This window comes from Dermacentor albipictus, chromosome 5 (assembly GCF_038994185.2).
Source record: "Dermacentor albipictus isolate Rhodes 1998 colony chromosome 5, USDA_Dalb.pri_finalv2, whole genome shotgun sequence".
Classification (NCBI taxonomy): domain Eukaryota; kingdom Metazoa; phylum Arthropoda; class Arachnida; order Ixodida; family Ixodidae; genus Dermacentor; species Dermacentor albipictus.
Genome location: NC_091825.1, coordinates 138,229,925 through 138,351,820, shown reverse-complemented (window position 1 = coordinate 138,351,820; position 121,896 = coordinate 138,229,925). Strand labels below are relative to the sequence as shown.

At 45.3% G+C, this 121,896-nt stretch overlaps 2 long non-coding RNA genes and 2 pseudogenes across 4 annotated transcripts; 1 reads left to right on the top strand and 3 right to left on the bottom strand.

Annotated features, from left to right (window-relative positions):
* Positions 1–9,194: 9,194 nt before the first annotated feature.
* Positions 9,195–96,894, bottom strand: LOC135909323 (uncharacterized). 3 transcript variants are annotated; one of them, XR_011514952.1, is made up of 4 exons: positions 96,689–96,894; positions 41,402–41,543; positions 40,771–40,833; positions 9,195–9,391 (listed from the first exon to the last, which is right to left on the bottom strand). It is a non-coding gene; the product is annotated as an uncharacterized lncRNA (long non-coding RNA). The 3 variants fall into 3 exon arrangements; XR_010566681.1 differs by lacking the exon at positions 40,771–40,833; XR_010566682.1 differs by lacking the exon at positions 40,771–40,833 and having other exon boundaries at positions 41,402–41,538.
* Positions 82,067–82,244, top strand: LOC135909327 (U2 spliceosomal RNA; annotated as a pseudogene).
* A 15,927-nt stretch (positions 96,895–112,821) lies between the features above and the next one.
* On the bottom strand, positions 112,822–114,088 carry LOC135909322 (uncharacterized). Its single transcript, XR_010566680.1, has 3 exons — positions 113,985–114,088; positions 113,390–113,456; positions 112,822–112,893 (listed from the first exon to the last, which is right to left on the bottom strand). It is a non-coding gene; the product is annotated as an uncharacterized lncRNA (long non-coding RNA).
* A 6,867-nt stretch (positions 114,089–120,955) lies between these two features.
* Positions 120,956–121,132, bottom strand: LOC135909328 (U2 spliceosomal RNA; annotated as a pseudogene).
* Positions 121,133–121,896: the final 764 nt, after the last annotated feature.

Below are 121,896 nucleotides of genomic sequence, written 5' to 3'. Positions count from 1 at the left end.
CCGAAAATCGACCAAGAACGCCTGAGCCTTTGCCGTGCGCAGTCAACCGAAAAAAAAAGGGGGGGGGGGGGGAATGGCTTCTCGCGCAAGCGTACGCCAGGGCAAAGTGGTCCTCTCGGACCCTGGCTTCGAAACAAGGCCTCCGGAACTACTACTCGATCGACGCGGGCGTATAAAAAAAGAAGAAAAAAAAAACCAGACTGGCGGTGGTGCTTTGCATCTTTCCCTATACAGCCCTCACGAGAGGTTACCCCGTGCACCCCTACAGCAGCCGCCTTCTCCGTTTCCCGATCTCGGCATTGAACGTCTTCCTTAATGAAATGCTCGATCCCTCCTTTTAATTGCAACATTAATTGGCCACGGGTAACGAGCGCGCAGAGGACGATCTATTGCGGAGGGGGGATTTCCGGGCTCCCGCCGGTAGAGCGCTGCTTGCGCGGTAGCTGTAGAGACTGAAAAGATGCCCATAGACGCTGAGTTCGATTAGCTGGATCAACGTAGAAAATCACCTGTCACATGCCGCCAACAGAAGATATCGCAGGTGAAGGCGACAAAGGGACTACTTCGGTTTTTGAAAGAGACGGGATTGGACAAGCGGCTGTGAGAGTGATGTCGCGTACCATGCCAGATTGATGGACTCCAACGGACGATGTGTACTGTGCTATGTGCTCTCGCTCCCTCTCCCCCTTCCCCATCTTCAATCTCCCCCATCCCTCTCCCCTCCCATGTGTAGGGTAGCAAACCGGTTAAGCTAAACTGGTTAACCTCCCTACCTTTCCTTCTCCACTTTTTCCTTCCTTCCTTCCTGACGCATTCTTTTCCCGGATTTTGGCTTCGAGGTATTAAGCCGACCTAAGGGAGAGAAATAGGGACGGGTCGTTCCAGTGTTTTCATTCACTACCCCGTTTTCCGAGATGCGTTAATCAATACCGGAAATAAGATGGCCTCCCCTAGAGGAAGAGAGTTCGAGCAAATGTGGGCCACTGTGTTAAGGGTCGTGGCTATCGCATTCCGATAGCGCGCGGAAAAAGCAAAGGACGCTGGTACGCCAGGATTAACGAACGCCTTTAAGGTTTCCAAGAAATCAAAATTAGCGTTGAGTCCTCTGTTATATACGACGTCTTTTACACCTTCGCGTTGCTCTTGAATGTTCAATCAAACCAGTCTCAAGACCTCAAAACATGACAGCCAACTCATCAAAAGAGCACCATGTTGACATGTGCCTCAAGAAAGCACAAGTCAACATGGTGTTCTTTCAATTAATTGGCTATCGCACCAACATTAATTGTTTTGTATATGTTCTTGAATGACCATACTATCTATAGCGTCAGAGTGCCATGGTTGGGCAGCGGAAAAGAAGGGATGACGATGACGACGACGATAATAATAATAATAATAATAATAATAATAATAATAATAATAATAATAATAATAATAATAATAATAATAATAATAATAATAATAATAATAATAATAATAATAATAATAATAATAATAATAAAAGTAATAATAATAATAATAATAATCATACCCTATCAATCAATTGTTTATTATAGTCCCCAGAAACAGCTACGGAGCGTTTTGGCTCACTTAAAAGGTAATCAATCCGCAAGACACAATCTACAGAAATGACCAACGTGGTAGACAAAAGAATATAAGGTCAACAAACAAATAGGTAAAAGGAAAACGAGGAAGACGGTTTAGTATAATAGTTCTAATAGTGATATATCCCTTACAGATTTTGGTCTGGGCTTCTTTCTTTGCTTAATGGGTTCCCTCGGTTCAACTTTTCAGGATTAATCGTCCACGCACGGCGACAGGAATTATTCACTTACTATGATTTGATCTCTTTCGCTTCTTTCTTTTTATTTTCTGATCAGCGTGGTAACATCTATGTTGCGAATACACAAAAAAAAACTGGGCAGTCATTCTGTTTCCACAATTTAGAAGCGGGGGCCGTCCTTCACATATTTCACTTCACTTTATTAACTTAAAGATCCCGTTACAGGATAATACATAAGGGGCGGTTATTATACATTATATACATGTAGTTACAAGCACCCACATTCCGGTGATCACAAAATATCGGTAATAGTTTCAGAAAATGTGTTTGGGCATGTGATGGCACCCATGTCATGGGGAAGGTCGTTTTAGGCTTTTGCTGCACGTGGAAAAAGCTATGCTTGGAATGTACTGCTCAGCATGCGAATCCACTGATGCCATCATCCGTGGATCTTTTTAAAATCTGTTGCAGGTTGACAATTGTGTGCAAACAACGCGTCTTCAATCTAACATCTTGCAATCTTTGCATTGTTCGTGACTGGACTGTTTGCTTGTTTTTGTCATATTTAGTTTTGTGTACGATTCTCTAGCCTATATACGTGTCGACCAGCACGTTTTCTATACTTGCCAACACCTTTCCCGGTCATTACAGTTACGCAGCTGGAAACTGGGCAAGCCGCCGCCAGTGGTTAAAGCCTCGCTTATGCGTGTCTCGCCCATTATGAGAATTCTCGTGCCTCGGGGGACCCATAAAGTCGCGGGGCGCCGAACAGCGATCCTCGACCAACGAGCACACGACCGTTAATCCACATTTCCATTCGCGGCCACGAAAAGACAGATCGCGCTCCGGACCTCGCAGCTATGTTTGGAAAGCGGCGTGTTTCCCACAAAAGCGGTTGCAGCGTTGCCGGCGGCGTTGATTGTTACAGTGGCCCGTGTCTCTGATCGCCGACAGCATTGTGCTGCTTTAGCGCTTGAGCTCGTCGGTGTGAACAAAGTTTACCAGTCAACCAAAGTTTAGCGTAAGCATAAAAGTGTCTGTACCAATCGTGCGAGTTTCACGTTTCAGCGCAGCCGGCCTGTAAGTTTGGGAAAGTGCATCTGCTGTGTGTCGTCGTCGTCGTCGTCGTCGTCGTCGTCATCATCATCATCATCATCATCATCATCATCATCATCATCATCATCATCATCATCTCCACCACCACTACTACACTATCGCATGTCCGCTGCTCGACAATGGCCCATCCCAGCCATCTGCATGACTCCTGTACTGCGCCAGTTCTTAGCCATACGTGAATTTACTTTATTGTATAAAATCTCCTCATCCTAAGCCGTCCTCAACTGTATCTGCCAACACTTGGCTCCCAGAGTGTCCACATTCTTTAAGATGTCCCCGCCATATTTGTCATATCTATTGTAACTCCATCTTCCCGTTCCGCGTTTTGACCTTGGACACATCTTGCAAATACCTTCTAAATACTTCTCATGTTACCCAAGGGACTTCCATTTAACTACATCTTAATCATACTAATACTGCACAGCACCCCGAACATTCACGTAGCCATGGTAACGTGGGTCTTATGAGAACTCTACAAATAAGTGTAGACACCATGGTCGGCACACAATCTCCTGGTTTCATTGACTCCATTCAATTCACCTGCCGCCACATAGCCTAATGAATATATGGACTTATTTGCGCTCGCGAGGTCAAGGTCATGGGATCGATACCAGTCGCGGCGACCGCATTTCGACTGCTGCAGAATCAAAAACGCTCGTGCATTATATTTAGGTGAACGTTAAATAACTCCAGGTGGTCGAAATTAATCTGGATTCCCCCAGTACAGCCTGCCTCATAATCATAGGGCGATTCTGGCACGTAAACTTTTCTTTCTGATCACGCACAGCTCCCGATTAGTCGTTGGTGATGAAAACGTATCGGCTGAATGCTATAGCTCGTACAATTCCTGAAGCGGGGAAAGGAAAAGAATTGGAATAGAATCACCGAATTATCCCGGCCCGTCTGCTGTCCTTACTTTACAACTGAAATTACTGATTACAACGCCCTCTGATATTCGAATTCAGGCATCCTTTACGCCCAACACAGCCACCTTCTTGAAAATTTTACGCTTCCCCCGCTCTTTACTGCTTCCTTAATTTCTACAATGTTAAAATTTGACGATTGGTTGACGCTCGTCAGGCTAGGTTTAGTACACATACCTAAATAATAATATAGTGGACGGGGAGACAACCGCCACCGTTCATCGACTGGTAGAGCATCGCAACGTGTCACGGGGAGGTTTCTGTTTAGGTTGCCAGTGGCGAGATGCGGTATTATCTATCACTTTTATATCCACCCGCCGTGTTTGCTCTCTGGCTATGGTGTTGGGCTGCTGAGCACGAGGTCGCGGGATCGAATACCGGCCGCGGCGGCCGCATTTCGATGGGGGCGAAATGCGAAATCGCCAGTGGTACTTAGATTTAGGTGCACGTTAAAGAACCCCAGGAGGTCGAAATTTCCGGAGTCCTCCACTGCGACGTGCCTCATACTCAGAAAGTGACTTTCGCACGTTAAACCCCATAATTTAATTTCAGTACCTTTTATATCCGTGTCTCTTATAATTAAACGTTGTAATATAGAAACACTGCTAATTTCCTAAATGCTTTGCTAGGCTGCATTGTTGCTGGCTTAATCTAAATGTATGGGTGTAACGATATCTATCTATCTATCTATCTATCTATCTATCTATCTATCTATCTATCTATCTATCTATCTATCTATCTATCTATCTATCTATCTATCTATCTATCTATCTATCTATCTATCTATCTATCTATCTATCTATCTATCTATCTATCTATCTATCTATCTATCTATCTATCTATCTATCTATCTATCTATCTATCTATCTATCTATCTATCTATCTATCTATCTATCTATCTATCTATCTATCTATCTATCTATCTATCTATCTATCTATCTATCTATCTATCTATCTATCTATCTATCTATCTATCTATCTATCTATCTATCTATCTATCTATCTATCTATCTATCTATCTATCTATCTATCTATCTATCTATCTATGGAGAGGCACTATGGAAAGCTGGCGTCACCCTCTCTGCCTTTCTACAAATAAAATTCCTCCATGATCCCTGCCCTTGCTGCATGCATAAGTGACTACATTAGACGGAGGTCCTTGAGAATGCCTGCAACGAACTCGGAAGGAATATAACTCACTATAACTATACGTAGCAAGCAGTGCATGTCATTAGTCGCGTTATCCTCCCCCTCTTCTCAGATTGCTCTTTGTCTTTCTCAGTTTTTTTTAGAGCACCAGCTAGCTGTTCCCCCGAAGTACAAAAGTGCGCTTTATGTGCCGATCAGCTGAGTCACAAGGAAGTCAATGGATTTATTGTTTATAAGAGACTTCTCGGCTTTTTCTCACTAGTCTGCCATTGCCTTACGGAAAATTTGTGGGCCGCGGCGTACATATCGCCGAGGCAAGCGGAATTCCTAGTCTCCACTAAGCAGGCGCCGCCGCACACACATTCTAGTAAAGTGCGGCGACGCCGCAAATATTGCTGGCGCCGGACAAACCCCGGGGGCATCGTTAAGCCTTTGAAACTCCTGCCGCCGGGGAGACGCACGGTCGAGAACACGCTGACACTGCACCGGAACACTGAGTGAGACCATCGCGCTTTTTTTTATCTCTCTCCCTCTCTTGTTTGTTTTTCAGGAACATGTCGGATGAACGGTGAAAGAAATGTGTTCGCCAAGAATGTCGCGCAACGAATATCCAAGAATCATTGGTACGAGAACGTTTCTTTATATCTTAAAAACCACTCGAACCATGATTCATATACTATAAAGCGGTGGATATCATCCGCGGTAGCTCGAGCAGGGACTATATACGAGGTTGGACTTCTGAGGACACGGATTCGAATCCGGCCACGGCGGTCACATTACGATGTGGGTGGAGTGCAAGAGCGCTCGTATTGAGGCGAACGTTGAAGAGCCCCGGCCGGTCAGAATTAAACCGGGGCCTTCCACGGTGGCGAATTTCACATAACGCACTCTACACTTTGAGAACGTTGAACCCCACAATTTAATTTTTAAACATGGGGGTTGGACTGCATTTCGATTCTTACGCATGGCGGCTGGCTAAATAAGATCAAAGAGAAGTTAAGGAAACAATTTGAGGCTCTACACACTGTCTTGAGTGTTACTTTAGCGCAATTTTGTCGTGGGCATTGTTGAAGGCAAAGCGATGAGACAAGCTTCGCTTTAGACCAGTGAAACCTACTAATTTAAGGTGTCGCGCTGACTATTCTGCCTATGATAGTACTACGGGAAGACAGCATGAAGGAAATGAAGTGCCTAGTAATGATTCATCAACGGGGCATGACCACTGGCACAGCAGATGACATATGCACGGAGCTCTGTTTTGTGTCTTGGCTTGAACTTGGCTAAGGCGCACATGTAGCCAGCAAGAAAAAGAATACATGCGAACAAATCTTCAATCGTTTAACCCTGCGGTTGTTTGCAACACAAACCACCTTCGTTAAGTGACATATATTCTGAAACTCCAGGAATAGTTCCTTGTATGGCAGAAAGGTCATTTGGAACTCATAGATAAGTGCAGGAAGAATTTTTGGTTAATAGCCAGTGCAACGTCTCCCTATACAAATATTTCGGGACGCGCAACTTGATGGTAGAATATGAAATCAAGTCTTATGTCGACACACGAAGAGACTTTAAAAAATTGTGTAGAATTGAATCCGCCCCAAGTCGGTGGTTACCTTTCGGACAAGTTTGGTCAGGACTAGCCAAGGACCATGGTCGTGCCCCAAGAGACAGAGATTAGCTATCAAAGTTCTACGGGATTTTTTCGTAAATAGGGACTGAATAAACTCCTTACAAACATTAGCTTAAATGAATTTTACCTTTCTTCTTTGTTACCTTTACCTGTTAATGCTTGCGTTGCCTTATAGACTCCTAACCTGGCTTTTTTTTTCCTACTTGATCTGCCAACTTGCGCTTGTAGTATTTTGTTATTTTGTTATATATTTGTGACAGTATTTTGGATTTTCAATTTTATTTTCTGATTTTTCATTGCTTTCCTAGATATGATTCGGGGATAGCGAGCCTTTTATGCGACCAAACTTTCCATATTTCACATGTAATAAGGGAAAAAAGAAATACCATCTGCAAGGGCATCCTTGTGAGTGTTATCCTTCCGGCGCTTTTGATTCCAGGTTATTGCAAAAGAGCGCTGGACATGGCGCGCGATGTCCTAGGTTCCTAGAGACACCGCTCCGTTGAAGCCGTTAACGTACAGCCGCAGTTTACGGAAATTGCTTTTCTGGGTCGTAAAACGGAGGAGCCGGCCGCTGCAGTGGCCGTCAATGGTTTTACGTCTCCCCGTTCAAGTGCCCGATGGCCTTTTGCCTCTCTTACCGTAAGTTATCCAGCTTGCTCTTGAATTATGCGTGTTCATATGCTTTTATTTCTGCTTAAGATGTTCTATCACTGTACATATGAAATGGCACAGTTCGTTGTTTTAGGTGACATCCGCTGCCTCAACTGTCGTGTTCTCTTCTTTGTTAAGGTAAGGGTAGCCTCACTTTTATCACCTCGGTTTAATTTTTATCGAAGAAGAATTGTGCGTAGGCATATGAAGAAAGAAAGAAGGCGGTCGGAGTGTATACGTGTATAGGACTGCAACCAAATACGAATGCACCATCCGATACTCAATCCTAATACAGAACACAAGTGCACATTCAAAAAAATATATTTCGAAAAAGAAAATGAGGAGAAATCCTCATCAATCTTAGGCACATGGTAAGTGAGCACATTACCAAAAAACTACTTGTTCATCTTCGTGTTTGAGACACATATTTCTTTAGCAAGAGCGCTGGGCGTATCATGCTGCGTGACTTGACTTAGTGTGTCTTCATGCAACTTCATTAGTTCTTGATTCTGCGTTTATCAATCTGACTTCGGGTCTTTATGCAACTTTCCTTAATGAGAAATTTCTCCCCTTCGCTGAACCCTGCTTGTACGTCCATGAGCCATCCACTTTTTTGTTAAAGTTAACTCCCTCTCTCGTACACATTGCGTTTCATCAACGCTGTGTCCGCATGTGCACTCTAATAAGGGAGTGCAATTAATTGTATTGTATTTGTACATCTCTGTTTGCCCCGCGCATTCATCTCGTGTGATGTGTAGCTGCAGAACTAACTATATACGCAAGAGAAAATGTTACATTCAGCAACGCATGCAAAGCAGGAGCCAGCTGTTACATGGCCTGCCACCGATAAAAATAAATTTAAGTTCACCGAGCCCGTATCACGTCATTCAACTTCACGCACTCGTAAAAAAATGAACCAGAAAGGAACAAACGAACAACACAGTGCCAAAAGAAAGGATGGGGGGACATGAACAAACGTAGCTGGGTAAAGTATGGGGCTAAAAGGCAGAAAAGGAAGCCAGGACAAGCAACCCTGCTTTCTTGGGCCAGGACGACACCTTAAGGAAAAAAAAGAATACAAAGCGGTCGTAAGGAAGCTAAAATACGCTGTGTAGGTGAAGCCCAGCGGAGTGTCGCATTCCTGACAACCGCCGTTTCATTTCGGCACGGTCCATTCGATTCTGGCTCCCCTTTAATATGCGCCGCTTTCCCACTTCACTCGGGGAGAAACTGTCAAGGAAAGCAATCCGCTTCCCATTGTTTCTTTTTCAAATTTTATTTTATCATGTTCAAGTCGGGCGTACTTTTTCGGAGAAAGGAGTTGAGTTCTGCTTTAAGAATAACTCTTAGCTTTTCGTGCCACTGTCTGGTTTTTCGGCCCTTCAGATCATGCACAAAGGGATCATGCCTCCAGACGGGGGTACCTTACTTTTCCTTCTTCCCGTCCAATGTGGCGTACGCAATTAAAGAAAAAAGAACTAAAGAAAGAATGCTGATGAGGAAATTTCGATTTCTGCTTGGTGTTTTCTTCTTCATTTTTCTTTTTGTTTTAATGAGGGTGGGCGTAGGGGGCAGGACGAGGAGGCGCCGAATTATTTCGAGAGGGCAGCGCTTGAAGTGAAGGCAAGCAATGGTTTTTCTGCCTGTGCGAAAGGTCACGCTAAAAATTAATTCGGCAGTGACACTTAAGACTGCTTACATGTGGGAAGGCGAAAGCCTTATAGTCCCTTTGGTGAAATGTTTCTTTTCGCGCGTTCCTTGAACGCACAGGTTCTCGCCTGCCTACCCTAACTGCACCTCGGCAAGGCCAACTCAAAACTCTCGAAGCGCCTCAGCACGCTCGCTTGCCCGCGAGTAGTTCATAACACGAAGGATAGCTCAGTGGCGTTCAACTAGACAACAATGCTTTTTTTATTTTATATAGTCATTTTATACACTCATGACGTGGCGCCACCTCGCTCCCATTGGTTGCGCCGTCACGTGCCAAATGACGCCCACACTACGCCACGCCTTTCGATGTGACGTGTGCAATGACGCACGCACTGGGCACACCTTTGTCAAATAGAATCGTGAAGTCGCCATGGTGTCGGGGAAGTGTGCTCGTTTCGCACTCCGTGGGCCAGGTACAATTCCCACCTGGAACCAAAATTTACCAACTTTTATTTTTAAAGCCAACGATATTATTTGTTTATAGGAACGTGCCTGAGATATGTGGCATCAATTTTAGCATTTTTGATGAGCTTTTACTGTTTACGCCGTCAGCCATTTTGGTACTATCACTCGGTGGCGACGCCGACCAAGCCGTATTTTTGCGTAACGGGGCATCAATTGCTTTCCCATTGAGATGTCTAGAAAGGTTGCAGTAGCCTTAAAGGTAAAAAGGGTCCGTGTACCTTTACTGCGGGTTACTTTAGGGACCCTTTGTATGTTATAGTTCACATTGCCTTCACAAGATTAACTGGGAAACAATATATTCATTTCTTATAGGATGTCAGATGCTTGCGCAGCTGTATCAAAGTGATTCAACCACATTCTTCCCACCAGCCTTCAATTCTAATCAATTAATTGTAATCAAATCAATTGCAATCTTTTTTAAATTTTTTTTTACCGCAGTGGTGGGGAAATGGTAGAGCATCCGCCTCGTATGCGGGAGGTGCTATGTTCGAATCCTGGTGCCGCCGGAAACCTACCGTTTGTTTTTGTTTTTTCAAAGGGGTAGAGATGTGACACGAGCTGGCGTTCGTTTGTTTACATGGGTTGTCATCTCGAAAGGGAGCCCCATAGAGATTTGCGAAGGTCTCTGGACACCTCTTCGCCCACACAGCTTTGCAAGATAACAGAGCATTCTCCGCCGCATGTTGAAGGCGTGCGAGTGCTTTCACCGGGTGCCTAACGGTAAAATAAATACAAGCGCACTGCCAGCCAGATACTCGGCAACTACGGGATTTCCAGACGCTTGGAAGGAGACCCACCTGTTGGGAAGTTGGTCCTTTTAATTTTTTTGCCGTCCTTTGTCTCGTTTCGAGCTGTTTTTCAAGAATTTGTGATTTGATACTGTGACGTCGTGGTGACGTTGCCACAGACGACGAAACATTAGGCGGGAAATGCGTTTGGAGCACCGTGAGACGACATGAAAATCCAGGAAGGAGCGTCAAAATGTCAACGCACCACGCTATGTTGCATCTTCATCTGCGTTCATGTGGAGAGAAGCCATTCTTACCAAATAAAGAAACGCTGCTTCTGACATCTGACAGTGGCAATCTAAAAACTAAAAAAATATATATATTTTTCACGTTTGTAACGTACCATTTGGCAACGATAAACGACTTGAAAAGCGACTGTCTCCCCGAATTGTGTTCAGGTCTCGCGATTCAGATGGGTATAACTTCTAATTAATAGGCACGCAAAGCATGAAAATGTGCCCCTTTAGTAACCATTGCCGTACTAAAGGTGTATACGTTATGTTACGGTAGGTAAAACAAAAGAAGGCTTTTGTCTAGGGCGATCTCAATACTTTTTCTCGAATGTTTTCCCCCGTAAAGTCAAGTAATACAGCCCTCTTGATAATGTTAATTCTTACGCTGTACACGTCGTTAGATGGATTGCTTTAGCGACGCAGCTCCACTGTTCCCATCGTAATTAGCTGATTTCAGTTAACTCCACGTCGGAAGCCTCTCCCATAAAGCTTCCATTGCATCTGTTCCTGCGTCAATATCAGAAAAAAAGAGTTGCTGTTAATATTGCGTGAAAACCGTTTTTTGAACTGTGTGTGGAAGCGGGGACTTTCGTCAGGCATGCACACTTTTAATCCTCGCTTCCCCTTGAAGGTGCCCGCCGCGGTGACTTAGTTGCTATGGTGTTGCCCCGCTAAGCACGAGGTCGCGGAATCAAATCCCGGCCACGGTGGCCACATTTTAGTGAAAGCTAAATGCAACAAAAAATGTAAAATAAATAAAAACGTGTCCCCCGCATCGGGGCACGCTAAAGATCCCCTAGTGGGCAAAATTAATCTGGAGTCCCCAACTACGCGTGCCTCATAATCAAATCATGGTTTCGGCAAGTAAAACCTCAGGATTCATTCATTCATTTATCCCCTTGAGCTTTCATGAAGAAGAAATTTGCTCAGTCAAAAGCACGAAACCACGCTGCTTAGAAAGCCCACCAAGGAAACTGGAAGACTGCCGTGCTAGCCGGTTCATGGTGAACTATAGCAGCACACTAGAATGGAGCAAAGGGAGACACCATGTAACCTACAAAATGAGCAGTCAAAATGAATAATTTATAACACGACCGTCATACATACCATCCTCTTTTAATCACAGATTTAAAGTTCGTGTACCGTCTTCTCGAACAAAATTGTGCCAAGATTCCTTTGGCCCAAGAACAAGTCTGGATTGGTATTATTGCTGCACATGTATGGCTTTGTTGTTTTCTGATGCCACTCCTTTCTGTAACGCTTTCCGTACTGGATAGTACTTTAATAAATAAATGAATACAGTGGTGCATGTATGTGTGCGTCTCTCTCTGTCTCGTTGTGTGCTGCATGTTGTTGCTCACGAAGAAAACATGTGCCCGTGCGTACATGTTACTGTAAGCTGGCGTCACTTATATTACTGTTATTAAATTCAGACGTCATATCGGCGACTTTGTACAATATTTACAGCGTAACAGAAAGTCCAAGAGATTTTAGTTGCAATGCTGTTAACTAGTGCTTTGTAGTTAGCAGATTTTCTTATTGCGCTAACAGGTGGTGCTATATATTCCAGCACTCTTAAGAAGCTTGCGGCAAGTGTAAATCAGCCAAAGAGAAATGTCGCAGTAAGGTAAGAGCTGCACTAACGTTTACAAGGACTAAATGATGTGCTCGCTCTATCACAGTATGCATTAAAACAGGCTGGAGGGTTTGCGATCAGCGTCCATTTTTGTATTTCATAAAGCGGACAACCGTTGGACGCCGGACTTGCCTGCAAAGTATAGGGAATGCCTACGTCGTAAACACGCCGGCAACCGGTGCGCACGAAAACCGTGGCTAAGAAAATAAAATTGAAGGAAACACATGGTACGTATAAAACATTCAGCACTGTCTTCCGCTGAGAAGGGTTGCAATTACACGGCTATGTGAGCACTGTTATTGCGTTTCGAGGGAGACCGTCGGCACGACGACCCGCGAGTGAAATTCAAAGCCTCGAGCTGCACTTTCAGGCGGGAGATCGTCTTCGCCGCTGTCTTGGCTGTCACCTCCGGCAACGTGCGGGTCACGTTGTTCAGGCAGCTTTTGTTCTTCTTGCAACGCGGTCCGCACTTCGAGCTGCTCTTTCACGCCACTGCGAATTTTCTCTTTTTGGTGCTTTACCACAGCTCACTGGACCGCTGCGACTGTCCTTTTACGTATATTCAGCAGTATTTGCTTTGCATTCTTCTGCTGCACTCCGCGCACATTCCGGATGGAGGTTTCGACGGAAACGAGACCTCCCGGTCATTGCGAGGAAGTTCGTCAGCGACCTCCCTGTTTGATTCGCCAAGCATTGCCACACGTGGAATGCATGTTAAACTTGCTCGAATCTCGTCGACCGTGCATCACGCTATAATATGGACATGCATTTCAGCTCGTATTTAACACGTACGTATCAGCAGCCGCGCGTGTTGTTTGCTGCCATGAGTCGCCATGCGTGGCCATGCCAAATGCACGTAGCTGTAACCAGCCTTCATCGCCAGACCATGGCTGTCTAGGTAGTGCAGGTTTACTAAGTTCACTGCAGGCAGCATTCCTAATAAATATCCAATGAAAGCAACATTGATTGCTGCTGTGGTCTATCTGGACTGTAACCTTCCTTGGCACCACGTGCGTTTATTTCATATTTTTTTTGTTCTTTTGTGAGCACCTCGATGATTTGGATTAACTATGGGCGGTTGCCGCTAATTCTCGCTTTGTTGCTGGAGTTGCTGAAGGACTCATGCTGGCACCGTTCTGAATTGTAAGAAATAATAAGAATATAAAAATCGTTTTCAGAGTGATTAGAAGAAATCAGCAATGACGATCTTTGATAGAAGCGTACTACTTCGGCCTCCGTATTCCTGAAATTCCGCCGAAAAAATGATGACGTCTAACCCTGAGTCGTTGTGTGGCGAACGAAGTCTCAACCACTCTTATCTCTCTGGGCAAGAGGACCGCACCTTAATATGCAGCGAACGCAGGTGCAGTTTACCGTTTCCACGGCTGCTATATCGTACTCGGAATTTCGAATGTGTTTCGGGCTCTTTTCCTCGGTGCACCGCACGCATTCCACAGTGAATGGGTCGTTGACATGGCGTTTTCTTGTCGCCTGTACGTCAGGTGCGAGCCTGTATCAGTCTTTCGTTTCGTTCTCAAGGACCGTTCCTTTCTTATTGTTGCTGTTCTTTTTGTTGCTGCGGTTGCAGCAAGGGCGCGTGTGATTCTTCCGTCATCTAGACTGACTATGCTTAGGTACTAGCGAGAGGGATCCGTTAGTGCCTGGCGTAAACATTTCCGTTGTGAAACCTTGCTGTAGTGAAATTTCTTCGCTCTTTAACAGTCCTTTTTCAGGCTTCTCGAGTTTTTATGCCACCCGTATCTTCAGGGGAACGAATCCAATTTCTATGTCCAGCTTGGAGTGTTTCGACGTTCTTCTCTTTCAAGCAGTGTTGTTCTTCCTGGTTTTTTTTTCCTGATAATGTTACTGCGAAAGGTTATTTGATCTTCCTGCGCATTCAGGCGGATGTTTGCGTTCCTGTCTGCATTGATTGGTAATACTGTCAAGTTGTTTGCTTATTGCTTCGCTAGATTTTCTCGAAATGTCTTTGGAAAGTCGAAGACATTCTTTATTAAGGCGAGGGATGGGCAGTGCTTTGTAGTGGTCGTACTTGCTCCGCCTATACATACGCATACCAGCATAGCACACGAGTTTCGGGGTATGTTCTTCACCAAACGTCATTATCTTCTTAAATCACTATGAATGAATCAAGTAACTTACACACCTTTCAAAGGCACGTGCTGTCGCCACACCACCTTAACTAGCACTAAAAATGTGCTGGTTAAGAGCTCTGTTTTCTACGGGATTACGCAAAGAAACAACAAACTCTACAATATCCTCACTGCACAAATATACATCTTCAAGCGCATTGTTTCTTTAATAAATCGAAGAGCTTTCTAGAAGAATTCGGCTATTCGCTTACGTTCATCGCCGATTATATTTTGACAAGTTCGAAATGCGAAGCATTTCTTGGCGAACATTTGGCACTTTGACAGTATCTATCTGTCTATCCACCTATGTCTTGGTGCTCTCATGGTCGTTTTGTTAACTTGGTATGTACCGAAATCGGCATAGTGTGCAAGAGCATATGATGAACATAAGTGACCGGTCATGGCATGAATACCATGATATACGTCTCACGTAGGTCGTGAAACAGCCGCCTACGTCTCGGTGCTCTCATGGTCGTTTCGTTAACTTGGTATGTACCGAAATTGGCTTAGTATGACAAAAGTATATGGGGAACATAAATAATAGCTCATGACGAGAATGGCATGACATGCGTGTCATGTAGGTCATGAAAGAGCCGCCTACTTTTTGGCGTCCTCAGGGTAGTTTCGCTAACTTGGTAGGCTCCCCGCACACTGCTTCGCATAATATCGATTCTCACGGGGCGTGGGATCTGCAGGCTTTTCTTTTTATTTTCTAAGTAGTTATTCTTACGACATTCCGCCCTTTTCAATGCGGTGCGTCGAGCCCATGTCGACATGTTTAGAATAGCTTAAGTTAACCTCAATCAGGGCGTACGGAGCTTGTAGCGCAGCTCTCGTATTTACCGAGGCTGCAAGAAGCGGAGATTGTGGCACACATGGGTACTGAAAGCGTTAAGTGATGCAAAAGTTGTGCTTCCTATTCTGTATCCATTCATAATGATGCGAACTTTGTAAAACGTTCTAATCGATCGATGGACGTACACAGATACGAGTACAACAACCCATCAAGTGCAAAGGAATCATTTGTGAGAGGCATCTTTTAGTGTTGGTTGGAAATAATAAATGCGACTCACTCGAAACTTATAAGGCCTCGTAGGTGTTGCTCGTGGGTGTAGCTCTTGTGTAAGAAATAGCTGAGGAATTTCACAGCTCTAATTTCGCACTAATGTTTATATACGCACTAATATCACTCATAAGAAAGCAACACGTCGAATCTGTGTTTCTAGTTCCACATTATACTAGGATCAGTATTCAAAAATGTATTTCGCTCTAATATATCATAGCAAGCCCATCGATAAAAACGCTATTTCGATAACGCTATACTGTAGACATACAGATGCATCGAAGGTTTCACAAATAGTTATTTGACACTAGGTGCAAAAATCCAGTTTAACTACAGAAGTTTCGGAGGCTGATTTGCCCGCTTTCTATATGTAGAAAGGCGCTGCGAATAGAGACAGAGAGAGGGAGAGAGAGGCAGAGAAGAACAGAATAAATAAAGAGAAAAGGTAGGGAGGTTAACCGTAGACTCTAAAAAGAAATATCCCATTTGCAACGCTTCACTGGATGGCAGGGCAGGAAGAGGGGTTGGAAGATCACAACAAAGTAAATAGAGAGAGCTCATGCATACAATCACTGCTGTTCACAGCCCATGAGAACACTTAGCAGTTATCGAGGCTAAAGTCAGTTGTGCAGGCTTCTTGTCCTTAAGAATGATAGTTTATTGGTAGCCCACAGCAACGACGGCTTGTGAAGTCACTGTTCTAAAACAATTTCTTCTTGCAATTGTCTACCATCAACACGAGCTAGTGCCATTGCTAGCAATCGTGTCTGTGCAACATATCGAAGACAAACACAAAACTTGCTCAAAAGTCTTCTCGCTACAGCAGGCATCACAAGCAGCATTTTCACCTATTTCCAATACAGAAGAGAAAAGGCACTGCAAGGAGAAAAAAAAGTATTTGGAGAGAAAGTCGCTAGCTCTAACTATTAAAGTGTGGGATAGCATTCTTATAACTTCGAGAGATACACAATTTAATATAAATGTAATGACGTCAGATCCAACGTACATGCTAGAATATTGGTGAGGCGAAGCTTTTGTGACATCGGTAGGTTATTTATCTTCGATAGAACAGTTAATCTTCTGCACCTCATTTGACAGCATAGTGATTACTGCGCCCAGCCTAGCACGACAGCAGCGACGTATACTGTTGTCCAGGATCGGCCGACGTTCGCCATTAAACGGATACGGAAAGTTGGCTTATAATGCTATCGCATTAATATACGGCGTTGTTCAACATATAAAGCTAGTGCAACGGGAGCAAAGACACCTGCGTATAGTAGTGCGCAATGTAGCAGATGCCTTTCTCAGTATTTCTCAGTATGAGATGAAGGACCGTCGCCCTTGGCAAAATTCTTTTCGCCTTCCTTTAAGCGAAGGCGGGGACGAATTCCGCACTCGCCGTGAATCGAAAGTTAATGGGATTGGAACTCGAGGCAGCTGACGAAGCAGAAAACCCTATCAGTGACATTGACAGGAAGACAAACGGGTCTGCAAAAAAAAAAAAAGTGTATTCCCTGTATAGCGTTTTTTTTTTTTTTTCAGAAGACATACTCAAGAAAGAAAGTAGGAAACCACAACACAAACAATCCACGCCGAATAAAGATGACAAAATGCAGACTAGACAAATGATGCGTGTAAATACAGTAAGCAGACAGTGTATCTAGCAGCGACGTCATATTGTACCTCCAAATCCCGTATCACTCTTTGTGAAGGCAGAAAGAAATGAAAAAGAAAAGTAACAGCATGGCAGCTTCTATCGAGACTCTAACGGGAGTAAAGAAAACGTGGTATAGAAGAATATAAAGAATGAGTAGTTTATTTTGGTATGGCACCTCGTAAGACACCAAATCGGTGTAAGGACGGGAATAAAAAAAAACAAGAAAATACAAGGTTAGCCGATAATGGAGCGCCAGCTCTGGATGAACCTTTTTTGTTCTTCATGTTGTAAGAGCTTTCTTTGTTCTGCTTCTCTAGTGTGTGTCTCAGTACAGTGCCTGGCTTTCCCTTACCCCATATTCTCAGGTTAATCTCGTTCTACGCGTGATATGTTTCCTGACGATCGAGCAATCTCTGCTCGGCGTTTGTACCTTCTGGTGTCTGTTAAGTAAAAGCGATCCCAGTCAGGCAGAGGCGGCGTTTAGATTGTCCTTCACTTCCTTTCTCTGGTACAACAAAGAATAAAGATCCGAGGGTAACAGGCTCGGCTCGTTTGTCTGGTTTCGTCCAAGCTTCGTTGTCTCGTTAGGTTAGAGCTTCCCGATGCGTTCACGTGACACGTGCCCTGACTTCCTTTCTCTTAAGGCAAAGGAAACGGAAGTAAACGAGTTCTTCGTAACTAGAGGGCGGGATCAGAAGAGAAAAAAATGGTTACCAGTCCGAGAAACCAAAATAATCGCAGAATAATTGAAGTACTGGAAGCAAAGAAGCACAATGTCGCGGCCGAAGTTGCCATTTATTGAACCAATTTTTTTGCTTAACGGAGACAAGCATTCCACCCTCTTTCGAGAAGGAACATATATGAGGGAAGGAAGGAATGCTAGAACAAAGGACGAGTTCATGGTTTCGTTAAAATTCTAGCAACAAGTACATGTCAGGATGCTTTATTATCGGCGTTACTGCGTGTTGCAAGTCCAATAATGCTCAGGGACGGTGTTGCGAGAAGTTCTTGCCAGTTCTGTTTATTCTTCATGGGCTTTCAAGTAGGTTCAGAGCAGATTAGACATATTTCGTTTTCGCAGATATCTATGATGCTTCGGGGCGGTGGGTACTTCATGATTGGAGCTGTTACGATTATAGTCATAGCACAGCGTCCGCTTCAAGCGTTTGTTATAATGACATGAATAATTCATATATGACCAGTTGATCTATTCTCTACTGCTACCTCTCCCCCATTTTTTTAAAGCTTCTTTCATTATTATTTCCCTCTTGGTTTTCCTAACTCGTAATAGTTGGTACAGGCTGCTTGCAAGTTGCAACGCGACCGAGATGCCGTCCCTGCTTGCGTAGGGCCACACAACGTTTACCACACTTTTCCTCTTGGCCTCTTGTGGGAAAGAAGCAGCGTACGTGTCTTTTGCGGGAGAAACCCGCTTTTACAAACTGTTTAACGCACATTAAACAGCATATAATGAAAGAACCCACATTACACTTTATATGTGGAACTAAGAACTTTACCGTGGCGGTGGTCCTAAGTGATAATATTAGTGCCTCCTACCCCGCACGACGAGGCGGCGGGGACTGGACTGCGATCAGTCATAGACTACTACTTACTTCCACTAGCTCTGTCGACAGGTAACGGGCCTCACACTTCACGCCTGAGCGTTCGCGAATGTCTGGAAGAAGGTAGAGAGACCTGGCTTTTGTGAGCTGCCAAGGTGATCGAACAGGTTTCATCCTGCACAAAGGCAACGCAGCGTTGCATTATATCCGTGCAATAAGGGCAAATTTCGGTGGACGACAAAGGATTTGGGGATACGTTTTTGTACGTTCATTATTTATGGTGAGTCTTTCGGCGTGCCTTTCCAGTTCGGGTCACGTGCATTAGCGAAGTATCAAAGAGCAGTATCCTTTTATCTTTCAGTCTTCGTTTAAACATGTATCCTTCTTTTGTCTCGCGTATGAGTGTAAAGAGCCTTTGGATGTCGATCTGTCCCCACATCTCAAGTATGAACGAGATCATAAAGGAGAATGTGCGCATTATTGCAAGGCGTACCTCTATCCATGAAACTGATACTTCCAACCTTTACTTTTCGTAACAGAAATGTGCATTTCGCTTACCTTTATCTCTGCTGCCCACGTGGGCGTGGAAGAACTGTGGAGTATTCTTTTACAGGTTTTATATTTAAAAGAAAAACATTAAATTCTTTGGTGTTACGTGCCAAAACCACAATCCGATTGTCAGTCGCACGCCATAGTAGGGGGACTCCGGATTAATTTTCACCACCAGGGGAGGGGTTGTTTAAATTGCACCGAATGCATTGTACGCAGGCCTTTCTGCATTTGGCACCCATCGAAATGCGGGCACCCAGGCGGGAGTTTGATCCCGCGACGTGGTAATTAGCAGTGCCACACCATACCCACTAGGAAACGGTGGGAGAACAGGTATATTTTCGTCAAGCCTTTAAAGCGCTCAGTGCGCATTTTCCCTGTCTAACACTCAGGCTTGGTGGCTTGGTTACTTTCACAAGCCACCTCCACAAGCCTGGGAACTATTATAATCACGGTTTCATTTCCCCCCCCCCCTCCTTTCTTATTTTTCTTTTTGCAGATTTTTTCAGCCCCAACATTCACACTCCCCCAACCTTCGAGGCAAAAGGTTCAGAAATATTGCCTATTTCTGGACAGGTGCCTCACCCACTGATGCCAGAACCGGTTGGAGGGAAAAATGGGCAGGGATCATCTGTCTTTTCTTCGCTGTCTGACTCGACAATCATGAGATGAGACGCGCAAGCGAAACCAAGTTCTGCTTCTAAAATAGCGTGCACTTAGATTAACGCGAAGTATCAGATAAGTTCATGTATTCGAAAATGAAGCCATCCTGAAATAAACTAACCGAAGAAATACGTTTTTTAGCTCAGAGATAAACTGATTTTAGCCCGCCTCATTCGAAAGGATACCTGCGGAGCGCAACACAAATAAGAAGGTGATGCTCAGCTGTAATTAACTTCATCAAGTTAGTGGAGTGAGCCATCGTCTAGAAGGAGTGTATGCTTTCTTTCTTCGTTTTTCTTTCGTTTTCGTTTGCTCCTCAGTGTGGAAAAGCTTGAGCTTTATTTTGCAGTGCTCTGCACATAATTACAGCAGCACAATGTGGTGTTAGAGATGTGAATTGAAAGGTCGGGAATAATGAACGAGGCAAAGATAGAGGGGAAATATTATAGCGAAGGCTGGATTCCCAGAAAAATACGCTTCCCTTGTTTTGTTTTGTTTTTACGCTTCTCCTGCATGATATCAAAGCATCTTTCTCTCGCTCCTTGATGATTTAACGCATACGTCTATGACCGCTGTTGCTCGGCGAGATCTGATATCATCGAATCAGACGACTGCTCCCACAAGCTAGCAGGAACAAATGGCGATGGCAATGGAAACTTTTTTTTTTCGCTCGCTGTACTACATGTGAGAGCAAACTAATTTTTTTCTTTCTTGTGCTCGATGACAAACGATTCCAAAGGCATCGGATTGATCGCGAACTTTCAGTAAAATAAACATTAGTGAGCGATAAGACTACTGGAGCTAACTCTTCGGACACAACGGAAAATCGCAGCAGCAATAAATACATTACTCACTGTCGCACAGTTTGAATCGTTTCGAAGCATCGTTGAGCTCAAAATTTGCATACTGCTCTCTCCTGACGCGGGGAACGCAATGAGGCCGCCGCTGTTAAGAGGGAGAACCTGTCTGTAGTCCAACGATGACTCGAAATTGTAAATATTCCCGGCCAAGCCCTGTGCGCATGCAGTCATTCATTGATAATGCGGCTTTAAAGAACTGGTGAATTACTCTTATAACGTGTTTGAGGCCGAGCAATCGCAACAATTTAATTTTTTGTGTGTGTGTTTTTGATACGAAATTAGCTTTCGGAACCCCGGCTAGCTAAGAGCACACTACGAGATGAGCCCGCTCACAGAGACAGGAAGCGTTGGCCCGTAGTACAGCCGGATTTCAGCACTGATATTGCCGATTTCAAGTGATTATTTTTATGCACCAGTGCTTGATTTTGTACATAACTTCTTCCCCATCTTTGAAGTTGTTAGTTCAATATAGTTAAATCTTGTTCACTGCGCATCCGACCTGTTTTCTTTTTGTTAATATCTTTGTACGATACTCTCAGGTTAAAGCCACCATCGAAGTCAGTAGAAATAAACCACTAAGCAAATAGACATTGTACGACATATATATGGAACTAAGGATCATTATCAAATGGAGCACTGACAGTTCCCCATTTGATGGGGCACTGTCATTGAAAAATGGCATTTTATATTCAGGCTGTTTTTGTTCATATTCTTGAACACTGGCTCTTACCAGCTAGGTTGCAATGGCCAACAGGCCATTACACGCAAACATACAATGTCGAGAGTACAAACTACGCGGTCTTCTTCCTCATTTCTTCATTCCAGCTCCAATAGACACTCGAGTGAAGTTTGTCGTGATGTCATTTGTTCAGCGGCTTTTTCGTCTTTCCGCGCATCTGCAGCGAATAATATCTGCGGACATATTGCAAGACCCGCCACAGAAAAATTACAAAACCACGTGAACTGGTCGCATCGATAATTCTACGGTGCACCTGGCCTCTTAATGAGCCACAAGGCCTAACTAGGTTAAACAAGATGTATATTCGAAGGAGTGTGTATTCCTCTGAACGTTCAATAAACTCCGATTGGATGACAGCGCTAATTCTTTTTCAATCTCTCCTTTCGGCTGCAGCTGAAATAACAGTTGCAAACTAAGAGAACTTGTTAACAATAGGAGTCATGCCTTCTTATATTTCTACAGAAAGAGGACAAAGAATCTTTAGTGTAAGAAAAGAAGAAGTTAGATTTGCCCGCGCGAAACTGGTTAATGCTTTCATCGCAGAGAGAGAAGGCGAAAATGGCTGCAGAACTCAAGGAAGAACGCTGCGAGAGCTCTGACAAGCCACGCTCCACACCTGCGGGCGTTGACTGTGGTACGGCTGTCGTGTTTGGCGCTGGGATGGCAGTCATTGTGATGTTTTTTGTATACGTGAAGCCTCCTGCGAAACGCCTGGACACGACCGACTTCTGCTGCCCTGACGTGCTTCAACGCCTCTTCAGCGCCGCCAACTTTAGCGTCGACCCATGCTACAATATCTTCAGTTACACCTGCTACGCATTTATCGCAACCCGAGACGACGCATCCGAACCGCTCAGTCGTAATACTGGCCCACTTGACGGCTTTCCAGTTACCCAGGCTGGTAAGGCTGTGGCCGCCTATTACCGCGCTTGCGTCCTGTCGCCCGAGTATGGCAGTGTCTCTTTGGGAAGATCGTCGGCAGATGCTGTGATTGGCGTTATTGACCCACCCCGAGCCTCTGCTCTGACTCCTCAAGTCCTGATCGCGTTGATCATCGACCTGTCGCTTCGATTTGGGCTACCCTCTACAGTTCAGTTCGACATCGGTGCATTGGCAGATCATACGTTGTGCCTGAACATCTCACTACCTACCCTCGCCAGCCCGGCGGAAAGCTACTTTCCGAGCCTGAAGGATGACTTGATGGCCGGCGCGCTTGAAAGAGTGAACAAAGCTCTTTCGCTGGCAGTTCAGATGCAAGAAGTTCAGATTTTCCTGAAAGAATTGGAGAAGCTGAAGGCTGGTCCCACCGAAAGGTACAGCATGAACGTCCTCACAAACGTGACTTCCGTCGTTACTGCAAGCTACTGGAAAAAAAATTTGGCCAGTTTCGACGTCACTGACAACACCATTATATTCAGCTTTCCCAAGCAATCGCTGGAAGAGGTTTTTGCATATGTCCTCAGACCGGAGAAGCTTCTACAGGCTCTGGTGTCGACACTTGTGGCTGCATCAGTGAAGCTTGCTTCAAACTTACTTGTCAGGGCGAACACGAGCGTCGCCAAAGCGCGGACATGCCGGCTTCTGGCCGAGAATCTCCATCCACTTTTGCTACTGGACAGGATTGAGCACTTTGCCACGCCTTCTCAAGACGCTGCCATACGAAGTGCGTACAACATTACTGCTGGCGCTGTACTACGTAAAGCCTTCAGCGGAATGGAAGCCGAAGACTTCAACAAGCTCAGGAAAATGCTCGAACACATGCGAATAGTCCTGCCGTCCGACCTAATTCCGGGCGACCTCACCGTTCCAACAATGACGCCGGACTATGCCCACGCAGAATTGGTGGCTCGCGCATATATGACGCGAGTCCAACGGCACTGGACATCCTCCTTGGCCCTCTCCGGGGAATATGCGAGAGCATTCTCAGAGAATCACGTAATGATAACGGGCAACGTCATTTTGGTGCCGACTCTGGTCTACACCCTCATCTCGTTCAGCAAATTCACGGAGCCGCTTGTGTGGATGCCCACAGTGGGTGTCTATCTCGCCGATTCCTTGTGGCAGTTTGTGTTTCAAGGCAACTGGAGCGCCTCGAGTAATGCGACATTGCAGTCGTACAGGGAATGCATCCGAAAGAACAGCCGATCTCTGATCGAGTGGCCATCGGAGCTCCTGTGGCTGAGTGTTCAGACAAGCTATGAAGCGAGCACGGGAGCCCAATGGAACGCCTGGGTTGACACAGGCGCCAGTCTGAATCTGACCCGCGGTGAGATCTTCTACATGACCCTCGTGCACTATTTGTTCTGCCAGGCACCGCACAGCAAATCCTTGACCTTTGGCTCGGATGTGGACCTCTTCATGTCCGCCTTCGAGGACTTCTACAAATCGTTTCGCTGCAAAGCTACAGTCTCCAAAATAACGGGGGCAGTGTGCTCGTTGCATTCGTAATCGTTGCGGCTTTGATGTTTCATATTTTTGCGCTTTGGGTGTCTTATGTTCTTTCTTTTTTATCATGGTGCAATGCACATGTTTAGCCGTCAGACGCATTTTCCTTTCGGCAACCTGATTGAAATATTCTCATAAGGGCAGCTAAAGAAATACTGCAATACAGATTAGGCAATGAAACCAAGAAAACACAGCTGAAATAAACCGAAGAAACTCGCAATAATGTGGTATATTCACCCGTAATACAGTTTTACTAGTAGTTGTAAGGTTAGACACTAGTGTAGTTACGGAAAATGAGACGTATTTGTTTCTTTATGAAAGACATCTTTACACGGTGAAATAAACATTCAGCGCCCTTTAAATACGTCCTCCGAATTTCAGGTGTCTAAGTATAAAAGATGTCCTATTGTTTAATCAAAGCGGCTATTTTCCTCGCCGTCATGTAAGCAAGAGAAGCAGGCTCCAAGGATGCCGCCGCATAGCGTGATATATTTATACAAACCAGTTAAAAATCAACCAACAAAGTAAATTTAGCAACTCCGAGACGCTGGGGCAATTGCCGTTAATATTCCCTTTACTTGTGTAGAGAAAGCGCAGCTTGATATTTATGGGTATTTTGAGTAAGCCTCTAAACGTTCATTTTTCTCAAATAATCTTTATTGTACAAAACCTTTCGTTTCACTTGCTGCTATTTCGTTTACACATCATTAACACCGGATGCGCAATCTGGACGAGAAACAATTCGCCTTTGAAATATTATGCTCATGTGTGGCTGGCACATTACAAGTAAGCGCAACGTCGTTTTTTTTTTTTTGCCGAGTGGTAGTCAAGCTTTTCGTTCCCTTCGAACGCTTATTTGAAATATTATACCATATGGAGACGACGTATTACCAGTTCTGCGTGAATGTTCTGCAGTTGCTTCAGCCTCTCTGCCTTTCGCTTAAATGTGAGCTCAAAAAAAAAAAAAATGTCTGCCTACGGAATTGTAAACGAACATATTCTGTGTGTTTACCTTTGCGTACAAGTCTTTTTCTGAGACAATTAAATAAAATTTCTGTTTTTATGAGCATCAGTTCTTCTATTCGTACCACTGCATATGCAGCGAATTTCCCAATAGCCTTGTTCAAACGACGTCGGCAACGTCATCACCAATTGTTTTGCCGTATGCTTCCTGCAATTCTTAAGCTGTCAATATTTTTTTAATGTATGAGCATTTCTATATGCATATACAAAAGAAACGAATTTAATCTGTCCCTATATATATACAGGGACAGAAAGAACAGGAAGATGATGAGTTGCGCGTTTCAGAAGCGCCTCTGTATGTCGCTCCCTCGGTTGCTGTCTATTGCGCCGTTTGTTCTACTGGACTGGTCTGGTTCGATGCAGCCTTTGCGTGGCTCAAAGTATACCGTAATCCCGAAGTGTTCGGCCCAACGCCATAAACTGCGCGTCGCGTCTCATCGCTCCCTCGTGCGCATAGAGCCGACGTTCCGTTTTCCGGTCGCGTGCGTACGGAGACGGGCGGCACTCCTGAGGCATTTGCGGGGAATGCCTGTCGGTAATTATGCCCGAATAAGAGGGAGGCCTCTAGACGGTCACGGCGCGGAACGGAAAGCGCGCCGAGGCTTAGCCCCGAGCCGTGAGTATCTCTCCATCTCTCGCCTTGCGACTCGGACGCGGGACTTGCAATCGCGCTGCGTTTACGCGCCCATTGCTACACGCCGTCTGAAGGGCTTTGCAGAACTGGCTCAGCATGCCGTGCCATGCTGTGTAGCCAACCGGGCCAGCCAGGAACCTGCGGAGAGGCAGTAAAGGGCAGCATCGAAACGGCAGAGTCACCGAAGCGGAGGGAACGTTCAAGCCCGGTTCTCTGGTAATTAGGTATACACCTCGCCGATAGGCCCCACCGATGATGACATGAGAAATCGTTGCCTCGACTTTCCCCGACTTCGAGATTTTCGCGCGCGTAAAAGCCGCATAAAGCTACGACTCCCCAATCTGTCACGTGTTCGACGTCAACGCTGTTGCACTCCAAGCGCGCCCCGGAGGGTGCTCTAAAGAGCGCATGTTCTCAACGAAGCCGAAGCTTCGCTGATGTAGGAATTCAGGTCCATACTAGCAGTTCTGTACGTAGAAGTTGCCGTGATTTGGAAGCAGGGTTTTGGAAAGCAGGAAGGCAAGAGTTGCGAAAAGACAAATTATGCTTTTATCCGTGAGAACCTTCGTTTATTAACTACTGACGTACAACGCAACTGCGCTGACCCAACGTGGTGACCAACTGCAGAACCGATGCTTCATTTCTTTCACAAGGCGCTACTACATGCTGCACGGCTTTTAAGTGCTCTTAGAGTTCTTCAATATAAGATTAATCTGTGCTTCAATTCCGTAATTTCCAAATGTTAAAGGCTTTTACTGAACCAGTTGAATTTTTCAAAATAAATTGCGTCAGAAGATTCGTCAAGTATGACTAAATTTTTGTAAATGTTTCTACACTACAATTCTTCGAGAAAGCCTCTTTCTTACAGAGGTAATAAAAAAATTATTTCGCCATCCATTCCGCTCTGTGAATGTAGATTACCAGCAAAGCTGTATAGATGGTATAAAGTACAACACAAAGGTACATAAATATTTGGTGTTTATTATGTCACGCAAGTTACTATAGCTTTGTGGTCACTATGGTAGACGGCCAAGAGTTCAATGACGATGACGGACAGGGTCTTGGCGAAGGTCAAGTCCAAACACGAGTGCCTCGTAGACGTATCGGCGTAGCACTTCAGCCCGAACCGTTCGAGCATAAACGAGGGCAGCCTATTGCCACCTGGCTGCGCGACACGCCCACGTTGAAGTCGTCAACGGCGAGGACTCGAGTTTGATCGCCATCGGCCGGATTGAGCAGCCATCCAAAGGTTCATAATTCCTCTACGTCGACGCTTGGAAGAGGCAGGTGGAACGTACACGGTGACAACGACCGTCTCGTCGGCGGTCTTCACGGCACACACGTCGGCACAAAGCACCGCGCTGTCTAGTTCTTGGGTGGTGGACGAAACGCCGCACGGCCCGACCGCGCCGTCTACGTCGTTCCTCAACGCCGCCAGCTCGCCAGTCAACTCGACGAGCGTACGCGACACCGGTGTAGCCGTCAACTTCATAGTCGATGATAGTTCTTGATGATGAGGAGGACTATGACTTCCTCTTGTCAATGAATGGCTCATACCCACTTAAGCAATGAGCGACAACGGAGCCGGCTAAGGAAGGAGACGACGACGACGAACGCGTAAGCATTGGCACGAGCGCGTTCGCGCGGTTCCGCCCAGTGAACTAGTTAGCGGGTTGTTCGCCAACGAAGGAAATCTGCTAGCCATATACAACTTCGCTGTAGATGTTTGAGGCGATGCAGCGTATAACGCAGTCATCTATGTTCAACAAATGACCTTTGAATGCTTTGATGTATTTTTTTTTGCGCCTCAGTGTAACGGCGAATTCGGTAAGACAAGGAAGTGTGCTCTGCTATGGAATATATTTCATCTTTCTCTTCCCTATCCTCGCAGTCATTAATAAATGCGCGGACTGAAAGCGCTGCTCTGCGAATTCCGCAATACAACCACCATGCGTACAGTGCCAGAACGCCTGCCAGCCGATAAATAGCGGTTCGCTTTGCGCTCGCTCCAGTGAACAGGAATTGAATTCCACATTACGCGAAACGGCAACAGCCTGCCGCTATGCGTCTTCTTCCAGTAAAGCCTAATGCGTTGTGCTCGCTCGAAGGCGCTCATAAATTACGCTGCAGTCATAATGCGCCCGACGTCTGGAACAAACGCCAGCCTCTCGAGAGGGGTTTAACTACACGAGGTTCGGTGGTCGTTGAAGAGTTTCGAAATGGAAGTATCGGTGAGCATGGGTCGAGAGCCGAGTGGTGCGGAGAACAAGCTTCAAGTAATCAATCACGTGACGGCATGTCGCAACCGCTCACACGCGCGGACGTTCATTCGCCCTCTGAAATGAGCGGCGGAATCGGTCGTTCTATGGATGAGTGAATGCGGTGGTTCGAAGGCGCGTTTTCTTTCTTTTTGTTAAGGAAAGAGGAAGTGGCAAGGATTAAATCGGCAGAAAGCCAGAGAAGCTTGCCTCAGTTAACTGGAAAAGGGGACGGCGATAGGAAAGGAGCGATGAAGTGATGAGGCATGATGGGGAAGAGAAATGCGTGCAGCTTTCTTGTTTTTACTTGCTTAAAAGCCTCAGTGCAAAGCTTTCGGTGCCGCAATGAGGAGGGATTGTGAAATGAGGCGTAATCATAATGACGCCAAACGCTGAACAACAAGGAATAAAGCAGGTAACAGCGTCTTTGCGAGGCGGAAACTAGACAAAGTAGCTATGTCATTGAAGCCTAAGGAAACAGAGATAAACACTAACATCACTCAAACCTGCCTGTCCGCATAAAGGAAGTTCAATAATATCGCATAGGAAAAAAAACAGGAATGAAATATGGCGAATCGGTCAACATGATTCTCATTGTGTCCAACGTAACTCTTGCCAGAATTTCAGCATACCCAAGTGCCACGTAGCTGAACAGAACTACGGTAATGTTGCTTGCCGTCGTGTGGAGCAAGCAAATATATTTTTTATTTTACCTAATTAAATAATTAGTTATTATTTATTAATAAACTTCCTAAATAATACATTCTGAGCAAAAGTGCCAATGAAAAAATTGTAAGCCATTCTTAAAAGTTCCCCGACCCAGCTTTCTGTTGCTCAACAAATCCTACAAAAAATTTTTTTCTAAGCCTGTAAAAAAGCACGTGCAATACAGAAAAATGCGCCGCGAATATGTGGCAAAGAATATTTGCGAATTTAATTAATTAGTAATATCTGATTATGTATTTAGGCGAATAGAAAAAATATTTTGACCTGCTCCAAGCTACGGCAAGCAACATTACCTTCGTTTTGTTCAGATACGGGGCACCTGAATAGGTTTAAATTTTGGCACAAGTTATGTGGGACACCCATTACATATAGACAAGCAAGCAATGCTGCATCATTAGTAATTCAGTGAGCCCGGTCTATCCTCATGTACAAGGCCTCCAAGGTATCTGTAGCGGATGAACTGCATGTCTCTTAAGCAGCTTTTGAAATTTACAAAACACGGCGATGGCAGTACTCAACATGAGTGCAGAAGAGAAGGATAATGCGGCTCGGTATATTGTAACGGTATAGAGCCTATGTCAGACATCACGAACGTATGTATTACAAAAAATCCTAGATGAAAGGGTGCGATAGTGGACCTAAATAATTCCGTTTCATGCTTGGGAAGTCTGTTAGAGATCTTATCTTCGGCAGAAGACAAAGAGAGGTGAATTACAGATAACCCCAGAAGCAGGTGTTTGTATTTATTTATTTTTATATATTAATTTTTTTTCAGGTGAACCGTCTCGTTTACGAACAATGACCGCAGCTGGAACTAATTTCACGAGACTAATAGCAGTACAACCATGTGGACTTAATAATTCATTCACTGACTCACTGATTCGTTACCTTACGTCACACGTACAAAAAAGAATTCCTTTCTGATTTAGGACCATTAGCGAAGAGTCGGCGATGTTTGCTACTTCTTAACGTGGCAAACGAATATCGTGACAATATGAGAGAAAAACAATTTGGGCGACTATCTTTATTTCTGAACAAAACTGGCCTATACCACAGAATTTGCGCCTACTGATTGTCAACGGAACAATGAAAGTTGTCACAAAAAGGTCTGCAAGCATATGAGAATAAAACGTGTGTTACTCAAGGGAGAATGGTACATTTCGAGAGCATGGATCAGAAGGCAGGCAACTATTTTCGCAGCAGAGAAACGTGACGCAGCGCCATCACCGACCACATCTCCTAAATCAAGGAGGATGTAAAAAAAGAAGTTTATCTAAACCGGACGGAGCGTCACCACGTTCCCGTCCCGACTTTGGCGTCGCCTACGGTTTCTGCCGGAGGAGTTCCCCGCGTGGGATCTCCAACGGCTTGAAACTTCTCAGGACTTCAATAAAGTTCTTGACTGACTGACTGACCCACTGACTCCAAACACTCTTGGGTGACAGCCCGTGCATCTAAAAGGGTTTTTTTATCGTTCGACGACAAACGTCCCCCTCCAAGCACGAAAGTGGCAGAGAACCAAGACAAGGCTATCCGAAAGAAAGAGCGAAAGAAATCAATTCAGTCAATAAAAAGGAATGGTGCGCTTGAAGCCATATACTTGTTTAGTGAGAATATTTTGGCAGGGTTTGACCTTTTGTTGCGTAATTACGCAGCTACCAAGAGGCACATATGCAGGGGTAGCACAAATGGCTATACGTACACACCTGTTCGCTACATGTACGTTGTCCTGTGTTGAGCGATGTCGGACAATGACTTGGTTTCCTTGAAACACAAGTCTGCGGGAGACCTCGAGAAAAAAACTGCTTCTGCAATAAAAATAAATAGCCTCCAAGAATAACGCATCGATTGCGTCAATTCATTTGTGCTGTCTTTCCGAACGCTGCCGGTCAATTATGGAAGCACGACCTCCTTCGTCTTCATCAGTAAGCCTCTCCTCTGACAGCAGGCCGTCCCCCGGGGAACTTCGCAAAAAATATCTCCTCGCTGGCCGTTCGGTATTTGTTCCGGAGCGCCCACGGCGAGCCAGACGTGTCACCGGTGAGCTCGGTCTATAGCTACAGATGGTCCCTCGGCTCGCCGTGGATAATCAACAAGCTCGAGCCTCCCAAAGTAATGGCCCGCCCCGTATTTCTCTGGGTATAAAGCTTCACATTCGACGATTTCGCACGACTTCGATGGATAGACTTTATCTTCAGCAGTGCACAAAGCACGCGTTCGGGGATGATGCGCACACAATGGACAGTGAAGTGGCTGCAGCCGCTTTCTGGAGGGGATGAGCGCTACGAGACAGAGAAGTTTCATATTTGAAACTGCGTAAACAGGACGAAAGACTGAGCAAGCGTAAGCGTTGACCAGCTCACCCAACTGTCAAATTTGCTGCTAGACAGCGACACAAGGGTTACAGTGCTGCCGAAATCCTAAGCCTCGGATTGGCATAATTGAGAAGGGTAGGAAGGCCATGGGTAGGCCATGGGTAGGAATACGACGCGTCAGATTTATAAAAAAGGACATGACTATACACCACTGTCGAGAACAATTTACTCTTTGATCTACGATAACAGAAACTTCCTGTTGACACGACGTTATTTTGAAACGAAACGACTTTCCTAATCAGCACAATTTCTATACGCTTAAAGGTTGACACGTCAAAAGAATAGTGTGCGAATAAGTATGAGGTGCTTTTCATGTTTGATAAGTGGGACCAAAAATTTTAACTAACGGGGTAATGTATACGACTCAGATGGACGTTCTGGTTGCGCCTCGAAGACGCAATCGAAAGGGCGAGCTCCAAGGAGTGGGCATATGAAAAGCATGAATACAAGGACAGGCGATTTGATTAAAATTATTGTGACTAAATTACTATATAGACGCCATTTAATCTCAATACAAGCTGCAAAATTTTGTTATTTTGGGCGTGTACATATTCATTTCATTGTGCAAGGTGCTTTTTTAGGAATACAGTCATCAGTTATATGACCTTAGTGCATGAGTATTCTTAATATATGATACGATTTCGTCAACGGATATTAGGTTTAGAATTTCAGAATGTCAGCATTTTTTTAATAATGCCATAGCGTGGCGCTCAAGCTTGTGTGTGCGACAAGTGTAGGTTTTGCAAACATTGTCGGGACATTGCGCCGGCAAGACAGGGTAACAACGCCACTTTAAGGGGCGTTGTTTAAAGCACCTTTACGGCAAACCATTTGAAGAATTAAATCAGGCGTGGTCTTGTTATATGTCATATGCTCGCACACGAGTTCCTTCTTAGCCATTCCCAACAGGCAGCAAAGTGTTTTTCAGCGCCATACATTCTTGGAATACCAATGTACGCTGCGTCTCTCAGGTAGGTAGCGAGCTCGCGCATGCCACTCCTCAAGCTCACGGTTATGTTTGCCTCTTCGGCTCGTAATTAATGCGCTGGCGATAGATAATAGCCAACAATTTCTCACAGCAAAGTTTGAATTAACGACACCAACTGGCGTTGCTTTCTAACGCGCAGTTAAGACAAATGTCATCTCAACGCGTTCGGAACACGAAAGTAATGTATCTTTTCCGAAGCAAACGTGAGTAACTCATTTCTTATAAATGGCGGCAGTTTGTTCGTTTCGCAAACACGACAGAACGTGCCCTCTTTGTACACCGGTGTCACACGGCCACTTCGGCCGCGCTCGAGCTCAATCCAGATCTAAATTCTCGACCGCGATTGGCTTTCTCCCGCACCTTGCAGAAAGGACCCAATCGCGACCGAGAACTTCGATCCGGAAGAGGTTCTATCGCTTTCGAATGTGCGCCTTGTGACACCTGTATAACCTTCCGAAGCCCCCCTATCATTAATTGATGATGCTGTCAAGAAAAGTGCCAGTCCGACATGAACTGAACACGTTACCACGTGTATTATGAACTTAGATATCTATTTTTTCAGTCTGAATAAATGTTGCAAGCACTCCGGAACTTCGTTGTGCGAATGTTTGTCGCACTTGAATGAAGAAACAAAGTCGGGAAACGAGCTGATCAGTGCGTTTGCTTCCTTGACGAAATTCGCCGACTCTTTCGAGGGTAGACCACTGCAGTAGTTGTGCTGCACGTACATAGCGTAAAAAAGCTGACTGAACGTCAGGTTTCTCGAGCCGTCGACGCGGACGTGCCAGTCGTCCTCGCGAGTCGCCTCTACAACAGTCTCCAGACTGAGCCATTGCGAGATTGAGAGAGCCGCGTGGGTCGAAGATATCACCTTGACCTTATCCTTGATGCAGTCACTATAGACGCGCAGCAGCGTCTTGGTTCCACGACTCCAGTTTCCAGTTAGAACAGCTTCCCAAATCGCGTTTGCTATTCGCACTCCGATGGTGGGCATCAAGAGCAACTCTTCCGTCGTGTTCATGGCCGCCAGTGACGCGTAGACGCTGCTTGGTATGACCAGTGTCTCCGCCGTAGAACGAATGGTTGCGCTGTTCAGTTCACCCGTAAAGTCGCGGTTCACACCTACGATGCGCGCCTGGTGGCGGCGTACATCGAACATGTACGCACGAGCGCTCAGGTAAGCGCGTGCGAAGTCTTCCGTCAGTGCGGGAACGGGCAGCTCGGCGGGCGCAACGTGTGAAGGAAACAGCAGGTGCATCCGGACCAGTTTCCTCGTCAAATTGTCTCGGTCGCTCTTTGCCATTGTGAAGCTCACTATGCGCAGCACTCTCCTTAAGACGTGCCAGTAGACGCCTTCTATAGCGCTGTTCAGTTCTCGCGGGTGGGAACGGCCGGCAACTCTCAGCACCCAGAGTGGCCGCAGGTCTTTCGCGACGGACTCGCAAAACGCCTTCGTCTTCTGTTCGTCCTTGTGGCCAGTCGCGGTGATCCTCGACGCGAGGTGGATCGAGGCTCCCAGCAGAGCGAGTGTAACGCTGTTTGGCTCAGCTCCAGGCTCGACCCACTCGCTGATGTGTTTCCTCAGCATGTGGAGTGGTACACCGACTACAGTGTAGATCTTGTCTGAGGGAAAAAAGCTATCGGTAATGTTCTTCCATCGAGCCGGAGTAATAATGCTCTGCACTGCATGCTGGAGGTCTTGTAAAGTGCTTGTTTCCACCTGATACGCGTTTGCTCGCTCCAGAGCATTAAAGAACACGTCAGCAGCCTCAAGTGGTACGTTCGTTGAAAGTGCCTTGTTAATGGTGGAAAGTGCGTCGACCTTCACAGCTTGAAATGTGTCCGGAGTCCGTATCAGTGAAACAGTGGCGAGTGACAGAAATGTGATGCTCAAGTAGGCAGAAATGTCTGAACCTGCCGTCTCGACACGTATGTTCAGCAACGAGGGCAAGTCGTACTTAAGCGACAGTTCGAACACTAATCGAACCAAACAATCGGCTGGCATGAAGGCTTTGGCTTTGGCGACGTCCAAGATGGCCCTGGCAGCCATGTAGCCGCAGGGTTCCTTGGCATAGGAGTGTTCGAAACACCTCTTGTAGTAAGCTGCGATGGACTTGCCTGCTGTTGTGACGGGGTTCCCGGTAATGGGATCTTTGAGCGACGCTACCGTAGAAGACTGGACTATGCCGCCTCTGTGAAGGACCCCCAACCCTCGACCAGCGCAGGCGTAGTCGAGAACATTCTTGCAAGGGTCGCGGTGGAAGTCGACCTCCTCGTAGACCTTCTCCAGAACGTGCGGGCAGCAGAATGTGGGCGAACTCTTCTCGGGGCGCCTGTTGACGGGCAGCATTTTGCCGAATAAGAAGACGAGGAACACGATGATTAGCATCGTACCTGTGAGGCTGATTGCACCATAGAGAAGCACCCAGGGTGCTCGACGGTGCGTGTTGAAGGAACTCGTTCGAAACACTTGCACGGTGCTGCTCATGGCGTGTTTGCTTTTCAATGCCTAAAGCTGCACGATGACTCAGGGGCCTCGAAAGATGTTGATGCTGATTCGCTTCCAACATGGCACAGAGGTCACGAGGCTTGTTCGCGCTCTTGCTCTTTAAACAATGGCGCTTTCCCACTACAGAGGATCGACCAAGACTCCGGCGTTTCAAAAAAGAGGAGCGGTATTACAAATTCAAACAGAAAGTAAGAGATTGTAATGTGTAAATAGCACAAATAAGGTTGATGCATGGATTGATTTTAGCGGGACTGATATTTTTTATAAAAGAGGTATGAGTGTTCTTCTTCCCGAATAATTGAGCTGGATCCCGATGGGGGATGAATCTGAGATCAAGCAGTTTAAAATTACTTTTGAATACATAACATGCTAACGAACTTAAAACGGTGTATCAAATGTGGGTGCACTCCTGGTACAGGTACCGCGTGCATTATAGGGCAACGACAATGTTCGCACCAACGATGCTGTCGCATTGCGAATGACATCAGATGACAATACCTAGGAAAACCTAACCTTAGAATCTGTACAAGATTAACATTCATGCCATAGGATGTCGCTTTGTAAAGATAGACCAGCTTTTGCAACGGCGTCTGTTGTCTTCAGCTTAATTTCTTTCCTTTACTCATACCCCTAGAGTTTCAGTACATCTTAACGCGATAGCGTTAAGGGCCCTGTGTCGCAGGAAATCCGGTGTCAGCGTCGGCATCCAGCGTCGGAGGTCGCTTTGGCGAAAATAAAACTAACCAAATTCTGAACCACGCAAACCGAACCACTCTTCTACCACCAAAGTTGCTCATTCCGAGGAATAACTTCTTTACGAAGTTATTTTGAGAATGGCAGCCCATAAACTAATGTAATAAAGAAAACACTGACAGCGCATATCCTTTATGTTAACTCTTCTCAGACTGAAACATTAAAAGTCCGAAACAATAACAGGTGATTAACCCTTGCAAGTGGCCACGTTTCTAGCAAGAAGCTTGCCTTTGTACACAGTAAGCCTTATGGTTATATAAGCTGCGGTTGCCGGCAAGCTCGAAAAGTAGTAAGGGGTATTTGAATGCTATGGCGTTCCACTTTTAAAGGCGAAACTTAAACGTCCTCAAAATTTTTCGTAGCTCTAATAGGCAAATAATAATAATAAAGCTGGTAACGTTCATTGGGGCACAAAGTGAAGCATAACACTTTGCATTCGTATGCAAGGCTGTGTCATTTGCACCTGCAAGATGGTCGCACAATTCAGGCGCCATCTTTCATGTGCATCCCTCTCCGGACGTTAACCACAATCACAGCGGTACATTATTCATCGCTCACAAAAATAGTATTTCTACGAAGACCTCATTTTTCATCTTACCTGTGCAGAACAGGCGTTTCGCGATGATGATGATAATCTTAAAGGGTCTAATCTCTTCTTGTGAAGCTTGCCTCACTTTCTTACACTTTATAAATCTCGTAAATAGTTTGGTGTGGATTTTTGTTTCCTTATTTGTCGGCTCAATACGTATTGCTCCAATTGAAGGAAGACGTACTGGACCATGTCACCACAGATAGAAAATGCATACTCGTACTGGACCTTAAAGAAGCATTTAACAACGTAGATCCTGAGACCATGCTAAAGAACTTCTCCCTATAAAATTGCGGCCACTGAATCTACAGTTACATTCGAGCGTTCTTAGCGGACCGCATGGTGTGGAGTCTTATCACCTTTTCTCTTCAACGTCGCCATGAAGAACCTCCCAGAGCATCTGTAGAAGATCCCACACATTCGCCAGGCGGGACGGACTATAAGCGGTGGCAGACGCTGTCACCGAATACGCCGAAGAGGGCAGCTTGGAATGCTCCTCAGGAAAATCTGAGCTCCTCGCTCTCAAAAAAAAAATTCAGAGGAAAAAGGACAGGTAGGAAGGCCATTTAAATACACGTACCTCAACCAAAAACATATGCCCAGAGTACAAACACTCCGCATATTAGGTGTTCAAATGCAAGAAAATGGTCGTAACAACCACACTATAAGCGCATCAAAACACACTGCCTACCGCGTTGCTCGCATGATCACTAGAGTCACATTCGCAGACTTGGCATGAATAAATAAGACCTACTAAGCTTGACTGAGACCCTAACCATCAGTTGAGTCATGTACGCTCTGCCTTATCTCAACCTAACATCAACAGAAAACACCCAAATAAACGTATTACAGCAGAAAGCATACAAACAAGATCTCAGCCTTCCTCCAGGCACAGGAACAGTGAAACTGTTCATCCCTGTTTATCCACAACAACTTAGCCTACCTAACTGAAGCACACCGACTTGCACAAATCACACGCCTCAACCTCACTAGAACAGGCAGCCCAATCCTTCGAAGATTGCAATGCCCCTTGACGACATCCAGCAGTCAATAAGCACTCCTCAAGCCCCTACATAGGCAAATAACGATGGCCCCTATTCCGCGTAACATGCACCCGGAATATCACTTGGGTCGGAGAAAAGCAGAAGCCAAAGGAATAGAAAGAAAATACGGCACTCTCGCTCCACTGCTCGCTGGACAGATGAGCCCAAGTAAACGAATGGAGTGGGCGTGGTAATGAGCGTTGCACGACACACATACTTGAAGAATGGATATCCGCCTCCATTCGTACACACGAAGTCGCCGCAGCAGAGGAGGCCGCCCTCGACATCGTGGCATCGAGGCAGTATACGAGGAAATATATATTCTTACAGATTGTCAATCACTATGTAGAGCCTACGCGAACGACCATCTGCACAACGTAGCATGCGATATCCTCAACCACCTCACCGATATACCACGCACCACGTTAATCTGGACACTGGGACACGAAGCCGTTAGCGGAAACCTTCGTGCACACTCGATAGCCCGAGGTCACCGCAACCGGACACTGCGAGAGATGCCTGAAGACCAGATTCCACAAGCACTGCATACTGGCTATGAAATACTGCAGCACTTCCCCCCTTTCGAGAAGAACAATGCCGCCACCACACCCATCCCTCACCAGAGCGGCGCCACGGCCTGGAGGCAATTCCAAACCACCTATTCTCACCCCACGCTCCTCCACGCAATGTACCCCGCCCTTTATCAGCTCCTTTGTAATTTCCCTTCAGAGCGAGCTACCCTACAACATATCAAATTGGCCCGCCAAAAATTCCCTAAAGCTCCCCCAACCAAAACGTAACGCACGAGAAGTGGGAGATGGCTCTGACGAGTTCGGCATGGGAGGATCTGCGAAAGCTCATCGCCGGAGCCAAACTGCTGCCACCACCGCTGGGGCCCTGGACTGAAGGCTCCACCCAACACGGGGATCCAGCCTTCTCCTCTCCGTGCCCAACCAAAATAAAGTTCTCTTTCTCTCGCTCGCTCTCTAGTAGACTAATGCGATTTTAATAGGTAACATCGGGTGGCACACTTATATTTACGAAATGAAAGAGCGAAAGATGCCAACATTATTCGAGAACAGATGTTTCCCATAGAACTTCTATAGAAGATCGCATACCATGAATATACATAGTTTCTTTGTGAAACAAATTATTTTATGCATAATCACAAACTCTCGCCCGCGCAAAAATTGATGTAGTTTGAAACATGCATTGCTGTCTGCGTAGTGCTTTGCAAGCACGCTAATATAAAATTTTGGTCAAGGAGACATTGGGACATAGCGAAATGTAGTAACCAGAAACGTTCTGCTCCCTACCCTCCGACCTGCCAGCCATGTATACTAAATGAGCTTCCAAACACACAAATTTGGTTCAACGTTCCTGCTCTCTTCATATTATCTGAAAAGGGAAGGAAAATGGCGAAATATCGCTTATGCAAATGCAACTATCTCAATGTAGGGTGCCATAAACTCGCGACGGGGCGCAGCTTTTCATATGCAAGCCACTGATTTCGAATTCGCACAAGCGTACCATGCACTCTTGGTGTTCCAAGTCCAGCGGGCCAGTTCCACTAACTATTTTGCAACCGTGTCAGTGGGACGCTGTGTAGTGTTCGGTGCAAGGACGACCGCCGCTAGTCGAGCAACGGACAACCAGCACCGAGCCCGGGAAGGCAATCTCCCTTTGTTTTTGTAAAATGCCTTTGTTGTGTGTTTCCTGACTAATCATACACGAACAAAAATAAAAATAAATGACAGCAGTGGCGAGCGTGGCAATCTCATCTGAAGATGAAGGCGTGAACAAAAGGGGAGCACTGCAGACATAATAACGCGAACTCTAAAACACCCAGTGTAGAAAGTAAACCAACTTAGTACTTAGTTATCTCAATAACAGAAGAAATTAGCACAATGTTACGCGTTATCACAAACAGAGCGAAATCAAGAATGAACTAGGTTTGCTTTCAGATTGTACCATTGCAGCGACATTGCGTTATTACACTGAATAACAGGATACTGGAAGCGCATTTCCTGAGCGCGTTGTTTGCATCTGAAATACGGAACTCAGAAAAAATCCCAACGCCTGACTATCCGCATTCCCTTTGATCAGTCGTATGTTTTCACCCGTATTTTTGCCGTACGTTGTTGGACCTGCCAACATCGCTTCGGTTTGCGTCAGATATTTTCCATCACTCAGACAGAAACTATCCACTGTAGCTAGTCTGAATCTAATGCACTATTCCTCTGAGTTCCCGTACTTCCCGGATAGAACAGGTACTTCCATCAATATATTTTCTCTGGCTCAGCCGTAGGTCTCCAGCACGTCAAAGGCGCAGAAATAAAACAGATTGCGGCAAGGTATGAAGAACGAACCTTCTCTCTTTTAGAATAAGAAGTATTCAAATAACGTAACGTGGAAGTCTTAATGTTGCCCTATCCATAGCGCCTATGGTTCTGCTGGAGATATGATGATCAATATTGCGTGCCGGTTTCAGTGTGCTCGCTGCACAAAACTATGGCGGCTACGTCTAACGTCAGTACGTGCTCTCCGTCAATATACGCCCTTACTTAAATCCGCGGTCACGAGGAAATCGGCGACACGTGTGTGCTGACACTCATATTTCATGAGAATCGACATTAGTACTGCAGAACAATCCACAATTTTTTTTTCGCTAAGGAATCCCAGTAGTTCTTCATGTCTGACTTCAAAGCGACTATGAAAGCGGTGACGATAGCAACTTTCATCAGGCAGCTCAGCCATAACGCAACTAAGGAGGAGTGGCCTAAGTACGCTGCCTTGTGGAATCCCTTACACAAATTCGCGCTCCTGGATTCTTCCATCAGCTTCACGTATAACTATTCTGTGGTCCCTCAACAACGCCACATTCCACCTGAGGGGACCTCAGATCCATCTGAGGTCCCCCCAGCAATTGTTACTTCGGGACCTCCCAATGTGTACTTATACCCATCTTGTAATTCATTACGTCAAAAATAAATTTTTATTTATTTATTTATTTATTTATTTATTTATTTATTTATTTATTTATTTTACTACTTATACCTAACTGAATAAATCCGCGGACATTAGCCGATTCTGGTTCAAATAGGTGCTTTTTACTTCAGCACCAGAGTAAGAATTGCGATATGTAGGTTACTGAGAAAAAAAATCCTACGAAAAAAGAACCAGTCGTGGTCAATCGTACGTAGGCTGAGATGCCAAGCGGGCCGTCGCCTTAGGGAGCAAGCTCCGGCCTGCGCTTTGGTTACTGCTCCAGGCAGTCCTGTAGCACGTTGCAGAAACTGCAAATGTGAATCTGAATTTTGCGATCTACCTCAGTTTTCCTCACAACTGATAATCACCTAAGTAGAAAGGGGCAGGAAGCTTACTACGTGTTCTCAGGTAACAAATTCACGTGTGTTAGCGAGCCCTCCACCTCCATTACAAAACAGCAGCTTGTTTTCGTAAGGAAACCTTACCCGTTTGCCGAACGCGTACTTTAACATCGTTCTTCATCTATTTGGTTTCGATTCTCTGTCTTTTATTTTTAGCATCTGCATGTCCGCTTGTAAGTTTCCATTTAACGAATTAATGTAAGTTGGTAGTTCACATACTACGTCCTGGTTTGGTCTTAGCGCAATGTTCACTCTGACATGGTAAACCGCCAAGCTAGTCTGCAAGCATTATTAATTGATCAGTATGATTGTAGAATAACAAGGAACTGGTGTAGAATAAGTTATAATTAATAAAGTCAGAATGACTCGGCTAGAAGCTGCGCTCACTTTCACGATGTCGCGAAACTTAGAATATTCCCCGCGTGCCGTTCTTCCGCCTTTTCGAACTAAATAAATTCATCACAGCGAGAAGTTCTATACTAAAGCGTGGGTAGTGAGCCTGATAGTATTACGTTCGCTAAAATATTCCATAGCGGGCTTTATTCACTTGAGAATTCACTAAGACAGCAAACACGCAGTCTGCACGAACGAGAGAGGGCAAAATAAGAATAGGGACCACTTACTCTACTTGATTCATTCATGTTCATGTTGTGCTCCTTGTGTTGTCCCAACTGACACAACTAAAGCAGCAGAATAGTGTATACGCACCTTGCGCTGAAGATTTCCACAGTTGGCAGCTGCGCTAGTTGGTAGCACAGTCAGTAACAGCGCCTAGCGAGCGGTGGAAACAAAATGGGAAGGACGCGATGCTCATTCTTCGCAACGCATCCTACCGCTTATCACGAAGCAAGAGTACGTGTCCATGTTATGAACATGACAAAGGGCGCATGCTCCACTTCAATAAGCATGTTTGAGACCCAGATCGGTATCCCTAAAGTTTTTAAGTTTCAACTCAATGTTTCTCAACTCAACTTAAGTTTCAATGAGTAAGCTGAAACACATTTGCCACCGCTGTGTAAAAAAATGGTATGGACAAATCGGGCTCACTAGTATAAGGAGAGGCAAACATAACCGGTGCCCTTCAATTATGAGCTTATCCAGTGTTCTCGCAAGATACGCGATTGCTAGCCAAATCAATGTGCGCCATGCGTTTGCTCACGGAGATTCTGATACAGCTAAAAGAAGCGAAAGATAAATGAAGCCAAGAAATGTATAGGGGTATTAACTGTGTTAATAAGTGAAATGTTTCATTAAATATGAATTAGCCACCAATTTCCGATAAGCATCGTATTCTTAGTAAAGAAAGACGGAAATGAAACTTAAATAAAAGACAACTTGCCGTCGGTTGGATCTGAATCAGTATTCTCCGCCATGACGCTTGTGATGTTCTACCAGTTGAGCTACGGCGTTAGTTGTCCAACAGTCAGTCACTCAGTCACCCCGAACACCGCTTGTTATTGTCCAATCATTGCTGATCTGCGCTGCAAAAAAAATAAAACTGCCGTATTATAACTCAATACGGCACGGAAGAACTCACACGAAAGATTAAGTAAAAATGAAAGGAAGAAAGCATACAGAACGTTTTTTTGTATTCCTTCGGCCATGTCATTTGTCTATGACAGCGGCAGAAGTCGCAACAAAGTAGCTTCGCAGGCAGTCGACTTCGCACAGATGCAATAAAGTTCGACCTTAGCAGCCGAGGACTTCCAGTCTTCCTTCCAGGCTCGTCCCCCTTTTTACGCAGCACGCGCAGCTCTCGACAGCCCGAATGGCCTAACCCTGTCCAGCCCGTTAATAATAACACAATGTCTCGCAGATGGCAACGCTATAATTTTTTTTCTCCATTCGCAGTATTTGCTTATCATGAAGTCATCCGACACTAGCGAAACAAATGACCCCGGCGATAATTTTTATCTGTCCTTTCGCGGTAGGTGCAGCGAAATGCAAATAAGCCAGTGCAATTTTTATTGATTTGCATTGTTTGTTAGTTTGTTTGTTTCCTTTTATCGTTTACTACTCGGAGTGCTTTCCTTTACACATCAGCATTGGTTGTGACCATTCTGCGGCCGGGGACTCATAAAACACCGGCCACGCTTGGTGCTCGCACCACCAAACGCCGTTTTTTCTCGTGTCATCATAACCCGAGAGCGTTGCAACAATACCACAGACTGAAAGGAAAACGTAGGGCACATATCAACAGGGTTCATAACTTACATCCAGCTCCTAAAAAAAGGTGCCGGTGCTAGCGAAAATTGAGCAAGCTAGGACAACTGGTGGTGTTCTCGTTCCATCAATTTGAAATTACGCATGCTCTGCTCTTTACCATTTTAGCCATCCTGAGCTCCTCCAAATATTCTTTTTACAACTGAGTCACGAACCGCAAAACAGCGCTTTTTTCGACTTAGTTTACTTGGTCTTAATGAATGTTGACTTCTTTCGCACAGATGCCCTGGACAAACTAAGTCAGAAGCGACGTATTCGCACGCATCGCTCCACGAGACCGGCCACTCTGAATGCACATTGCTAGGGGTTCAATCTTACCACGCTTTGCGCTCACGCCTCTGGCTGACGCGTGATAAGGCTGCTGTACAGCTGCAATGCTTATATATCACTCGGAGCACGTAATGCCACTTGGGATTACCGAAACGAGACGAGGGAAACCGTGACTAGCCTTGGCATTTGCGAAAATATAGCGCGATAATGCCTTGCCTAATCCTCTGGTCCTCCATATGCAGCAAAACTACGGGTCTGAGCCCAGTAATATTGCTTTGCGCAACCTGAATTGATTACAGGCGAGTCTGCTGTGGGACTCCGGATAAGGTCTCTTTCCTGAGTGTGTTTGTATTACGGGGACAAATTTTGCAGTGGTGGACATCGTTCTTGCAGGTCATGTAGAAGCACTACGCTCGTTTCTTCGGGCCATGTCACACTTGTCGTTTGGAGAAATTGCCCGGATAGTAGGGCTTGCTGTTCTTTAAAGCCTTCTTTGAGTTTAATGACAGAACTAACATTCGAAGTGTTAGTCTTGGCTCACCCTTTCTGAAACACTAATGTACGGATAAGATCGTGTGATGCGTAGGATGATGCCGAATACCATGTATTCTTTGAGCTTTCCGACGCTTTCAACGGGAATTTGTTACGATGTTCACTGACTTGTCTGAAGTAAAAAGTACGCGGCTTTTATTTACGGTTATGCTTCTACTAAAAATGAAAGCCCTGGCATTCTCGTACGCAGAAGAATGTCATAATGGTGGGTCAAAATGGTGGGTCAAAAACAGAATGGTGTAATGGTGGGTCAAAAACAGAAGCAATGTAAGAGGCGAACCTGAGCAGGCTCTCATTAGTTATCTGTAATAGGAGACGGGGATAAACATATTAACATGAAAAAAGTATCTTACTGAAGAAGCTATGCCTATAAGACACATGACGATGCGTTAAGAAACGCCGCGACATCTCGTGCAGTGTGGTAGTGATAAAAAGCGCGGGAGTGCACCTAAAATTGTCCTCATTTTGTCGTCGACGTCGTCGTCGTCGTCGTTGTTTTTGATCTCCGTGGTGCATGCACCAATCTTGGTGCATAATAGTTGGGACACCCTGTATATGCTGGTGGGTCCCAAGAAGCACACTGCAGCAGTGCTTTTGCATTTCGCATTCTTACGCTATAATAGCGTATCACAATTTTTTTATTACACTGCTGGCTCTATTGTTAAGCTTTAAGCAGCCTCCCCGAAGGATGTACTGTACATAATATATTACACTAATGCTCTTTAAAAAAGCTTTGGATACAGCAAAAATAAATAAAAACGGTAACCAGTTCGCCATACAGCATTGGCTCACCCTAAACGAAATGCTTGCTTATCGATATCTGCTGTAGCAGCAATAGGAATCATGGCACTCAACGACATTTTCAGCACTCATCAGCAATATATGGAACGTAAACGGATCGTCCCTGCTTAAACGTTAGATGTATGTTTTATCTTTCCAGTAAAGCATATAAATCCATAAGCCACTGTAGTTTCGGCCTGTGTTACGTTAGAAACATTCGGCTGGCAGCATCATGACTCTGTCACCATTTCGCGTAGTTAAGCTAAGTCACAGCACTCGCATAAAGTCAACCACCTCCGATCGGTGCGATGGCTTTTGGTATATGAAGTCCTGAATAGGTAGCCTAGGCGCTATATATGTTCTTATCAATGTGCGTGGGTTAGTGATTGCATTAAAAGCAACGTTGCTGCGGCAGAAGTTACGTGATAATGAGCCACCTGCCTCTTTGACGGATAGCTGCACGCTATCGTTCGAAGTTAGCCTCAGCCCGATGATGAGCTGCCGCTGTTTGCGCCTTTCCAAGAACACGCCATTAATCATCCATGTAACTGGTGCTTCGCGATGCATATTTGTTATTATTCCTTTCTATTATTACTTTAAACTTTTTCTGTGTTGCTTTTACATTGCTTTTCTATTTTACACCACCCAAAGTAGACACCGCAGTATGTATAGAGCATTTCATGCACTGCCCTGCATATATATATATATCTGTATATATATATCATAAGAAGTCAACAAACGAACGCACCAAGGACAACACAGGGTATATTACTAGTGCTTAATAATTGAAATTAGGAAATTATATATGATTGGAAGTGAAATCGCATAAAAAAACTTGCCGCAGCTGGGTAACGATCCCACGTCTTCGCATTAAGCTTGCGATGCGACAAATTGAGCTACCGTGGCGCTGTCTTCCCATCCACGTTTTGAGGTATTTATGTTGTACTAACGGAACCAACCCTGGATATATATATATATATATATATATATATATATATATATATATATATATATATATATATATATATATATATATATATATATATATATATATATATATATATATATATATATATATATATATATATATATATATATATTATATATATTTATATAGATTGAAGAACTGGGGTAGTTTATACAGTGCTGACTAATGGCCACGTCCTCTGCTGCAGAGAACTTACAGATGAGAGACAATACGGGGTAGGATTCCCTAATCCATAAGGACATAGCGGGCATCATTGACGAATTCTACAGGATTAATGAGAGGGTAGCTTTAGTCGTAATAAATCTGAATAGGAGGTATAGAATAAAGGTAGTACAAGCCTATGCTCCGACCTGCAGTCACGGTAATGAAGACATGGAAGAGCTTTATGAAGCTGTTGAATTAGTGCTGAGAAAAGTTTAAACACAGTATACTGTAGTCATGGTGACTTCAATGCAGAAGTGGGTGAAAAGCAGGCCGGGGAACAAGCAATTGGAAACTACGGCATCGATTATAAGAACACTAGTGGAGAGGTGCTGGTAGAATTCGCGGAAATGAATAAGCTCCGAATAATGAATACATTCTTCAGGAAGCGTAGCAACAGAAAGTGGACCCGGAAAAGCCTTAATGGAGAAACAAGAAATGAAATAGATTTCATAATTTCTGCCGATCCCAGCATAGTGCAGGATGTAGAAGTGTTAGCTAGGGTTAAGTGCAGTGATATAGGTTAGTGAGGTGTAGGATTTCTTTCAATATGAAGTGAGAAAGAGTACAATTAATCAAGAAGGAACAGGCCAACCTAGACGCAGCAAAGGTAAAAGCACACCAATTGCACATCAAGCAAACAGATAGGCAGCCTTAGAACAGAGATATGAAGATGACATAGAGGTAACGAAAGAACCCTTAACTAGGCTGGCTTCAGAAGCAGTAATTGAAGTACGAGGTAAGGCGTCAAGGCGACTAATAGGTAAGCTTTCCCAATTAACGAAGTTCCTAGTAAAGAAATGCAAAGCATGAAAGTGTTCAACTCAAGAGATCAGCTAGAATTCGCGGAACTGTCAAAACTGATCACCAAGCAGAAAGCAAAGGATATTCAAAATTACAACGTGAGAAAGACTGAGGAGGTTATAAAAAATGGACGCAGCATGAAATCAGTGAGAAGAAAACTTGGCATAGAAAAAGCCGAGATGTGTGCGGTGAAAGATAAGCAGGGTAATAACATCAGCTATTCATAAGATTTAGTAAAAGCAGTGGAAGAGTTCTAGACCTACCTGGACAGTACCCTACCTTCATTCAATGTAGTAGTGAACAGGATGCAGAGGCTCCTTCTATAACTAGCGATGAGGTTAGAAGGGTTTTGCAAGCCATGACCCGGGGGAAAGCGGAAGGAGAAGATAGACTAATAGTCGATATAATTAAACATGGAGGACATATCATGCTTAAAAAGCTTGCGGCGCTTAATACGCAATGTCTCTCGACTTTGAGTGTTCCAGAGAACTGGGATAATGCCAACACAATGCCAATCCACAAAAAGAGAGACGTTAAAGATTTAAAAATATAGGCATATTGGATTACTTTCAGCATTGCATAAAATATTCACCAAGATAACTTGCAATAGAATAAGTGCAACACCTGAATTCAGCCTCTCTGTATGGCTTTCAAAGATTATGAAAAGGCATTTGATTCAGTAAAGATACCAGGAGTCATAGAGGCATTACGTAATCAAGGAGTACAGGAGGCATATGTGAATATCTTGAGAAATATATACAAAGTTTCCACAGCTACCTTGGTTCTCCACAAGTAAAGTATAAAGATACCTATAAAGAAAGGGGTCAGGCGAGGAGACGCAGTCTCATGTTATTCATTACATGCTTGGAAGAAGTATTCAAGCTATTACACTGGGAAGGATGAGTGAGGATCAACGGCGAATATCTCAGTAACCTTCGGTTTGCAGATGATATTGTCCTGTTCAGCAACACTAGGAATGAATTACAATAAATTATTGAGGGAATGCAAAGAGAGCTTCGCTTTAGAAAGCAAACCCCGTCGTTTTTCTACAGTTTATTTTTTTGCGCGAGAAAGTTCGTGAATAAAAGCAAAAAGAAAAAGCTGCGCTTTTCCTAAATCTGCAGACGTCTGCTTTAGGGGAAATGTGGTTGTGAAATGTTTACAGAGATAGAGATAGAGGATGAGGAAAGAAAGGAAGAAGGAATGGATGTTATCGAGAAAAGCGTCTTATTGGCTAACGTACACTGAGGGACGGCAAAAGGGATGTATAGAAAGGCTGGGAGGTTCACCAAATTTGCGGCACCGCAGACACGCTCGATGGAACAGATCGGACATTTGTTGCGTGGTGCCAATGGCAGCGGGAGCAGCCGTTCGAGGTGTTTCAGAAAACTCTATGTCAAAAGTATTTCACGTTTGTAACATTCCTTTGCAAAAGCATCAAGGCTATTGGTTTCCCCTTTGAAGCGTGTCAGCATCTATATTTCGCGGTTCTTTTTCTGCATTTGTAGTGCTAAGTAGCAGCTTGAAACGGCAATGAAAATGGAGTGGGTACGCCGACAAAGCTGTGGTGTTACACTGGGATCTACACGTTGCAATTGTAAACGCGGCCCCCCAGTTCAGAAACCCTTTATATCGCGCTCGACACTCGAACGTGGACCTTTCTATTCGTAAAAGCACAAAGCTGTCTTGTGTTTCTTTTTTCTTGTGTTTTACCTGTTTATTCTGGCTCGATTATACTGCAAGTACCAACAACAACACCATCACCATAACTGTGCAATTGCAACTGCACTGGGTGTTAAACCCTGCCTGCGATTGTGAGGAGATGGTTTTTTTTTCGCACACTAATACCGCAGACACACTGCCCTTTAAAGAGAAGATAGGAAAATAAACAAGGAAGCCTTGTGTGATACGAGTTGGTTGCGGGAGATTGCATTGAGACCTTACATTGAAACAGAATTGCGTCGAAACAGAAGCGGACAAAAAAAAAAACGGTGAGACGAGTGTCAAACGACCGCACTGCTCTCGCGGTTATGAGGAAAGGAGCGCGCGACTCGGTCGCGGGAAGAGACAGATCGGACACCCGAGCGGAATAATTCAATTCCGCTCAGCCCCTTGTCAGAGCCCATCGTTTATATTGCGGAATACGTATGTGGGAAAGCGGTGCGACAGCCCCGGATGGAGAAAAATTATGTTTGCTCAACTTCGGTCCAGGTTCCCATTCTCTCTCTCTCTCCCCCCTCTTTCCTTACTCTTCACACGCCTAAGGTGCACCGAAGCGCCGTAGATTCGCAGGGCCGGCCGAAGAGGGTGCCGAATATTATGAAAGTCGACTGTCGTCTCAGCATTAATAATTCATGAACTCAAAGTATTTCACTGTGTGCGAATGCGCGTGTGTCCGTTAACGCAGGAAGATAATAAATGAAAACTTATCCCTCAGAATTTTGTTTCGCGGGAATTCATTTAAAGAATGGTAGGCCTACTCGCTTCGCACACGGCCGAGGATGCTGCAGCAAAAAAAAAAAGAGATCATTTAGTGGAGACGAAATATTATGTCTGGAGGAGCGCTGAAAGGTTCATGGTAAACTTTCAGAAATTACGTAGTTGACAATATATATATATATATATATATATATATATATATATATATATATATATATATATATATATATATATATATATATATATATATATATATATATATATATATATATATATATATATATATATATATATATATATATATATTTATATATGTCAGACTCGGAAGCAGTGCAATTGCTTAGAAGAATTGCCCCGTACAGGTATGGAATTTGCTGACTCTGAAGCAGCGAATTATTGTTCTTATACGCACAGGAACGCAGTATTGAAGCTCACACAGGCGACGCTTCGGTCCTAGCTTTTCCTTTTCTTTAATCTCGCAACTATTTTCGTAAAAGAGGCAGAATGAAAGAACCCGCTTATACCAGGCACACAGTTATCTGCAGTATTTAGAGACATAAGAATAAAACAAAGATGAAGCCTGAACACAAATGCGCTAGTCTAAAGCACGGTGGAAGAACTTAGCTCAGTGTTTTACGTGGATTTGCTACGCGGTTAGTCTGCATATCGCGTACAGTTAGGAAAGGATCTGCGCTGGGCACGTTTTCCCTAAAGAAGTTACTACATCTGGAGATATTGTAAGGCTGCTCTAGCAAAGACGCAGAGCCTAACTTACCCCGAATGTTGACAACCGGCATAGAGGCCTGGAACAAAATAAGGTGTTTTTATTATGGCTCAAGTTACATTAGCACGATACAGTTTGTAAAGCACGCGCGCAAATTCTTCCTTTCGTTTGCGGTTCTTGCAAAGCATACGGTATACGTTCTTTGAAACGGGCCAGAATGGAAAGTGTATGGTTAGGCTGCAAAAATCACTTATACACTTATGCCGACAATATGCGGCAGTATACCTGCAGGTATACTGCCGCATATTCTGGCACCACAGACGTGTCGTAGAAACACCATGGTGTTTCTACGAAGACTTTAAGTGATTCTTAAAGCCAGCCGTTCTGAAATGAAGGGAAGGTCTGCTCGGAGTCATGCCCTCAGGGGTGGTGATACCGGAGGGGAGGGTGATACGCGGTAATTAGTCGCTAATTAGCCAAGATCCACTAATTACGCTTTAAACTTTTAATTTCAGCGGGCTCACCTTAATGGGGAAATTGAAGCGATCGAGCTCTCCGTACAAAGTCATTTCAACTTTTGGATGCGGAAAAATGCGGTTATCCGCGGAACTGGCGGACGGCGGATTTCGGCTACCAGAGCGTGCGAAACCGAAACTGAGAGGCTGCATCTAGCGCAAAGCCAGGACCGTCGAGGCATCGTTCTGATCACGTCACCCAGATGCGGGAAACCAGCGGGCTGCCAGCACGCCGCGACAGCGAAGGGCACGAAACCGCAGTGCTCTGGCTGCCCAGCGCGCTGCGGCTTCGTGCTTTGTGCTTGTGCTTTGTGCTTGTGCTTTGTGCTTGTGCTTTGTGCTCGTGCTTTGTGCTCGTGCTTTGTGCTCGTGCTTTGTGGTCGTGCTTTGTGGTCGTGCTTTGTGGTCGTGCTTTGTGGTCGTGCTTTGTGCTTGTGCTTGTGCTTTGTGCTTGTGCTTTGCGCTTGTGCGTCGTGTGACGTGAGCAGAACGTCTTCCATTAACCATATCCTTCCTTGTTGCACCGGGGCTAAGGTGCTCTTCGAAAATGCCTGGCCATGTGTTCTGCGTGGGCTAGAAACGACAGTGGAAGAATTGGAAGCCACTCTGATATGGAAGCTAAAGCTTACACCTGGAAGAAGTACGCGCGTTTTCTGCCGTATGTAATCGATTGACGCACGCGCTTTGCATAAGCCTGTATAGGGCACCACCCGCCGTGGTTGCTCAGTGGCTATGGTGTTAGGCTGCTGAGCACGAGGTCGCGGGATCGAATCCCGGCCACGGCGGCCGCATTTCGATGGGGGCAAAATGCGAAAACACCCGTGTACTTAGATTTAGGTGCACGTTAAAGAACCCCAGGTGGTCGAAATTTCCGGAGTCCCCTACTACGGCGGGCCTCATAATCAGAAAGTGGTTTTGGCACGTAAAACACCATAATTTAATTTTTTTGTATAGGACACCAATGGCACATGCTTGGACAAGAGTGAATAACTCCTTTTCGGGATAAACTATTTGTTGCATTTGGGTTCTGTTTAGCTCACTACAAGCGTTAAACGGAAAGAGTACTCAATTTCGATATAGTGCACTCGGAGGCTTGTGAGGAGTGATGCCTACAGCGATGCAGAATGTATGTGCGTAAACGTGCTACGTGATCAGGACTAAAATGTTTACATTTCTAGCCGCCTCTGAGATGTGAAATCAATATCCTGAGCTGTGCCTGACATGAGGAAGCAGGCAAGACCGCACCGAGCAGAAGGCAGCAATAGTCGCAAATGGGTGCCAACCGCCGTATCATTTTACTCTCCGTTACAGGCTCGCAGAGACAGGCCGCGCACTGCAGTGCGTATTTACTTAAAGTATGCCACTTGCGTATAGTCGACCGAATTCTCGCAACTCCGTACTTTGTGAGCATCTGGAAATCAACCAGTGCAGAGGCGGTAACGGCGGAGACACCGTAGGTGTTGACAACACTTCACTAGTGCGCCTTCGTAGGTAGACGCTATATCTCGGTGTACGAAGTAAAACTGTTTCAAAGCGTCTATTCGAACATGAAAGAAGCTCTCAACACGTTCAGTGATATGCTTTAGTGGCGGCTCTAGTCACTCTCGTTGAGTTGTTTTGCTTTTGCTCCAAGAACTACAAAATGCAGCAAGGTTTTTTTGCACTTTCTCCCGTGTGATGCGCACACAACACACCTGTGCAACAACCAGCACAAGAAGTTAGGCACAACTTGCTGCAGTGCGTTCAGGCTCTCAACACCACTTTGTAGGAGGCGGCACCTGCTTTGGATTTTTTTTTTCTTTTTTTACATTTCGAGGGTGACAACAACATAGCCCCGTATTCCCAGAGAAGTTCGTACGTAAGAATAATCCGCAAGAACAGGTGATGACCAAATATGATTGCAGATATTTTATTACCGATGGTCGGTTGGCTAACAGAAAAAGGGTTTCTGCGAAAGAGTTCGGTTCTCCAGTGTTATCTATTGCGTGTGGTACTGGACAAACTGCATGCCTGAATCAGTTAGTGAAACGACGTCGAAGGGAGCAAGTTCATACTGCCCGTGTCAAACTACTCCTTGCGCATTCTCCTTGCAGCCAACAAAAATTTGGTCTCCAAGAGATCTTGTCGCCCTATAGTTAGTTGCAATGCTCGGATATTAGAAACGGACTTGGTCTTGGGAATGTTAAGCATTAATATATTTGGCGCACCGATAGAAACACGATAAATACAGACAAAAATACCGAAAGGAAATTTGCTTGCGTGTCTCAATCATTTCTCTCTTTCGCGGTGCATACGTCGCGCCCAATAGAATCATCTATAGAAGTGCTCCGATCTATGCACGAGGTCGAAGAAAGAACGTGGACAGGCTCGAAGAGAAGCCAAACTGCACGAGACATTTATTCATCATGCACTCCGAAAGTTGAGACTGTTTTGCATTTCTGACTTTTCTACCACGGTACTCTCGGCGTCAGGTGACGCATACCCCCAAGCAATTCCAAGCACTGCGGCATCGCTATAGGAATGGACCATAAGAACCGTTGGTGACGAAACGATCGCTGGTCCATGAGCGGCATAGGCCGAATGTGTGGGTGTAAGGCACGCTGTCGTAAGTGCGGCGAACGACAGCGCTGATGCGGATTCCCAGAGGGGGTTAAGGGTTGTGGCGCGCACGGTCTCGCTGTTTCTCTACTTGCGCAACACAATAACGTATAGGCGAAGTTGCCTGGAAAAGCCTGGAAGTGAGCGGCAAGAGGTGAAGGCGCAGCTGCGGTCGTGCACAGGGCACTCTACGTGGCCTCGGGCCACGGGACACCATTGGCGTAACGCGATTACCTTGCAACGCCACCGTGTGCAGGCTAACGCGCGCCGTTTACTGAAGAGAGCTCAACGTTAGTTCCCCTTCTGGGCCCCTTGCACAATAACGCTCTTTCTGGCGGCAACTGTTTGCTCTACTAAGAATAAGAGCTCCTTGCTCTTCTTTTCCTCTCTTGCAACTTACCCGACCTCTCTATGCCCTTCCCCCCTTCTCTTCCCCACATTCCAGTGCAGGGTAGCAAACCGTATTTTCTGTAACGGTTGACCTCCCCGCTTTGCTCATTCCGTCCGTCTGGGCGCCCGTCCTATTTGCTCTATTTGATACTACGGAAAGCTTGTTCACGTTGCTGCGGTGGTGACGCTCGCAGTACCCGTTCACATTTCGAGTCAGCTTAACCGCGTTAGACACTATCGACGTGTACGTGTTCGTTTTTCGATGTGTTGGCCGTGGCAAGTGTACACGTGTCCCCAAGGACTCCCATTTGTTATCCACATAGAAGTCGCCCTCGATCCTCACCCCACAGCGCCATACTCTCTCCCTTCCCCACCAAGCGTCATTCGGCTAGCTTCTGACGTTGATTCCTTTGCTTCCGCTTTATCATTCCTATGAACGACGGCATAAAATTGAAATAATCACGAACGCTTTGGGTCTCTCTTGTTACCTTGGTACGAATGTCAATTTCACATTATGCGCTAACTTTATCAGCTGGAAAAAAAAAGGAAGGAGAAGGGATTATCATAACAACAGAAACAAAAGGTAGGGATATCGTTGGTGAAGCACCAATTACGTGGATGATTAATGACACCCGCCAGCAGAGGCGCAAACAATGACCGCTCATCGTGGGGGTAAGGCCGACATCGAGCGATAGAGAGCAGCAATCTGTCAAGATGGTTGGCTTGAAGCTCTTATATTTCTTTCTGCGCCTACCACGGCTTGCGAAAAAAAAAAAAGAGAACAGTACACCTATAAGCAGATATTCTTTTAATGCCTTCCTGCCAGCAATAGCTCGTGTCCAGAGCCCTTAAGTTAAGAGAACTTTCGTTATGGACGTCAAGGAGACGCAGATCGATCTTCTGTAAATAATGCAATAACACCTCAGTGTTTGCAACAGGAAACTTCTGGCCTGATTAATTTGTTTGCGCAGCAGGGAAAAAGAAAACGCAGTAAAAGGGATCATTTCAAACTTAAAGTGCCTCTTTTCTTCCTTTTTGTCAATGTTTAAGCTACACAGACCAATTTTTAATAAGGTGTCCAATGTCACGTTCCTTGTGGTAGAATAACAGATATTTTATTATTGACTTAAACGGCGCCTTTACCATGTCTCCGTTCTCTCTGAAGAATTGATTATTTCATGATTGATATGTAGGAAACATTTTTTCCGAGCAATATGACCTTTTCAGCTAATTCATAAATACGCGTTATGCCGTCATTTTTTTTTCTTTTTTTATTAACGTAGAACAATTCCAATATGTTTTATTCTAATCTCCTGACGTCAAATTTGTGTAACCACCGACGCAAGCTTCGGGCGGTGACCCGCAGGATCGTCTGAAAAGAACAATCAAATACTCTCCTCATTTATAGGAAGTCACATTTGTTTGCTTTATAAAAGAATAACATTGCCTACACTGAGCAGCTTGTCTTATCTAATTGGCTGACACGAGGCTGACAAGAGCACGCTCAAGTGGAGAGGCATTCGATGGGACCGAGCCAGTGCTTTGAAAATCGATAACCGAAGGAAGAGGGTTGTGCCGGCGTCTGCGATTGGTCCGCTTTCCCTTGATTAGTTTGCGGTGGCGAGTCTAAAATCGCGGCGGCACGCAACGAAAGGTTAAGAATGCTGCTAAAACGGATCCTCAGCAAAGAAGAATTGGCAGAACGAGGTCGTAAACGGGCCGAATGTGCTAGAAAACGTTACACGGCCACACAAGAAGTTTTATTGTACGCAAATTAAGCCATGCTTACCGGCAGGTTTGAGTATACAATGCCTGAGCGATAGGCAGCAGCCATCTTTTAACGCGATAGCGTTAAGGAGCTCGTGTCGCAGAAAAGCCGGTGTCGTCGGCGTCGGGTGTCGGCGTCGGTGTCGACGTCGGCGTTTGTGGCGTTGACCGTGAGCGATAAATCACGGCAGGCGCTTCATAAATAAAAAGCAACTTCCAAGATTGTTAATTATTCCTTTTGGAACGGGACAGCCTGCGGCTATTCAGAGAAAAATTCAGTTTTGTTCAGCATATTAATGCATCTTTAACGCGTACACGTCACTTTGACGAGTTGAGTTTTCGCAGTTTTGTGACGTCGCCTGACAGGGAGGCGAAGTGGGTGCAGCCCGAAAACTTTTGGCCAATAACTGAGGGCTAATAGCGAAAAGGCGTCGAATCAGAAATATCTATTTTTGCTTTGTTCGGTTCAATCATGCATAATCAGTGTGTGCACGTCATATCAGATGGGGAGCTAACGCGGTTTTCGTGACATCGCCTGACAGACAGGTGGAGTAAGGGTGGTCCAAAAAAGTTTTTGAGCAATCGGGGAGAGCTGATTGCAGAATTAGAATAGAAAAGATAGGAATAGTTTTACGTTATAGCGCCACCGAATGTTAAACAACCTGTTCATTTAGTGTTTTCAGTATGCTTTCCGAAGCCTATTCGTTCGTAAAGAAACTGACTTGAAGAATGGTTAATGGACCTTTTACGACCTTAGGTGTATCTGCGCACATAAAATGGAGTAGACAGCATTAGTATAAATATAAATTGGTGTTCTTCAACCACTCACTGAAGTGCAGGGTAACTTTTCGCAACCCACAGCGCCGCACTTTTACCGTCTGGTCAACGTTAAACTTACGAACACTATTATCAAGCTTTCCACATTACCTCAATATAAAAGCGGCTGAACAAACGGTCCAACCAGAATGTGGCTGGTCGGAACTAACACAAAACTCAATGTAATCATGCAGTATTCGCCTCATTTCCTTGTTTATTTCCTTTCTCAGTAGGCAAACAAGCTTTCTCACGTAATTTCTTTTTTTTTTGCTTGTGGGACAACTCTTTGCCTACACGATAAGATGTGTGTTTGTCCTTCCACTGAATCTGTTTGACTACCTTCTTAAGCTTCGCCGTTCGTTCAAGTTTGCGCCGGGTTGCCGCAACGTCGACGCAAACGTGGTCTATGATGACACGGAGAATGAAAAAAAAAGTAGGAAAAATGTGACATTTGTCGTCTAAATTAGATTTAGAAACAGTCTCTGTGCAAAGCAAGCAAACGCTCCCTAGTGGACGCTTACAAAGCCCTAATTCTACGCGCAAGTCACCACTAAGCGTTTCCTATAAGGACGCGGGTGCATGAACCTGTAGAATACTTGGTTCACCTTCTGTTTACTAAAAACAGCAAAGATTCCAATAAGAATTTTCAATAGTGGGGCCGGCTGCAAAAATGCTAAGGTCATGCGTTGCTGGATCATGTCCGCTCCTGTACGCTGTAGTTGCGGTCGCCGGTGTGTTCATTGCAAGCATGACTGGAGTCCGGCCTTGCAACACGCAAGTGCCCACGAATACTGCACAAACCTGCAAAATCTGGCAGTCCCTGGGAAGTAAGCAGTAATATTTGTATTTTTGGGACGGAATGCACTAACATACAGATTATTTCTTTACAAACAAGAAAAAAGAAAGCTTAGGGCAAATCTAAATGATTTCTAATGATTGGTTCTTCTCAGAATACGCAACAACTTCATTTCTTTTCATTATTTTTTTTACATTGCACGCTTGTGCAACACATGGTTTCATATTGAAAGTCCATAGTTCACTGTGTTCTATAAGACCAATCAGACAAGCATTACAGCTTACATATGCTTTGTATCACACTAGCACATTTTATAACAAGACTACACCATCTCGGGGTGCCGTTATACCTCTACGTCAGGTGACAACCTACTCGAGGTCTGACCCTGCCGCTGTAGTTCAGCGGTATGGAGTTTTGCCACTGTGGATGAGGTCGCGCGTTCGATCCAGGCCACAGCGGCCACACTTCAATAGGGGCGGAATGTGAAATGTGAAATGTGAATGTGAACGTACAGGAACCCTAGGCAGTCAAAATTTAGCCGGAGTCCCCCACTACAGTGCGCCTCACACACGCACATGTACACACACACACACACACACACACACACACACACACACACACACACACACACACACACGCGCGCGCGCGCGCGCGCACGCACGCACGCACGCACGCACGCACACACGCACACACGCACACACACACACACACACACACACACACACAGTCAAACCTCGATATAACGAACACGCATATAACGAATTATTGAATATATCGAACTCTTCCGAAATATTTTTGTCAAACACATGTAATTTTACCTTCCTATAGCGAACGCGGTTTGGCATAAAACGGATATAACGAACTTCGCGACGCCAAGCCCTACCTCACTTTAATAGCAGGCGGCAGGCTTCGTTCCACTACAAATGTGTTGCGCGGCGCAGCAAACGTTCAGGAGTGCCTCGCAGGCGCTGACAGCGCCTGCGAGGTAGTCCTTGCTGCGTTGGATTTACAGCGCCGCCACTGCAGTGCTATTGAGGGCAGTGGGTTTGCCCTTGTTGAGTGTTTGCAAACTGTGGAACAGGGCGTGATACGGAATGCGATCAACACCAAGAAGCATGCCGCGATAACGCAGTTCTTTGTGCGTAAATAAATGAACGTGATCCAAGTAAGCATCGTTCGAGTTGCTGTGCCTTCTCTGATTGAATTTTGCTCCTCTTGCATGTATTTTTTACGAAATTTTATATTACGAATTATGGATATAGCGAACTAATTTCCGACTTTTTAACTGTTCGTTATAGCGAGGTTTCACTGTATATATATCATACTTCTAGGTGCTGTGAATTCGTTATTTATGTTTATTTTACCTCGTTCTTTGCCGCAACGTCATTTTTGTTTCCTTTTTTCCTTTTCTTCTTCTATAGGCATGCAGGGAAGTATCCGTTAGGATATAAACCCGCTTTTAACCATAAGCAACAACACCAGAGCCTGGCGGCCCCGCGATACGAGATGTCAATCGTATTGGGACTGAAGTCTTCTGCAAAGTCAGCTGTTAGGCAGACACTGCGACAGACACCTCATTTTTTCAGTGAAAGTGCAGGTATGTACGTTGCGTATGCGGAGCAAGAGCACCCACGAGAGTGGATATTTTTATTGGATCAAATTTAAGACGAAGCATGCGACAACATCAACGGCAGCAGAGCTCGCAGAGCTCTTTACCACCCTTCATTGCATCGGTGATGAACCGTCACACAAGTGGACGATCTTCAGCGATTGAAAGGCGGCACTCTACTGTCACCTTTACGACGCGGACCACACGAACAGCCAGTATTTCATATTACACAGACGATGCACCACATAAGTGATGCAGGCGATGAAATAACTTTGCAATGGTTTCCAAGTCACTGCGGGATTATCGGCAATGAACGGGCTGATCAAGCTGCCCGTTCAACCCATACTGAGCACCACCACGCACCAATACCGCTTTCTCGAACTGACGTAGCACGGAAGTTCCACCTGCTTGCTCGTCTGTGTAGTACGTCGGAATGGGATGAGCCACATTTCAGGAATTCCCGACTATACTCCCTTGATCCCACATTAAGCCTTCGAGTCCCATCGAAACTTCACTGTGGGGACGCCACGCTTTTGTATCGACTGTGGTTGGGCGTTGCTTTATCCCCATAGGGATGGCCGACACCGCAACCTGTGACCACTGCGGCCACAAAGAATCTATTGGCCATATCTTGTGCCACTGCCCACAGTACACTCCACAGAGGGAATGCCTTCGCCACGAACTCGACCAGCTTGATCACCAACCACAATTGGAAGAAGGAATTCTACACCGTCGACAGGACCTAACATCACGGAAGGCCGTGCAAGCGCTGCTGCTCTTCTTGCGATCTACCGGCCTTTGTGAACGTCCCTAACTGGAACGCCCTTCGTGTGTGTGTCTCTCTGTGCGCATTTTTTTGTTTAACCCTTTCCTCTCTGTCCACTTTCTAACCCCTATCTTTCGACCCCAGTGTAAGGTAGCAAACCGGAGACTAATATCTGGTTAAAAGGACTGACAACTGGCCTGAATATGTTGTGAGAAGTTGATGGAAATGAAATGACCATGATTTGTAGTGATAAGAATCCCGCATGCTGTTCGGGACTTAAGTAGACGTTATAATTTTAAACTGGCAAAGAAAGTCATAAAAACAAGTAAGTGGTGAGGCCTGGTGGTGAAATCTTCATACTTCGAAATATAGTCAAGAGATTAGTGTACGTAAGTCGACTGTCATTAAGTACAGCGCAGTTATTGCTTACAATCGCAGTTAGTATGTTATTAGACACTTGCGTTTTATTCTATGCGTATTACAAAGTAAAGCAAGTCCACGCTAACGTTTTACGCGCGCGAGTATAGCGCGAGTTTGCAAGTATCCAGAGTTTTATGATCACCCTGTGATACAAGTTGCCGTCGACAAGTTGTGCCGTAAATGGGTAGGTTTTTACTTTCGTGTCGGCGCCTCTGTCACCCTGTACTGACACCGAGCCCTCCGCCGACCATCGGCAGATTGTCGGCGTCGGTACAGTCTGACAGAGGCGCCGACACGAAGGTACAAACGCTGTCGCCGATAGTCGGCAGACCGAAGGCGGTGTAGGGTCGCCTTAGTGTGAGTGAGCCTTTACCAATCGACATTCTCCGGGCCCGCTGCTTGTGGCGGGGACGGTGGCCTATCTTGCAAGTCGGATTCTTCGCTTCCGCTGCCGCTTTCGTCCATCGAAGCATGGCGTTCGGGTTCTACTTCAGGAGGATCTAAATTCTGAGCACGCATGCGATCTAAGCTGCTTTGTTCCAGCTCGCTCAGGTCTTCGAGAGACGACGTCGGAAATCAAGAACGCACACGCTTGGCTACAGCAACACGAACCGCGTATCTCGTGTAAAAGCGCCGTTTCGTTTTCGATAAGCTTGGTTTCGTTTTGACTAGTTCAATACCAAAGTAGTTAGACAGGAAACCGCAAAAAACAGGTAGCTATTACTGTAGAAATATTTTAACACTTTAGAAAGCATGAATCGCAGGAGCATCGACTCGATAAACAAAATAGCACTTTCTCACACCTACGCCCGCACTTGTCGCCTGCCTCCCACTAGTGCCTGCCTATAATTACTATAGCACTCACCTACCACCCTTTACATCATGCTTCCAGTGAACGACTTCGCTTTCACTGCAAATCGAAAAATCCTGATAAAGAATGTTCCACGGCGTTTTCCGGGCTACTACTTCATGATTAGACGCTCTGGGCGATAAGATTTCCATTGCACTAAATAAAGCGGGTGCCATGAAAATTGGTTGTCTGTCTCTTTAACCCGTCCCTACCTTTCCTCTTCATCTCTCTCTCTCTCTCTACACCGGATGCATGTGTTTGTTTGCTTGACTAATAAGTGTATGTTAGTGTAGAGCTTCACAAACTTCTACGCATGATTTTCCTTAATCTTTTTTTAAGTAAGGTATTCACGATCGCGTTCAAAACCGAGCACCATTAGCTTCGTAAGTAGCGGGTTCTCGGCAAAGAATTGTACTCGCTACCAGTAGCACTGTAACCTAGGTTGACCGGATCGCTCGAAAGCGATTGTCTTGACGAGTTTGAACTGTCAAGACATTGTCAATTTATTTTCCTTCGCTTTAATTTTCTATTTTTTTCTGTTTTATTGTATGCCACGTCATCATTCATTCCGGCAAAAAGAAAACTGTGGTAGGAATTAAATTAGTGACTATCGGAAGTTAGAACAAATTCTATGGGAGCACGTGGCAACGAGATAAGAGAAGAACAGAATAGATTTGGTTTTAGCATAATTTAGGTTTATTTTGGAAATTTACTTTCTTTTCTCTTTTTTTTTCCTATTGGCCTTCCTGGATATGTGCTACGTATTTAAAAGCTGCAGCTCAGGGCCACTGCAGGTCCACAGCCAGTCTATACATTTGCCATCGGAACAAATTCTATCTGCCATTTCCCTGAAGTTATCGGCAGGGATTCGCGGCAAAAAGAGAGCCAAAAAGGACATCGCAGGCGTTGCATCACTGTGGTAGCTAGCAGGGTCTTCCATCTCAATTCGTCATGACCTGCCGGCGAGATCGCTGTCATTGTTATCAGCCTTGCCTACTGCATTGGCAACCGCAGAGCCCACACAGGAATGTGTTGTTGTTGTTTTTGTTGTTGCCTTAACACATCGCTCGTACCCGCAAGGGGGATTGGTCACACAAGCTTGATTGAAAATTGCATCAAATAATACACGAAAAGGGAATAAAGGAATGCATTCAAAACGTAGCATTAGGCAACTAAATGTTAATAGAAATTTCTTGAGTGTCTATACATAAATTTAAGATAAAATGAACATAAAGCAAAGCGTCCCACAGTCGGTAACCTAGTAGCGATACCTTCCTGACGCTTCAATGAACTTGTGTATAGCAGCGATCATTGACCCATATGAATGTCAGTGCTGATGCTCATAATCATGAGGTCATCTACATGGTCCATTCGGCTGTGGCACTTTCAACAAAGGTATTTATTTAGCGCGCTATTCTTGCTAATCTTTATTGAAGCTTAAAGGCAGGCAGGACATAACAAGCGTTTAGCGTGATCTTATTCCATGAAAGCAAGGCAGACAGACAAAAATTATACCTCTCGTTATGCAAAGCTCTGCAACCGTACTGTGTGCTTTAAAGCTCTATGTCGGATAAAACTAAAAAAATGAAAAAGAAAAGAACAACCACTTGCCAATCGTCTTCAATACTGTCATTTTTTCCCTCTCTTTATTTATTTCTCGGAAAAGGACGAAAAACAGGTTGTCAGTATCGCCATCATCATTGTAAGTTCTTCCATCTCTCGATTTATTTCTCGCAGCCCAATAATTTTCATGCTGTAATTAAATGCAACCGACGTGCTGTGTTGGCCATTAATTCCCTGCACCCCGAAGGACCCCACCTAAATATCAAAACAGCTTGTGGCCACTTCTGCATAATACAAGGGCTCGTACCTTTAAAGAATGGCGCTGCGGATAGGGTCGAAGCGATTGTTCCATTGCACATTACCTATGAATGCGCACGCTACTGCGATATATCGAAACCACATGCGCACAGATGGTTGGTGGTATTAGAGAAGCGCTGCGACTGAAGTCAGTGAAGAAGCGCCCACGTGAAGTCAGTGCAAGGCTCGCGGGAGACCGTGGTGACAGTATCGTTAAAACGCTGCTCTCGGATTCCTGTCAACGTCGCCGCGAATACTCCCTAATGATGGCAAATTGCCCCCCCCCCCCCCCCGTCTTCCGTGATTAGTGGCAGCCATAGCGTGCCGAGCTTTCATTATGCACGCCGTGACCTCACGCTGAATCGTTCCTTACTGTTCACGCTAATTACTTATACGTAGCAGGGCGTACGCCCTTCTCGAAAAAATCATTTTTCCATGAGTGACTCGTCGTTTGCTATGTATTTATGCGTGTTCGGCTCTCAAGTAGTCACGCACGAATCCTTTCTCTTGGACTTTGAGTGGCATTCGATGAACAGTGATTACCAGGTCATTTCTGGCGCAACAATTACGTTATAATGTTTCGCTTTCGAGAGCCGTGTAACAAGGCTTGCCAGAGTTGCAATGCATGTATGTTTTTTTCCCGGTATCTTTTATCCATACGGGATAGAAGCAAACGCACATACCCATAGTGATCTGCGAGGAGGGGCAGAAGCAATTAAAGCCTCAGAATTTCAGCCATTTAGTGCCGCAATTTTCCGCTCAGTGACTATAAAACCCGCAATAATTAGTGCAAGTAATTAGCACATTTACGAAATATTTCCTACCCGGACGTTCGATAAATGCGATAACCTTACGATAATTGACTGGGCAAGGGTTTTGTTCTCGTTTACATCAGAAAAGTCACAATGAACCATTCTTTTTTGTTACGATTCCGGTGTATCACCACATCTGTTTGTGTAAATTTACACATACCTTAAGGTCTGGCTATCAAGGTTGCTGCGCAAAAAGTTACGCAAATCTTGCGCAGAAATAATATTTATTTCTTAAGACCAGTGTAGGTCATTATCAAACTTGACGCGTCCGTCCGCCTTCGCAATGTCAAGCAAGCGTGTGCGCAAGCTGTGATTAATAGCATGCTGAAAATTCATATCTCTCTATTACTGAGGCTTCCCACACGACTTAAGCTTTGATTTAAGGTCTCCATTTAAAACATTCAGTTAGAGACAGCTGCACTGCGCCATCCGGCCCCGCATATGCAAATTTTAGTAAAACACAGAAATGTTAGATTATAGCAATAACTTCTTGTACACCTGCACAAAAACGCCGCACAGATAGCTTGAGTTTCCATTCTGAAGCTTACTGCTGCAGGCTGCTCGCGTTCAGCTTCAGTCGTTTCAATAAAAAAAAAAAAAATAAGACGCTCCACAGGAAGGAAATAAGTTGCCTGATGATGCACAGATTTAGTATTGCCTAGCGTAAAATTCCATGCAATTACTATCAAGTAATACGATTTGCAGACACGCAGTACCTCGCGGAAATTTAGTAAACGTCAGTGCACGCCAGGTGGCCTGCCAACCGGCACTTAATGCATCTATACGATATTGTGGCGGAGCAGCTAGGATAGCAAAGCCTGGAACGTGACGACGGCTAAGATGTGGAGCTTGAAAGGGAATGGGCAGAAATGTGCGGTCGTAGTTGGGCACGTCAATTAGTAGAGTGAAGGAAAGTTAGCGAGAAAATGTGAAACAAACAAAAATTTCTCGACTAGGCACCCCGAACTGCTTAACGACCAAGCGGGACGCACTCTCCCGCTCGTCTCTCATGACGCTAACGGCCTGCGCAGCACCTTGCACGCTTCGTAGTTAATTGCGATTTAAATGGCCAAAAGTTGTACTCTACAATAGCGAGCGCTGACTGATGAAACATGACGCCGTCTCGGGCGAACGTCGCTGGCAGCTGTAGGCGAGGTGTGCCGTGCACAGTGACACGCCAAGAAGCTGCGAGGCCGAGTGCGGTTCTCACCGATCTAAGAGCCAGGTGCTCGTTTTGACCTTCACCTTTTTGTGTTTTCGAGAACATAGTGCAGGATGATAAGGCGCGGAAAATCACGCTTGTTCAGAAGCAGCGTCGCCGCTTCCGCACCATGCCAATAGGTAAAGCTGTGCTATTCTGTGCTATTACCTATTCCCTACTCGAAGGAATAAGCACTTCAGTGGGTCGCCTTCTTTCATCAGGGAACATTCGAGACCACCGGGGAAAAGTAATCAAATGGTAAAGTAGTCAAACGTAATCAAAGGTACTCAAAAGTAATCAACTCAATTGATTACATCATTCAACTATCAAGCATTATCATGACGACTTACCAGTCAGAGCTGAAAAGAAAGCATTCCGCTATGCTGAAGAATTTTGTTTGAGTAGCAGGCCAGAGCATGCTATAGCTCAGGTAGACCTATCTGCCGTTCTTACTATTTATTTATTTATTTATTTATTTACATACACTGCAGCTATAGCAAGAGTGGGAACGTTATACATTAATATACATTACACACTAAAAACACACATATAAACAAAAACATGACATACCCAGGAATTAGGGACATTTCATTCAGTTTCCTTTTTTCGCCACCCCGTGGCGTATCGACCTTAAAGACTTCGAAAATCGCGCCATGACTTATGCCATGACGCACCACTATAGAAAACACAATAAAAAGGAGCACGCCCTGAGACTGTCACTTTCACTCGGTACATGGAAACGAGTGAGGTACATGGAAACGAGAGGGGCTCTGTCTACAGGCAAATGACATCACGACTGTTTTACCACAGTTGATGTTCATATGCCACGTTTTGCACCAAGCGCAGAAAGGCATAAGATTTCGGGCAAGACGGTGGTCATCAATGGAGTTAATAGATTCGTACAATACACAGTCATCTGAATAAATTAAGATTTTAGTTCAGGTGCTACGAGGTAAATCATTGCTATATATTAGAAATAATAAAGGTCCTAATACGGATCCCTGAGGAACGCCTGACGTACCGTTCACAGGAGTTGATTCCACTGAGTCTAAAGAAATAATTTGTGAGCGGCAACGAAGAGAACTGGCTATCCAAGAAACAAGACAGGGACTATTGAATATGGCGTTTTATTTTATCACTAGTTTTTAATGGATCACAGAGTCAAAAGCTTTAAAGAAGTCAACAAAGATGGCATCCACTTGATTACATGTCTAGGTTAGAAGCTTTATCGTGAACAAAATCTACTAATTGCGTTACGGTACTACAACCGTGACGGAAACCGTGCTGAGCAGATGTTAGAACGTCATTAGAATCAAGGAATTCGATTATACGTTTGCGAATAATGGGCTCTAACGTCTTGCATGACTGGGGTCTTAGACATACCAGCCTGTAGTTAGAGAGAAGTTGTTTATCACTTGATTTATACAAAGGCGGGACTTCAGCTATTTTCCATTTATTTGGTACTTCACCATAATCTAAGGATTAAGGTGCGTGTGGAGAGAGAAAAGAAGTAGACAAAACTGTGAGCTTATTGCTGGTGGAAGCACAGTCTCAAAGCTTAGAGTGTGCCCGATTGTAACAGCGAGTGTTGACACAGCATTGGGAATAAAACTGCTACAGACACAGGACGCCTATAACATTGTCTCCCTCCGTCCTGTGTCTGTAGCGATTTCATTCGCAATGTCTCACCAACTGGCCTACAACTTTACCTTGTTAACACAGCAGTAATGCAGTTACCACGCTGCATCATCATGACCTAACCGTCTGCAGAGCGCAGGCTATTCAATTAGTTATCTATTTTTCCCTGACGTGTGGTTTTAGCGCCATTCATCGTCTATAGGGTCTTCCCTTGTTCCTGTGTTCTTGTGGGAACAAGTGGATGAAGGTATTACGTCTGATAGCCATTTCCTGCGCAGTTTCTCAAATATCTTCTATCAAATTTCTCTATATAGTGCATGATCTTGAGGCATATCCTGCCACCGACACCAATAAATTAGTTCTTGTATATTGGAGCCACATATGACGCATATAAAATTATTTCCTTTCAATACTTAGCGAAATACCATTTTACAAAAATTAGGTTCTTAGTAATTTGTTGTAAAGATTTCAGAACTGATATCCCATATAGACTAATCACATCACATTATAAAGAGGCCACTTTTCAAGTTACATCGAGTCCGTAGGACATACGTCGCACGGCGCTGGTAAAACTGACTTATACTAGCACTTGGCGTATAGTATACTATACTATACACTTGGCGCGTATAATTCCTAGTTTTGGTAGCTTTATTACCGAGCCCCCTACATTTACGCTGTCTGTCCCTTTATAGGAACACGCACATGCGGCATAGTTCTATTAACTATTGAAAAACGTTTTCAAGCGTAACGCGGCACTTTCACTCTATCTTCCTGGCAGCAATTCATTTGGAACATAGTAACTGTCAAAAGGCGTTATAACGTGACATAACTACTGCTCCTGAAAACACACACAGACATACGCACATGTGCCCGCAAAACACATAGAAGCGCCAAGAAATGATTATCGTTTTCTGTGCTCGTTCTCATCAATGTCAGGTGCCGAAACCGATCGAGTTGGACTCGTCGGGAGTTTTACCTCCCTCCAGCAGCACGGCCAGAAGTGCATTCGATGTTGTTCGAGAACGTAAGTGCTACGGAAGCCTATTAACTCGGCTTTACGATCCTTTTACGACTGTTTTTCCGTATATCGCAAGCTGCCGTTTGTTGGCAACATGGCTAACGTTTACTTTGTTTCGTTTTCTGTTCATCCATCTTTCTGTAAGCTTTGTAACTTCACACGGCAATTCTGTTCCTCAGCGCACGCCTTATGTGAAAAGCTATACCAGCTGTGCGGTGTGGCTGGTTTCACTTGCGGGCTTGGGCTCGCACATAAACAACCTGTGTACTGTTGCCACCTGGACCCTCGATCCTCGTCGCTACACATGTGCAGTACTTTCAGAGCGACGCCTTGAAAGCGTCCAATCACATCTTAACCCTCAGTACAGGATTGGAGCCTCTGGGTTCTCTTTACGACTTAGCTTACGATGAATCGATCGCCACTTGACGTTGGATGCTAAGCTTGGCAACTCCAGCTCACGATACATTATCTGTTTCGACTTCGTTAGGAAAGAAGTTAAGTGTTATGTATGCTACACTGAGGCCCCCTACGAGGAAACAGACGGCAGCGAAATAAATAAAAGAAGATACTGTATGGGAAACAAGCTCGGCAAATGCATCCAAGAGTAACATTCAGTTCTTCCATTAGCGTCGCCGAAACAGGTCAGCACCAAGAGAGCCTCATCTAAAAAAAATGTCAAGTGAGAAGCGCGTGAGCTCAAGATTGAGGTGTTTTTTTTTTTTTCAATGAGACTGTTCTTTTAGACTGTTCGACTACTTTTCAAACTCTTCACGCCGGAAACCTGGCCATTTTGGTTACCCCCTAGTCTCCTGGTCGTGCAGCCAGATTTTAATTCCTTGTACCAAGTCATGTCTTGTTTATCTCAACAACATCTCTAGTTATCTTTCCACTCTACTTCTTCACTGACCACTGTACGTGTCCTTCGTCTAATATCATTCATCGTACTCACAGCTGCATTGATAAAATAGCTGTTTCTGTGGCGCAAGATTACTGCCGAATATATTTTCTCTTTCTCTTCAGAACCAGAGAGATGTCGTTTGCACACGGTTAGACTTTTCATGAAAACTAAGCCACGTTTTCCTACAAACAACATAGGACAGCTGATGCTTCTGCCGCACAGCGCAAGTGTTCATTTATCACCGCGGGTTCCAACTGCTAAAATCGAGCGGCATTTCCATCGCGCATTTGGCGCGGATGGTTGATGAACAAGTGCCGAGTACTCAGTGCAGGATATTTTCGTCCGTCGTCATTCTCCGAAATCATCGAGTGCGATTGTTCACGCACGCGGATATATACACACGGTCGGGCAATCTCGCACGGGATGGTTTTGCCGACCATCCTCCGGAGACCCTATGTAGTGGGCATCGACGGCCGTGGAAATCCTGCCGTTAACACGTCTGGCTCGCTATGGGAGCTTCGGGGACGAGTACGCACTCGCCATTACGGGGAGATTTCCGCGGGACTCCCCAGGGAAGCTCTGTTGCCGGAGGAGCGAAGCGTTGAGGAAGATAAAGGAAGCTAGGCTTCCATTATGCGTCCCGTACAGACAGCAACGAATGAGTTCGCGCGATCAATCAATTACACTCTCGCTGAATTCACCTCTTCCTTCGCAAGACGAAGACACAAGATTCGCCGGATATCCACTCATCACTCTTCAAAGGAAGGGTTCATTTTTGGCAGCGCATTTGTTTACAGCGGAGAGTATTAGCGCTCGAGATTCATATACTTCGAAACTAAAATGCCATTCTGTCATTGAGAAACCGTTTTTTGGTCAGTGCACTTTGCGTGAAGTATGAAACTGCACCTAATTGTAGGCTTCGTACCTGGCCGTGCATGAATCGGCTAATACACGGACGTTCGCTTTACATAGCCGCTTCGTTAAAGGCTACGTTCTACCCTGGCACGCATTACTATTTTCTTATTCAAAATACAGAATAAACAACAAATAAGGTTGCGCAGTCCTCCAGCCTGCACTTTATTTGCATATTTATTACTGCGTGCACGTGTGCTATCCCGCAAGCGATCAAAAAAAAAAGAAGAAAGAAAAACACAACATCGTAGTATTTCTGATGCTAGCCGTCCCTGGCGAAACGAGCAGCACAGTACAGCTATCAGGAACTCTACATGGCATGCATGGGTTCTCTGGGAACGTGCTCGGCCTGCGATTGTTCCTGATTGTCGACAACTGCGACTGAACTACGCGTTCCGTTTTCTTTCATTTTCGCTCGCATTCACCGCTGTGCCGCATCTCTGTGCCTGCGTTAGTGTGTTCCTTGTAGATTTGCTCGCAATGCATCAAGCTGCACGGCACACTATATCTATGCCTACAGACATAACCTACACATCATTTTCTTTCTTTTTTGTGCTTTTGCTCGTTCGTTGTGCGCCCGTGGCCCTCGTGTGCGCATAAACAAATCAGGGGACTGCACGTGATTCGGAGTTCGCATCCGTATAATGCACTCGTCGCACCAGAAGCGCATTCGGTTGGAATCAATGCTGTTGGCTCGAAGCGCCCTGGAGCACACACACAAAAAAAAATACCGATGCCGAAGTATCGCTGCTCGGCGCGCGCCAACGAAGTTCGCAAATTCGATAACGCGTGCGTCGCTCGTAATTTTGCACCGCTCGCCTTTTTTCTACTAGTCTCTCTGGGACGCCAGCCGCTCCACTGCTGTCTTTTATCAACGTTATTCCTTCTTTTCGTGCTTATGAGCCTCTTCGCAACCTTATAACTCGATCACTCCGGATCTTGCTTCGCTCCACTGGTTTTCAACCTTACACAACGAAGCACTCCCGCGTGCTGTGGACGGTAAATCTGTTCGTGGTTCTCCGTGGCCGAGTCCAATGAGCTATCGTATAGACCAGGGGCGGCTTGTACGAACATTTATTAACGTAAATAATAACGAATTTAAGAACGCGTTCTTAAAGGTTCCACAGACAACGCCTAGAACGCACAAGAACACGTTCTTAAATTCGTTATTACTTTCGTTATTAGATGTTCGGGAAAGTCACCCCAGTACTATTTTTTTCTCCCCGTAGGCAGCGTGTTCTGCTTTTTTTTTTTTTGCTCAGTAGTGTCAGCTGCCGATTTAATTCTAGCGTAGTTCATCGTCTTATTTACACATAAGCACTCGGCCTGTGAAATGGGCGAAACAAGCTTCTAAGTAATGCGAATTTAACTGAAGAGCCATCCTTTAATATAAATGCATTAGTTTCACTGTAATTCATGTCCTGCTCGCTAATAAGCGTCGGATCTGCCGCTTGCTCAGAGGGATCATGCACTTAGACACTAAAACTTGTCGAACTTAGTCACAAGGCATCAAAAGTATAACGGTCGACTACTAACAGTGAAGAACCATGCGCGCACGTCGCCTGATAATTATGATCCCTATCGCCCTTAGCTAAAACTCTTGCTGCGACGATGTTATCAAGCGGGGCTTAACCACTTGAAAAAGTGGATCACCAGCCCATTTCCCCAGCTCGTTTTAGAAACTGAATCAAGGCTTACTTTCGCGTTAGCATTCATCAGGTTTCAATACCTGGTATCGTCATTACTGCGGTGAACAAACTCGTTGAATACAAGAATATTGCTGTTTGAGAAAATCGTGCAGCAGCTGACGAGAGTTTCGGGTAGCAAACGCACATTACGGTTAAAGTAGTAAGCGTATAGATTGCAGTTAGGGTGATATCCTGGTGTGGATACAAGAGTCTGGTTATGGTCGAAGCAATTTGTGGCGCTACTCAACTTTTAAGATGTACTTCAGTAAGCCACCCGGCGCTTCTATTGACGCAATATCCTGCTTATCTGCAGAAGTTGTCGACGCCAACACGCCTGTCCTGAAGCTATAGTTTTGGGTTACGCGGATGCAGCACTGCCGCGAAGTTCAGGAACATCGTACCATCGATGGTGTGGATTGCAGTGAATGTTTAGAACCCTTCGAACCAATAGCCATCCAGGTTCCAGGTACCGAACTATCGACGCTTGTGCATTTGTGCGCGCGCGCATACTGCGAACTTTCTTCTCTCCTCCTCCTTATATCCTTCGCATACTATTTCTCTCTTCCCCAGTGCAGGGTAACCAATCGCCTTGCTGTCCGCCTTGCCATACGTCCTAAATATACATCACACGAGGGGGGACCCAACAAAAACCGGACGGGCCCCATAGAACTATACGTCATTGTATCCGTGTTCTCCCGCTTGATGGGTGTAGGTAGCATTTTCGCGAGTGATTAGAGAAGCCAAAGTCCCAGTAAAATGTTGTACGGGTTTGTGGGGACAATTATTGTCGCGCTTCGCTTGTGTAATCGTGACGTCTATACGTAACCAACACCGAATCTCTCTGAGATTTTCATTCCTCCTTGATTCTTCCCCTAAACTGAAATAAATCCTGAAGCTTTACGTGCATAAGCAACGATATGATTGAAAGGCATGCCATAGTGGGAAATTACAGATTAATTTTGGTCACCTGGGGTTCCTTAATGCGCATCTAAATTTAAGTGCACGAGCGTTCTTGCATTTCTACACCATCGAAATGCGGCCGCCACGGCCGTGATCTCACCTGCAATCTTGAACTCAGCAGAGCAGTTGTCTTTCCCTTATCAATCCTCTTTCAATCTCCCTCTCTCTCTAAAAAGTAGGGATGATGGAAGCGAAGCTCTCACGAATACTGCACCTGTGGCACTTCAGGGTACTCTACGCTGCTGAAATTTAAATGCACTCCAGCTGGGGTGCGATCGGAGATGGTTGTTCGGCGCGTTCGTTCGGTTACCGGCGCGCGCGATTGGCCTACTCCGCGCCGACGTCGCCAGCCGCGGGGCGCCGCCCCGTTTTTGGTGACGTCAAAATGACGACACGCTCCTGTCAATCATCCGCCCACCGAGCATTTCGTCCGAACGCGACGGGAGTTGAGAAGTTTGGAGCGATCATACGGCTTCGCATGGCGCGTCTGGTGGATTGGATTGGATCCAACAGGCGGCCTTTGCGGCTGCAGAATGGCACGTTTGCGAAACGCGTTTGAAGAAATGACAGAAAGTGAATTCCGGCGTCGTTTTTCTTTCTCGAAACAAATAATTCGTTGGTTGCACAGAGAAATCGACAACATCATCGGTGCCAGCGAGCCACTGGGATGTTGTCGCTGCCTCTTGAAAAGTGCGCCACTCTTCCCGTCGTTTTTTTTTTCTTTTTCCTTCTCGCTGTGCGCGACCCCACCTAGGGACGACGCAAAGAACCTTGTAGTTATAAATTGCAGAAGTCACACGTACTACTATTTGAAAACGTGTTTGGGCTTGAGAAGAAAAATACATTTTTTTAGATAAAGATTTAATTCATTTGGAAGACGAGAAACATTTGGTTTTGTAGTATACTGCTTGCAAGCAGACGACAAACGACGGAAGTAAACTTCCGGGGAGGTCACCGCTTCCTGATTGGCTGCTCTCTCCGCCCCGCTGTCACAAATTTTGCATACTGCAACTTTGTGACGTTGCAGCAACTGAACAGAACGCGCAGCGAACAAAATATCTCCGATCGCGCCCCAGAAGTGGAACAGGAAACAGTCTAACGAGTGCTTGTAGTATAGCGTTTGGCGGTGCTGCAAGTTCTCCTACAAACTAGCGTGTGCTCAATATTGCCGTATTCAACCTGGCAGCCGCCTATTCAAATCTTCATTTCCTAAGCAAAATTAAAGTCCCCGCGTCGGGGTGGTTGCGAAATACGCCGACTGATATATTATTCCGAGCCTGTAGCGAGGGCCGCTCGCTTCATTACCCATCGATTACCAACGCCCAGCCTTTTCGAACATTTCCAAAAAACCACGAAACCTAATGCACTGGAACGGTTCTTGCAAAGCTGGCACGTGACGTCGCAATAAATTGCCTTGCAGCACAATTTATAGCACGCGGCTGAATGCACACAACATTTTAGCCCTATGAAAAATTGTAAAAAAGCGCCGTTGCGGGCTTTTGCGACAGCTGAACCTAATTCGGTTGCAGCAAAAAAATCGATTAGCCGTCTCTCTAAAGTTTTCCCAGTTTATATCTGTAATTGTTTCGGTGCTAGTGTCTTGCGAATGTTACTTGAGGCCAACCTACTCAGAAATTCTTCTGACCTGCTAGCTTTAGCAAGCTCATTACGTTAGTGGACTATAAAGCATGCCACGTTTGCTTTGACAGTTTTAAATCAGCAATAAGTAGAGTAGAAATGAGAGCACAGCAACAAAAGTGAGAGGGCTAAAGCAGCTGCCAGATACAGTTCACTGTCCGGAAGATTAAGCAGATATATAGCAAACTCAGCCTTTCTTTTTCTTTTCTTTTTTTTGCACAGAAAAGGAAAGTGCTCTTCAGTGACGAAATGCTGTTGTACTTGACGCGTTGTTTTTCGTTTATTCTTCATGCGGCATCGCTGTTCAGGGAGAAGACACGCTTGCGAAACGTAAAACCCATTCCCTCAGGGAGGACACGATCGAGAGCAGGCTCGCATGGCAATCGGAACCTAAACAACCTTTAGGCAAAACAAACAATTGTGGAGAATAAAAGCGCGTCGCGGAGGCGGAATGGTGCATGTGCAGTTCGATCGCTCCCGCATACCGCGTATATAGAAGCGGTCTCGTCTACGAAATCCAGCATTGGCAGTGCGTTTCCCTGCGCGAACAACTAGCGCCCGCGGCAGGTTTCTAAAGGGTTGTTTACATTCATCGTGTTCGTACGTATAGGGGACAGCCTCGTATCTTTCTTCTTTCTTTTTCATCCAATCTCTTCTTAGTTGTAAATTCGCTATTCCCGAAGATGTGGATAAAAAATTTATTCTGAGTTTCGTAAACCCAGCGCCCATCCGGTCTTGCGCGAGCCCCCCACTAGCGCCTTGTACATTACTCCAGGATGTGATATTGCGGGAACCTTTAGCGACCTTGTGCGTTATACCACAGCCTTTTATACTGAACGGACCGTCCCCGATTGTTTACGTCTGAGTGGCACGAACAATTTTTGCGTTTTCTCCAAATGCAAGTTCCTACCAATCAAAATCCCTGCCTTTTCTTTTTCTTTCTTTCATTCCTTTCTTCTTTTTTGTCTTTTCGTCAATGCAAACGAGTGGAGGCTCTGCGATTCCCGGGGCTTCGATTACATGCGCTGCAATAAGTATTAGCAGCTATTGGTAGTATACGAACGTCGAAACAGGTTTTGAGAAATTATGGATCTCTTTACTATATAGGGCGCCTGGGAGTAGTCAACATCGAAGACACAAGATGTGTTACGATGCGCTGCCGGTTGCTCTCTCTTCGTAAATTACAGGCGATACGCGGAGAAGGCGTATGGTGGAAGTTTTTTAAATGTGTAAGCATTTCTATGCCTACCCAACGAGATATTTGTGCGTCCGTCATGTAATACGAATGCAATGGCTCATACCGCCGTAAGCAAGGTCCCCGTAAAATGCTGTACGGGTTTGTGGTGACAAGAGTCTTAACTATTGTTGCACTTCGCTTGCGTAATCATGACGTTTATTCGTAACCAACAAGGAATATGCTAGAGATATTGATTCCTCTTATATTTTTCCCATAAACTAAAAGAAATTCTGAAGTTTACGTCATTAACGTTGAATCTTGTAAGCAAGCAAAAATATCACCGCCCTTTCCAGTCCGTGAAGATGGTCGAACAGCGAATCTGTGCTAGTTACACATAGTGTTACACCATGAACGTCAAACCTTGCAAGCAGTCTACATTGTAAAACTTTTGTTTCATCGTTGTTCTCCCACATTTTTGCTTTTTGCGTGCTTCGTGTGGTGAACCTGCTTTAGGAGTGCTTTTTCTTGCGGTTCTCCCAGAATTTTTTTCTTTTGTCTTTCCTTTCTTTTTTTTTTGCGCGTGAGGCAAGCCCTACGATGGCGATCCCGTTCACGAGCCAACTACCGCTGACGCTCGCAGTAGGCAGCTTCTTTCTCTAGAGTAAGCGCTACTCGTGGCCTTCCTATATATAGTTGCAACTGGGATGAAATGTGAGGAACCACTAATCCAAAGCTCCTTATATTGCTCGCAAGGACTACCCCAGGAGACGCGGGAGTTGCAATCGCTTTGACGATTGGTTGGATTGGTTTGACGATTGACGTCTTTGTGTTTTTTAATGAGGTTACTTACGCACATGTTCGGCTGCGACGGAGAGAACGGCGTCAGTTACGGTATGCCCACAGTCTAGCGTTGTCACCAGCGTTTAATGTCTCGAGTTTGCTCGGTGGCGTGGTTAGCCGCATCCGCACGGCATTGCCGCTTGCGATTCTTCAAAATTAAATTGCTTCAAAACAAGTCAGTCCGTCACATAAGACAATGAATGGCTCATACCCCTTTAAGCAATGGCTCATACCCCCGTAAACGCGGCATCCCCATTACGACAACAGAAGAGGAGTGAAATTCCACGCTGGAATGACTAGTGGCAACGGGGCCAGCTGTGGAAGAAGGCTACGACGCTCGAGTCATTGCTGATGATGATAGTTTTCGCGAAGTCCGACAACGACGGTGCAGGGTCCGCATAAACAGCTTCCCTGTAGAATGCAATGGCTCATACCCACGTAAGGCGCAGGCTACAAGCGCTCAGAAAATTAAAGCGAACAATCACCCATACAACACACAGAACAGCATGCGTTTCAATAAGTAACAAGGTCAGAACAAGCATCCAAGCTATCGATAAAGCACTGCACACCCCCCTCAGCAATTGTAGTGGTGGTTTTGCAACTGCTTGGCTGGACATCCAGGTTGATAAGGACCGATGAGGATTGATGAGGGTATATGCTGCCCGAATCAAGTTTCAAAACATTGATAATGATAGCGGGCTGTGTGGAGATGAGCAAGTAGCGCAATGCTTACGCATGCTTAGACAACTCCCAGAGGAGTTTCTGCGTAAATTTTTTTAAGTGAAGCTTTTATTCCCGCAACACTCACATAAGCAATAAAAACAAGGAAAAGTCATGATGGACTTCGCAACCGCCAAAGCGCACGGCGTGTGAGAGCTGCGATTCAGCGATTTGCGCTGAACCGTAATTTTTCTCTTCATATGTTCTATATTAACTGCTTTTATTTGTCACTGATATATTTAACCCTCCCCCTCCCTCCATACCGTAATGCCGAACTGGCGCTGTGGGTTGTGTGTTAAATAAGTAAATAATTAAAAACCACAAAGCTGAAGATAGTCGACGCATTACACGCCTCATGCTGCATAGCATATACGCACATATCTTCATCTCTGAACTGAAATTACCAGTGAAATTACCAGAGGATTTTCACAGAGTGCTTTCACTACTCTATCTGGTGACACAGACGTGCAGCCGCACCGTCTTCCTGTAATGATGTATGGCATCGCACACGGCGCGTGGTCTGCATAGCCCGAGTGCTGGCGCAGCGCCTCACGTGCAAGCTCAATTATTCAAGTCGCACCGCCAAGTTCTAAAGGCAAAGCAATAGAGCACGGATTTTCCTACGAAAATTAATAGATGAAACTCTGGAGCCGCGGTCTTTCCGATACCATATATGGATGATGTCTATAGTAGGCGGTCTTGTGCCCTTAGTTACTTACAAGTTATCTTACAAATTGCCACGCAATCATAGTATTCTAAACCCAGCAGTGCAATAATCCTCGCACGTATTATCGCACACGCATTCGAAGCGGATAAGTTTATTCAAAGTGATTCAGCTTACAGAGTCCCAAAGCTAATCGGCGCGACAAGGATGAAGTTTGGGCAGGTTCACATGTCATCCATCCTTCCCGTTATATAAACCCAAGACTTTGCTTTCAGCTCTTGTAGACGCTAGCGTCACAATTTCCTCGATTAAGATTTGTAGCAAGCTATATGCGATAGAGGGACCGACAGCTTGAGACGAATCTCTATTGCATGCAACGGCGCCGAATGCCTGCAGGCTTGCGCCGCATTCGGGCATAATTTTCTATGCGCATTCATAGTGAGCGAGTCAGGCTTCCAAGCCGTTTTCGCTGACACGCAATCGGCAACAGAATGGTTTCTCCATGGGGGGATTAACTAGCGAACTAATGCGGTGCCAAGTCCGTGAATCGAGCCGCGGCGGTTATACTCCGAGATTACTTTGCTCTCAGATGTCACAAATACAGGCACAAGAAAAGAAACGAAGAAAGAAAGCAATTTTAAGGCTGGCCAAAAGAAAATTCTACTAAAGGTTATGGAGGTTATAAGTATAGGATAAATAGCGTTATGCTGGAAAACAAAGCTTAGAAAAGTGTTGTACACTCGCAGCCTAGGTGACCGCATTTGTCGCAAAACGACACTTTGACGTTGTGTAACAGGTGTGGAGGGTGCATAATATATTTCATTCTAAGGAACAGCTTGATTCTGGTTTCCTCAATGAGAATCCGCGTATTTCAGACTTCCTATATTGAGTAGCTCTCACCCAGCCTTAAATTGTACGCAACTAGACGAAGAGAGAAAGCTCGTCCACCTAGTAAGATGATGCTTCCTCCCCGGCACCGTCTTTCACGGTGCCTTCCGATTTTTGGGTGCCTCAACTGTTGAGCTTCCCAACTTCTTCGACGATGAATAACAGAATGCACCGTAGGAGGAAGAAAAACTACCCCAACGAAGATAAAAATAACGTCATCGCAGAGACCTTGCAGGAAGTGCGTGAAACCTTGCAGTTTAACATCACCCTACAAGCTAGTTAATTCTTATTATAGCATAGCAAAAGACGAGAATTAAAGTTAGTGTGCGTGGTTAGCTTGGTGTGAACACAAAAAAAGAGAAACGTTTCGGGTTATAGGTGCCTGTGTGATAATGCAGCTATAGCTACGAAATTTCTTAATTAGACAATCACATAGAGCTAACGCAATCGGTTTGCAGTTCCAGATGGCGCCGCACGCAAAACGTTACTGCCCACTTGTCACGCGCATGTGTGACATGTGTGACATGTGGATCCACTTGTCAAACGCATGCGTGTCCGTGTGCTCTCACTCAACGCACGAAAGACTGTCTGATTCGTTGCATAAACCGCGCGTAGCACGGTTGAGAAACGTAAGCTATCTTCATCTCTCCCGCATGCTTCTGTTCTATGCAGTGCACCAAGCGCACGCCATTCTATTACAAAGGGTGAATGAACTTTTCGGCGCAGAGAGAGATTAATACTTAAAGCCGGACTCTTCCACGTCGCGCATGCACTTGCTTTCCTTCTGAGAAATTGTTCTGCGCGTCAGGCATCGAATATTGAGTCGTGCGCGTCCGGAGCCCTCGGGTCTGCTCTGTCGTATGTCTCACTTTCCACTCGCAGCTGCTCATTAAAGCTCCGTCTGAAATGCATGCGCCAGTAGCTCTAGCTAATCATTCTAAATTAGAATTAAGTCTCGATGAGTTGGATAACGGCGACGGGGAAGCCTGTCAGCCGTGCCGTTCCGACTGCGCTTGGACAGCTCGGGATATGAAACGGTTCTCGTTCTCTGCTTCCCACTGGTCACTTATTTAGACACACCCTTCCATGGTCGAGCCAGCACTTCCTCCGTTTAATATTCAATGAGGACGAACGCTTATTGTATGGCGTGCAGGGCGGTGGGGGCCTTGGAATCTTACCGGCTGGTCCGCGGGTGGCGACACAGTAGGACGTGGGCATGATCGCAACTTTTAGCGCTGATTAGAAAAAGCAAATTGACTGCGGCATGTTCCCAGACAACAACAACAACAACAACGATAATAATAATGATGACAATGTTTGAAATTACGCGGCTTTGAATGTGACATCTGTCTATGCACGCGCTGCCAGTGGTGCGGTCCCAGGAAGTACAAAATAGATATGATCTGTCCTATTCAAGGACAAGTTGCTTTAAGCATAAGAAAAAAAAAAGATGGATGTTTTAAAGAAATCAAACGCAGCAATCGTGCAGTTTGGATGCAGAATCGGTCTGGAAGGCGAATTTCGCAAGACGTTTGATTCCTTCCTTCCCCCGTCTCTCTTCATGTTAGGCTCCGATAAATGGCATAATTATAGAAAAGGCAAGCACCCAACCTCGCGCGACATGGCGCCATGGTTTATTCCCCTAGGCTTTATTCGGCTAAGGAACGATCAGAGTGGGTAAATTTACCTGGTTAAATCATGCCACGATACTTTCGCCTTAGAAGCGATGGGAGCTTGGGCACAGTTAACTTTATTGCCAACACGAATCGGCTAACCAATGAAATGTTATTTTTCTTTTTATGTTGTGGTACGACCCTCATTTCAGTGTTGTACTTTCGCTTAGAGAGGTCACGGCAGAAGGCCATTCTGACATCGTCGAAGAAGAAGGAAAAGAAGCTCAGCAACGGCAGCTGCAGCCACGTCCGTAAGCGGCGAGAAATCACGTCCAGAGAGTGCTGCGCAATTCGCATCGTTCGGCTATGGTCAACGAAGAAAGCAAACAAGACGATGACGTGCGCACCTCCGATGAGCTCAAGTCCCGGAGCTTCGCTCTCTGCGCAACTGTTGTGCTAGGCGGGACGGCGACGATCATCACCTTGCTCTGCCTCTTCGAGCCACCGATTCGTCCCATCACTAGGCGCAGCTTCTGTTGCCCGCAAGTGCTGGAAGAGATCCTCAGGGGTGCTAATCTAAGCTTGAATCCCTGCCACAACGTCTACGAGCGCACCTGCTTCGTTCACGCAACCTCAGCCTCGAGGTACTACGAAAACCAGGCAAGAATATTTTCGTCAGACCCCGTACGTGGATATCCAGCCACGGTGGCCGGAAAGGCCATCGCGGCCTATTACCGCTCTTGCTTAGGGATGTCGGGGATGAACGAGTCTGTCGGGCAAAAGTCAGCCGAAGCTATTCTAAAGTACGCGAAGGTTACGTCTCCAATGGCCACTGAAAGTCTGCTGGGGCTGATTCTCGAGCTGTCACTAAAATACAGCCTTCCTTCCGTGCTGGACGTTCAAGTCAAAACAGCTCCCGGCGAGGAAACTTCGACGATTCTGGTTGTCAGGCTGCCGACCGCAAGCAGGCTGTCGAGGCTCTACGGCTCTCGGGAGCTTGCCGAGATTAAAAGTGACATTGTTGACACCATTAACGACGCGTTAACCTCTGCCGTTAGCATTCAAGACATTGACGACTTCCTGCAACACCTCGTGGAAAACATTCCAAGCCAGGAAGAAACCAACACCGTTGAAACTTTACTGTCGCTTACCACAAGGGTCACGGCGGAACAGTGGGTGGAGATATTGGCTCGGCTGATACATTATGATACACTAGTGGCAATTTCCGGAGCTGCAATGCATATACTCAATGCCACACTTGAAGAGTTCCTGAATCCAGAAGGTCAACCAAGAACGACGGCAATGGCGCTCATCAGCTCGTCGATGCATTTAGCCTCGCAAATCACTACGCACGCGCGATATAGTCAAGATTGGAACGACTTCTGCGAGCTGAACGCTCAGGAACTCCGACCTCTGTGGATCCAAGACAAACTGGGACAATTCTACACGCCTTCGCAGGACATCGGGATTCGCAGCACCTACTTAACGCTAGTGAGCATAGCCTTGCAGAAGGTTTCCAACGTGATGACGGCTGAAGAGTTCGAGAAGCTGACCCTACAACTCAACAGCGTGCGTCTGCTTCTTCCATCTGAAGTCGCTCGAAAAGACGACGTCATACCAACATTCGACTTCACTTTCGCACAAGCTTACCTCGAAGGCCGAGAGTACATGTTCCGCACTTCAATGTACCGTGCCCGAACGCTGGGCATCGGTGTAGACTTCGTAGAAGACGTGGAAAAACAAACGACCACTTCCAGGGGGCGGACGCTGACTGTTCCGCTGATCATTTACAGAATGCTTCAGCTGCAAAACAACACGGACCCACTCGTGGTTATGCCGACACTTGGAGTGCCGCTGGCCCGAGCTATTTGGGAAATAATATTTTCGATCGGCTGGAACAACAACTCCACGGAGGCCTTTCGTGCCCATCGAGAATGTTTAGCGCATAGTATTAAAGAAGGAACTTGGATGCCTTCGTCGATGCGTCCCTCCGAGCTGTCCTGGCTGAGTTTGGAGTCTTGTATGGAGGCGTGCCGCTCTGACCATTGGTCTGACCGCTTGGAAGGAATCGACCCCTGGAACCTGACCCGTGCACAGGCGTTTTACATGATCTACGTAGCCTACCACCACTGCAAGCCAGCTTTTGGGCGTAATCTTCCCTTGGCTACTTTCGACGCGGATACATTAATGATGTCCTTCCCGGACTACCTTGCGTCGTACCAGTGCAATGATACTGCACCGAGCGATTCAGCGTCGAGGTGTATTTTAGGGGCGGATGGGAAAAAAGCACGCACTTTTCAAGGTTCTGAAGTATGAAAATAGACGATTTTATTTCTTTTATTTATATAGAATAAATTTGAGGTCAACATACACTGCAATTTCTGATATATGTATATACGTAGTGTGACATCATGCGTACATTTCCGGGTGTATTTCTCCAGTGAAGCATTATGTACAAACGGAATCCAAGTAAGTTGGAAGAGTCGTAGACAGATGCAGGTTATAGTTGATATATTGTAGGTGAGCAAGTAAAGCTTTAGTCTGAGTGCTAAAAAGGACAAGAGGACTTGTCTTCATCGTGCCCCTCCCAAGAGCCTTGTAAAACCTCCTTGTAAAAACGTTGCCATCTTTGGCCGCTAGATACGCTTGGTTTATGAGAAGGCTTTTTCTCGGGTAATTGCAGTTGTTTGACGAAGGACGGCGTCTGAAGAGAGATGCACGCTGTATGTTGGCTAATTAATAAAACTGTCAGAAACTGTGGTGACCTAAGCAGACCCCCTGGTGTTATGTGCTCCCTTATCTGTGAACGATCGCAGAAGACAGCGCGAACGTCCATGGGAAATATTAGCCGATATAAGCAATATCATGCTAAAGGTAAACTCTTCCTGCAATGCTGGCAGCTATGAAGAATTTGATAGGAAGACAGTGTCGCACTGCTAAAGACGTTCTATACCCTGACATGGGGGATCCGCATTTATTAACTGCAATAAATATGGCGCAGCGAAATTCCTTTACCAGCTAGCTTTTTATCACATTTCATGCTGACGGCAGTGGTCAATCTTGTGAAGCAATACAATTGGGCTTATCTACATGTTTTTGGTTACTAACTCAAAGATTCGAGGTGGTGGTTTGTTTGTGACCGTTATTAGCAGCTGTTTAAGAAATTGGAGTGCGTTGCTTCTTAGTTACGGCGCACACGAACTGTAGAGCATACGCCAAGAATCTACCGGTAACGAGACCCAGACAGGGGGAGAAATAGCTATATATGCTAATAAAGCAACTCTTTTGGGCTTGCTAAATAAAAACTAACTAGTAGGTAATCAGGCTTTCTTCTACAAGCAACTAATAAAAATATTCATGAACAGCTCTTGAATCAAATTAAGGAAACATTCAAGCTCTTAAATTAGTCATACAAAAGCACTTAATTACTATGCAGAACCAATACTGCTGCACAGAAGTCACCACTCACATTTGTTTTCCTCTCGTCTGCTCATTTGCCGGTGATTTCCACGATTACTAACGTTCGTATATTATTCCGAAGTTTGCTGCTTCAGGTCATGAGTTCAACACTACGTCACTAATGACAAGTACTCAGACCAGCTACTGTGCACAACTCATAGAGAGAGCCATCAAACAATGTCCCTGTAAAAGGCTTAGCTTTACTTTTTATCGAGCGTTCACAAGTGTAAAATATTATAAGCCATTCCATTGTGCGAAGATGGATCACTAGCGAAGCTGTTTCGCATATGACGTAGAAGGGACACAGACAGAATTTTGAACGTAGGCACGGACTTATTTAACGTGATTTTTATACGCATTCACGGGGACAACGGGACCACCGCCCCGAGGAGCCGGAGAAAACTAGACATGTGGCGTTTCAATGGGACCGCAACTACGGGAGAGCGGAAGGAAAGAAAAGGAGATACGCAAGTGCTCGGAACGCCGACAAATAGAGCGAGGTGCGAACGTATGGCCGACGGGGGGCCAAAGTGTATGTGTTCTTATCAGCTTAATATATAATATGGGTTGTATTTGGACCCAAGACATTAAACATATTTTTGCAAGTTGGCAGAGTGCTTGAAGCCTGCTTCACCTCCGCCGCGAGTCTGCCCGGTATTGCACTAGCTTCGGATTCGGCCCACAGTTTTTGATCTGCGGACATCGATCCACTGAAAAATAGCCGTATACATCTTCGCTTTAAAAAAATTGCCTACAATTACAATAACCCCTAACCCGAAATTTGAGCACGGCCGTATACGTGTTCATGTCGCGTTATATTGGCTGGCGCGGACAATATGTCTCGTGCTGCACGTTTCACACAGAGCAATGTGTGGCGCGACTGCCTCGCGAATCTGGAGATTGCGAGCGGTGGCGCGTGGGTGACGCGTGGGCGCAGTTGACAGCAGCCGCCACAGACAGACCTCCGCTCATGCAGCGCTTGTTTCCATGCAGACGACGCGCCCTACTATGGCGCCATCTCGTAGCCTTTGACGCCGCAAAGCCCGTCTAGCGCGGCACTACGCTTTTCTCCTCACGATTTCGCCATACCCTCCTCTGCTTTCCGCTATCTGATTCCGTTGCACCTTCCTCCTCCACTTTCCTCCTCACGCTCGTTTCGCTATTGTCGCCTTTCATCTCCCGCTGCTCTCCGCGTTCGTTTTAATCCTTCGCTGTGTTCGTTCGCTTGGTTACGAAGGACAATAATGACTCTCGCCGCAGGAACAAGCACCTATATATGAGCTGTGCCTAAAATTTTAATTATATAAGATGGGGAGGCGACTGTCATACTAATTGAAGCAAAAGTTATAGGAGGCACTTCGGCAGAAAATGTTGATATTCTCACACTTGCAAACTGCCAGCTCAAATGCCTTCTTTATGTGGCCCACTACCGGTATGCGCCGAGACGTAAATAGCCAGCTTCGGTGAAAAAGAAACAAGAAGTCCATTGATTAAGAATACAAAGCTAGTGCTGAAACAAAACTGAATGCTTCTTTAAGACACAGTAAAAATAACGACAGAGGATAAATTGGCGGTTGTCGCTTGCACAGAGGATTACTCGTTCGGCGACATAAGACGACAATTACAGGTATCGCATTTGTCTCTCTTCAAGATACTACAGGATCGTGCAAATATTTCTAAATCGTAACAACGTTTCCACTAAATTTTCTGGTATTTTCTGTTATAGCACCCAACCATGCTTCTCTCGCGGTATTATTTTCATTTGTTCTTAGCATCACCTTCACACTCCTAGTACGGAGAACAAGTTAAGGTTGCTCTAACCACCGAGTAATGCAATAGTCGTATCATCCCACACTCTACTTTTCTAATGCAGTGGCAGAGGCGCCATAACTTCCGTCACCAGAGCCAAGGGGCAATAATTGCTGAAAGCATCTGCATCGAAATGAATGCGCTTTTGAGACCCGTAGCATGCAGCGGGCCGAGGTGCCCGCAATGCCGTACATAGAAAAGCATACAGAAAACCACGTATTTCCAGCGCATGTTGAGCCACTAACGACACTGAAAGAGCAGCTTATGAATTCGCTCGAAACACGTCCCGCGTCGACGCGATTACTGGGGGCCCGGCCAGAAATCGCGGAAATTTAGAGTCACTGTTATGCTAATAGCTTCCCGCTCAGGGGCGCCAGCTGGCTAATTGCGTTAGGGCTGACAGGCGCGGGCGCCCGAATCCTCTGAGCCTAGTCGTTTCACTTCGAAGCGAGGGGAACACTGCGGCAATGAATAAATTTCCCGCAGCTGCGTCTTTCTGCGATGCCCGCAAGGCTGACACTCATCCCCTCTCTCTGCCTTTTGTTTACCTTTGGTTGCAAATTAGGTTCTCGCGCCAGAGAAGGGCATTTCATTTCTTTTTCTTTTCTTTTTTCAATATATGCATGCTTGTATGTTCATCAGAGGGAAACAGAAATGTGCGACAGGCAGACAGTGCTGGAAGATAAGGAAGAGGTGGTTTCTCGGTACGAGCCAAGGAAATTTATGAAATTTAGGAAATTTATGCTCCATAATAATTTCGAATAATCCACCCAATTCTTGGCCAATCTCCCATCGTGGGTATGAGCCACACGCATCACAGTCTACAACAACAACAACAACAACGACCAGCACTGATATACAATGTGTTCCGCGTAACTCGTGATAAGCTGCCAAAGAGGTAGAACAAAGGTACATTCTGCGTGCCAGAAACCAGCAGTGCTTCCCGTGGTTTCGCCAAGCTACGTTATTCTTCCTCCTGTGCTGCGCAGCCAGCTGTTCCACGTTTCAAATTCATCGTCGTCATGATCCTTCCCTTCTGTTACCAGACGCCCTTGTGTTTCCCGGTTCTAATGTGACGGACTTCAGACCCTCTGCCGCGTCTAGAAGTGGGGCCCGAAAAAAAAGTAAGGAATCCCTGCAGTTGAGCTTCGGGCGACTCTTCCAGCATCCCTCTCTCTTTTATCCATACATCTGTTGGAATGGTTTATCGCTTTTCTTCACGGCTGTGGTGATTTTGCTGTGCCATATTGAATTGGAGGAGCTAGCCAAACACTAACAAGGGAATGCTCACAGGCACTCCGTAGCTACGTACTGTTTTGCCTCGGGACACGTAGCCCGCATTCCTGCGCCTGACGTCGGCTGCTCCTCTCTCTGGGGGCACAAAAATGTGCACATATACGAGAGCAATGCGAACCAGGTAGCACGGAGGCGTCCACAGCCTGCACGGTGTTTTGGTGAAAGCGAGTTCGCAAACAATATGGCGCGCGAGCGTACTAATGTACGTGCATGGTAAGCGAGGCTAGCGCGGCACATGAGAAAGGTATGCAAGAGATGCTCCTGAAGTCTGGATAATCTCCCAGAGGAGATGGAGTGTGTTAAGGAAAGGAAAGATCAGGGAGGTTAACTAGGTTGCAGCTGACTTGCTGCGCTACGCTAGATGAGAGAGGAGCAGCTCGATAAGTAAAGAGCAAATGTATGAGGAGTGATGCGCGCACCACATGACAGCAAGAGTTGTCATTGAATTGAATCAAGCAGGACAAAAGCCGAGATGATAGCGCTGTGACCGTCATTGGTCCTATACGTCCCATATTTCGCACTGTTCGGTTCCCTGCAACGCACAACAGCGTTCGCCGTGACTGTTCTGCAACGCCCCACGGGAAATGAGAAGGGTTGCTAACAAGCTCTACCTGATTTTCCTATGCTAATATAAGCTGCACAATCTCTCCGAGACGAATAAAGTACGGTGCGCGAAGTTCGGCAAAGCCTGAATTGAGATGAATATGGCTGAATATGACGTCAAAATTGGCAGCGCGAGTCGGAGCAATTGTCTTCTCTCCGTGAAAATGTACAACACATGCTGGGTTGCAGTATATTCGTAACACACGTAACATCATCAACGGCGAATGACTTCAAACACTACCAGAAGCTTCACCGGTGGAATGTACGTAAACGGCTACATCTTTAGTTTCAGTGATCCTCTAGAACATAGAGTAAACATCAGAAGTTCCTGTATACCTGGCTCCTTTATGGTGCTTATATGAGGTCATCTTGGATTTTTTTTTTTTCGCAAGGAAACTAATATAAGGGAAGCAGAAACCAGAAAAGCAAGAAAAAAAGGAAAGGACAGCATACTGAAGCGAAATGCGCATTGACTGCACCAGCCATTTCAGCCTATAGCTAGAGGGCGCAGCCATTTGACTGGTTTGGACCCAACACCCCCCGAACGCCGATTCTCATATGCTACATTGCCGCGCCGACGAAGTGCCTATAGCAAGAAATTTTTTGATGCTATGAGACAGAATCTTAAATAGAAACAGTAGTGCCACCCATCTGGAGGGCCTGTCAGAATGGAATGAAGGCAACGATATCAAAAAAGCCTTCTGTCACACCCGCCTCTTCTTTTCGTACGGCTATACTAAGCGTTTTCTAATCTGTGTGGTGAAGTAGAGACTGAAGGCGGACCCCTTGTCCTCAAGAGAGAAAGAAAACTACAGAACTGCAGGCTCAATTCGCCGCAAGCGACATCTGTCTTACCAAGCTTCACCTTCGTTGAGGTGATTACTGCCTTTGTAACAGCATTTCCCATTCTTGCTCTTCTTTTGTTCGCGTTATTATTATTATTATTATTATTATTATTATTATTATTATTATTAGATGGCGGATTCCCTTGAAAGGTAAATCAACGCACACTCTTTCATCTTTCTCTCTTTCAGTCCGTGCGCGTGTGTGCGCGTGTGCGCGTTTTTGTGGCTGCGTATTTGCCATGTATCAGGCTCCATGCATAATGGATTCGTGCCCAAACTACATCAGGTGCAGATGGCAAAAAAAAAAGGGAAAAATGCAGATGCTACGTCGTAAAAGCGTTTGCGCTTGTGTACAGCACCTCACGTGCAGCCTTCTTTCTTTCCGTATGAATTGCGCGTTAAGTAAGGCTTTTTCCCTCCGCGAAAGAACACGAGAATCGTAGACGCGATCTAAGCGGAAAAGCCCGGAAATGCAGCGCACTGTTCTCGTTTGCTCGCGCGGCTCGTTTCTCAGAGATACGGCCCCTTCACGCAGAAACAGGCATCCGACGCCGACGTGAGCTGTTTGCCGAAATTCCACGCGCGTGTAGTGGGCCAACAGCGCAAGCGCGTGAGCTGCCTGCTAAAAGAGGCTGTGCGCACCGGGGGTCGCGATGCTAGTGCGCCATCAGATGTAATTTAGGGCGATGCTGTTTCGATAGATGAGCACGGAAAGAAGAGTGAAAGGGGGCGTTTAACGAGACACGATTAGTGTTGCAAGAGTATGCCCTATAGTTGGCCGACATTACGGCTCAAGAAGATAGCGAAAGAAAACAAGGGGAACGTTTTAAAAGGAAATGTTGGTATGCGCCCATGATCAAGCAGTAGGTTCGTTCATTCGGACAGTTCCAAAAGGTTCGCGGTATAACCCGGCATTCACGACTACAAGGACACTGATACTAATTAAATGGTGTGTCTCCCCACGCCATTTTGGGAAATACAATAAGAGCTGGATCGCCGGGCTTATTAGGAACCATATCCTAAATAAATTCATCACACAAAAAGCCTTGAGGGGTTGTATATTCCAGTCTGCATAACAGTAAAAGGCAAAACAGACAAATGCATCACTTGGAAGCGAGCCATTGCGGATGAAATGAAATAATGCGATGAAGAAGAACGAAACGAAAAGAAAGAACTCGAAACAGAAACAGAACTAGAAACAGAACAAAAGAAAAGTTCGCACCGTTACTTGCTGATACTTCAATCACAGACGGAAGGGTGCTCATTGAGGCAAAGCGCGAAACCCAATATCACGGGGGCTTGCATTTCACGCTCTGATTGTTCACTGCTCGAGATGGTCATTCTAGGTTTGATGGTTTTGCCACTCCGTAGGTTCTTGAGCGGAAGGCGAAGCGACTGACGAGGCGCAATGCGCGAACCGACTTGCGCTTCTCTATATAGAGCATGACCGTTCTCGAATGGTCGAACCACCTCGGGTTGGGATTTCGCTTGATGTAAAAACTCCAGTATGCGTCATTGCGTATTTTAACGCTCGAATCTGTACCTTATCCATAACAAGATACATGCGCAGGTAAAAGCAAATGCCATTAGAAAAGCAGTTCTCGTGCACAGGATTCCATTTGTTTGCAGCAATACGCACAATCGTGCTAAGCACGAAACTTGTTTCTTCTGTCACGTGAACAGTAAGGCACACTGTATTCACACACACCCTAGCGTACCCTATCTTCATGCGATCAGGCACAGTCTCTTTTAATCTTTCCGTCCCCTTTTCCCTTTCCTCAGTGTAGGGTAGCCAACAAGGCTCACTCCTGGTTAACCTCCCTGCCTTTCCTTTATTATTTGCTCTCTCTCTCTCTCTCTAAGCTTTATGGCTACTCTTCGGCGTTTGGATGATTCTGTCGATGAAAAATGCTCAGCCTGCAACTAGATACCAATAGAAAAAGAAGAAAAAAACATCCGTCACTTCGAGAAGGTCCGTGTAACCTTCTTTATAGTGACATACTGCGTGTGTGAAGTGCTTACGGTCAACAAGAACGTGCGAGTGGATGCTACGTCTAATCGTAACAAATGCATCACCACAACATGTAATGGCGTGTATATGTTCGTATTATATTTACAGATTTCAAGAATTGTCTGTTTGGTGCGGCCAAAAAGAACAGCTCGTGCCGCCGTTGGCCATTGAACACTTGTGTTGTACGCCTCGAATAAACGTACACAAAAAAAAACACCTGTGCGCCAAAAGACGCCTACAGCAGAAACTAAGAGGTTCCACATCTTTACAGTTCTATGCAAGTTCGTCTTCATCATCATAATTTATTTTCCCTTAAAGACCCCGATGGGGCAATACAGAAGGGGTGGGGAGGGGGATGGCAGCGGGAAATATTACAGGGCGTGGTATGACATAAAAGATAACAGTGAGCAAGAAATAAAGACCGAATTAAAGACCAACTATGTCTGTGTGGTCAATTAGAATTACAAGTTCAAAATAACTTTGTGGGCATTTTCATTCTTCCTGCTTCGGCCGTTTTGTACGGGCTAGATATAGAAGAGTAAGAGACGAAAGAACAGGAAAGGCAGGGAAGTGAAGAATAAAATTTGGTTTGCCAGCCAACACAAGGGGATGGAGGACGTTGACAGATCCGAATGAAGAAACGCTGAAAGCGCATACCTTGCGGCAAAGAAATTAGGGATGTAAAATTAAACCACATAAGAAGGTTGCCCATAGTTTAGTACAAACTTTGAGCTGCCATCTTTGCCATCTCCATCTCCATCTTTGCCTCTCTGCCATCTTTGTAACCCCTATCCCCCATCCCCAGTGTAGGGTAGCAAACCGGAGACTCATATCTGGTTAACCTCCCTGCCTTTCCTCTTCATTATCTCTCTCTCTCTTGAGCTGCCGACAATCACGTCCACCGCATTCAGGAAACTAGGTGATCGTTCTCTGAGGGAACAGACAATACTAGAACATCGTCCCCATTGATCATCGACTATGAAGGCACTTTTGCGCTTTCTGACAACGTCTGGTTTGTACGAGGGCCTTCGATTCTGTAGTTCTGTTCTCTTCACGTATTTACACCTCTCTCTCTCGCTCTCTCTCTCCCTCTCGCTTGAGCTGCCGACCAGTCCCTAGTTCAGTTATAATCTGGCCCCAAGTACAACCCCATGAAAAGGCTGCGGCTAAATTCGGACTGTGAAAGTATGTATGCGTTGGTCCACGTTATATCATTTAACCCACACTGTTGTATGAGACCATCCCAATAGCCTGTCGTCTAGAGCGCCCGTACCAAAAAGAAAAATTGAAAAAGGAACGACGTGCTCTTTTTTCTTTCTTCTTTTTCTGCCTCTTTCTTGTCTTTCCTTTTTTTTTACGTACTTACGCTTATCTTTGTTACGTCCGGTCACTGTCTTTTAGGTCGTTTGTTTGGTTTAGCCTGCTATTTCTTGTATAAGTACTGTTTGCCTAAGAAAAACGGAGTAGCAGGCATCACCCATGATGTCAAACTTTCCTGCACTCATATTTAATACATCTATAATAAAATAGAGCTTTGAATAAATGGCATTTACGGGTAATCGAGTAGGAACATATCGGTATTCACTGCTATAGCTTCTCAAAAAGCATGTCAATAAGGCCCTAGAATGGAAGTGCCAGTGCCTGAGGGGGTTGACTGATTCTGATTTCTACTACAGCTCAACTAAGTTCGTTATAAGTTATATTCGTAGTGGCGTACTTGTCATTGCATTTATAGTATGTTTGGCAAGCAGATTTTTTTGCATAAACTCAGACCCGAGCTCTATTTCTCCCGCTGAACAAGAGCGTTATCTAAAGGCTTTAACTGAAGCCTGCCCACTGGTTCAAGCATGCAGAACCATGACGTGACCTGTTGGCAGCACGCGAAAGATCCATCAAAGTTGACTGATCGCGCTGTGCTGTGATCTCATGCTCGCGAAAGCTGGCGAAGTTTCACGCTGGAGAAGCACTCGTCTTGGGAGCCAGGGCAAAGTCACTGTGACGTCCAGGTATGCACGGGCGTTAGTTCATGTTATCTAACCATCATCATGTAATAAGGTTACTTGTAATAGCTTAGTAACATTCCCGAACTCTATTGCCCTCTGCGCATCTACTCTACTTAATTTATTGCGAAAGTATTATTTCTTTATGTATGCTAATGAGCACTGCAGGTATTAGTAAGTTGCATTCCCTTATATAGCAAATTCATATGGCCTCTTCATCAATATAGTTGGTGAAAACGTGAAATCAACAGTGACGTGTTTCTCCGCAAACGCAGGTACTTCGAAAGAAGTCAGCTTTACAGGAAAAAGAACAGATGGTTTACGTTTCACCATAACATATCTTCCACCTTAAGTATGCGATCAGTGATCATCACAGTATGTAAGGAGTACCCCTTATTCCTTGAATTTCTTTTCAAGTTCTTATGACACCCGAATGAGTACAGCTATTCAGCAATTTTGTTGGCAGAGGGTTTTAAGAGCTTGCGGGGCGCTGTTGTGTTCTGACCAATGCGAGCTATGATACCATAATCAAAAGTACGCGAGTATACACGAGGATACACGACAGACACAAAGTGTATTCTCTTATCCTTGTGATTCTCGCGCTAAAACGAGCCTTGGAATGCTGATCGAACAAGCCCACATTGGAACCATAGGCGTTCTGACTATGTACTTCGCTACAAGCTACGGCAGGATAACGAACATGAGTCTGCATATTTGTCATAAGAACACTGGGGCTCCTATAATCAGCACGAAGGAAATGCGGAAGGAACTGCTTAATAGCCAACATCATTCTTTATTTACACAATTTAACATTGTGGGGAAGCAGGTGAGATATTTGCTGCCAACATCTTTACTTCCATAGTAAATAAACTAATCATGATGGGTACAAAGAAAGACTTATAGAAAAAGGCAAGGCCGTTTGCGCGTTTTGCTCAGGTACTATAGGTTACAGCTATAATGATAAACAACTCAGCAATCGTCAGCAATCGTCAGCAATCATCAACAAAAGGAGTTCAGAAAGTGTTACAGGGACACGCAGAAATTTTATTTTATTACCTTAAAGACCCCTTACGGGATATTACATAAGGGGTGGGTGGTACAAAAATACAGGAGGTTGCCCACTGTGTTATTTTACAAACAGAACACTCGTTACTTCTTCCACGAAGAAGATGAGGTGGTGATGGCAGCGACGCGGTGGGGAAGGCCGTCCCAGTCTTTAGCTGTACGATGAAAAAATGATGGCGAGCAGGTGACATTGCGCGTGCTAGGGCGAGCAACATTTAGTGGGTGGCCTCTGCGCAGCGATATGCGTGAAGGTGGTAAAATGTAAGCTGCGTGGCGAAGCGAGCTGGTGTAGAATTTATGGAATAATGATAAGCTCGCGATACGGCGACGGTGTGCTAGCGCGTCCGAACCAGACACTACTTTTAATGGTGATACGCTGATATCATATGAGTATGTCGAGTGAATTTATCTGTCCTGTGTATCTGTCCTATGTATCTGTATTGTCCTAAATCTATCTTGCAAAGTATATAAACTATCCCAACACAATGTAAAACATCTCGTGGAGAGTTACCGAAGAGGAATAATCACGGTGAAAAGCGCTATACAAGCCTGAGACTGGGGGTTGATTGTGGCACAGAAATTGTAAAGGTCCGGCAGTCCGACAGCGTTCACCACCTTGAGCCATTAAAGATGGTGTAGAGATCGTATTTCCTGGGGAAATGGAGCTACGCTACGAATAGCCGCAATAAAATGGCTTAGGAAGACGTTCAGCGCATGAAACCATGAGCACAGAGCTCGACCAGCCTCTATTGCGGTGGTCGAGGCGCAGTTGTCAAAGAGAGAGAAATGAAAAGGAAAGGAGGGTGAAGACAGGGTGTTTAGCCAAGGACATACCCGGTTGGCTACCCTACATTTGGGAAGCGTGAAAGAGAAAGGATACAGAGAGAAAGGAAACAGAAAAGAGAACAAAGAGGCAATCAATGTGAACACACTGGCAGAGCAATGTCCGCTAAGCGTTAAAGGCATTCGTACTGTTCAGTAGCCTCCAAGAAGTGCAATAGCGCTTTAGTGGTCTTGAGCATGCAAGAGTGTTTAGGCCGAGCTCCCAGGATGTTTTTTCTCCAAGAGTGGTGCCTCTCATCCAAGCGGCTGAGACTAGCTCGCATGGCACAACGTTGGGCGTCAAAGGATGGGCAGTGGCACAAAAGGTGGTGCAGTGTCTTGTCACATCAGCAAAAACGGCACGCGGTACTGTTCGCCATTCCTATTAGGAATGAATATACACTCGTAAATTCGACGCCGTACCACGTGCCACCCACACACAAAAAAGTTGTTAATCGACAGGAAAGAGTTCGGGTGGCATCCGAAGCTCTAAGTAAGGGTCGAGAGAGTGCCAGCGGGAGTTGGTGAAACCCGGGGAATTCCATTGCAGAAGTGCGTAGCAGCGAGGAAGTGATCGAAGTGATTCACGCTGGCGCGCTGGACCCACTCTCGAGAGCGATATGAGAAACCGCAGGTCTTGTTGACGAGCCGACCGCGCAGCTTAAATCAGCGCCTGCCGTTGCCGGCATAGACGCCCTGGCTCGGAAGCCGTTGAAGCAAAATGAAGTGTCCTTCCTATCAGCTGAATATCTGCCACTGCAATTTCTTCCCTCCGTAAGAGTTTCTCTCCATTGGCTGTAGTACGTGAACAGCTATCGGCTGCCGCCGGCATGTGTCCCGCAATCGTCGCTGCACCGGCACGAAATACCGCCCTAATCTTCTTTCCCTTCGCCTTCCATTTTGTTTTCGTAATTCAATGATCAAATAAGCTAGGCCGCGCCTAATCCCTACAACAAGCTCGGCATTTTCTGTTACACGTGTTCAAGCGGAGAATATAAAATGTTCTCCTGCTAGCTTTACCCTGCGTTGGTTCACTTGTGCTCTTGTTTAACGTTTGAGCACTGGAGGAGCCTGATAAATGACTCCTGACCACGATCGCTTCAAGTAGATATAGCTGATGGCTCGTATACATAAAATTCAAATACTAAAAAGAAGATTCCTGCTAAATACTAAAAAAAAAGCTCCTACTTTCACCTTGTTCTCGTTTTGCTCGTCGTCTAAAAAGACAGATAGTTATTCAAAACAAGTCAAAAGATACTGCTGCAAATAAAATGTTCTGGTTGGTATCCTCAACGCCTCGCTACCTTTTCGTTACAGAGAAGCACGCATATACCAACCATGAGTGATCAAGAGTAAATATATCCAAAATAAACTTGGTCCAATGCCTCCCCCCCCCCCCCCCCTATGTATCTATGTACTATGTTTTCTCCTAGAAGTAGAGCAAGACATAGCGCATGAAACATATACCGAGACATACTGCACTTATTAGTTACTCGCGTTGTACATTCTTCAGAGGGACCCGATTAACAGAGCAACCCGAAAAGAAAGGAGTCAGTTCCACGTTTAAAAAATAAAATGAGTACTCATAAACACTGCCTAGTTTTCCTTCTTGTACGACAGTGTTCTTTAACGCACGCACCGCGATTTTTTTCTGTCACGAGTAAACGCTCTTGAAATATGAAGTAAAGTGGCCTTCGAGTTACATTTCTTTTTCCCTGCATTTTTTTTCCTTCCTATACATTACTCTATTGCTTTTCTTTCTTGCAAGCGCTAACCTATTCCTCCACCCGCCTTCATCCTCATACAACAGTTGTTCTTGTTCCTGTTATGCTTCGCACAGTACAGAAAACGGTGCTTGTGCGCAAAGGCTTTCCAAAGCTGGAACTAATAAGGCAGCGCACCTTCAGCAAAATGCAAAAAGAAAACAGTTGGTTAGCCAATATGTCTGCAATCTTTCCTTTCTTTCCTTTTTCTTTCTTTCCTTCTTTCTTTTTTTGCCTTCTATTGTAAATAAATGAAGCGGCACCCTGAAAACATCAAATGCACAAACTAAATTCAGCTTCTTCGCCAACGGCATTATCTCAGCTCACCAGACGGCAGAACTCGCAGCAGAAATTGCTCATCCGTGAACAGCGATCATGTTGCTTAGAGAGGCCGGATGCATAGAATAAAGATACTCTCGGCAGGAATGCGGGGAAAAACTCGTAAGGATGGGAAATTAATGCAATTGTGAAAGTAAGCAGAAACGATGGATTCCCGTCAAAATATTTTGCGCTGAAACAGAGAAACGTAGCATTCGACATGAATCAATACCAGCTTTCTCAGTTCACTCTTATTAAAGGATTCCCCCTCCAGAGCCGAGTGTCCATTTATCGGGCCCTTGTTGTGTAATCGTCATTCGCGAGGCACGTGAAGAGCCTTTCACTGGATGCATCGAGAAATAAGGCAAATTTTGTTGGTATGTGTCACTTCTATTGGATGAATGTTGGTTTTGCATCCGTACGTTTCTTGACAGACGCTTGACAGACGCGTGCCAGACACCAGTTCTACTCAGTGATGCCCTGCGCATCTCTGTACACAGTGCTATATGACTTGAAGATGTAATGAAACTTCTGGGGCAAGCACTACATTACCCACACATGCTATAGTGCTCCTGTATGCCGCTGCTATATTTCAATTGCACATTTCTTCTTTTATATATATGTTGTGGCTCATTCAGCGTGTATTGTCTGTTTTGCTTTAACTAACACGCTTTCTTCTACAGCGAAGCTGTTAATGCGTACCTTGTACCGTCGTTGCCGGACTTCGCTAAAGAGGGGACACGTGACCTAGCGGGAGAAGAAAAAAAGGGCTCAACAGGGGGAAATGGGTTGGAGTGACCCCTTTCCCCATGTGAGGATGCTATCTAATACGCGAATCTTATGCGGTTGTCACACAGTGCATTTTCAGCGATCGAGCCAGATCGACATCGAATTTACCGACGATTGATTCCATCCTGCCGTAAAAGAAACAAATGTTATGCAGGTGGTTTGCGGCCAACGAACCGTGCCCACTGACTGAAACACGATTCTAGAAGCGCGTGGCTGCTGGCACTTCTTACGCCAGCAAATGCCGGCAGCCACGTCAATCGTCCAACCAATCCAACCAATCGTCAAAACGATTGCAGCGCCCGCACCTCCAGTGGTGGGCCTTGCGCCCAATATACAGAGCCTCGGATTAGTGGTTTAGAAGCCTCGGTTAGTGGATTAGAAGCACTCCTAAGGCATGCTCACCACGCGAAGCACGCAAAAGCGAAAATGCGGTGAAAGTATGGTTCAACAGAACATTTACAATATCGACATTTTGCGAGGTTTTACTTGCATGGTGTAACACTCGGTGTAACTAACACAGCTTCACTGTTCGATCATCTTCACGGACTGTAAGGGGCGGTGATTTTTTATCTATTTTGCAGTAAAACAGAAAACAGGGTATCACGCTGCGTTTGTGTATGCTTTAGCTGTGCTTGCCTTTCTGGATTTGAGACTGATAACGTTCTTCCACTCCGTCGGCGTCCTTATAGTTGCCAGTCGTATTCACTTTCGGTCTAATGGAAGCAAAGAATTGGTCGCCTGCGTCTTAGCTAAACGAATAAAAGGTGCAAGAATAAAGCAAGTCATTAGCACACCGTTGACAAATTAAGGAGGCTTCAACACCTTCGTGGCTCGCTAATTTTACTCGTAACACGTATAAAAGCTTGGCTTGGTTGCCTAATGTTTTATGTCATTTTGCAATTTCATAGCTCAAAACGAAAGGAATCAATACAAATGTTCACAATGGGTCGAATGGTTACGCTTGCTCTTTACACTTTATTTTTGTCAAAAATCAAGACCTTCGCGCTTTGTACATCTGTGCTCTAGGGTGTAACCTCAGATGCGGTAAAAGAGGACTACAAAAAAACGCACTTATGCTGCTATTACAGTGCCTAAAGAAACCCACATTGTTAGAAATATTGCTGAGCGCTGCACTACTGAGGCTATTATTAGCCATACGTGCAGTATAGGGATGAAATCACATAACATTTTAATTTTACTAAGCACATAATTAATTATTGATCAACATGCCCACTTATTGCCACTTATTATGCCTGCATGAGGCAGGTGGGTTTAAAAGCTCGGCTTTATGAAACAGCGCTTCCATTTCTTACCTGCCACTTTTATCATAAAGACAATTCCGGCATATGCCAGAGAAAGTAAAACATTGACAGCTTCTAATGTCGTTAGGTTGCTCGGTAACATCATCTTCCATTGTTGTCAACGGCACTAAACCCTTATAATACGTTTTAGTTCTATACTAAAACACCTGTATCGCCTGAAATCCATCCTCGTTGTGTGACAGATTAACACGAAAGACTACTTTCAAGCATTAGTGAGCGTCCTCTGCTCAAGTATTGACGCATTAACCGGCCAGTCTATCAATAAACAGGTATACTCCCACCGTATGGTCCTAGCTGTCCAAAAATTCCTTTCGCAAAATGCCGACACAAAGTCTAGTCCTGTGTACGCGCGCGTTTGCGCTAGTGAGAGCGAGGCAGGAAAAACTTCGAAGCGAGAACAGCGTGCTAAGCAGAAGATTTACACCGACTGTGGTTAGAGAATTTGATCATCGGAGTTAGTTTAGGCGCGAGCGAAAACGTAATACTCACATGACGTCTATGGAGCACAGGGCGAATGCATCAAAGGAGCCCGACACATGTAGTCCCAAATGCGTTACAAATATTCCAAGTGAACCGCTCGACGTGAGTGCTATTTGCCGTTCCCAGTGCAGTGTTTAGGTGTTTCGCTTCACCGAAACCAGCAGTCTGCATGTGCAGGTGGTATGCGCGCGCCGACGCGCGTTTAGCCAGGCCTATAACGGGAAAACGGGGGAAATGTATTCTCCGAGGTATTCTAGATAGCCCGTTACGTACCATCACCGCTCCTAATAAGAAAAAAAGAAGGCGACACATGCATGGAAAATAGACGTGGTAGCTTTGCTCGCTGCATTATTCATGAAACGCTGCTTGAAGCCTTCGCCAAAGTTCTCTACTTATTCATGGGCCACGGAATAGGGGAGGAGGTAAAGGGGGTGGGGTGTACACTCTTTATCAAGTCCTGACAAAACACTTCGCCACTGGCATTGTTCTCCGGTACACGATTTACCACGATACATGAAAACTTCGTGGTACAATGACATTGACGTGATCAAAAAGAAAAAAAGAAAAGAAAGAAGCATGGGGGCGCAAGGCCTACGTCACAGCGATGTGACATTTCTGTGTACGGTACTATTGAAAGCGTTTCTATACTCCTCTGAGACTAACGGGATACACAGCGACGCTTTTTTGTGTACATCTAAGTTTGCTAGGTTGGGTGTATCGGCTGGTAGCTAATATGGGACTACTAACTCTTTGAAGAGCTCTCGTGGAGGAAAAATAGAGCTCCTGAACTTCGCATTCGATAATAATTAGCAGCACCAGATTAGCAATAGCCGCGCGAGAATATAATCTGGGCACACTACACGTTTAAGAGATTTAGCTGAGTGAAAGTGGGAATTCTGTTCTCTTGCAAATATGCTGGTCAAAACAGCAATACAACTAAAATATCACGTCAAATAGAAGCACACTGGTTGAAATTGTGCATCGTCTTACGCCTGAGTAACGAGAAATTTCAGGGTTCTCCCCGACTTAACTACGGACATGCAGAATTTACAACCATGCTCCCATTACACATGCGTAATCACTGTTTTGATATGATATTTTATTAGCAGGTATGTCGTTCTAAACACAACATTTCTAACCCACGAAAGTCATCCAACTCCCGCCACCCCTGGACCCCTTGAAGGACGCAATAAACTTTTCTTTCTCTCTCCCACTACGCTTTGACTCCTCATCAGATCGTGATTTTGGCATGTAAAATTATCAGATTTTTTTGGTCTCTCTCTCTCTCTTTCCTCGGTCTAATTTTTGCACCGTTAAACAGAATGTAAACCACACCAACTTGCTCAGCAACAAGTCCTTTTGGACTGATACCCATTGCGTCATATACCGCCCTTCTTCCAACGATGACCGACAGCCTTTGCGTGCTGCTCTCAGTTGACTGGAAACAACAAAGCCCTCTCATAATAAACGATATTTGTAACTCCATGATCATCCGCATGGAAAAGCGCCAGAGCAGCGCTGCACATCTTTCGAAACGACTAAGATGTGCGACCACCTTTAATGGTGTATAGTTTTCCTTTCCTTTTTCTAACAGTGCAGGGTAGCAAATCTCTCTCTCCCTGCCTCCCTCCCCCCTGTCCTTCTCTCTCTCTATCTCTCTCTAACTCGTCGCTGTTTCACAATATGCACACTTCACGTCCGTGTTGCGGCCAACCCCTTAGACGAATTGATTTAGCGCAACCTCCCCCTCTCCCCCCCTCCCCCAGTTTTTGTTGTCCCCCGCTGAAGCCACTCGCTTAAGAACGGCGCCACCTTATTGACCTCAGGTATCTGCACGCCTAACTCGATCAAAGGAGGCGCTCTACATGCTTTCAATCTTCCAAGTAAGAATGATATTATAGAAAAAATAAGCAAAAAAGACGGAATGTGTCAGGAAACGCTTTTACTCTGAATCGAATTGCTTCCCGACAGCGGAGCGGCCCAAGAAAGAGGTAACTGCCTCTGAGCGTATTTATTGTGTATATGAGCGTGAGTACGCGAAATACAAGAAAAAAAAACATACCGCGCGCGACGAAGGACCCCCGTCGTAAATTAAAGTGCAGCCCCTCTTCTATATTCTCCGCAATTGCGCCCACGCGCTGCTCGCACACTCATCGAGAAAGAAAGGAAAAGCGGCGCAGTAGATTCTTCTCCCTGACAGCTTCGCTCGCTCGAAATGAAAGCACGCATATTCGAGTGCAGCCAAACCGAATGGACCGCGCCGAAATGAAACGCCGGTTGTCAGGAATGCGACACTTGCTGGGCCTTATCTCAGCTCTATATTTTTTCGCCACCTATGGGAAGCCCTTCCTCTCCTTGCGAACCGTTTGCTGTAGCTGAAAACATAAGGAGACGTTTCGTTGCCTTATACTTCGTGCCTTTTTGACGTCGTGCTTTTTCCTCTCTTGCTGGATTTTCTACGTTCGCTTCTTGCGCGAGTGCAAAAACGAAATGACGGGAGACATGCACGACAGCTTCTTTCTTTATGACTCTCTCTCTCTTTTCCTCTCTCTCTCTCTCTCTCAGAACATGCAAAGTAGTAACAGCTGGGGCTGGCTCAGCGTATTTCTCAAACCTGCTTCCACTTCCTCAAGTAGAAAATAAAGTAAAACCAGATAACACGTCTCCCTTCGATGCAAAGAAAAATATTTCCGAGAATTGTGAACAGTAGCCATGTAGTACGAAAGGTGGGGCAAGTACCTTACCTCAAAGGAAAGGCATATATTTCACGTTAAGCCTGCAGATATTAATGAATTGTTTGAGCACACCATTGAAGTTGTTGAAGTTCTTGGGAGCTGTGGGACTCACTGGAACTTATGACGGAGCAGCCACAGCACAAGAATTGAGCATCTCTGTACAATACTCTTAGCTTTCTGGTAAAAGTAATTTCAAATAACAATTCATTCATTATTTCATTCAAAACTCGTTGGTTACGCCTTATGTATGTGTATAATGGAGGATAAAAAAAAGACAGAGGTTTCTGAGAAAACATACTTTTACACATGTGCACGCTAACTCCTAACAGACCAAGTGTCCAGATAGTTTACACAGACTGATTGTAGGTTGGTTTCCTGCCGAAACATCAGTGCGTTTTCAGGACGCAAGGAGTATAGGTAGCGCATTGGTAGGATATAAGGGTGATATCTAGGCGGGTACTCTAACCTAAATTCTAACAAAATTTGTGACATTTCGTGACGTCTAAGAATGCAAATTACTCGTTGCATAAGACGTCCCCGGCAAGCCATTCATTCAATGAAATATTTGTCTTTAAATTATATGTACCGCAGCCCGCTTAGAGCGGGTGAAATAGAGTGTCCTTCATTAAAACTTATGTGTATATATATATATATATATATATAACGGTTGCTCGATTGATTCCTCATAATGTCGCGTGTAGACGTTCTGAACAAGTTTTGGTGCTCCCGGTGGGTGCCATCTTCGTGGTGCCGCTTCTACGTGTCGAAAACCCGTGCGTCGGCCGGCATCACGTTGGTTGCGCAAGACCGCTTTTATGGGGAACGGCGCTGTCCCCCTGCAGCAAGCGACCCTCCTCGCCTTTCTCGCACTCCTCCCTCAGCGCGACAGTGGCCACTTCATTACGGCCGCCGAACGACCTGTCCGAAGGAGGGAATTACGGCAGCGGTGGACACGGCGGAAGGATGGCAACACACAGGGGCCGGCGAGGCGAGGCTGCCTGTAATGGCCTTCCCGTGTCCTTGATACATCACAGCCCCGACGAACGGCTTCGTCACCGCTCTGCGGGCTCCGAGTCGTTCGGTGCGCTTCGCAATTTCGGTCTACATCGGCGCTTTACGAGAAAAGTTCCACTTTTCCCGTTCGCTGGATTTTTTCGCGATGTTTACAACTTTACGAGAACCGTTATAGAAACGGTGTGAGGTAAATTTAGCGATGTTTCGGGAGTCAAGCTATAGATGAGTGATGCCAGTCTTGTAATTCGGCTTTTAATTTCATTTCATTTCAATTTTTCAATTTTCATTTCGTTTCATTTCAATTTTTCGTTTCAACGTTTTGATTTTCCAGTTTTTTATTTCGTTACATCTGTGACATAACGAGGAGCCTCTTGCAGAAAAAGAATTTTCTTCTTACCTTTTTAATTTCAAAAGATGTAGCAGAAAATGTAACCCATCCCGGCGTCTACGAAACCGAAACCGAAATTGCCTATTTTGTGCTAAACGCAGTTGTGCCCAAATTCTACAGTTTCCTACTTTTCTTTTTCACGTTAATATTACGTGTAAACAGCTAATAATTCTCAGAGGGCATTTTCAGCATTTTTAGTGCTTAAGAAACATGAACTCTCGCAAGGGGAACGCGCTAAACTTAAAACGCTTTGTTTACGTTTTAAGTTCTGTGGGCACGTCGAAGGAGCAGTGGATCGTCTTGTTTTGCGGCGTTTACACGCCCCCATCTTTTCTTCTGTACAGGTAGACACAGTGTGGGTGCTTTCAGAGCAAAGAGGTGAGGAAAACGAATGTTTGCCGGCAATCAACACGCGAAAAATCACAGCGCGCGGCAGACCCGTACTGAGGCGGCAAAACAAGGTAGAAAAGCACAGCAAAAAGACGAGGTGCCACGCAAGCAAAAGCAGACAAGAAAATTACACAGCACGAGACACGCCACACAGGTGGGGGACCTTTATTTCGCCTGGATTCCATTTGTGCACGGTGCGTTTCTTCGAAATCTCTTTTCTTGATTTTTTCAAAACCATCTTTTTTTTCATTCTTTCATACGCGAACAAGCGTTAACTTCTTTCCTGATAAATATTTTTTAGTAAAGCTTTGCACACGTATTTCATTTCTCGCACTGTTGTGTGTGTGATGAACCGCAACAGGTAAAATTGTGCGACAAGTTTGGATGTGGCACACTTTTATATCAAGGCGTGTCAAATGGAAGAGCATATTTTTGGAGTTATTTAGCAGTGTGCTCCAAAAATTCACGTGATCTGATTATTTTCGGTTCATTGCACGGCCCAAGTATTCACTTATACGGCTGCCAGAAATTGTTTTGTTGTGATGAGGCAAATTAAGATTTTGAGTGTTTACACGAGACCCACAATTACGTATTCTTAATAACAAAAAGAATTTAGAGGTGTTACCTAGATTATGAGGTGGTTATGTGACGAAGAAAGTGTGCTCTATAACGGAGGCTAGTAATCTATGTTTCTTATTTTCTCCTAAACGTTTGTTGCCTGCAACTTGGCGTCATACCTTGAAGAGAACCAGCCGAAAGGAAGATAGAGATATGAGGAGAAGGAGGAGGTTTACCACGTTGCACCTGGTTTATTATCCTACATTTGGGGTAGGAGAAAGGAAGTAAAAGGAATAAAGCAATTCATGAAGGTTGATGCTAAGTATCTCATTGTCTGTCTGGCTCAAAAAGTTTTCGCAGGCTTAATGCGCCCGTACTCATAATAATCCTATTAAGCTAGAACTGTACGTGAGAGGAGGAGCGAGCCAATAGTGATGCTGTACATATTATCAGCGAAGGTGACCAGCCATAGCAAAGAGCGCTTCCAAACAAAAAGCTTTGTTAAGTCGACCCCATGGTACATTTCTATATGCCCTGGTAGATGACTGCTAAAAAATAAGCAGTGCAAAGGTGCCTGCGCTTCGAGGCCATTACGAATGGTGAATAAAACGGCACACCAAAGCTAGGATATCAGCATTGTTACTGCGTTAGAAGAATTTATTTATTTATTACGGTATAAAGCATAGGCATAAGCATAGGCACAGGCATAGGCATAGACATTTATGGTACAAAGCATAGGATGGAGCGTATATAGGATCTGTCCCAGCTATGGCTACAGCTAAGCTATTTAACGAAAAAGGATATTTAAAGAATACGCTGGATGATGTATTTCTGCCGTCATCATTCCGGCAACTGAATGCCCTAGGCATAAAAATGTATCTTGGACCGTACTTTCTAAATGATATTTCTTTTTCGTTGAAAAGCTTGTCCAACGTTAACTGCGACATACCATACATGAAAAGAAATCGGCTAACTCTGCGTTTCACTATTCGTTGGGTCTGTTTCTTCCTCTGAAAAAGTTTACCATAGAGATAAAGCGCCGGCCATTCGTACAAAGGCGCGAAAGTTGTAAGGGTAAACGCCTCAATGCACGTCCGCCGACACGTCGGTGCAAGAGCTAAGGCCTAATACGCGGCGCTGCCACTCAGGCAGCTGGGCCGTGTCATGGGAGTCATAAATTTCTCGCTGCCGTCCTCTATGCCGTCCGAGCCAATTACGCCCGACGAGAGCCTGGCAGTTTGCTTCCCGCTGGCGCTTTGCCCCCCGGAGGGCTTTCCAAACTCGAGCCTCATCGAAAGCTCAAGCTAAAAACACAGAGGCCTGACGAAAAGCACGTAGCAACGACTACACTGTTGAGGAAAAAAGAAACGGCAAGCGCAAGCAAAAAAAAAATCAACCTTCAAGCCGGAGTAATCAAGAGCTTCCCGCGTTCTTAGAAGAAATTGAGAAGAATTGCAATTTATGCAAGTGGGGGAAACAGGGCGCGTTCTAATCTCGTTTGCACTTATAGGTAACGGCAATAACTAGTGAGGCGTTCAGTCCAAAATTTGAATTTTCTGGCTGTCACAGACGCTGAAATAAAGCACTATGGGGTAATGTTGACCGCCAGAATTTCGTTAAGATGTATCCAAATTGATAGGTACACGAGCAATTTTGCATTTGGCCCGACGAAACGCTGACGCTGAACCCGATGACAGAACGCTCCACCACGGGTTAAGCTGTGGGATGTCGTATCCAGTAAGCCACCGCCGTAGGATCTAATGAAGATTTTTAAAAAAACAGTGGAATACGTTTTTGTGTTATCTTTTGCTATTCTTTCTGATCATGTTATCGTGCATAAAAGATAACCAATTCATCCTTTGCACGAGTGATCATTCGTTTTCTTAAGATAAAGCAAACGGCCAATACTGCACAAGAAAGCGTTTATTATCAATAAATGTGATAGGATATAAGGTAACGGTACATTTAATTGCTGCATTAATAGCGTTCATTCCACTGCGGCTGCTTTCACTCCTCTGAATGCAAATTCCTGCGGAAATTTTATTACCATGCCTGAGCCGAAACCATATGGCGCAGGACGTAGGAACAACGTCGCAGACTAGAAGTTCTCTAGCGGTTAATCTTCAAAATGACCATTATCCGCTGAAGCAATGCCAACTGAAGGACTCAGCGCGGGCGTACTGCTGACATACTACGCTCAATCTGAACGCATGAGCTAACGCCTACAGTGGCACATTCGCAAAACGATATATACCATTCCCACCGAAACCTGAAACGTTCGTCAGAGGTACGGAAAACTGTGATGGGTGCTCGTTAGCGCGACTGCTAAACTGTGCTATCCTGCCTGTACGCCTGCGTTACAACAAAGGCTACGCGAAGCAAAGCCAATCGCTTATCACGCAATGCAGCTTTCTAACGATCGCTGCTATTGTGGAGAGTACAGGGGCTCTCGAAACAGCTGGGGTTGAGCGCCTTTACGCGGTCACGTATGCAAATGAGGATTAGCTCCCGAGCGCTTGGTGCTTGGTGGCAGGAATTGTTCGACACCCGGCAACATTATGAACGCCCAAGGCACGTCATAATGAGCGAGGCACGCACAGCGACGCGCTCACCATCGATCTTGCTGCCTCGAGGTCGCCGCATCCGAGTCAAGAGGTAGCTTTCGAAGACTGTGAGTGAAAGTGGTCGATGACGCTCGGAAACGGCCACGAGGGTGAGCACGATTATAAGTTGAAATAAATAACCAAAAATTACATCCAAAGAGAGAGCTAATGCTGGGCTCTAGTGTGGCCGTCATCGGCAATAGCATGCGTTAACTCTACATGTGATCGTTGTTGCTTGCGTTCGGGGTCACAACGTGGCCATCAAAGCTCGCGCGCGTGAGGAAGTTTCACAGTATAGCTAAATACGTGTATTATGTTACTCCTGGACCCGCCGTGGTTGCTCAGTGGCTATGGTGTTAGGCTGCTGAGCACGAGGTCGCGGGATCGAATCCCGGCCACGGCGGCCGCATTTCGATGGGGGCGAAATGCGAAAACACCCGTGTACTTAGATTTAGGTGCACGTTAAAGAACCCCAGGTGGTCAAAATTTCCGGAGTCCCCCACTACGGCGTGCCTCATAATCAGAAAGTGGTTTTGGCACGTAAAACCCCATATATTATTATTATTATTATTACTCCTGGTGAGATAGTGAAGGATGAAAGCGAGGGGGGGTACTAAAAACTGAAAGAAGGTATTCACACACACACACACACACACACACACACACACACACACACACACACACACACACACACACACACACACGCACGCACGCACGCACACACGCACACACACCAACAGACACACGCGCACGCAAGCACACATATTATGAAAGGTACAATACATCCTAACACATACATCCGTCAGTAAGTTCGTATGGTCAAAATGTAATGAAGGCTCAAGTCAACTTAATCTGGAAAGCACATCAATTTCATTTGAAAGATCTGCAATCACAGCTTCGTCAGCTTCATGTTAGACGCATCTTTTTAATCACTCGGGTGTTATCAGAGCGCGATGATGCTTTGCTTCCGTCATCCCAGAGTGAACAATGCGCAGTAGCCCTCAGTCAGCGCAATTAGAGTAACTCCTCAGCCCTAGACAGCGTATTCACGCTGACTTTCTACAGGTAGAGTCGGAAGTATATAGAATGCACGTTCCGCGAAAGAGCACAGTTTAACTTGCAGCACTAAATCTTTATACAACGCTGCATTGGACGCGCACACTATGGCACGTAGCACATTTCTAATCCAGGCTACGCGTCCGGTTTGTCGAAATAATAATTTTTATCAGATCCCCCAAACCGCAAACTTTTTACCCCGTCTGTGCCTTTCTTCCTTTCTCTCTGAAGCTTATTCCTCCATATGCCATTACAACACCAATTCCCTTTACCAGTTTCATGTTTGCAACTCATATACTTTACTTCTAAATGAGGGTGCTGCTTCAAAGTGCTTTGACGTACTAAAATATTTCGAAGAGGCGTCCCTATTATTCTCGCTTAAATCCTTTATGCTCTACGAGTAAAAACCCCAGAGTTGATGAGCCGATTGTTCCACATCGAAGCATTCCCAGCTAATGGAACGTAATATCACTAATATCCTTCCCGCCATGGTCCAGTTCTTATGCAAAGAGCGCCCGCCCAATGAAACGCAGTAAACCCCTGCTTCCAAAGAGATCGTTCTGCACCACGGCGCAGTCATTACCGGGGGCCAATTTATGCGGCAATTAAAAGCGCGGATTGCGCCTGCCATTAGACGAGACATTCCGTGCCTAGGAAGAAAATGGCGGGTCTGGCTGCCAGTAGAACGAATAGAATATCACGAGAAGTGCTTCTGAGCAGACAGGAAGTTATCGCTGAAAATTGTTTTGTTCTTTAGGCGAGCGTTCAAAATAATTGACTTGTCTGATTTTCTGTTTTAACCAAAGCTCTTTCTTTGCCAGCTGCATTTACACGGTGACAATGCAAGCTCTTGATTTGTTTTTAAAAAAATTCGGATCTGTACTCCTAGTTGTACGGCCGTGCGCGAAGGCTTTACGCTGTCTTATGCAAATTTCGTTCATCCCAAATCTGCACAGACAAAACCAGTGATGAAGCCTCCGGCTGGGCTACTTGAAGGTACACTATAAAGTTCCACCCTCCATCAAAAGTTTCCTGTCCAGCATAAAAGAAGAACCTAATGTTGGAATCCCACAATGCACGTATCAGAAACGCAAGTAATTTAGTATACGACTTCAAATAAACGTCAATCGGAAAGACCCGTAGTCTTTTAAGATAGCCGCCGTCTATTTAGTGCTACGAACTCGTGAAACACCGTGAATCGTTTTAAAGTTAATTAACGAAGCCTGCTGGCCACACGGTTCTTTGACCATGGTAGCGGCAATAGAAGTATCAACTCTCTTCACTTTTTTGTACGTATCTTTTTTCTCATCAAGTGTTTCTACCCACTCATATCTCAATCATTTTATTTCGCCCAGACATCCCGCGATACTTCGGTGAAGAAGTCGGGGCTTAACACTTGACGACTTCTAATCATAATTTAAGAAAAAAGAAACGAGATACTTTAATTACTCACGTTGCAAAAACGTCACATGCAGATTTCCTAGGTATACTTGATAGTGGCGCGAAATGCATTTCTCGAAGAAGGGACTTAAAATAAACAGTGAAGCGCCAATATATTTCGTGAAAATAAACCAAAGAAATCTAAGAACCAACTTCCCAAAGAAGTCTTCTTTATCATATGCAGGGTGCTCTGTTCAGCTGCAACAAAGCTTTAAAATTGCCTGTGGCAGATAACACAATTATAACCCTCGATCCAAATTACTCGATGAGGTGGCTATTACTTCTACTAGAAATCAAAATATTTAATTGAATAATGAGCATAAGTACGCTAATTACCTTTTTAAACAATTGCTTTGTGGCACATAATTCAATGTACGAATTACAGCCGGCGAGTTCGCAAGGTGTATCCCCTTGGAACGAATTCTCAGGACTGCACCAGTTTCGAGATTTAAAATTTAAGAGTGTCCGACGAAAGGCATTGGCGTTCCAGTTACTTTCCTTTTTAGTGCAGAAAAGTAATGGAAACGCAAATGCATTCCATCGGACACTTTGGAAAGTAATATCTAGAAAATGCTGCAGTCCAGAAAATTCGTTTCAAGTTTATACGCCTTGCGAGCTCACAAGGTACAATTCGTACATTAAGATATGTGCCGTAAAATGAATATTTAGAAAGTTAATTAGTGTAATTATGTTAATATTAGGCGTTTTAAGTTCTTGTAGAAGTAATGGCTGCCTCATCGAGCAATTCAGATCATGAGTTCAACTTTGAAGTCATTTTTCAAAAATTTGGTGCTCCTAGAAAAAACATCCTGCGCTCATGTACATGGTTCAATCGATGTAGACGTTCACTTCACAATGCGCACGCTATAGAGAATATCAGAAAGGGGCGTCGTTGCCTATAACTCTACAAAGACACGGAACAACATGATTCCCAAAGCTTTGGATACTCTAAAAACCACTCAAGGGCTTGAAAATTGTGCCAAACGTAATAAGAACACGAGCAAAGAAAGAAATTGTGACACCAGCGTTGTCCATGTTGACAGGCGTGCATCGTTTAGCTCACGATAAGGTAAATACAACGAGAGAGCGCGGGCACCATCACAACTTGGCAGATTCATAAGAGCTGCAACTTTGAACTGATAACCTACGCTGTGGAGCACAAGCATGGCATATTAATGTGCCGGCGATACAAAACAAAAGCCTCCATGTTCGATCGCAGCGCGACGTGCTGAGAGGGTTCGGCGCTATTTATTGTCTTTAAGCTCTGGAGTGATTCAACGAAGATAGCGGTAATAGCAAAGGAGAAAGTCTCGAAGTGACAAAGACCTACAAGAACACGACACTAGAGATTGATCCGCCGCCAAGAAGGCGTTTGGGCAACTCGCCCGTCTGTGGGACCGTGCGCGACCGTCCACGGAGCGACGATCGGGGACAGACGGGAAAGACAAATGGGACGCGAGGTCAGATGCCAATTCGCGAAACTGTCGAGGGGCGAAGAAGGATCGCCTCGGTGAGGTGAAAAGGAAAATGAAAAGCGTAAGGCGATGCGATACTACGGACGCGACGCAAACAGTGAACGTGCAAAGGAACGTGTCCCAAGCCAGGAACGGAATGGAACGGTTGCGCCGGAACGCTGAGATAGCTCGCCGTAATGTATCAAATATGCCGGATGCGTTCGCACACCCTCGATAACTCGGTGCTTCGGAGAAGCTGCAGCATGTCGTCCGCACAGGCGTTCGGGCAGATCCCCACGCAGGTTCAAAGACGGAACACCTCCAAGCTGTTACGGACGCAGTCAGACTTGACCGTCAATGACAAGGAGTCACGAACACTGAGTGAGGCGTGCTTTGCGTACGCGGCTAAGTCGCGCGCCCAGCAGTAAGAGAAATAGATAGAGAGAGAGCAAGAGAGAGAGAGATAGCAAAGAGAGGAAAGGCAGGGAGGTTAACCAGACGAGCGTCCGGTTTGCTACCCTACACTGGGGGAAGGGAAAGGGGGAAAGGAAAGAGGAAAGCGGGAAAGGCAGCGGATAACGCACGTCGCAAAACGGAACAAATTGTCTGACTTATTTGATACTGACAAAAGAGAGAGATAGAGAACGAATGGGATTTAAACTGCATGCATACCGAGGGAAGCGAGATGAGTAAAATTTGCAAGACGTGCACGTCCCTGCACTAGAAACGCGTGCCGGTTTTTGTATCAAGGGATCCGGACTGTTCTTTTCCGAAGTACGGCAGAGTCATGTAACGGTAGTACGTGCTGATCTGTGATGATTGTATTGTACTATACAGACGTAAAGCGCGCGCTCACTGCTTTTAAAGAGTTTTTGGAGATCACTGATATTGGGAAGTAATACTGAGTTTCACCTGGGGAATGTGTATGTGTATACTGTATTCATTTTGCTCTCGTGTGGAGTCGTCTACATCTACCTTGCAATAGTAGTGTCTCCAAGATTAATAATGAATAATTTTGCTGTGTACCTTGCTCTCTTGTAACATGTTGTCCTTTTGTGCTGTATGTGTGCTATTTCTGACACTAAACATTAGTAACAATAATGTGCTATTTAAAATACATTCTTTTTTACGTTTGCGATATCGAATATTATAGAATATTTGGTATATTATGGTACAATACGTGATCCATTTCCATGTCACCCATGTGAATAGATGTAGCCATATGTTGGTGCTAACATCGCTTTATTTATTCGTATCATGCAAAAGAATGCTTTTAGAAATAATGAAATTGCCCTCTCGAGAATCACAGTAGGCATAGGCAGCCTTATGGAGGACTCGCAAATACTGATGTCTTCCATACAATCACCACAATACTAGATACCGTTACATAACATTTGAACTACGAAAGTACAAAAAACGAAAGCAGATAATGTCATAACCCCGACGCATATGTTTCGTTTGAGAAAAATAAAATAATGACGAGCGAGTATTCGAAGTTTCGCATGCTAATCGAATCGAATGCTAATTGAACACTAATTATTGGTATTCGTAATCGAAAAGAAACTATTCGGTATTTTCAAATATCCGGACTAACGAAATATTCCGCAATAACCGACTGTTGAGGTCGGGTTACTGGTCTCCGTCTGATAAAGAAAGTACCGCAGTTTATCAGCAGTGAAAGAACGACAAAAGTTTTACAAGCAATGCGTGAACGAAATAGGCAATGTAAGCTTTGTTTTTGGTATCGCGTCGGAAGCCTACATGGCAGTCCATGAATTTTCCTTGTAATATGTTAGTTAGTGTTTCTTGAAGTTTAATCATGTAGTAGTTATGTTTTATACACTACAACCAATGATGTTTTCCGTGCAAGAGACCTTTTTTTCCTGTGTGTACTGCACACAACTCTTAAGCAGCCTTCTTATTTTTCCTTAACTGTTGGTCCCTTCTTTTTCAACAACCACTTATTTAGCTTTCTTTTTGGAAGGCTAATCATGCAGCCGCCCTACATTTTTGGAAAGCTTATCTGCAACCAAGCTCTCAATATTTTAAAATGACGTTCATTCAGTTCATTTAATGACAATTTGTCATCTTCTGTATAAAACTGATCCTAATTGTTTTTTATTGATTTCTTTTTTACCCTAGTCGGTACATGCGTGGTACCTCTACTATAATAAAATAAATATTCCGCGGCAAATATATGCGTCTGCGTTCGACTATTCGATATCCGATTCCATATTCAGCACCTATTATTTGTGTTCAATTTGTATTCAGAAAAGTTTGTGTTCGCCCGCCTCTAGAAGAAAGCAAAAAGAAATAATATGCAAAACATAGACTACCAATACAGCACAAGTGCCACCCGCGTTCATACAAAAAGTCATTGCTTCCGAAAAAGCCAATACACCCATGGAAATCACTGGCAATTGCCTAGTAGCCCCAATTAATTATCCATCCGTTTGTCAGCGAGCTGAGAATGACTGACCTGTACAGTGAAAAATCGGAAGCATTTACTGATATCTCCTGGTCAAGCTATCAAAACGCTGATGAATGTGCGAAAGTCCCAGCTCAGTTACCCTTTTCATGTTTTCCTTAGGGTGCTCAATGTGCCATCGCGCTTTTGTTATCCGAGGCGAACTGGGAAGTGTTGGAGACGGTACTTTGGTGCGTAGGTTCTATCGCGACACTTATTTCCTGCCGATCATTCGCTTTCTGGTTCATTTCTCTCGGAGCTCATCACCGGTAAGCAGATTCCTTCGTTTTATGAGAAAAAAAGATAGTACTACAACAAAAACACAAGTAAGTCACACCCTGCCGGAAAAAAAAAGAAATGGAATGAAACAGAAAAGCGCCCAGAAAGTGCACTTAAGGGAGGCCTCAGCAACGCAAGACGAAAACTGGGTTATAAAGGAAATTGGCAAATTAATGAAGAGGACAAAAGTCTTCCTATCTCAGAAAGCGCGAGGAACCGTGTAATTCGTTGAGGACGACGGCACTTCTGCAGTTCCCGCTGGCCGGAAGGAAACGGTGTCGCCAGCGTGGAAGCGAGGAACCTTGATAGACAAGAACAAGCGCGGTCATCTTGTGTCGAAGCCGGAACTAGTAGAAGGAAAAAAAACGAATTAAATTATGTAAGAAAAAAAACCGGGGGACGTACAGTGTCACCGACACGATCGGTAAAGATAAAGACCAAGGAAAACAGGGATGTTCTTGCTGTGTTCGGCGAAGAAGGGTTGCCACACAGACTCACTAACGAAGCGCTGCTGCCATAGAAGACGATAAAAGGGTCTTTCTTCCGCGTCATGGACGTTTTGGAACAAAGTACGAGCAGATATTTTATACTTGCTAAAACAGTAAGCGTAACTGTTGCTAGTGACTCATATATCTGACCCTCCTGATTGAATGCATTTTATTTCGCGGCTACGCTACGAAAGCGCTGCTGGCGTTACTGATATCTACATGCCTTGACAAAACTTTCTGAACAGGTTTGTTGTGTATGTGTTCGTTTGCTGGTCTATGTGTTTTTGTGAGTTCGTCTGATTTCCGTGATTATACCCCAGCACCTCGAGATGTATCCTATAGGCAATGAGCCAGGCTAATAATTTCAGCTTATCATTAGAATGCGAATCTTATCTATGTTCCCGCATAAAGTTCAAGAAATTTCTAAGAAATTCTAGCTTTTAATACACACTGTCAGAAAATGAAGCGTAGACGCATACATAAAGCTATTCGAGGAATGGACGCGCACCCGTTCAAACTGCGGGGTTCAGTGGACGGACAATCGGAGATGAGATTCCGTAATTAGGTGAACCTAGGGTTTTTTTTCCTATCGCGATATTTCCAGTGCGGACGCTCGACGCGCATTTTCATTGTCGCCGTTAGCGTCGCCATTGGCGTGGGCGTTGTCGTGATGCCCTGCTATCGACGACACACGCGCTAAGTGGATTACAGTGACGCGAAATGCGTTAAGCTCACGCTCGGCTACATCCCCTCTTGCGGAGACTGGGCAGCGTTCTGGCCTCCACTTCTAGCATGAGGGTCGTGCGCATGCTGAATTCAAGCGGGGCAGCTGTATGCATGCGACACACCGTGGGGAATGCGAAGCTAAATCCACGCAATGTTTTCTTTGGACGCTAACCGACGCTGACGATATTCCTTCGATATCGTATCGTGCCCCATCGAGATGCGGCACCACGCAACGCCAGCGTTCTCAGACGTCTCAGCAGCGCGCTAAACATTGCTATCGCCGACAGTTTGTTTAGAAGACCCAGTGTGCATCGCAGTGATAAGCCAACAAGCTCCGCCTCCAATCATCCCGCCTTAGATTCTTGATGTTCTGAATATTGGGCGTCTCTTCTCGAACACAGGCGAAACTGTGTGAGATCCCGGCAAAGCGTGGCCATCACTGCCGGTGAGTATTCCATTCTTCAAAACAAGGCGACAACACATCAATAGAAATTTGGAACATCATAATTATTGCTGAGTCGTTCCAAAGTAGGATGGCAAACTTGCGAAGTGTGCATCTATCGCGTTGATAGTATTTCTAGTCCTTTGAAATTATTAGGGAACCACTACGTGGAACCTGAAATAGATAGACATGTGCGTTGAATTAGTTTCTTCTTTAAGAACGGTCGCGTTAGGTCAGCCTTAAAAACAACAATCGGCTTTCATTAGGTAGCTAGAGCTCACATTCTGCATATATAAAAGAATAAAATATTTAGAAATTGCGCTAATGAAAAAGGTAAAGATATATCTTTGGAAGGCAAACTAATGAATGCGAGAATGGCTACCAACGTGAGGTCTTGTCGCAAGCTTTGTATTTGTTTAAGTAATTATCTTTTGCCTTTAAGCAACGTGTAAAGTGATCCAAACGTCGCTTCTACAGATTTGCTTAAAGAAACACAGACACCACCCACATAAATTAGGTCGCGCGCCCAAGTAGAGCAGTTCTGGTCAATATATTAGAAGTGGTTATGGCAGAGTGGTAAATAGTAGTCGTTGTATAGGAGAGTGGTTGTAAGAGTGGTTATATGTCAGGAGTGGTTATGAATTGTTGTTATTGTATGCAGAATACTTACTCCGGTATCTGTAAGATGCCTAGGATTGTAGATTATCCATTACTGGTTAGAGGAAGCAGAGGGTGAGCTAAAAGGGAAACAATAGAACACTGCATTTAGTTTTGGAGACAATAAACATCGCACAGCAATCTGCTTCGCGAGTGGTTATGCGGCAAACGCATTAGTAGTTCGTTTTTATAATATACACGTGAAGCACTAGTTATTGCAGATCGTAGATGGACCTGGTAACAGTGCGGCATTTCGATCGAGTCGAAATCACGTGTGAGTGCGAAACATTGATGCTGCTTTAGCAGCACAAATTTATTTTGGTCCTTGTCAACCTTTCCTCAAGCTTTAGAAAATCCATCTTGCCGCGGTACTAGCATACAGCCTACGAGATGGTACTTATTGGTCTAAGCGAAGTACCAAAATACCTTACTCTGCTCAGGATTATGCACTAACACGCTGGTACCATAAGAAAGTAAACAGAGATGTGCTTAAACAAGATAAAGTTTGCTCAATGACTCTAATTTTCTTGCCTCTCTCTCATGGGCTGTGCTTGAAAATTTCTAAGACGACGAAGAGAAATCTATAACACTCTCTAAAACGAGCTTACCTGGAGCTTCTAGAGCCAGTATTTCCATTTGCTCCCGCACTTCGGGAAGATCCAGCTCTACCAGATCTGCTTCCAAAAGGGCTAGGGCCGAAGCTAAATCCGTAGCCAGGCTGTACCCCAAAGTAGCCTTGGCCAGGGAAGGCGTAAAACCCAGAGGTGCCGCTGAAACCATCGAAGTTGCCGCCAAAGTGGCCTCCGTAACCTCCAAGGCCAGAATCAAAACTGGAGCCATAGCCGGAGCCATAGCCGGAGCCATAGCCGGAACCATAGCCGCCAAAAGGAGCAAACTCAGCACCATAATAACCTCCGTTGCCGAAGCCATTGCCGTAGAAGCCATTGAAGCCACCGTTTCCGTATAATGCGGAGCCATAAGCGGGTTCACTAAAGAAACCATGGCCTCCAGGGTACGGTGAACCGAAAGAGCCTCCACTCGGAACTACGCCAAACGATCCTGTAAAGCTGGGTTGTCCCGCGGGTCCAGCATTAGATCCAAGAGACCCTGAACTGCCAAAGGAGGAAGAGGCAGAACTTCCGGGAAGTACACTTGCCAGTGAAGGAAAACTGCCAGTAGACCCTGCTCCAAATCCTACTCATGTGCCTACGGGGGGAAAGCCTGAGCTGACACTGGAGCCAGATCCGAAGGGTCCTACTCCACTTCCAATGCCAGGTCATACGTGGCCTACTCCGCTTCCGGAGCCATATCCCACGGAGTCTAGATTACTTCCAAAGCTTGATCCGGCGGCGCCTACTCGCTTCCAAGGCTTGCTCCGGGGAATGATGCGGAGAATGATCCGGGGACACTGGAAGGTCTGGCCGGATGACCGAGGCCGCTTCCGGCGACTCCAGTGCCGGGGACTCCAACGCCGAGGCCGCCGACGCCGCCAACGGGAACGTCCACCTTCGAAGAGGGACGGGGCCCAGCGTACGCCAGGGAGGCTGAAATGGAGTAAAGAAGAAAAAAAAAACAAGCAAATATGAGCTTCCTCAATACCAAAGTCATGGCCCAGCCTTCAGTCCTTACTACTACCGGTAGTCAGCTCAAAGCCCGTCTACTCCACAAAAACTGCTGTGTTGTCACTTATATTAATACTCTATCCTTGTTTAACGTGGGCAGTGCATTTATTATTTATTCGTATTGAATTGAAGCGACCTTCACACGTGCAAGGACGCAAAGCGCATAAGCAGTCGAGCCAAGAGGTTTTCATGATGAAACAATGAGCTGTTATCCTTTCTGTGGCGGTGGTTTTTGCACGCTAAAAAACTTTGGTCATTGAATACCAAATAGCGTGGTCTCTCACATTGGAAAATGTTACAGCAAAAGTCTTTGGCACATACAGTATGTCTCACAAAGCTGGTAGAAAGGAATGCTGAGGAATAAATTAACATTGAACCGTATACTACCTTCCCCACTTTGTTCCTACTTCATACCTCCTTAACCACCGCATCTATCAAAATATACGCTTGGTTCATTTTTTTTTCATTTATTTCTGTTTCTTCTTTTTTTTCTTGCGGCTCCTATCAAGAAAATATAGCTGTTGCGTCTACCATGAAGACTGCCGTTTTTTCCCTTAAGCAAGGTGGCTAGGTGGACGTTAGCAGGAACAAGCATTTCCACAATAATTTGCGTAATTACTTAAAATTTGCCAATTTGCGTTCTTATGTATTAACTTCACATCTCACGTCGCAATTTTGCAAGCTTAGTTATATTTACAACTTAGGCCACATGCTGCAAGTCGGGCAATAAAGTTACGCCTGCCTATCACAAATTATAACAGTAGCACTCATTTCGAGATATTTGACGTTACGATGTGCCATGAAATCCACTGGCGTTTCAGTTAACTTTTCCGAAGTACTTTATCTGACCGTTCAGTTCGATCTTTGCGCGTAAAAGGTTAACTCCGCATTGAGATACTCCTAGCAATTAATGCTGCCTGATTATTGCGCTCGGGAAGTTCTCAATGTGCATGTAATAGACTTGGGTGAAACAACAACTTCTATCTTGAACAACAAGAATTCCAAAAATTTCGCACCCTGTGAAAAACTTCCGAAGACGCCAATGCTGCCAATATATTTCCGCAACCGTTTATAAATGTGAGCCGTGGTTTTTCGCGGGGGCTACAGAAGATCATTCGTAAGGAAGTTATAGATATGCACCCGAGTTCACCCCACCCCTCCCCCACATACTGCTCGGTTCACCTTGATAAGCTACTGCCCTTGCATAGTGTCTTAAAAAAAGCAGAAAAAATTTCCTACAATAAAATCAGAACTCTGATACTCCATGCAGAAAATTCTGCTGACTGTCTTTAAGTGCAATAAGACTGGTCGAACATTCAATAGCCTTGAGTCCAATAGCGTAGAGGCCTACCAGCGTCTGGTGCCTTTGAATATATCGAAAATGTTATCGCATGCCATCAGTTACGCCACAGTCCGTGGTACAAAACAAACGCCACATTTTAGAAAGTAAAATTATTTTGACATAGACACTGCATGTGGCAGCAAATGCTTTTTTCGAACAGCCGAACTCATAAATCGTATAGTAGGGTGAATGCTCAGAGAGGGGGAACATTTTGATGTGAGCCTTTACGTTGGCTTTAGCGATAAATGCTCCGGAAAAAATGCATCCCGTGAGTATCGAGCGTAGAGAATCTTAAGGTGCTGCTTAAGATTCCTAAGACAAACTGCGACGAAATTATAAAGTCCCATAACTTCACCAGCGGATAGGAGAGCAATGGCAACGAAGGCCTTCATGGCTGCTGTGTTGTGCTGGAAGGCTGTTTCTTGACGACCTGCACAAGTGTGAATTCTGGACTTCGGACGTCGGTTCTTATATGGTGCTCTGGGCACGAGTTCCGAAAGCGGTAGTCACGTGACGGTGCTTCTTTTATCCTTCGTTATGTGTTTTAATGTTTTTTCACCAAATTTCGATTAATATCTCTCAATTTCATGAAATTTGGGCAATGTTCATTATTCGCGCTGGAATGGGCCGCTGTTTCGTGAAGTCTCAGAAAGAGCACTGTTGTCATAGAAGAGCGTGACCTTCCTTCCTTTCGGAGCCGTAAACGCTACGGACGCGTTTTCTACGTAATACGTACGCTGTCGTCGGAAATACAATGCCCACCCCGTGCGTGCTTAGACAACACAATACTCAAGTTTGTTACTCTTGGTTATTGATGTCCCGTCAGCAACGCTGAAACAAGCGCGCATTGTCCTATAACAGCGGGTAGCAACAGAATCCGCCTGAGACTGGATTCGACAGTTCGGTACCTTCTTTTTTTCTTTGTGCTGTTCATTAACGCATAGTAAGTCTCATCTTCATGTTCAGTAAATGGCTGGTTCAGTGTTCACTGCAATGAAAACGTGCACTCACTTTCAATATTTGCTGTAACGTGGTGCCTGTGATCAAAGAGGCTCCGAGACTTCACGGCGGCACCGATGCAGAACAAACAGATCTATAACCTAGCGTTTACCACTGCGCCGGACGCTCACACAGTCCGCAGCCGGTCGCTTGACCATTCGACAAGCGTGATTCATTCACACTGGACAGTATGCCATTATAGGTATCTGTAGATAACAATTTGAACTCTAGTCAAAGCAGATAGCACAACTTATATACTCCGCAGTAGAACGGTACCTATGCTGTTGGGATCGTAATATGTTTCGTAACGACTCTTTGTTGCTAAACCACAGCTTAGCATTACACTAAGAATGCTGCAGTACGGTCACATTCATGAGCCTAATTTTAAGAAATCCGTGGCTGGCGCGGACACATCGCGCTGAGTGCTCCGTCCATCTCAATGCCGGAAGAGACTCCGGCCATGCCGACTTGGGTCAGTACTGCACATCTCACAGAATCGTTTCCCATCAGAAGACGCCTCGCCATAATAAACTGACCGCGGGAGCGCGAAAACGACCACCAGAAACTGCCGCCGAGCGTGTACCTGATATACAAAACGGAGTGCTCGCCCAAGCCAGCATGCCCACTGACCATAGATGGCGCCATTGCACCCGTAATATGGAACTGCCCGTGGAAACAAGGTCTATGTAGATTGGGCCGTCTGGAAAAAAACAGAAGTTCTTCGAAAGCTGGAGTATCTAGGTCACTTGTACAAAAATCTAGAACAGTATATGTAAGGTTCAGATCATAACGAATACAAATTCAAGCGGGCAGTTGCTCAGCGACTACTACCATAGGAGTCGTCAGACTCAGTAATAGGGTGAACGTTAGTTCACTATGTTCATCCTAGTACATATATATTAAGTGATACTCCGCAATATTATGGTAAAGCATGGAGGTCGCTGACTCCACCCACTACACTCTTATATACGAGGGCGCATATTTTCAATAGCAAACCTAAATAAGATGATTATTGTTAGGTGGTTGCAAGGATTGTGACGAGGTGTTCCTTTATGTGTCTACAGTCATTCTTGTTCATTGAAATATCCAGGCAGGAACCGGCAGAGACCTGAAACAGACAGAAATGGACACTCAATTCACCTCTGAGCTTCCGTGAAAGCCAGAATTTTACATTTAACTGAGATAAGTTTTGTGTCTGCTCCTAGCGTTCATATATGTAAGCACTTAGAAATGTAATGGCGTTTATCAATACTTAGCACTACTGAAATACGTAAAGAGGAACTCATAAAGACAGCAAATTAGTTACATTTCCGACCGCTTTGAGGTCTTTTCGGGTTTATTTATATATCTATATGTACATGGATTATTAGACCGTTTTTTTTAACCCTCTGCGCTACAAAAATACAAGGTCTATCTCAGGACGTCTATATTTTAACATTTGATGTTATAAAACTATCATTGGAGAAAGCAGCCAGCATCCTGATAATGCAAATGTCTCGCTTGTATACACCTAACGTTAACAAATGGCCACACAAAGATTGTTTTCTTGTTTCAATATAAAGCTGTCTTAAAGATGTTTCAATCAACAAGAAATTTTAGTTCCTATGACACATTTAATTACATTACTGCACCTAAACTTCTCAGTTATTTTCCCCTCCAGAGTACGCCTCTTTCGAGAAGTATTTTATATTGACATAAGCATGTTGCTATTACCTTTTTCCTTGCATCCTGTTCCCTTTTCATCCGCAACACCCAGACGCCCAGACGCCCATCCTGTCCATCCATTTTGGTGTCCTTCATGTGTGCCGCTACCTTATAGCAAGTCTCACCTTTCGCCTGAGTAAAAAGGCCGTTTCCGTGCTCAGTACAATTCAAATGTACGCACACGCATATGAGTCAGCGATACGTCATTTCTCCCACTTGCAGCTGTTTTCCTTGAATTGAGTTTATGCACGCTTACTTCCCCGTTTGATGTCAGCAGAGTTCGCCAGAACAGAACAAATGTGCAGTAGTAGATAATAATACTTTCCGTCTCTGGCTTTCTCAACATTTTTCTTCATTGTGCTCGTTTCTTAGTTGGTTCTGGCGTTATAAATATGGCTCCTAAGCACGAGTTTGTGTCATTTTATTTCGGCAACGGTGGCCAATTTCGAGGCTGGCAGAACGTTATGCCACGTTATGTTTTTAATTTATCTTATCGTTCTAATCACCGCTGACATGTGGTCTTATCACCTTATGTTTCACAGATCGCGTGGTCACGTTTTCTAAACTATTCTGGAAGTTGCAATGCTATCGCCTTATCAGAATGTCTAATCAACACAACGCTTCCAGCGCCTTCGTCCTACTTTGCGAGACTTATCGAGTATCTTCTGCGCCATACGTAGACTGTAATAGGCGAGACAAACTTCATTGCTTCGACGGTCGTGTATTGTGCTCAGCATAATCACTGGCGTTGCAGTGTTTCCGTCTGCGTGAATCATCGCCCAATAAAGGGTTTAACTCTTTATTCTTTCTGGTAGCGTTCCGGCGTCCTCACAAAATATTCACAAAAAATCCTCACAGAAATATCACATATACGATGAGGAAATCTGAGAAAATGTCTACAGACCACGATGACGTCCCCTGTGTCACATGCGACCATTGGATCCAATTAACTCACCAATTTTCGGTGGGTATTGGTCTCCGGATCTTTGGCTGGCTGGAGACTTGAAGTGAAAATAGCAGCTACCTTCAACAACTGGAATTCAGAAGACAAGCTACCTCACGGCTATTCTTCCTTGAAGGAGGCCGCTCAGCCTTGCTTTGAGAAACTAGACTCAACCCTAATGACATGGGCGCTGTTTTGCAGCAGCTTCCTCAAGACCTTCACAAACTTCGTCACAGCGGGAAGGGCCGATGTTTTACTGGACACCCGAGTACACGTGCTGAACGAGAGCATCAGTGTCTTCACGGAGGAGATTACACCTTTTATTCACCATGCCGACACCACCAGACCAATAAGGAAGACAACTTGGTACCTGATGCAAGGCGCGAATCAAGAACTGTTCTCAAATAATAATACGCAACCTGATGAAGACCATTGCAGAATTTACCCAGAGATACAATCGACCGATATTTGAAAGCTATGCTCAGACGTCGCTAACTTAGAACACGTGCTCTGGCGGTGCCCCCCATTACGCGACGGGGACGACGTCACATCGTCCAAATGGGAGGCTGCCCTAAGCAGCCGCGATCTTGAAGCACAGCTATGGGCTGTCCCTTGGGCCAGCGACGCAGCAGAGAGGCTCGGCCTTTCTGTACCGACGTGGGAGTGGCCCGGTACGTGCTTACACGTGTTCCGAAGGACCAGAATGAAGTCTTACCATACCATACCACCCACACATTGATAAGACACTAGAAATGCGCGGCTGGCAACACCGCCTCCGAAGGGACAAGATGATGTAAAACTACGCCGAACTCGAAGCACTAGGTCCTGACGAGCTGCGGGAGACCATCAGAGTCGCCATGCTTGAGCAGTGTTTGTGATTACTTTTTTTTACAGCAATGCTGTATATGGCTAGGCTCTTGAAGAAAATTACGTGCGTCTACACAGCCGTCTCGATAGAGAATTTCTTCCCACACGTGGGCCGATCTTGAAGATAATGCAATACCAGACCGACCCGCGGTGGCGGTGAAGAATGCTTTAGGCACTCCACCAATTCGCAAAAAATCAGTTGAATATCTTAGGTCCAAATACAACCCGTATCACATTTAGCTTGATGACAGATAGTACACTTTCACCAAACTCGGCCATGCCTACGTTCGCAGCGCCCTCTCTTTGTACGCGTTCCAAGCGCTTGCGTATCTCCTTTCCTTCTATTCTCCCGTGGTATTGCCCCGTAAGTGTGTTGCCCGCCAGGACCGCCAGGCGGAAAGAAGTACGAACCGTACATGTGGCCTCCATCCCGCAAACTTGACACGTTTCACCGGATCAACAGCCAGGTTTTAGAGGGAGTTTGTGGGGAACCAGTCTTGTGTGGCCTGTGTTGTGTGTGACCTCTTGTCGTTTTCGAATGACGTCACAACCATTACTGCACTGCGGAACGTTGAACAACGCAAAGTCGCCTTGGCTACCGTGAAGCAGTGTGTGCCTTCGTAGTGCGGTGAGGTACGTGTCTGTTCTACGTGCCGGGAAGGTGTCGTGCCGCGTTTTCCAAGTCTCAACATCGTGGAGGAGCGATTATTCGGGCCCCGCCTTCCATTTATGTGCCTACGGCGTTTGACGTATGGCATGGACAGTTCGCCATTAAATGGCCCACATACACAGCTTCGCTGGTTATCCACCTTCACAAAGTCGAATGGCACTGAATTTTTTTTTTTCTTGCAAGATATTCTCGGCATTATCCGAGAGAGCTGCTGCATTCAGTAAGAGCTCAAGAACTGCAACTCTAACCGTCACAACCTCAACTAGAAGCGATGACCAACGCTGTCATCCTCTGCAGTCATCTCCCCCCTTTTAAGTCAACGGCATGTCCTAGCTCTCCACAAATCTTATCAGGCGCCGCCGCCAACTTCCAT